Below are 114,092 nucleotides of genomic sequence, written 5' to 3'. Positions count from 1 at the left end.
TACAGTTAACGGTGAGGCGCACTGTTCCTAGTCAGCCGTGCCCTGTGTGAAAAACTGCTTGTGGTCTGTAGGAAAAGCTCCAGAATTCTCTGCAGCACACAAGGATGCTAGGGTAGAGGCTCCTCAGTAGGATAAATCTCTTTTTATATGGAAAGTAGGAAGTTTGAAGACCACTGAGCTAAAGCAAATAACACCACCTGAATGGGATTGTTTTGTCTGCTTCAGTTTGGTGCAAAATATGAGCTGCTTTGTTTGTATAAGGCTGGTGTGGGGTCTAGAGTTGTGAGTATAGTAAACTCAGTTAACTTGAATTTTAAAATGTACATTCCAGAATACTTTAATCAGGATGAAGTCTTAGCTCATCTTCACATCTGTTCCTCTTTTTCATCATAGATTCAAAATATGTCAGACATAAAGCAGTCCCTCTCAAGCTGTTTTGATTGGATAACAGCTGGTGAGGTGTGTTTCCTGGGTGTTGCTAAGGTAATAGTAATAATTATAATGCTAACAAATTCTTTGCAAGTATTCTAATTGGGCTAAGGTGAGTGGGAACATGCCCATTTCATTCCGGAACGTGGCACAGGTTTAACAAAAGTGGTGTTACCTGAAGGTAAAACCAACTACTTAATGAAGTCATGTTTTACATTAACGAGTTTACAGAACAAGCCCTCCGGTGAGTCTGGCCTTGGACTTACCCTGTAGGCGATTTTAATGTGGAAGATCAATAATTAAATCGTACTTTCTGTCCTCCTGCCACCCATCCCACTCCCTCTTGGCCTGCTGCCAGGGGCTTGGGCTGCTGTGTTCTGCAGAGATCCGCCCCTACGAATGGCTAAGAAGAAACTGCTAAGTGTCTCCCTGAACGGTACATGGGCTGGGCCCTCTTTTTTTGTTATTTGCAAGGTGAGTCAGACTGAAGGCAAGTTCTTTTATTCCTGTCTAGAGTGATTCAGGCAGAGGAGGTGATAAAAAGCACCTGAAACAAGAAACGGAGGCCCGGGTGGAATTGTCTTCAGCTGCACGTCCCGTCCCCCCCACAGCTTTGCCCCTTGATCTTGAGGCTTTTGCTTGGAAGAGTTGTACCTGAGCACTTTCTGGGCAACACAGCCCTCCGAACTTCCCTGGAATGCCTCAGCACTGGCTGGTGACTGTCGGCTGCCTTGCAATCACTCTCCTCCTCCCGTCAGCTGTTGGCATTCAAAGAAGAGAAGGTGAGGCAAACGAGCTTGAAATCTTTCCACTTTAGTTTGGGGAAGTGCGTTTCATTTTGCAGTCTTCTGTCTTTCCCTGACTCTTGTTTTGGTGTCAAGAGCCCCGTGGGCCAGCTGCTGAGCAACCCCTTGTTGTGTGAGAGAAGTAGCTAAGCTGAAGGCTCTTTCTCTTTATGAGCATGTGGAATGCCTTGGGAACTGGGCAGTAACGTTTTCAGCATGTGGACGATATGGAGGATGGGACCAGATCTTCATAATCTAAGCTTCCTCCCTTAGGTCTGGCCCGCGTTTCTCCTCCAAAATCTGCTACCGGTAGTTAGAGGTAGATGGTGAAGCACACACTGGGGTCGCCTAGCAACTGCAAGCTTGCTCATGTATTATCTGTATCCTGATTGGGTGTCTGGGCTGAGATATGGTCACACCCGGTAATCGGTCAGCGATGGGGACAAATGTCCTATCAGTCTAGTGGATAAGGCCACCATAGGTCTTTGAGTAAGAAGGTGACAAGTGGATGAATGCTGTTCCCCAGTAAACTTAGATCAGGCATCCCCAAACTGCGGCCCTCCAGATGTTTTGGCCTACAACTCCCATGATCCCTAGCTAACAGGACCAGTGGTCGGGGAAGATGGGAATTGTAGTCCAAAACATCTGGAGGGCCGAAGTTTGGGGATGCCTGATTTAGATTCATTCAGGGACTTTTGAAAATGCTGTCCTTAGTGTTTTACCTCAATCTTCAGATGGAATATACATTCAAATGAGACATGTTTATTCCAATACTTTTTATATGCTTCCTGGGGCAATGGGGAGGGGTTTTGGTTCAGTAGTAGATCATCTGCTTTGTGTACAGAAGAAACTGAGTTTCATTCCTTAGCATCTCCAGGTATGATTGAGAAGGTCTCCAGTCTAAAATCCTGAAAAGTGAAAAGAGCTAGATAAAGCAATGGTCTTACTCTATATAAGGCTGTTGTTGCAATGGAAGAAACTGAGGGTGGGGGGGTTGTCATTTTCTTAATAATTGTTTTACTAAATTGTTTTAGATCTTGAGCTAGAAACAGAAATTCAGCTTTCATAGTATATACAGTATATCATGCAAGTACGGTATATACGGTCCCTGTATGCCCTTGATCAACAGTGTTGGTGTTAATTCTTCACTTTTTATATTAGCAGGATGGTTTCTGTGATGTAATTCTCTCAGCTTTTCTACCAGTGTCTTCAAAATTAATTTTATGCATTTGACACTTTTCATAAACTCACTGTGGGCTAACATGTCAGAGTTTTTAACTTGGATTTAGTACCACTCATATGTTTGGCCACACATTTATATCAGTTTTACACCACTGTTCCTATGGCGGTGTCAAGGAATCCTGTGAATTGTAGTTTGAAGAGAATAATGAGAATTGTCTTATGAATCCCTAAACATTCATATATAGCAATGTAGAGAACAAGAATTAAGACAACTATAATTTGTTAGCTATAACAATTGTTTATAGACAAGGGGTGATTCCACACTAGATGTTTTAGTGTGGGACTGCCACGCTCTTTTCATTCACTTTCTATTTCATTCATTCATTTTATTTGTATACCAATTTTCAACACTCCGGGAAAGGCTTCAACAGGCCTGCTAAACCAGGTGAGAGTAGCCAATGGGTCTCAAACCCCCAGTGAGTTAGAGACTTCCCCTGCATGCAAAGACAGGCTCCGGTGGATTGAGTGGACAAGACTAATAGCGCGTCCAACAGTCAATAAGGTGGTTTCTGCATGTGCTGTGTAGAGGGAAGTGAGCAGATGGGGCCTATCCACCTGGGATGGTATCCCATCTAGGAGAAAGCAAACTCTGACCTTAAACCTCTGCTACTTTGTGGAATATTTTTGGGAGAAGAAACGGCTAAGGAGTAAACCCTACACAAATCTGGAGTGGAGTCCCTAAGATGGTTGGCTGGCACCTTGTACCCCTCCTTCCAGCAACTCTGCAGTCAAGCTGGTGCCAAACACATTGCTCTGCTTTCCTTTGGACCACATCAGTGAGGCTCAGAGGGGGTCTTGTCATCTGGGCAGCCCAAGACCTCCATACATACCACCTAGGCTTGCATCCTGGGGAAGTCACTTCAATGCTGGTAACCCAGAGGTTTGACGTCACCCCCAGAGGCACACTCCATTATCTCTTGAGATAGCCAGATGCTAAGAACATACACGGCACACACATGTGCAAATATACACACACATATCCATACGCAGCTGCCACAGGAAAAAAAATAGATCTCAAGGGAGAGGGAATTATAACCAACACTGAACTTGTAGAGCATGAGGAATCATAGATGCCAGTAGTGAACTTATTATCCCAAATGTAGATGTTTATCTAGCCGACATGGGACCATCCGTAATAAAGAGGGAAGTATCAGCCTTGGGGAAACCTCAAGGTTTGCAGAAGTGGAAAAAATATTTAGGGGAAAAACTAATATATTTAGCAATGGTAACGCGAGGAGGGACCAAAAAACATTCCAGTGAAGAGTGAACTTTCTCAGCGGTTACAGAACACTGGCTTCTTTTGTGTTCTGGAGTTGGAATGTTTGCAACTGGGAGGTCTAAGATGACCAATCTGGACAGGGTACACAGACCCTTCAAGTGTCCCTATTTTCCAGAGACAGTCCTGGATTTAGAGAAGCCATCCTAGTTTCTGATTTGGTCCTGGAATGTCCTGCTTTTTCTTAGGACATCACTATATTCATCACAGAAATGTTGGAGGGTATGGTAGGATGTCCCTGTTTTCATTGGATGGTATGGAGTTATGTAACCCCCAAGCCAACTATACAACCTTTAGAAGACACCTGAAGGCAGCCCTGTATAGTTTTATTATGTTTTTATATACATGTTGGAAGCTGCCAAGAGTGGCTGGGACACCCCAGTCAGATGAGCGGGGTAAAAATGACAAGGCATGGAATGTCCCTATTTTCATCAGAGAAATGTCGAAGGGAATGGGAGCAAGCTCTTGAACCAAGAGGCAGGGAAAACAGGTGTGAATGGGAAGGAGTGGGAAAGGGGACAGAATAAGGGGCTTAACGCTTAATATTATCTAAACCTGTTATGTATACTGTATTTAAATGTATTACACTTTGTTCAAAGCCCCTGGGATTGGGCAAGAGCCTTGGAGTCCAAGGTCGCTCTCAGCTGAATGATCAAGAAGGCCATTTTGAAGTAAGCAACACTTACTGCTTTCTAAAACAGTCCTCCCATCTCTTGGCATTAAACCATTAAGCCCAGAGCCCAACCTAACCACACTGCTGGCAGTCTGTGTGGAAGACAGGGCCAGTGAGTTTTGTTCTGGGCCTGCAGTCTGGACCTTCTACTACTTCCTCACATTGCATGGAAAATATCAAGGGGCGACCCATCCCTTTAAAAGCTCCAATATGTAGTTCTCTTCAAGAAATGAACATCTCTAGTAGCACTAGGAAAGAACCTTGAAATGACAGGAGTTACCTTTTCTTTCTGCCCACCCAACACAAACAAAGGAGCTTGTGACCACCTTCAAAGTGAGAGTCGCAGCGCAGCGCTTCTCCGAACCCCTGGTCCTGTGCCTTTCTCCGCCACCGCCCGCCTCACTCGAATATAAGCCGAGGGCGGCTTTTTCAGCACATTTTTGGTGCTGAAAAAGTAGGCTTATACTCAAGTATATATATGGTATGTTCCTTTACATCTTACTTCAGAAGGCTCTTTTCCTATAGTGGCGGAGGAGGCACGGCTGATCCCCTTCTTTTGCAGCTTGGCTGCAAGGCCTGAGAACAAAATGGTGCTCCCTCATTCCACATACAGAAGCCAACCATACCGGCAGTTGCATCTTACTTCAGTCTTAGTTCAACACTGGAGGCAGGGCAGTGTCAGCACCTGAGGGCAGAGGGCTGGCTGAGGAGGTGCAGGTCACATCCAGCTCTGTCCTCCAACACATTGCTGCTGACCTGTCCCCTCCTAGCACCTGTATCTTGTTTACCCTTTCAGGATCAAATTGGTCCCCAATTCTTCCTTTATGCAATTTCTCTCAAATCTATCAGTTTATGTTCACCTCATTCTGAGGTGGGGAGGGGAGTCTGTCACAGCAGAGGGAGACACCATGTCTCTTCACCAGCCTGACTCATCTCAGCCTCTCGGCCTCCCTTCTCTCCTGCTCCATCTTCCGAGTCTGAAATTCCCTCCGCCACAGACTCTTCTTGCTCACTAAGCCCTGTTACCCCTTCAGTTTCTGAAACCTCCCTGCCCCAGTCTTTCTTCTCTTTCTTCTCCATGTGACTGCTCATTGTTGTCCCACCACCATTCCCTGGGCTCTGAGCCTTCCTTCCCTTGGGGTCCCCAGCTGGTTCCTCTGTTGTCCAACCAGTCCTGGACCATATGTAAAGTTTTATTGTGAAAGCACTGAGAATCTCATTCAGAAAAGCCATGTGAAGAAACTTCACAGGCATCAGCACTGGGAAGAAGTGTGAAATTATCTTGTGGAAACACATGCAGTTACAGACACGCTTATCGTGATGTAATTGCCTCCAAAGAGGCTATTGACAGACACAAAGCGTTGAGAAAACAACAGCAGCAGCAGCAGAATCAAGGCAAGACTGGATGATGTAATCTGTAAGCAAGTTGAGCTATTGGCTACGAAAATTGCAATGCAGTGCTAATTATATGTGTTGGTCAATCTAATCAGCAGTCATTGCCATATTAGGCTTTTTTAAGTTAGGAAAAATAAATGTGCAAAGAGTGTCAAGTCTTTCTCCCACTGGGAGGGTAAACCTGTGTATGAATTTCACCACTCCAGAAGAAAAGTGAAGACTCACATGACTAAATGCTCTTTCACACAAAAGAATTCCTTCTACATAGGAAAATAACAAACGGTACTAGATAACTGTAAAGAAGCATTCAGTCATGGGATTCTCCACATCTGCAGGCTGAATTGGTGCAACCCTTTCCCCCCACAATATATTTACCACCACCTCAGTGAGAACTAAGATGCCGTGGCTTAAAGTGGTCTTTATATAAAATAGCAACTGAGACACATGAGAGTCAGTTAATTTAGATATGGCACAGAATTTAACAAAGCAAGCTTTGCTGTGGTTTAGCCTAACAGCTAAATTTACAAAATGGGGTTTGTGATTGGCTGGCAAATCAGAAAGCTGGTTTTGAGCTGGCATTGCAAACCACAATTTTCTTGTTTATGGCTTGTTGTGATGTCTGAATGGACTAATGCTGAACAGATTAATGTGTGATTAGTGCACTGCAAACCATCGTTTAGAATGCATTCTGTGAACTTAGTCAGTTTCTTTGTCTTTTGTAAATACCCACCTCGCTTAAACAGAAGGAAGACAAAGACCAGTGTTCCTTCTTGGTATTCGTTTAGATCAGGGGTCCCCAGACTTACCGGGCTTCGGACCGGTGCCCGCCGCGCCGACCGCACGGCGGGCTGGAGGGCAGGGGAGTGCGCGCACAGCGGGCCGGAGGGCGGGGGAGTGCGCGCCCGTGCGCATGCGCACACGCACACGGTCGGAAAAAAATTCGGCGATTTTTTGCCGATTTTGAAGATCGCTGTCGCGCCGCGCGCCGTAAGAGCGGGTGGTGGCAGCAGGCGGTGGGGGTCGTCGCGGGCCGGATTGGGAGGCCAATTGGGCCGCATCCGGCCCGGGGGCCGTAGTTTGGGGACCCTGGTTTAGATTCAGTTATCATTACTTTTGCCTTAGGCATAAGCCTTGAAGCCAAAGTTCACCTCTCCCCCCACCAAATAACCACCTAGAGAGCTGCAGCTGATATTGATGTGGGGAGGGGGAGTCTAGTTTAGATATTGATGTGGGGAGGGGGAGTCCCTCCTAAGGAGGGGAGAGAATCTCTGGTCCAGTCAGGGTGGAAGAATGAGGAGAAGTTTTCCCATTCTCACTTGCTGCCTTCCCAGTGAGAACTGTCTCACCTGTGCCAGTAATTGTTTAAGAAAACAATATGCATAGCCTGTTGGCATCTGTCTGTCTCAAGAGACAATGGAGTATGCCTCTGGGGGTGAAATCATACCACTGTGTTACCAGCACTGGTGACCTCTAGAGGTCCTGGGCCCCCCTGATGCGGTCCAAAGGAAAGCAGAGCAATAAATTTCACACCAGCTTGGCTGCAGGAGTTGCCAGAAGGAGGCATACAAGATGCCATCCAACTGACTTGGGGACTCCACTCCAGATTTGTGTAGGGTTTACTCCTTAGCCTTTTCTTCTCCCGAAAATATCCCGCAAAGCAGCAGTGGTTTAAGGTCAAAGTTTTCTTTCTCCCAGATGGGCTCCCTTCCCAGGTGGATGAGCCCCATCTACTCACTTCCCTCTACACAGCACATGCAGAAACCGCCTTCTTGACTGTTAGACCCATTGATCTCACCCTCCCAATCCACCGGAGCCTGTCTTTGCATGCAGGGCAAGTCTCTACTCACTGAAGGTTTGAGACCCACCAGCTCCTCTCACAAGGGGTCTCACCTCTGGTGGGATACATGTCATGCTCTTTCTGGGGTAGTTTACCCACCTATGGTCTCCAGCCTGCACTCAGCTCTCACTTGTGGCTCCTCACAGCTCTCAGCATGCAGCAGCCCTCACACTCCAGGAATACATAGCTACATGCTCCATAATTAAGGAAATGTCTAGTTTGGCCCTCAGTAACCTGTTTTAGGGACGCGGGTGGCACTGTGGGTTAAACCACTAAGCCTAGGGCTTGCCAATCAGAAGGTCGGTGGTTCGAATCCCAGCAACGGGGTGAGCTCCCGTTGCTTGGTTAGGTACTGCTCTGGCGGGAAGGTAAACGGCGTTTCTGTGTGCTGCTCTGGTTCGCCAGAAGCGGCTTTGTCACGCTGGCCACATGACCTGGAAGCTGTACGTCAGCTCCCTTGGCCAATAATGCGAGATGAGCACCGCAACCCCAGAGTCGGTCACGCCTGGACCTAATGGTCAGGGGTCCCTTTACCTTTACCTTTAACCTGTGTAAGGTAGACAGTTGTCTCAATCACCCACCACAGTTTTCAGTGTATGCCTAAAAAGGCAATGCCCGACTTGGGTTTAAGGTTTAAGAAGCTGCACCTCGTCTTCCTGTCCTCTGAGTCATTTTGAGACATGAGGACATGACTTTTTTTATTAAAAAAAATGTGGAGGAATGCACACCCAGAATTCCTTGCAGCAAGCTATTTGAGCCTGAGATACTGGGAAAGCAGGGAATGACCCACTTCTGCAGTAATGGGAGGGCTCCCACACAAGCTAACTTCAGGCGTAGCTAGATGGGGCATTGAGGGAGCCTGGGAAATCACATGGGCTGAGGCTCTGCCGGGGGGGGGGGGCTGATTAAATTCCAGGTGCCGCTGAGTGAGCGTTGAAGGGTATGAGATCAGCTCTACTTGGCTTGGCAGACCCAGGATCTGGAACCTCTCAGGTGCTTGGAATGCAAGTGTCGTGCCTGAACCTGATCGTATGTGTTGGCAGCCAAGCGGAGGATTAGCAGGAGCAGCTGTGGAGAGCAGCTCTTGGTGTTTCAGAGACTAACACTTGGTAGCAAAAGAAGTGTGCATGCACACAAAAGCTCATACCAATGACTCTAAGGTGCTACTGGAATGAAATTTTCTATTTTATTTTTATTTCGTTTAGACAGCAGACCAACACGGCTACCTACCTGTAACTAGAACTTGGTAGCAAAAGCGCTGTAACACCCATGATAATTCTGCAAACTTTGTAGGTGACGGAGATGTAATTCTTAAGTATATGGTTCTCTGTAGTATTCATTACAAAAAGGTTGGCTATGAAAATTTCCCTCTGCTTTCTTCTGGGCTTGTTGGTACTCTGCACACAAACATTGGGGGGGGGGGGAAAGCAACCTAAATCCTGTGCTTGGAAAACAGAAATTCAGTACTAAAAATAAACCACATTAATAAAATGTTGGTAGATTTGTTTATTTTGCAGCTCCTCCTCAAAATTCACCTTAACCCCTTAGGGCACAGCTACACTGCCAAGCTCTACTCGTTTATACTTGTTCATCTACCTTGGCTTCTCCCAAATAACTCTGGGAAATGTAGTTTGGCCCGTCTGCAGACTTCTAGCAGGCTTTGCAGCTCCACCTTTCCTGGTACGTTAACAGCCAGCCCAGGGAAGAGCTTGATGAAGGTGCAGGTTAAATACTTTGCTTTCTAATGGTTGCTTCTCTCTGGGTTTGCTGCTGTTTTGTTCCTGGGGTCCAGATGTGATTATAGAGGGTCCTGAGTGTAGGAAGAGAGATACGCTACATTCAACTCCATGAATTCTCTGAGGTCTAAAGATGGAATATCCATAGTGCCTGGGAGTCTCCCCTAGGGGAGCCATATTTTCCTTGTTACAGAGTCGGTCATGGGGCTCCCTCTCCTTTCTTAGATAAGTCCTGTCAATGGAAGAAACTGGGAAACAGGTTGCTTGTCATAGAAACAGAGAGGCTTTTGATATGGGATTGAGGGAACACCTTCCCTGTTGTTTCAGCATGAGAATCACACACACACACACACACACAATTCATGTTCTGTTTTATTTTAACCCAGATTGATTAGTTCATATAGATTACAGTATTTTAAAACGTAGTCCTGCTGCAACAGCTATGGAGAATGACCCCATCAGTCCACTGGTTGCAGACCTCATGGTGCAGCTGCTTCTGGTTTTTCCTTATAGCTACTTTCTCTTTCTGCTTCCAGGCAGGGTTGCCAGACTCAATAGAGGACAGGACTTCTGTGCCTTTAATTGCCCTGCTCTCTTTTGAGTCTGGAAACCTTAAGGAGAAACCAGCAGACCCTTTGCTTGGAAATTAAACAAAGGGTCTGCTGGTTTCTCTTTAAGGTTTCCAGACTCAAAAGAGAGCAGGGCAATTAAAGGCACAGAAGTCCTAGAATCATAGAATCATAGAGTTGGAAGAGACCACAAGGACCATCCAGTCCAACCCCCTGCCAAGCAGGAAACACCATCAAAGCATTCTTGACATATGGCTGTCAAGCCTCCGCTTAAAGACCTCCAAAGGAATAATAGAATCATAGAATCATATGATTCTATGATTCCTTTGGAGGTCTTTAAGCCACCACACTCCACCACACTCCTTGGTAGCAAATTCCACTGCCGAACAGCTCTTACTGTCAGGAAGTTCTTCCTAATGTTTAGGTGGAAGCTTCTTTCTTGAAGTTTGAATCCTGTCCTGTATTGAGTCTGGCAACCCTACGTCCTGGCCAAGACACTTTAAAGACTAACATATGTATTGGAGCAGAGTCCCCTTTGTAGGATGCAATGCCAACACTGCTTTTGGATACCAGCATCATCTTGCTATTTTTATTTTTAAATTTTATGATATGCTGTTATTGTAAAATATGTTATAGACATTTTTATGATAAACAAAATGTATAGGCAGAGATGGGAAGAGGGATTTGTTCTCTGGACAATGCTTCTTTGCTGATCTTGTTCATGACTCTAACTTTGAGTTACAAGTTGTTGGTTTTGTTCATGCATATGCTGTAAAGTGGGATTAATGATATTACTAATGAGAGTGACAAGAGTTTCCTGGTTCCATATTAATTCCTCACCTGTGTTTCTTTCCTTCCATCACTAATATTCTTGCTGTTTTAGCTCCCGTTTCATATTGGCTGAAAGGGAGTTGAATTGCTGGTGTTAAACTGAAAGGGCAATGGAGTAGAGTGAGAGAAATGAAGACTAAGAGAAGGCATGGCAGTGCCTTAAGCCCAACCTACTCCATTTGAAATAATCACAGGGCACAGTTCTTAGAGAATGGTAGAGTTGGAAAGGGATCCTGAGGGCCATCTAGTCCAACCCCCTGCAAGACAGGAATCTCAACCAAAGCATTCACATTAACTAAAGCATCTTGTTGAACTCTACCACTGTAGGTTGCAGTGGGAAGAGAATCAGCTTTTAAAAACCCAAATATAGAAAACTAGCATGCTGAGGAAACTGGCTTGTCAACATTGGAACCAATGGACCAGCCAGTTTTCTGGGATGAAGGAATCAGGCTAATGTTGCATGACTAGTCACTTCTACTTGCGTAGCTTGGATCTGAACTTACCAACAGGGTGGCCTTTAAATGTAGATCATCAAGTAAAAATAGTGAGCCAATTTCTGGAACTGCCACATGGGTTGTTGTTCTTGAATGGTGCTAACTATTCTCTATTTATTTATTTTTTACCTTTAATATAATTTTTATTAAAGTTTTCAATCATAAGATTCACAGCAAATACATTGGAAAAAATAAAAATAAAATAAAGATAAAACTTACATTCATTGTACTTTGCATTATTTCTTATATACCTTTCATACTTAATCTTAATGTACAATAGCTAATCAAGCTGTTAAGCTAATTTATTTTTGATAATTTGAAAGAAAAAGAAAAGAGTAGACATTGGAAATTAAAGAAATCATAGAGTGTAAAGAAAGAAAAAAGGAAATAGTTTAGAAAAGACAAGTAAGAGATATAGAAAAAAAGAAAGAAAAAATGATTAACAGCAAGATTCTTTAAATCGTAGAACACTTCCACCGCTTTCAGCACAGTAATTTTGTATTTTACTGTTTCTTTATTCTGTCTCATAATAATATACTATCTTGTACCCATAATAATTAATCTAATTTCCCCCTCTTGTGTTTCTTGTCCTGCAGGGTTACTCCAAACATAGCCATGTTTTATTTCCCAAGCCTATTTTCTTTAAGTAATCATTTAAGCATTCCCATTGTTTCTTAGTCTTGTCTTTCGGTTTTTGTCGTATTAAGTCTGTTAATTTAGCTGGCTAACTATTCTCTTTGCTTTCAGCCTGCCATTGCAATGGGAAATCCAGGCAGTGCATGTTCGACAAGGAGCTACTCAGACGAACAGGAAATGGATACCGGTGCCTCAACTGTGCCGAAAACACAGAGGGAAATAATTGTGAGCTGTGTAAGGGGGGCTTCTATCGCCAGGAACCTCAAGGACGTTGTGCACCCTGCAGCTGCAACCCCAAAGGTATACAGGGACTGAGGGGCAGGTGGGAAAGCCCCTCACCCCCAATCATGTGGGACTGCGGTGTATGTTGAGGTTCTGTTGTTGTTGTTGTTGTTTAGTCGTTTAGTCGTGCCCGACTCTTCGTGACCCCATAGACCAGAGCATGCCAGGCACTCCAGTTTGGTCAAACTCATGTTCGTAGCTTCAAGAACACTGTCCAACCACCTCGTCCTCTGTCATCCCCTTCTCCTTGTGCCCTCAATCTTTCCCAACATCAGGGTCTTTTCCAGGGAGTCTTCTCTTCTCATGAGGTGGTCAAAGTATTGGAGCCTCAGCTTCACGATCTGTCCTTCCAGTGAGCACTCAGGGCTGATTTCCTTCAGAATGGATAGGTTTGATCTTCTTGCAGTCCATGGGACTCTCAAAAGTCTCCTCCAGCACCATAATTCAAAAGCATCAATTCTTCGGCGATCAGCCTTCTTTATGGTCCAGCTCTCACTTCCATACATCACTACTGGGAAAACCATAGCTTTAACTATACAGACCTTTGTAGGCAAGGTGATGTCTCTGCTTTTTAAGATGCTGTCTAGGTTTGTCATTGCTTTTCTCCCGAGAAGCAGGCATCTTTTAATTTCGTGACTGCTGTCACCATCTGCAGTGATCAAGGAGCCCAAGAAAGTAAAATCTCTCACTGCCTCCATTTCTTCCCCTTCTATTTGCCAGGAGGTGATGGGACCAGTGGCCATGATCTTGGTTTTTTTGATGTTGAGCCTCAGACCATATTTTGCGCTCTCCTCTTTCACCCTCATTAAAAGGTTCTTTAATTCCTCCTCACTTTCTGCCATCAAGGTTGTGTCATCTGCATATCTGAGGTTGTTGATATTTCTTCCGGCAATCTTAATTCTGGTTTGGGATTCATCTACCGTAGTCCAGCCTTTCGCATGATGAATTCTGCATATAAGTTAAATAAGCAGGGAGACAATGTACAGCCTTGTCGTACTCCTTTCCCAATTTTGAACCAATCAGTTGTTCCATATCCAGTTCTAACTGTAGCTTCTTGTCCCACATAGAGATTTCTCAGGAGACAGATGAGGTGATCAGGCACTCCCATTTCTTTAAGAACTTGCCATAGTTTGCTGTGGTCGACACAGTCAAAGGCTTTGGCATAGTCAATGAAGCAGAAGTAGACGTTTTTCTGGAACTCTCTAGCTTTCTCCATAATCCAGCACATGTTTGCTATTTGGTCTCTGGTTCCTCTGCCCCTTCGAAATCCAGCTTGCACTTCTGGGAGTTCTCGGTCCACATACTGCCTAAGCCTGCCTTGTAGAATTATAAGCATAACCTTGCTAGCGTGTGAAATGAGCGCAATTGTGCGGTAGTTGGAGCATTCTTTGGCACTGCCCTTCTGTTGAGGTTCTAATGCTGCGTATCTCTGTCTACACTCAACCCAAATACGTTTGCAAAATAAGCCAGTTGTCACAAATGTTCTGGCACCCTTAAAGCCACTCACTACATGGAGAATTGTGGATCCAGTGCATACCATGAGTTGGGTTCCTCTGAATGAGATCAGGGAGAGGAGAAGCCAAAAGCAGCTGTTCTCCTCAACACAACCAAGGGGCGCTTCCAGACTGTTACTACTTTCAAGTGGGAGATCCGGCTTGCACAATCATAGTTGGCTGAGAAGTCTTGTGCAACAAACTGCTTGCCTGAAAGATTGGACTTTCTGCAATAAGGAAAGTGAAGGTGGAATCCACTGGGAAATGTAGAGTGACACTTGCTTTGCCATAACATCATCTAACCACCCTGCAAATAAGTGAAGATGAATGCTCAATACATTACCTGTTTGGAAGCATGCCAGGTCTGTAGGACTCCAAAAACTTGTTTTGTTTGTTATTGTGCTATGGGGACCCGAAGGTATGCCTCATCCCTGTGACTCCCCCCACCCTGTCCTGACCCATGAGCTATCCCACCCCCTCCTTCCCCACCCCGGCTCACCCCTGTGGTTGTCCCCATCCTGCCCCAACCCATGAGGTATGCCGCCCCCTCCTCCCCCCACCCCGGCTCATCCCTGTAATTGGCCCCACCCTGTCCTGACTCATGACCTATCCCACCCCTCCCCATTCCCCACCCAGGCGAGCCCCCACCTCCACTCAGCCCAGTCTGTAAAGCCGAGTCCAGATGCTGTGGAGAGGGAAGTTTTCCTAGGTGCAGTACCACTGTGGCCATCGCTAGAGGGTGCTGTTTTACAATCTCTCCTGGGCTCCCAGCATGCACTTTCATCTGAGTTGTGAGTTCTGGAACACGTGGTTTTTGGGGTTTTACCTGGCCCAGGTGCAACATCTGTCTATGCAAATGATATGGGGTAACTCACTTATTCGCATGCGACATTGTGTTTCCTTGGAATTGCTATAAACCTGATGAGAATCATAAATATTGACTCCATTGCTGTCTCTACTACTCCTTCTTCACAGGTTCTTTCAGTGTACAGTGTGATAACCAGGGACGGTGCCCCTGCAAACCTGGTGTGACAGGTGATAAATGCGACCGATGCCAGCACAATTTCCATTCCTTCTCAGAATCTGGCTGCAGAGCTGCTGGGCAAATACAGTAAGTGCTGTCGGGTCGGTGGAGCTGTTTGTTGCTGGCGAATGTGTTCCAATGAGGAGTGTGGAGCTTCATTTGAAAATGGTCTTTTAATTTTCTCAGGAATTGTGACTGTGATCCAGCTGGCAGCACGGGCCAGTGTGTTTCAGGACGTTGCATCTGCAAGGCAGCTGTTGAAGGGGAGCGATGTGGCAGGTGTGTGCACAAAGTTTGCGTGGCTAAATGTTTTTCATGGTGCTCAGAGTTGTCATGATCAAGGAATCCACTTGGTAGCTCAAGTTGCTCTTTCACTTAGCGTACAAACCCAACAGAAATGTACGTAGCTTTCTCTCTGATTCAGAAATGGAGGCTATGTGGATTGAGTTCAACGTGCAAGCATGGGATGTGGTATCTAGTGCCAGTATTTTGGATACTGAGAACTTCAGTTTCCACTGAGAAAGCAATGTGGCTTCTGTAATATTTGGAAATGTAGGTCTTTAGTTTCTGGTGGCCAGAACAGAGCTTCAGAAGCCAGGAAGGGGGTTTTCAGTCAATGCACAACTTTCAGCCTTAATCCTTGAAATACAGCTTTCAGCCTTCATCCTGCCTCTTCTGCCCACTTAACCCCAATCTCCATTCCATTCGTATTATTCCTTCCATTTCATTCTTGCCTTTTGCTGTGTGCTAGTTCAAACATTTTTTTATTTTTGCATTTGTATTAGTTGCTTTGGTGTGTATGGGGTGTTAAGGGAGGGTTAGTACCTTTGGTGGGGGATACGTCATGCTCCTTCTGGGATACTTGGTCCACCTTTGATTCCCAGCCTGCACTCACCTCTCACCTGTGGCTTCTAGAAGCTATCAGCATGCGACGGCAGTCACGCTCAGGAACAACTTTGACTGGCCAGCTAAAACAGGTGGGGGTAGGTTTGGTCCTGTTCATACCAAAACCACAGGCACTAGACATGCTGACCAAAGGGAAAGGTTAGTTGGTGGCAAACCCAGTCTAAGCCTATTACACGACCAGTGCAGTGCATGATGGGCTAGTAAAGCAGGCTGACTTTGCAATGTGGGCACTGCTATGTCATTAGTTGTGGTAGTGATGATGACTGGAATTTTCTGTGCTAATCTGTAAAGCACCATAGCATACCCTCCAACATTTCTTTTATGAAAATAGGCACGTCCCATTCCATAATGGTAAGGGTGACTCCCTACAGGGAGCCAGCCCCCACCATCCTAACGTCCACCTCGCCAAGCACAGTTAACAGCAGTGGGTCTGAAGCAGCCAGAGGGGGAGGAAGAGACTTGGAGGGGGAGAGAATTCAGAGCGAGGAACAATGGGAAAGCTCGGGGGGCAGAGAGATGCAGACAGGGGCTCAGGGATGTTGCAAAGCCAGGGCACCGACTGCTCAGGGAGGAGACTGAGAGGGCATTGCTCCTTCCGATGCAAGAGTTAAGGAGAGCGCCGTGATGCAGGTCAAGGGGGAGGCGTTTTGGGGTGCCCCGACTACTTTGCTGGCATAGGAACAGACGTACGCCATTGCTGGATTCTGATTTGGGATGAGAGGTCATGTTTTAAGCTGTCTCTACACTGTAAATAACTTAATAAACGTCTTTAAAGACAAACTGGACTCAAGCAGAGTTACTCTAGAGTAGCCACGACGACCCTCTGACAATAATGATAATTTTAATTTTAATATTTATACCCCACACATCTTATGGGTTTGCCACAGCCATTCTGGGCAGTTTTCAATATATATACTGTAAAAACATAATAAAACATTAAATGTACTTAATTGGTTCCAGGGTGCCATTCGCACCCCGAAAAGTACTTAACCCAAGCGGCGATAGCGCACGTGCATGAACCACCGATAGAGCGTTTTTGCGCATGCGTGAAGCACGCAGAACGCTTCTGCACATGTGCACACGGCGGAACCTGGAAGTAAACTGTCCGCAGAGTACTTAACCTGAAAGTACTCAACCTGAAGCGTACTTAACCCGAGGTATGACTGTACAGCAGGAGTCAGCAAACTTTTTCAGCAGCGGGCCGGTCTACTGTCCCTCAGACCTTGCCCCACAAATAACCCAGAGATGCATTTTAAATAAAAGGACACATTTTACCCATGTAAAAACATGCTGATTCCCAGACCGTCCACGGGCCGGATTTAGAAGGCGATTGGGCCGCATCTGGCCCCCGGGCCTTAGTTTGGGGACCCTGCTGTACAGGATTGCCTTTATGAAGCTTGGGGGTCGGATAATTCCATACCCTCCAACATTTCTCCAATGAAAATAGGGATGTCCTAAGGCAGTGATGGGCAACCTTTTGAGCTTGGTGTGTCAAAATTCGCCAAAAAACCGAGCAAAAAAAGCATAATTTCGTGATATTTATAGTTTAAATAACAAAAATGTATAATTTTAATATATAACTGTATTTAATAAACCAAAAACTAATTATTTAACCAAACCAAACCCCAAACCCCTTATTTATCACAAAGTGCCCAGAGTTGTTGAGCTTTCTGGGGGGGAGCTGCTGACCAAAGTTTTGGAGTTTTTTTTTGGGGGGGTGCCCCAAAGCTGCTGTGCTTTTGGGGGGGGGGAAGAGAACAGAAATAAATGACGAATAATATCTTCGCTGGAACTAACACGCAGCACCGACATAGTCTGCCAAAGCACCCAAAAAACCAGCACAGAACGGGTAAAAAAATGAACGCTGTTACACCCAATCATAGTCTGCCAAAGCGCCAGAAAAACCAGCAGAGAAAGGGTTAAAAAACCAATCTCTGGCTACCAGCAGCAACAACAACAAAGGATCCTGGTTTTAACAGTGGAGACAAGCTGTAGCGGAGACAAGCTGTAGGAGAAGTGGGAGAATAAAGGGGGGGGGACAACAACAGCGTGAATTGGCCGATGGGGCGCGTGCCAGCAGTGAGGGCTCTGCGTGTCACATCTGACACACGTGTCATAGGTTCGCCATCACTGTCCTACGGGAAAGCAGGACATTCCAGGATCAAATGAGAAACTAAGACAGCTTCTCTAAATCAGGGACATCCCTGGAAAATGGAGACACTTGAAGGGTCTGACATCGTGGTATCCCCTAATGTGCCACTGACAAGTTGCACTGAGATGAGCACATCACGGATCCACACCTTACATTAAAAAGCACATCCAGAACACATTTAAATCACATGACACCCCACAAAGAATCCCGTGAACTGCGGTTTGTTGCTGAGAATATAGTTCTGTTGGAGGGGGGGAACTATAGTTCCCAGGATGTGTTTGGGGAAGTAATGTACTTTAACAGTGTGGGTGGCGCTGTGGTCTAAACCACTGAGCCTCTTGGGCTTGCTGATCAGAAGGTCGGTGGTTCGAATCCCCGCGACGGCGTGAGCTCTTGTTGCTCTGTCCCAGCTTCTGCCCACCAGCAGTTTGAAAGTATGCCAGTGGAAGTAGATCAATAGGTACCACTGTGGCGGGAAGGTAAACAGCGTTTCTGTGTGCTCTGGTTTCCGTCATGGTGTTCCGTTGCGCCAGAAGTGGTTTAGTCATGCTGGCCACATGACCTGAATACCTGTCTGTGGACAAATGCCAGCTCCCTCAGCCTGAAAGCGAGATGAGTGCCACAACCCCATAGTCGCCTTTGACTGGATTTAACCATCCAGGGGTCCTTTACCTTTTTTACTTTAACTGTGTGTTTGATGTGCTTTAAATGAACAGTGTGGATCTACTCTCAAACCCACATTTTCACCAGATTATAGCACAGGATAGAATCCTGTTTCTGTACCTTTGTGTGTGTGGTGAGTGCCAGTCATTCTGTCATGAATTCATGACTTGAACAAGAATGGTAGCACAGGATTTGTGGTAATGGCTGACATGAGAACCATCAAGTTTTTATTCACAGGAGGATGCAGCTATCCTGTCACAGCAGATAAAGCAAAAGTATCAGGATTGGAAATTCAACATGTCAGCTTTCTGTGTGTGAATATGAATGCACAAGAAAATAATTGTGTGGTGTGTTAATTTATCTCTTGCACAGTTGCAAGCAGGGCTATTACAACCTAGATGCAGGAAACCCAGAGGGCTGTTCTCGATGCTTCTGTCATGGGCACTCAACAACATGTTCCAGTGCAGAAAATTATAGCATCCGTAAAATCACCTCTACCTTCGAGCAAGGTAAAAAACTTCACTGGGGTTTGCCTTTTCTCTTTTTCATGATCAATACACTTGGTGTTACACTGAACTCTGCTGCCATTTTAATTGCCAGTATTAGGCATAATAGAGTTTGCACTATAGAGACACAGGGAGTAGATTGATGCCTCCGCCTTTGTCCATGCAGCAACATTCATGGCTAGAGCTGTTGGAGAATTGTTTTCAGTCCTCCAATTACACATAATTGAATATGGTTCCCACCATTGAATTTGCTTTTCCTTTGCATTGAAATGAATGGTGTGTGTGTGATTATGACATTAATTACATTAAATTTATAACTTGTGCAACTTGCATAAATAATGACATAAATTATATTAACTCACAGTCAGTGAGATGAATACCATAGTCTTTGGCAGAAACTGATTGTGATGAAGAAAAGTCAAAATACAGTAGAAATCTCTGCCTTCTTACATCCTTATTCATGGCCAATGGTGACTTCCCATTTAATAATGGAGTGTGTGTGTGTGTGTGTGTGTGTGTGTGTGTGTGTGTGTGTGTGTGTGTCAGTGTCACTGTAGACTTAGCTCTTTGGCTGCAATAGATTAGAGCAGATCAGGTGAATTCTGTAAGAGCTTCTAGGTCAGGTTTGATGGTCTGAGGATCAGGGGGGTATTGCTCCTGCTACAGGTTCCATACCTGGTTATTTTTCCTTATTTGGCCCCACTCTGTCCCCATTCTGAGTAGAGACTCAAGCACTACTTTGGAACTCCAGTATGAGTGGGAATGTGTCTTGCAGGTGCCCATGCTGTTTTCTTTCCCCAGGTAAATTCAATATTTTCCCCAACCAAAACCTGGTTTACCAGTACCCAAGATCTCGCTAGACTAATGTTTCATGCTCCTCTCTCAATCTAGGCATAAACACCAGTTACAGACAGAGAGTTGGTGTGTATGTGTGTGTGTCCGCATGCAAGAGCATACATGAGCCTTGATCTCCTTCTCACACATTGTTGACAAAATAATGTCTAACTAGGCTCTTGGGAAGATTTTAAGAAAGAAAGGGATTGTTTGGTCCTGTTGCTTTGCTTCTCCGTTTAGCAAACCTCATCACCAGCAAACAAACTTCAGTCCAGTAATGGAGGCAGCTAATGTTTCCCTGCATCAATAGAAAATGTAAAATTGATCCCATATACCTACAAGATGGGGCAGGAAATGATAGCCTTGTGATAAAGGATATATTATGCATGTCACTCTCCAATTAAATGGTCATTCCTTCAGAAGGATCACATATATACAGTGCTTTTTCAGGGGGGATGCAGGGGTACGCATACCCCTAAACATTTTGTGAATCTGATGGCGGCTTCATTTCCTTTCCCAGTGATTTTCTTGAGTCCAAAAGAGAGTACCCCTAAACTTTTTTTTTAGAAAAAAAAGCACTGCACACATATATATGCCAAGGTACAAAGCAAAATTGCCTCAAGCAATTGGAAAGGATAGGACAGGAAACAAGGAAAAATAGGCAGCCACAACTTTGGTTGTGCTTCTGGCTTTTTAAGTGATGGAATTTGAACAATAAGATGCAGTTATGTGATTGCCTTTCTTAAGAATGGTGTGTGTGTTTGTGTGTGTGCACTTGCACACTTGCACACCCTGCCAGAAAGTGCTTCCACTTATGTTCTTTCTGAACCAGCAAAGCAGCTGGGAATGCCCATTGCAGGTGTAGAGTGCATGTCAGAAATGCCCCACCCCAAAAGTATTGCAGATAGAAAATGAGCATATTGGGGGGAAGGCTAGGTTGATTCCCCACCCCCACCCCAACATGCTAGTTTTCTATGTGTGGGTCAATATTCAAGTGCTCAGCACTCTCACCAGTAACTTGAAGTACTTGCTACAGTCCAGAAAGCTTTACCGCCTGATCTCAGGACGCAAGGGAGAGGAAGGCACGCTTGGCAAATCCACACCGTGAGCAACTCCCGCCTGGAAACCAATGTCCCATCACTGTGGAAGGACGTGTAGATCCAGAATTGGCCTCCACAGTCACTTACGGACCCATTGTTAAAACCGTGTTTATGGAAGACAACCTTACATGGCTACGAGTGATCGCCAAAGAAGAAGAAGAAGAAGACTGCCTGATTCTATTTACTGTAGAAATGGGTCCTGTGACCTCTTGTGATACAATGCTTTCCTAAGCATTTGACATCACTAGTCTGACATGAGCTTGGGGACATGGCTTATCCTTTCTTCGGACTGTGTAACATGAAAAGAGCTGTTTGTTGCTTCTTTCCTCCAGTCACGTTTCCTGAATCGTTGGGTATGGTTGGATTTCCAGCTCACTTTAATTAGCTGTGGGTTTCCTTGTATTCCAGGTGATGAAGGTTGGCAAGCTCAAGGAAATGGGTCTCCTTTGCAGCTCCAGTGGTCTTCACATTATAAAGAAGTTTATGTGGCAGCAAGAAGGCCAGATCCTATCTATTTCATGGCTCCAGGTGTGTGTTTCCGTGGTGAACAGGAGCAGTCACAAGGACAATTGAACTTCACAATTTATTTGCCAATACTATCAAATGTCTCACAAATTGACGCCTGTTGGTCTACTTGCATGCAGAAATCCTAGTACAGATTCTTGCTGGCTTGTAGACAACTCTAACACTCAAGTTATAACAGGAATTGCTCTTAATTCTGGAGAATTTCCTTCTGCCCTATTTTAAATGTGTGTTGAAAGTGTGCTTACAAGACTAGGTTGAATTTCCAGAAAACTTGGCATGGTTTTATGTCAACAGATCCATTCATTATATCCTACCCCCAACCACAAATCCTGAAATCCATGGCTGGAATGTCACTTTCCTCATGTCTAGAATCATGGAATCGTAGATGACCCAAGGGTCATCTAGTCCAACCCCCTGCAATGCAGGAATCTCAGCTAGAGCATCCCTAACAGATGGGCATCCAACCTCTGCTTAAAAACCTCCAAGGATGGAGAGGCTGGAGAGTCCATCACCTCTCGTGGGAATCCGTTACACTGCCAAACATCTCTTACTGTCAGAAAGTTTTTCCAAATGTTTAGTTGGAATCTCCTTTCTTGTACTTTGAAGCCATTGCCTCGAGTCCTGCCCTCCAGAGCAGGAGAAAACAAGCATTCTCCCTCTTCCATGTAACAGCCCTTAAGATATGGCTATCATATCTCCTCTCAGTCTCCTCTTTTCCAGGCTAAACATACCCAGCTCCTTCAAGCATTCATCGTAAGGCTTCATTTCCAGACCCTTGATCATCTTGGTCACCCTCCTCTGCCCATGTTCCAGCTTGTCAGCATCCTTCTTAAATTGTGGTGCCCAGAATTGGACACAGTATTCCAAGTGTGGTCTGACCAAGGCAGAATTGAGTGGTACCTTTACTTCCCTTGATCTGGACACTATACTTCTGTTGATGCAGCCTAGAATAACATTCACCTTTTTTGCTGCTGCATCACACAGTTGACTCATGTTAAGCTTGTGGTTCACCCCTAGACCCTTTTCAGATGTACTGCTAGTAAGCCAGGTGCCCCCCATCCTATATTTGTGCATCTGGTTCTTCTGCCTAAGTGCAGAGCCTGACATTTGTCCCTATGGAAATTCATTTTGTTAGCTTGCGCCCAGTTCTGCAGTCTGTTAAGGTCATTTTGAATTCTGATTCTGTCTTCTGTGTCATTAGCTACCCCTCCCAGTTTGGTGTCATCTGCAAATTTGATGAGAATATCTACAAGAAAACAATACCCGAAAAGATGTCTATAGTGTCCTTAAAAATGAGAAAGCAAAGATGACCTTCTCAGAACAGAAATAATAAATCTTCAAAATGCACCTAAGTGTGCACTGAATCATTTTGGTTGATATGAGCTACTTTGAAAGATTTTTATCTGATAAGTGGGATCCAAATTAAATAAATAAGCAAGGATTTAACCATGAAATTAGAGCCCACTGGCAGCCACATTTTTTTCATCCCCCCCCCCAGATATTTATAGGCTACCCATCTGAGTTCAACTCATGAATGACGGTTCACATAATATAGATTCAGTACACTATCTGCAATTCATAATATACAAACACGATATAATTCTACAATTCCCCCAAATTAGAAAACCAACATTAATTTTAAAAATCCACATGCAGTCCATGATATAAAGCAAACTTTTCATAGCAAAACAATTAAAGGAAACACATCTCAGCCTTCATAGTAGTCAGTCACATGAAATGCTCATGAAACATAGGTCTTCAAAGCTTTTGCAAGGAATTGGAGTGTGTTAGCCTTCTGGCAGTCAGATGAGAATGAGTTCCAGATCTGTGGGGCCACCATAGAAAAGGCCCTTTCACTTGTGTCATCCACAATGACCTTAGTTGAGAGCAAATTTTAAAGCACTCTGTTGTTAGTCTTCATGTTCAAGCAGGCTGGTATGAATGGAATTGGGGTTATAGGTATTGATGGGGGTCCTTTGAAAATTCTCCTTCCTGCTATACCTAAGGCTAGTCCTGTCAAATCAAGGTCACATTTGCATTACAGGTCACATTTGCATTTTACTTGCAAATGCCGTACTTTGAACTTGTGTTTCTTTTGTGTGTATTTTGTAGCCAGGTTCCTTGGGAACCATCAACTAAGTTACAGCCAGAAACTGTCTTTTGATTATCGCGTGAACCGACCTGGACGTCACCCTTCACAACATGACGTGATCTTGGAAGGAGCTGGTTTAAGAATCTCTGCCCCACTCATGCCTAATGGAAGGATGTTGCCTTGTAAAGCCAGCAGGACCTATACATTCAGGTAAAAGGCTTAGGACGCAAGGGAACACCCAAATGTACCCTGCAGTGCAACTCAAAGCAATGATAGACAGGTTTTCCTCAAAAGCAGCTTGCCCTCCGCTACGAATCTGCAACGTGCAACTTCTGGAGATTTGTGCATGCATCCTTAGATCATGCTCTCAGTTCACACAAAGTAGAGTTGAGGCCCTCAATTCCTAACCAGTGCCTTGCCTGACCTGAACTGAATGTGTAACTTGTACATGTCCCAGAGAAGTTGCCCACATCAATTCCTGGTCCATAAACCCACTTTATTTCTTTTTACGTTGTCTTCAATCACTTTTATTGTGATGGATTCACCTAATGAGCCCTCTTAGTGGAAGCCTTGCTTGCACAACAGTGCCTCTCCCCCTTGTGCCCCTGCATCCCCTGAAATTAGCTCAAGGGGTGGTCAGGAGAACCCCCAGAACAGCATTCTTCTGTCTGGCAAACTGGAATACTTGCGCAGACAGGATGGTTGGAAGAGTGTGATGTTGAATTCCAGCCATTGCTGCTCATGTTGCAACATGTTCCGATGGTAAAAAATATCATTAAGGAAACGCAAGTTGCACCCTAGGCACTGTTTGTGAAGACCTAAATGATGGATTTTGTATTTGTTTTTGATTTCACTGATTCTCAGAGTAAACTGAATTTTATGCTCCTTTCCACATTCTGTGCTTCCTTGGTCACAGAGTGTTCTTGTTTTCTCCATCTTCTTTGCAGTTCTGGCCTTTCCCTTTGGTCAGCAGTTCAATAACAGTGTGCTGTAGTCTTCCATGTTCTAAAAATTCACTCCTAGTTGCATATTGTACGAAGTATGGTGGTGCAGAGACTGCTCATATAACTTCTCGTGTCTTTCATCCCCTCCTACACTCAGGTTGGACGAGCACCCAAGCAGCAACTGGAGCCCTAGGCTGAGCGGCAAAGAGTATCGCCAATTAATTGGGAACCTGACAGCTCTTCGGATCAGAGCCACTTATGGAGACAGTGAGTTGGGAGTAGGATAGTGAAATCTGGGCTAAAGAATGGGTCATATACATTTCTTCTGATTATTTATTACTTTACTGTTTCTGCCTATAAGCCCTATTTTATAGCCATTTCCTCTCTGCAGGTCAATTGCATTTCTGTGAAGGATCAAGGGGGCAGCAGTGTAGCTAGCTTGGTGTGGGGGGCGTGTCCTGCAGCCAGGGGCGGGGCAATCCACATGTGGAGGCGGGACAAGCCTCTCCTCTGCCTCCCCCTCAGCTGTAGGGTGGTTGAGGGAGAGGCAGTAGGCAGAGGCAAGTCCCATGCCGCCATTTCAGGTAGCATGCAACCTGCAGGCACCTAAGGAACCATGCCACTCCCAATTTTTTTATTTTAAACTCATTTTGTCAACCCCCTCAGTGATGACACCCGGGGTGGACCGCACCCCCTGCACCCCCTTCCTCCGCCACTGCAAAGGGAGGGGGAACAATAGAATAGAATAGATGGTGTAGTTTGCACCCTCAGCAAACTACAGTTCCCAAGCACAGGTATATAATGCAAATGTACCATGGTAGCATAGATGTGCCCCACACCTGCTCCCCAAATGTCAGCTCTGTTCTGATTTAGACATGATCCAGTTGAGATTCTGGGATATGTGGTATTTTATCATGTTGTGTTCCCAGGGATATTCACTATAATGTTCCACCTTTTTTCTTTTTGCTCAGGCACGGGGTACCTCAGCAATGTCCTTTTGGATTCAGCGCAGCCAACCTCTGGCACTCCAGCATCCTGGGTGGAGAAATGTGTCTGTCCGGTTGGGTACCAGGGGCAATTCTGTGAGAAATGTGCCCCAGGGTACAAGAGAGAGGATCCTGCTAGACTCGGTGCTCTCAGCAACTGTGTGCTCTGCAGCTGCCAGGGAGGAGGAACCTGTGACCCAGATACTGGTAGGATAAACCACAGTCAAAGAGCCTATTCTTGTGGACGGACAGATTGTTTATTTGTTTGTTTGGGCAACAAGCAGGTCTCTAATATAAAAAACCAAGTAGCTCACTTAGGGCCATCTTACACAGTGATCCAGCTAGGGATCTTGTTCATGTGATGGAAGAATGGGCATGAGAAGCCCCTTCTCCCACTTCATGTACAAGGTAATGTTTTGCTGGGGTGGCACATGTGGATTCAGGATACAGTCATTCAGGATGTACGTAGTGCCTCTGTTGTTGCTAACTGGTGTGCACATGGGGAGGTGTGTGATGGATTGTGTTGCATAGGTAGGATCCCCACCAGGATGGTGTATGAGCAAACCCTCTGAGGCCTGAGAAGCTCAGTTGACTTCTAAAGATTTCAGAAAGGAAATTCAGCCCATTGTGTCTTGAAGTCAACTCTGCATTGAGAGTTCCTGGTAAAATCTCAGCAGATGTGGTCATGGAGGGGATTTGGGTTGATATTTGTTGGGATGCAGGTAACCTTCAGGCATTGGAGCAACACAGCAAGGGAAATGCTTTCCCAGGGTTACATCCCATGCTGCTGGTGAAATGTCTAAAGGCCCACCACCACAGGAGGAGGAGGGCCACAGAGATATACCATAGGTCTCTGCCTCTCTATCACTGCCTGGCCCAGATTGGATGCAGTGGGTCATATCTAGTGTTAATCACACTTAGACCCATTGAAGCCAGCAGTCTTAAGTCATGCCCATTTATTTCAATAGCTCCCATACTGACAAATCATAGAATCATAGAATTGTACAGTTGGAAGGGATCTCAAGGGTCATCTAGTCCAACCCCTGCAATGTAGGAAACTTGGCTAATGCATCCATGACAGATGGCCATCTAACCTCTGATTAGAAACCTCCAAGGAAGGAGAGTCCACAACCTTCCAAGGGAGACCATTCCACTGCTGAACAGCTCTTACTGCCAGAAAGTTCTTCCTGATGTTTCGTCGGAATCTCCTTCCTTGTAGCTTGAAGCCATTGTAACTTGAAGCCTTCCAGAGCAGGGGAAAACAAGCCTGCTCCATCTTCCATGTGACAGCTGTTGAGATATTTAAAGATGGCTATCATATCTCCTCCCAGTCTCCTCTTTTCCAGGCTAAACATACCCAGCTCCTTCAACCATTCCTCATAAGGCTGTCCAATGATTGGTGATAGTCCGATGATTTCATGATAAGCCCTCATCCCCCATAATTGTGTGGTGCCCCCCCCCCCGGGCCGTTATCCATTATTGAACTACTGTGGAATGAGCTCTCTCTCACACACACAAATATTCCCTGCTCTTGCTGTAATGTCTATAGGGCATAATGCAAAGAACTGACTTTAAGGTTGGAGGAATGAGGAACTTGGGGAACTGAAATTGACAGGTCTTGCACACAAACTTCTACTTTAATGTTCCCTTTTCCCCCTCAGAATCATATTTTCAAACGTTTATCTATGCAAATGAAACAAACCTTAGAGCCAGGACTCTCAGGGGTCTAATGCAAGGTGCACAAAGAGCCTCAGGCAATGTGAAACATATATTGAGAAGCTCCACTCTGACCAGCTGCTCCTTTTCTCTTCCTGCCTCCATCCAGGAGAATGCTATTCTGGAGATGAAAGCAGTGCCACCTGCCCAACTGGTTTCTACAGCTTCCCCTGGAGCCCACAGAGTTGCCAGCCATGCCCGTGCCAAGGGGGCCAAGGCTGTTCAGTGCTGCCAGGGACGCAGGAAGTCATTTGCAGCCATTGCCTTCCAGGAGCAGGAGGTAATGCCCATGTTCGGATGGTTAACCAGACTGCATGTTCTTCTTTCTGAGGCCAGCTTTTCTTTCCCTAAGGAATGACAGGAGCATAGCAAAAGTTGTGTTGTGTGCACTGTGTGTCCCAGGGCTAGGTGTTCGTGACAGACACAGGTTTGTGAACCTGAATCTCCATCACTTGTGCAAAAATCTGCAGGGGTAAGATGGGATGTGGGAGAGGGGCATTTAACTCTTTTCTGCACTCCCCTTGTCCACCCAGCCCCTCCCCATCGGGATTCCCAGCTGCATGCTGGAAGAAAAGCATTCAGTTGGGTGCTGAGCTTGCAGGGGAAGAGCTCTGTGCGGGATAATCGTTAAGCTTCCTTTACCCTTTCCTTGCCACCGCCTTTCCTTCAAATTGTGCTTCCCACCACCACTTTGTCAATATTCTGTGGAGACTTGGATTTCTAGGCCCAGGTCTTCGCTTTCATGTCTGCTTTCTGAGGTAAACCTATGTCTGTGCTGTACCGTTTCAGAGAGCATGTAGGGCAGGCTTCCTCAACCTCGGCCCTCCAGATGTTTTTGGCCTACAACTCCCACAATCTGTAGCAGGGGTGTAGCCAGGATGAAAATTAGGGGGGCAAGGGGGGCCAAGGGGCGGGGGGAGGGGCCACAGTGGGGCAAGGAAAGCTCCCTTCTCCCTTGCTGGCTGTGGGGCGGGCAGAGGAAAGCCAGGCAACCGCTTTGCGCGGCTCTGGGGCTTTCCCTCCACCTGCCCCACAGCCAGGCAGGGAGAAGGGAGACGGCACCGGGCGGGCAGCGGGGCAGGCTGGCCAGCGGCCCTTCTTCTAGGGGGGGCAACTGTCCCCTCCTGCCCCCCTGCCTACGCCCATGATCTGTAGCTAGCAGGACCCAGTGGTCAGGGATGCTGGGAATTGTAGTCTCAAAACATCTGGAGGGCCGAGGTTGAGGAAGATGATGTAGGGGATCATGATTAAATGCAATGTAATAAAGGGGGGGGGGAAATGGAGAACAGAAGGAAGAGTTTTTGCCAAGAAGGGGGTGGGAATGCACCCGTATACGATCCATTCCCATATAAAACTAGCATTGAAGGGAGAAGACTAGATTATAACATTTGCCCTGACATCTGTTTTTCAGTGTGGAAGGAATGCTTTTGCATGTAGGCACATTAGTCACGTGAACCCACTATCTGTAGTCTCGGTGGTACAGCACCGACACAGGCAGACCTTGACTCAGGCAGGGAAAGAGAAGGACCATAATGAAATCCACATTCCCTACCTCCTGATTCTCATCAAATTTAGTCATTGTCATTGGGCCTGAGCTCTAGGCAGCTAGACTGAAGATGAACCAGGATTTGCACCAGGGTACTGTAGTCAACGGATAAAGTCCGAAGTCAGGCCCAGAGAGTTAGGGCTTCTCCAGACTGGTGTACTTTTGAATGCGACATCACATGGATGCAATAATAGTATATATGAAGAAGCTTTGTACTGGAGCACCCACACATTCTTCAGCTTTATAAGTTGTTATGTGGTGTAAGGTAACTGCATTATTGCTGCCTGGAGGGCCCCTCTTGCATTATAGCACAACTAAACCAGGAGAAACCTCCCCCCCCATGCCATTTGTGGTACTTGCAACAATTTTTGTGGACAGTTCATATGTGTATTGTGGAAATTAGGGGTGGAGCAGGACTGCAGGCACCCTTTTCTCAGGAATGCCAGCATCATGTTCAGAGGCTGTTCATGCATTGCTTGTTCAAGGCATCATTTGCTTGTCCTTCCTTCTTCCCTTTCTTCTCAGGCTCTCGCTGTGAGTTTTGTACCAATGGCTATTTTGGAGACCCCTTGGGTCAGAACGGCCAAGCACGTCCCTGCCAACCATGCCAGTGTAGCAGCGTTGACCCAAATGCTTCTGGGATTTGCAACCACTTGACAGGGGAGTGCAAGTGCAAGGACGGATTCTTTGGAAATCCTTTATCCATCAACCCAGCAGAGAAATGCCGAGGTATACATTATCATCTCATGCAAGCCAATTGCTGGCTTCAAGGGCATCATTGTTACCAGCAATGCACACCCAAATAATTTTATAAGAATTTGGACCAAACAGGGTTTGGGACAATTGGGGGAGTCAAAGGGCTGCTTACAAACCTTTCCCTTCCAGGGATAAAACAGCTCACATAAATCACTCCTACTGTCACATCCAAATTCCTTACCTGGGTGGGTAATGTAGCTCTCTAACAAAGCTGTGACTTGCAGAGCTGCCTTCAGATCAGGGCAGGGACAGACCTTGGTAATCTTTCATAACATGGTGCCCTGTGTGAGGTCAAAATTGGGCGCCCCAAAATGGATCCTCTCAATTATGAATCTTCTCAGTTTTGTGCCCCCTCAGCTCAGCACCCTGTGCATGGGAACCATATGCACTGCCCTAAATCCAGTGCTGATCAGGGATGCGGAGAATGTGATATTTCAGATGCAGTTGGAATCCAACTCTCATATTCACTAATCATTGACTGACTCCTGATGGGAACTGGAGCACAACAACATCTGGAGGTTTCCAACTCCCGCTCTAGGGTTGAAGTTCTGTTAGGGCAAGACACAGAAACTACTAATACTTTGTAGCATGTGGGCTGGTTAGGTGAATCCCACCCTCTGACATGATCCCACACTTTTCAAATTAATGTTTGAAAATATGAGAGAGATAATATGCATTTTGAGATACATTATGTTTATCCCCCTCCTGACCTTATGCTTTTTCTTACTCTACGCAGCTTGCAATTGCAATTCTGCAGGTTCTGAGCCATCACGGTGCCACAGTGATGGGAGCTGCATTTGCAAGCCAGGGTTCGAAGGGCGGAGCTGTGAACACACCCATTGTCCAGCCTGCTACAGCCAAGTGAAGACTCAGGTTGGCTTTTCCTTCTTGCACTTTTGTTACTATAGCTATCAATTGTGTATGAAATGTTCCTACCCAATGCGCTGCTCTCTGCTTTGTTATTTAGGTGCAGAACAACTACGATTGTTAATGCAAAACCTCCCACTGGAGATGGGGGAGAAATTTAGTTTGGTTCATATTTTAATGTGAGCCTATCTAATTCCAAAACAATATGCAAACCAAAACAATGCTATATTTTGAAATTCGCACTGCTCTGAATTTCTCAATGCAGTTTTCCAACCAAAAATATGCATTAGGGGAAGTGTGCATAAAACTGCATAATTAGTAAAAATAACATTTAAAATGCATAAAATTAGGGGGGGGCTTGCAAAATGTGCTGCCTGATTAACTGAGGGCATCTGCAATGAATCGTGACATGTTTTACTGTAACTAATTAATCTCAAAAAGGTTAGGAATCAGAAAAGAAAAATAAATAAAGTTCATTCTATTTTCTTCCCGGAGAATGGTCTGAAAGCACAATGCTCTGAGACCTCTGGGTATAGAGAGGTATATAAATTAATTTAATCAATAAATATAAATATATTTTTATTGTCTTATCCAACTCTTTGTGACCCCGTGGACGAGAGCACGCCAGGCACTCCTGTCTTCCACTGCCTCCCACGGTTTGGTCAAACATAAACATAAACAAAAATATATAAATAAGCCAGCCAGCCAGCAAGCAAACAGGTCTGTCTCAGTAAACGTCTTGGATGGGATTCTCCTAGGAATTGCATGTAAATTATTTCAACCCTTTGGAGGAACAGCAGAGCACAAATGCAATAAAAAATATTTAGGACGACATCTAGGTAGTACCTTCTTTTAAAGTATCATTATTATAACAACTTGATAACATTAAAATATTATAAAACAATTCCTTCCAGCAGCACCTTAGAGACCAACTAAGTTTGTCATAGGTATGAGCTTTCGTGTGCATGCACACGAAAGCTCATACCTATGACAAACTTAGTTGGTCTCTAAGGTGCTGCTGGAAGGAATTTTGTTTCGACTACGTCAGACCAACACGGCTACCTACCTGTAATTAAAATCTTAATTATTTAGAACTGGAAGCTTCTTAGGCACCTGTTTTGAATCATCCAGACTGCATATTTTTGAAGACTCTGGAGCTGCTGGCCAAGTCTTTGCATTCATGTCTTTCTATTACTCGCTCACAGATTTCTCCTACCTTGTTTCCAGGTAGACCAGTACCTCCAGCAACTGCAGGGCCTTGAAGTGCTGGTCTCTCAGGTTCTTACTGGTGGAGAGACAAGAGATAATGCAGAGCTGGAGAGGAAAATGAGAGAGGCAGAGGATATGCTCCAGCAAGTCCTAAGGGACACCCAGAGCTTACAAGGTAACTCGAGTCTTTCTAGATCCCTTTGGAATGTGACATACCCTCCAACTTTTCTCTGATGAAAATAGGAACGTCCCATTCCATAATGATAATTTTACTATTTGTACCCCACACATCTTACAGGGTTGCCGCAGCCACTCTGGGGAGCTTCCAACATATATAAAAATAGAATAAAACATGAAACATTTAAAAAAAACTTCCCTGTACAGGGCTGCCTTCAGTTGGCTTGGGGGTTGGATCCATACCCTCCATACTCCATACCCTCCAACATTTCTCCAGTGAAAATAGGAACATCCTAAGGAAAAGTGGGACATTCCGGGATCAAATCAGAAACCGGGACAGCTTCTCTAAATCAGGGACGTCCCTGGAAAATAGGAACCCTTGGAGGGTCTGATGCGATTATAGGAGAAATGAGAAAGAAAAGTGGCTGAGTGCAGCCACAGAGGTAAATAAACATCAATACAGTGGTACCTCTGGTTACAAACTTAATTTGTTCCGGAGGTCCTTTCTTAATCTGAAACCGTTCTTAACCTGAGGTACCACTTTAGCTAATGGGGCCTCCCACTGCCACCATGCTGCCACCGCGCGATTTCTGTTCTCATCCTGGGGCAAACTTCTTAACCCAAAGTACTACTTCTGGGTTAGCGGAGTCTGTAACCTGAAGTGTTCGTAACCTGAGGTACCACTGTATCTAGAAAAAGTTCTTAAAAGCAAAATGTGAACACACAACCCTCTTGAACACACAATATATGAAAGCCTTATTTTTCTATCTCCTGGGACTTAATTCTTTTAGAAGGCAGAAAAAGGAGGACTGCCAGTGGTGTTCTAAAATGTGATGATTTCGTGCATGTGTGTATTCTCCAGCCCTTTAAGCTGGTGGTGCTAGGCTTTGAACCAGAGCCTCCTGCATTCAAAGCATGTGCTCTGCCACTGAGCTGTGTACACCCACCCACTGACTCTGCAACCAGTGCTCTCCCTCTTCTTGTTTGTGAAGGCATGGACATATGTTAGTCACAATCCACACCTGTCCTGTAGTTTATTGAAAAATGCAGCATTTTGGTGCATCCCCTCCCCCCCAACCCCCTCAACTTTGATCCAATTTGAAAATGTTAGCCTTGTAAAGACATATATATCTCTGTCCAGTGGTAAAGGCAGAGAGCAGCTTGGAAACACACCCAGCCATACTGATGCATACAATGACTGGCTCGTGTGCATTGCAGTGTAACCAGGAGAGGGCTGCTTTGCTGCATCTTAAGCCAGTCATATGTGCACAGCCATGGTCTTTCCCCTCAATTCATGATTCATGTCATAACGTTACACAGTTTTCCATGTCTGTGTCCATTCTCTCCCCTGCTTTTGACCACTTACCATAGTATGTGGCAGAACTGAGAATCTTCAGGTGAACTCTCCTCTTCTCGGTGGGGATTTCCCCCAGATTGTACGAATTGTTTGCTCTGTTTGTCCACCAACAACCACGTGCCCATTCATGTTGCATTCTCCAGCCTAATGTCAAACGTTATCCTTTCTCCAAGCTTCTGACAGGTCCTTGGGGAGCCGCCTGTCCAAGATGAAAGTTCAAGAGTCCACCTACCGGACCCGGTTGGAGGAGATCACGGAGACTGCCAACAGGTTGCAGTCTTTGGGCAGTCAGTACCAGAGCCAGGCAGAAAATGCCAGGAAGCTTGTTGTGAGAGCTCGCTTGGATCTGGAGCAGAGCAAGGCAAAGATGGGAAGCATGGCAAGTATCTGTGTTCTGAAATACTGTCATTTGCTAGAGAAATGCCTAGCAAAGGGTGTGTGGTGCAATGTATCCTATATCTATGGGACATGCTGCATACCCCTTTCGAATTCCTACCAGTGCTGCTCTGGCCTGCCCAGAGGGGTTTGGAGACAGAGAGAAGAAACTACAGAGAATGAGTAAAAACACTTTGGGAGGCACTATCTTGTGACCGGTGGAGCTGAGAGGCTTTTAGCTCTCTGGTGGACCCTGAGGGTGGAAAGACTAAGAACCCCTGGGCTATAGTGTAATTATAGCATAATTATGCTGAGCTGTGGAACACTGCTTCTTGGAAGCACACATTGATACAGTATTTCTCTCTCCCCCACGCAGATTATTCCATCTTTAGACCTCCCTGGAGGGTCAAACCAATTTTTAATCCTGGCACAAGAAGCCATGAAGTTGGCAAACAGGTGAGTTGATAATAATCTTCACTAGGCTGCTCCTAACATGCTTTCTGTCACTGGGCTTGGTGTTGAAAACATCAACACCTAATTTTTTATTTTTTATTTAAAGAGCAGTAATTTTATAACACTGAAGTGCAGATATGGTTACCAGCTTGCCTCTGCCTTTAGGCGAGAAAACTACTCCAATTTCCAGGGGTCTCCTGTGAAGGTAGCTTTAGGCCCTTGTAGCTGCTACCGTAGTTCATTCCCATTGGTGATGGCTCTTGAATGCCAGACCTTGACTTTCTGATGGAAGTGGCATTTTTTTAAACATATCTTAATCAGCAACTTCCAGTTTCTATGACCACAGCACACAAAGGACATGAGCCAGTTTCAGACATAAGAAAACAAACCACAGTTTCCCAGGTTATGTGTCACAGGAAATGGTGGTTTGTTTAAGACTGGAAGCAAAAGCTTGCAAGCATGAAAGAGAAGAAGGGGAGGGAGGAGGGAGTGTGCAAAGCCAAAGCTTCCTGTCATTTACATAGCAGGAAACACAGGATATAGAGGATATAGGAAGCTGATTTCACACACACAACTCTGCTTGTGGGTCTTAGGATCCAAGTCCCCGGAACTCTGCTCCTGGGATTGAGCAGGCTATAAAAACATGTCCAAGTAGCTAACTATAATGCTGTATCATGTTATTTAGGTTAGAGACAAGGAGGGTGCTGGCTGTGAATCATCCTCTCCCCACTTTCCCATATGGTCTCTCTTTGCCTTCTAGGCACATGCAGCTGGCAGATACGATCGAGCTAGCAGCCAGGGCAGCGGCAGAAGCCTCAGAACAGGCACTGGGATTGCTGCAGTCATCTGCGAGTGGAGGAGACATCCTGCTGAACTCTGTGCCAGGGCTCCACAAAAAGTGCGTCCAGCTGTGCTGCTTTGAATGCTTTTTCAGTGCTGGGCTTGTTCCCTTTCTCTTCTCGGTTGACTTCATGTCCCTTCCTCATTATTTCATGATATTATTATTATGATTGCTAAAAGCATTTTGAAATAGGACTGGAGTTTTTCCTGGGATAAGGAAAACCCAGGTCATTTAATGTGGATAATAAGCTTCCTGTACCTCTTTTAATTCTCCATGGTTCTCCAAAAAGGAGCGCTTGAGAAAATCTGGATTGAGGGTGAAAGTTAATGGAGAATTAATAGTGGTAGGAAGCTTACTGTTGACATTAAGTGACAGTATTGATGAGGGCTTAAGCATTTCCTAGTCCATTGTTCTATGACAGGGGTGCAATTTTTACCATAAATTGACCATTGTTGTGAAGCTTGCTTTATGTCAGTAAAGCATAAGGGACAAGAGGACTTAAATGACAAGCTTGGAAAGTCCCCAATTCCCGGCTTGATTAAGATCCAAAAGGGGAATCCCAACCGGAAAAATGCTTAGTAGATTAAGAAAAGCTCTTATGTGAAAAGAACAGGCAAAACAAAGAAAACATCGAAGACAAGGGAGTGAGAGGTTAGTTAACAGGGGCCCCATATCCTGTTTGGTGCATGTGATGAAGATGTGATGCAATTCCAAATTCGGAGCTGCTTACCACAATAATGTTTATTGCAAGATGCAAAATATGTTTACTTAAAATAAAGGCCCACAAGATTGCAGATGGGAGTGGGAGCCTGGCAACGTCTGCAAGGCCACATATTTCCCACCCCTGACCTAGAGACAGATTGCATCCCTTTGAGGGAGCCCTCTCATGGGCGTACCCAGCGAGGGGCGGGGGGGCAGCTGCCCCCCCAGAAGCAAAAAAAATTACCGTATTTTATGGGAGAAAGTTCTGTAGTGTGGTTGGTGAAGCTATAAAAGAGAGATTAGGGTGCTTCTGGGGAGCCCAGCTTTAATTGGGATCAAGTTTGCTCTTTCCATATATGCAGTATCCTGGCCAGAGTTCTGCTTCTTACAGATGCTGAAATGTGATGGAATGTTATGAACAGGCTTTTATAGTAAGAATATTACCATGAGGCATGATTATGAGCTCCCCATGGGACATATTTCTGGTTATTTTATGTGAACTAAGGGTACTGTTTTCGTTATCAACCTTTTATATGCTGTTGAGTTGAATATAGCAGGGTTTTAGAACCTTCCTTTCCCAGGAAAAAAAAATCTCCAAGAAAATGTGATGGAAATTTTCAGAGTTGGCAAAAATTAACAAACTAGATCTGATCAAGTCAACTGAATAATTCATGTCACAAAAAACTGGGTGTTTAAGAGTGATGTTAAAACATGTCCCTTATTTTTATTATATTAACATATTATTTCATTTACTATACTTCTCATAATAATATATAATTATAGCAACACTTGCTATTTATATAGTATGTTTTTAATATTCAAAGCTCCTCACAGACATCTTTTTTGATCATTCTTTACAACAACCTTGCAAGGAGCTGAGTCATTTGAGGCCACTTTGTGAATTCATGACTGAGTTGAGATTTGAACCAAGTGATTTGTGCTGAAATATTAATGAAGAATAAACTACCAGTATCAGATGCAGAAAAGACTCAAGTAGTATTTTATAATGGACTACCCTTGCATTGCCATGCACAAGAGTCTCTCCTTTGAACAGCAAGAGAGATCATGGAGGTTCCCTTCTGGCTTAGTGGGGCTCTCAGAATTAGAATACAGTCAGTGACTGGCTCCTGGCCCCCATGTGCGTCAGGAGAGCAGATAAATGCACCCCACCCCCATTCCACCCTGCCCCCGTTCTGTCCTTCTGACGCATTGAGTGACACTTCCGGCCCGGGTTCGGTGCATGTCTCTTTTGGACACACGTTAATCAGTCATTGCCTGTCCTCAAAATCCCTGTGGTTTATGAGAGTTTATGAGAATCACAACATGCTTGGCCCCAAATCATCATGGTAGATAGGCGAGCCCAAAAGCAGAATCACTTCCCTTTCTTGGGCTGAATTCATACATTAACTTGGTGAAAGGGAGTTCCACACTCCTAGGCTCAAAAGTTATCTTCCCATTTCAGATATGATGAGATAAAGTTGCTCTCAAGCCAACTGGAGGCTGATGCTGGCAAAGCTGCATCTGATGCTGACAGGGTCTACCAGAGGAGTCAGATGGTGCTTGACTCTCTGGCTCGCTTACCAAAGGTCGACACAAGCTTCTTTCAGGTGAGAGGTGTGTGTGCGTGTGCGCTCTCTCTCCACAATATGTGGCCCTTCAGATGTTGGACTCCAACTCCCATCAGCCCCAGGCTGTGTGGCCAGTGATCAGGGATGATGGCAGCTGTAGTGCTAACAACACTGGAAGGGTCACCAGTTCTCCATCCTTTATTTAGTCAACAGTTGTTTGCACTTCTTAGATATGGGTGGTCTTGATAGAGGTGAAGAGAGGCTGCTTTTTGTGGCAGCTGTGAAGCACTCTGAACCAAGTGATGCTTTTTTCAGGAGGAAGCCGGTCAGCTCCGGAAGAAAGCAGATTCTTTAACTGGCTTAGCGGGAACGTACATTGCAGAATACAAGCAGCTCCAAGGCAACACGGAGCGTTGGGAAGAAGAGATCAAAGAGCTCTTGCAAAAAGGACAGAACGACAGACTGGTAAAGTATATCCATATTAGCAATCAGGGAGACCATTATTGGGTAAAGGGCTCTGGGATCCCTGAAATCTTTAGTCACTAGCATGGCAACTTTATCCACTCCTAGCCATTTATGGGTTTCTAGGCAAGTGTTATGGGCATGTTTTTAGGGCATGTCTATTTCACTTAAGGAATCGAAACAAAATAGTTTTTAATTAGTGTCCTTGAATTCTCCAGTAGAGGGCATTTTTATAGATCTGGGAGTGGGGCTGTATTTTCATGTTTTTTATTTTGTTTGCTTGTTGCAGGTGTCTGTCCAACTGATGTCTCGTGCCAACCTTGCCAAGAGTAAAGCTCAGCAGGCACTGAGTGCTGGCAATGCCACATTTGATGACATTGACAGCATCTTGAAGAATCTTAAGGGTGAGTTGCTTAACAACTGCTGGGGGTGTTGTGGTGTGGCTTTTCTGAGTAATGGGTGGGGAGTTCATTGAGGAGGAGGCCAGAAGAAGCAATGGCATCCATGTCCAGAGTTCAACAAAAATAAAATTGAAATTTGCATCAAAACTGTTTCACATGTAAATAATGTAAACAACAACAACAACAACAAAACAACAACAATTTATGGTTTGTACCCCACCCATCTGGCTGAGTCTCCCCAGCCACTCTGGGCAGCTTCCAATCGAATATTAAAACAATACAGCATTAAATATAAAACAGGGCTGCCTTCAGATGTCTTTTAAAAATAGGATAGCTGCTTATTTCCTTGACATCTGTTGGAAGGGCATTCCACAGGGCGGGTGCCACTACTGAGAAGGCCCCTCTGTCTGGTTCCCTGTAACTTGGCTTCTTGCAGCGAGGGAACCGCCAGAAGGCCCTCGGCACTGGACCGCAGTGTCTGGGCAGAACGATGGGGTTGGAGACGCAGGTGCTTGGGCCATTTGCAAGGTATAAATACAATGAATAAACTCCAGGGTAGGGATGAGGGAGATATTTGATTTTGTTTGAATTTTAATGAAAAGCCACTTAATTCTTACTTCTCAAACCAGTACACAAACTGAAACTCAGCAATTCCCCCAAAATTGCACATGTTTGAATTTTGCAATGCAGTTCTGCAACCAACCACTGTGTACAAAAACGAGTAAGCAAAGTGTCGATTCAAATGCATATATTTGTGAAAATAACATACAAAATTGCTTTTCAAAAATACTAAAAGAGGTTTATTAGGAGAAATTGTCCTAAAAGGCTGATAAATGTTCACAAGGATTTTCAAATTGCTGTGGAAATGTGGAGAGCTGAGCTTAAGATTGGAAAAATAAGAAACTAACATTGACAAATTTTCCCATCCCTATTAGAGGGTTGGGACATGGGTGGCGCTGTGGGTTAAACCACAGAGCCTAGGGCTTGCCAATCAGAAGGTTGGCGGTTCGAATCCCTGTGACGGGGTGAGCTCCCGTTGCTCGGTCCCAGCTCCTGCCAACCTAGCAGTTCAAAAGCACGTCAAAGTGCAAGTACTCACAGCGTTTCTGTGCGCTGCTCTGGTTCGCCAGAAGCAGCTTTGTCATGCTGGCCACATGACCTGGAAGCTGTACGCCAGCTCCCTCGGCCAATAACGCGAGATGAGCGCCGCAACCCCAGTCGGTCACGACTGGACCTAATGATCAGGGGTCCCTTTCCCTTTTATTAGAGGGTCACCTGCATTAAATCATAGAGGAAGAGGGTCTCATTGGCTACATAGTCTAATCCCAAATTTGATGCAGGAATTTCAGAGCTAAAGCACCCCCCAGAGTTGGCTGCCCAGCCTCTGCTTGAAAAAACTCCATGTTCTCTGTCTTGCCCTGTTCTTCCTCCCTAATTCTCTACCTGGTACTTTAACCATAAGCTGTCGGAAGCTGGTCAGTACCCAGCTCATTACTTTTGGCTCAGGCTTCTCCTCTCTGCACTAATATGGCTCCTTATTCAGTTGGGTTCCCTCCCACCCTTTCTGCTTGCAGGGTTCGATCTTCAAGTAGGGAACAAGCGAAAAGAAGCTGAAGATGCCATGCAAAGGCTCCCATTCATCAGCAACATGGTCACCAGAGCCAGTGAAAAGACAAGCATCGCAGAAGCAGCCCTGGGCACTGCGACTACAGAAGCAGAGGCAGCCCTGAGAATGGCCGGGGAAGCAAAGGAGATTGCGGGGAACATTGAGCAGGTATAGGGGGGACTGAAAGTATGTTAGTGCTGGAGGAAATAGGGGTGGGGTCAAGGATGCCTGGCTGGCAGCAGTCTGGCTTGGAACTGTTCATTCAGACTTGTATCCAACGTTTGCTGGAGGCTCAGGTAGGATAACATATTGTTATTCAAAACTACGTAAACCAAAATGCAGGGAGATAAGCTGTACATAGGGTTGCCATATGTCTGGAGTCTCCCGGACATATATGAAATACTGCAGTCAGCAGCAGTGTCCTTATGGAAATCAGAAAAATGTCTGGGAAAATTCGGGCATATGGTAGCCGATTTCCCATAAAAATAGCTCAACAATTTTTCTGTCTGGATTTTCACTGTTTGAAATATGGCAACCCTAGCTGTACACCATATGGCATTTCCACAGCACTTGGAGAATTCAAATTGCTACATCTATACACTGTTATGCAGTAATTCTTACAACATCCCTGTGAGGTAAGTTAGTATGATGGGGGTGGAGTTTGACTGAGACCAGCTAGTAAGTTGCTGGCAGAGGACTTCTGGACTTGGCCCAGCTAGAGGTGGTTTGCAGGAGCTTGACCCTTATACTCTGTAGCATTATTATTTTTATTGTTGTTGTTGTTACTACTACTCAATATGTCTCAATACAATTTACAGAGAAGTAAAACATTACACAGACTACAACAGGGTTAGCCACTGTGCTGCTTTCTATATGTTTTTGGGCTGCAAATCCTATCACCCCTGACCAAGCTAGCTGGAGCTGATGGGTACTATAGTCCAACACCTGGAAGGAGCCATGTGGCTACACCTGCACTAGAATGTAATGAAATGTGATCATACATGACATGCCCCTCATTCCCCAAGTACACAGACTGTATACACAGATACCTGTGACTTTTTACCATTTACCTCATGCAGTTGCTCATTGTTTCTGCACAATCCAGCCACCAAGGCTTTTCCTTCATCTGCCCATAACTCCTGTCTTAGTTTTCTTTTAATTGCCATTGATTCTGACCTTGTAATTGTGCTGTTGGCTGACTTTGTTTTGCAGGAGATCGGAAGGTTGGCCATGGAAGCAAACAGGACAGCAGATGGAGTATTAGTCCTGGAGAAAGGAATCATTTCTTTGCGGGATGAGGCTAGACGTGTGGAGAGCGAGTTACAAAGGAAGGAGTTGGAGGTTGGCATGGATACAACCAGAGCTCAGGAAGTGAGTTTGCAGCTTTTTGCCTTTTTATTAAAAGGGGTTTTAAAGGAACCTGCTGAGGGAGGAAAGCCTGCTAATAATGCATTTGATTGTTGCCGCTTCTTCAGGTTGGTCAGGCGTCACAGGGAGCCTGGGCAGATGCCAATGATGCTGGGAGCACAGTCCGAGAAGTCATCAGTGCCTTAGATGATGTTTTGCGCATGATGGGTAAGAAGCAGTTCTATTTCCTATTAAGTCTGGAAACATTATTCCAGCATAGAATCGTAGAGTTGAAAGAAATAAGCAGAAACCGGTTAGAATAGGTGAGAGCAAATGCTTGTTGGTGCAGCTGAATGGACAATGTGGAGAGATTCAAAATACAGATCATGAGATAATATGCAGCTGAAAACGTTAACAATAAGACCCATGGAGGGGATGGTGGGAAGTCTGGAGATTCAGATGAATCTCTAAAGGTGTATATGTACTTGGTCTTGTTATAACTTTACGCTTTTAAAATCAAATAAAAATTATTATGAGAGAGAGAGAGAGACCATTAAGGGCAGACGTGTCCTTTGCATCCCAGTCATCATCTGTTGATTTACTTCCATCTTGACATCGCTACAGGACTCTATACAAAAAAACAGTTAGGCACAGGAACAGTTTTTTCCCTTGTGCCATCAAATTGTTAAATTCATAGTTGTGTAGCGGAAGGGGAGGCCAGTTATGGGTGGGGTTCCTTTTCTGTGCTATTGTGTTGTGAGTGGAACAGTGTTTGTATAAGGTACGTTTACATTGCAATGTAGCCGAAGCAAATTTCCAAGTATGTTGGTACTTGGCCAATAAATTTATTCCTATTCCTGCTTGTTCACTTTTGGAGGCTATTTTGGTTCTAATCTTGAGAAGAGATAAAAAAGAAATAAAGGTGGCATTCGTATGCTATGTCACACTTTCTTCAATATCTCTGCTGAAGTTCTGATGATACACAAAATTAATCAATTTATTGGTGAAAGGTAGTTGACTAAAAATATTTACTCTATTGATAGCTTAATCATATGAGATTGATTGATTGAAATATATAGTATAGTGGTACATTGGTTCTTGAACAGCTTAGTTGTCAAACAAATTGGCTCCCAGAAGCCGCAAACCCAGAAGTAAGTGTTCCAGTTTGTGGACGTTTTTTGGAACTCAACGCTGCTTTTGCTTAGGTGCAGGAAGCTCCTACAGCCAATTGGAAACCGCGCCTTGGTTTTCAAACGGTTTCGGGAGTCGAATGGACTTGCCAGAACAGATTAAGTTTGAGAACCAAGGCTCCACTGTACTTAAGGATTAGCTTACATTGAGGCCCCACGTGCAATTGCCCCACAATGAAAATCCCTGTAGTATCCTGCACAGGTGCCCCCTCTGTTGCAGAGGGAAATCCAGAGGCTGCTACTATCCCATTCTTCATAGGTTGAAGAAGTCTAAAACACAACTGGACAAAACATTATGGGTTCAAATTAAGACATAAAATTTAACTGCTAGCTTTCTAATCCCCTTGTATGATTAAACCATGTGATCTATGAACTACACATCATGAGAGAGTCCCTACCGTATCCCAGTGGTTGTTGTCTAACACTAATGAGAGGCCAGGCTGTATGTGGGGAGAATAGGCAAGCAGGAGATTGGAGTGCTTAATCCCTGTTGATCCTCCCCTGCAAATCCCACTACCCACTCCACATTCACATTATCTTGGCAAATGTGGGATTGCAAACATACGTTTGCTGTAGTAACATATTTCTGAGCCCTAGGAGTGGCCTTATATTTTTCCACATACCAGCTGCTCTTCAACATGTGCAGCATTTTGCACAGTGTCAAAGCATTTTGTGGTTTTAACTTGTTACCGATGTTAGAAATGAAAAGTTTTTGGATCTGAAGTCCTAACACATTACATTCACCAGGACCAGTTCATGAAGGTGCAGGACTGAATACTGTTGTGTGATAAATTGCAATCTTTTGAGGGTGCAGGTTCATGCAAAGTCCTTAACCAGACCATGACAAAGTAGTTCACACAGTCCCCTAAGGTATATATGAGTTTGCATGGGAGGAGTTATGCATGCCTGTCCTTTCTGACACCCAGGTATCACACGCAGAGCCTTTTGAAAGGCTTTGTATGCAGAGCTCAATGTCTGCAGGCCCAATGTGCATGGCAGGGGGAAGGAACTGCCATGTAACACTGGCAGTGTGTGCACTGGACTCTGCGCATGTGTGCCAAATTAAGATATCCCATCCAGGCTGTGGATGTAAAATGGGACAAGCACGTCTAGTAGGTGGAGTCATAACGTTCTCAAATTGCATAGAGGTGCCACACAGCTTGGGGGCTTCTGTGAGTAGGACAAATGTGGATAGATGGCTGGAGATTAGTGTTGCACTTGTACAGGAGAAATCTATTACCTATGTGGAAAATGCAGGCACTTGTGGAGAAGTTGCTTAGCATCATTTAGCTTGTATATTTCTGTAAAGCTACTGCACTGTTACCAGCAAGTAAGGAACAGAGTGGGATGCAAATGTCACTAAATAAATAAGATTGTATCAAGTTTTTTAAACAAAGTTAGTCATCACAAATTGCAGTCTGTTAGAAATTTTATGAGCATAAATTTACCGAATTAAACATTACAGGGTAGCTCATAGACTAGATTTATAAATAGCTTGGGTGACTGATAGGGAAATTCCTATCATAAATTTTGCCGCTCATGCTACGTGATTGCCATCACAATAGATTTAAGCCTTTTGGAGAAGCTTTGATTGGGTTTTCTTGGCTGCAACTGCAAACAGAGAGATGGTATGGGTTATGAATTTCTCACAATTTGATGACAACATTGTTCGTTGTCTATGGTTGCATATTTATTTACTATATGAAGACTGTTTTGGGTTGATTAAACAAATAATGGTCTACAATTCAAAATCTATCCACAAATGCACAATCACAGATTGCTTAGTATAATTAAAAATTTCCCACGTACAGTGAAGAACATTGTTTGGAAACTTACCTTAATGAAAGCCTTTCTAAGATCTTCTAATTTAGAGTCAGTTTTCAAGGGGTAGCAGAATCCAGGGTTATTGACCACTTCTCCTTCTAGAATCCAGGATCCGTAAGTGAATAAATAACATTCCAATGGCAGTTTTATCAATGGACAATAGGCTTAATTACTGTAACTGATTGTGTCAAACTGGGATTTGTGAATGAAGCTGGAATTAAGTGAATGCTTCTCTGATCCCTAAATTGGCTACTTGCAGTGTCTCTGCCTGGTTTTGCCCCTTCCCTGTCATTCTCTGGAAACTTACACAGCATCTCTGCATTACCTGTTGGTTCGATCACCTACCTTCAGAGGAAACTGTCTATTGCATCCCTGCAGGAATCATTGCTCTGGATGTGCCTTCTTCCAATCAGGGGTCATACTCTGAACAGTTTCTCACACAGAGTCCTCTGAAGGTGTAGGAGGTACCTGCTGCCTTCAGCCTCTAAAAGTCAGTGTTTTGAAGGTAGAGTGAACCTGCCTCTAAATTTAATTCAGATAAAAGTGGGCCTTAGCTATCAGAAGTTTAGGCAACACTATTATAAAGTCTTGGGTTTGTGGATTATGGGACAGCTCCTTCAGCAACCAACTAGATTGAGGGATGCTTCCTCAGAAGGTTTTGCTATTGAGTTCTCCTTTTATTTTACCTCCTCGTATAGACCAACCTGAGTTTGTGGATGAGCAAGGTGTGATCATGCTTGAAACGAACCTAAGTAAAGTCAGAACAAGAAACAACCAGTTGAAAGAACTGATGGCGCAACTCGAGGAAACAGCCAGGCATCAGAAACTTCGGATTCAGACACTGGGATGGAGCATTACTGGGATCCTTGCTGATATCAAGAACCTGGAGGAAATCCGGGATAGTCTTCCCCCAAGTTGCTACAACATACCACCCATTGAAAAACCTTGAAGCCTTTGGAAGCTGGGACAGAAGACTTCTGTGTACTCTGCCAGATCTTGGATACACAAAGCACAAAGCATCAGAGTTAGGCAAACGGTTTTAAGTGCTTCAAAAGATCTGAGCCTCTCAGACCTCAAAAAGCCACATGTGACTGGTGAATAGATCTTTTTAAAGTTCCGTTCATCAGGCTGGAAGAGCAGGTGCATCATTCTGTTTTATGTTGCGGCTGTTCCACTTTGGTGCATCAAGCACGGAGACATAAAGTTTATCCTAGTTGTCCCACTCCTGGGAAGCAAGAGGGAAACCTGCAGGCTGCACAACAAAGCAGCTGAATTTAAAGAAACCGGTGTGCTGAGAGACATGTTTATTGCTGAATATATATTAGAAGGTATGTGCCCTGGGTTAGTGTGTGGCCACAGTTCAAAGCTTGGAGCCAGCAGCTGGATCTGAACTGCCTACTAAGTGTCCGCCATCCTAGCCTTCCTTTCTCCCAGCCAGATCTAATGTAATAAGATGGAAGCTAAACCCAGCTAAATTAACTTATGCTACATTAAAACCTTTTTATTACCACAAATTACTCTTAATGCTCACTCTCCCACTTAGAATCTTTCTGAAAAATCTTTCTTAGCATCTAATGTTTCTTAACCTCAAGGATGGAATGAATGTGGGCCTCTGAAAGCTTGCATAGGCCTAAAACTGGTCCAGTAGCATTGCCTCACCACAGGATTTCTGGGAAATCAGCGATACCAAACAGAATATTCTCAATACTCTAATCAAACTACAGTTCCCAGAGTCCTTCAGAGTGGGGGGGGGAGGCAGGGGAAGACCTGAGAGTTACTTGTAGAAAGTAAATACTTGTAGAAGTCTGTGGCAGCAATGGTGGTTCAATATGTTCTTGCTTCATTTCTCCTCCCATTTTCTACAAGGAATATGGGGTGTCTCTGAGAGATTATCTACAAGCAGCTCAAGAGTGTTTTGTTCACCTCATGTGGCTATATAGTGAGAACCACCTACCAGGCCTTAGGTTATAGCTTAGTAAAATTGCCAAGCAGTCCGAGCCTAAATATACTCAGAAGAAAGTCCCATTGAATGCAATAGAACTTACCCCCAGGTAACTGGGTCTAGGATGGCAGCCTAAGCTTCTTGTTTTCAATCACCATCTCAGTCAAAGGAGGGACAGACTTTCTTGTGGGAGACAGACAAAATCCCTCTAGATAATTCTGTTGGTTTCCATTTTATAACTCTGTTTTAAGTTATCGTTCAAGGCTGTAGTAGGAAAAAGAAACATGAACTATGCCCTTGCTTCAAACAGTACTTCATACACAGGTATAATGGTGCTAAATATTAAGTATTCTGTTGTGGTTGGGTGAAAAGCGCAAAATAAATAATGAATCCCATGGTTTGAGAAGGCTGTTCATTTCCTTAATTCTGTTTCTCATTCTGGAAACTTCTCTCCCCCCTCCCCCCTCCGTACAGTGTGAATATTTTAGTGGAGGGGAAATCGACTTTCACTTTGGATAAAGGCAGTTGCAGCATGCCCCAGTGACTGAGGGATCCTGGTCAATGCCTTGATTCTGTGAACATCCTTCAACCGTTCTACCACTGTTACCTAGTGATTAGTCGTGGCATCAGCCTGGCCTGCTTCTTTGCTCAGTCCACAAAACAGATGAAGGCCCTGCTCTAGCAACTGCTCTCCCACCAGAGTTTGAAATCAGCTTCTGATGCTACCGTACATGGGAGAGTTGTTGTGCTACAGAAATAAAAGTACAATAAAAACCCAGGTGCACATGAAAATCTTACTGGATACGTCTCTGGATTAGGACTAATCTGCCTTTCCCTGTTCACCAGACCTTTCACATGGGATTGTGTGCTGTGGATAAGCCTGTTTGTCATCGAGAGAGGCAGCAGCAGATTGTGTCAGTGTGCAGCTACTTTAACAACATTTTAACCAGCCATCTATCTAATGGGGTCATTCAACCTTTGCTACAACAAATGAAGCAAGCGTTGCAGAATTCTATTTTAATATAATTGCTAAGTGAAAATAAAATAAGGTTGTTAAACTGTGTCCAGCAAACAAATCCCATAAAATCCCATAAAATCCCATAAACTAGTTGCTATGCCGCAAACCACAGAAATTTACCTAGTAAATGGAAGCAGTAGTGAAGGTCAACACAAATTTCATTAGTGTAATTTTCCTTTTATTACATCCTTTTAAACATTTTGTTTTGTTTTTGGCCATGACCATTTTAACAACAATGACCTAACTCTAGCATATTCAAATCTTTTTTTCCTTTTAAAACTTTTTTTTAAACAAAGCAAATTTTACGGTTTAAAATTGCAAGTAATGTAAAACAGTCACCTTCCCTCCCCCCCCCATCCCCACCCTGCAATGAAAACCCACTCCTTTGATGTGTGGGTCAAAGCCTGACACTTTTGCCAACTCTTTCCAAAGTAATCCCATCAACATCATCCAGATTTATGCTACGCCCATCTCTCTCTCCCCCCTCCCCCTAACCATAAGCATAACTGAGCACATGAAGGCAAAGATAAGACAAATAAGACATTATATACATCATCTGAACCACAATGCTATGTTCCTAAGGCATGCTGTCCTAAACTGAATGAAACTGGAAAGTGGCCTAAATAACCCATCTTTTGTTCCAGAGTGTGGAGAATTCATCCCTCTATTTTCTTCGCTAACCTCATTTTTTTTATCCTCCCCACAAAAGTGTCCTTCAAAACTTTTTGGAAGGCCACAATTTCTGCCTTTCACTCTCTCACACAGAGACATACGGTATACACACTGCCAGATACATTCTTGGCCTTGCACTCTGCAGCTTAGCACTGAGATGTATCGTGGGTTCCAGCAAGAGGTTGTGGCTGCTCTTAAAACGGAGGCATGTGAAAGAGAGAGTGCTTTGGAAATAGTAGTTGGTAATGCGGAACAGGACAGCAATAGCTACTTATCTAGAGTCATGTAGGATATCTAAGCCTTCTGTGAGTAGAAAAATTCTCATCAAAGAGACGGTCTCTTCTGTACATCTGCCTGTGACAGCAGTGAGTGTCTAAGGGGTAGTGAATCCTTTGGGGTGTGGTTCTACAATGCCAGCTTGCGACACAAATCTCAGAGAGCCATCCCTGTGTGCCACCATCCTCTCTGGTTGCCCAACGCAGCAGCCTGAGAATGTGCAACAGAAAATGAGGGAGGTATTTAGGGTGGAATCCCCGCGCCCCATTCACTCACATTTTACGAGTCCACATGACATCTTCCATTTATAACGCTTCTTTGTTTTCTCAGTGTTTCTTTCATCTTTTTTCTAATAGCAGAAAGTTTTATCTTCTTGAAAAGGGTTGTGCAATCTTCACATACATGGATGCCCTTAGCGGTTTTCTTATCCTCTTTTTTAAAAAAAGATATGTGGTTTTGATGCGGGCAGTGCCATATTGAAGAAGCAAATTTATCATTCATGATAACCTTGGTGGTGGGCACCATTTTTATAAATCAGACAGTATTTTTCATCAATATTTAAAATAGCACTAAAATGCTTTTCTGGATATATAATATTAAAATAGTACGGTAGCAAAATACTGCTTAAATTAAAAAAAACATTTTAGTACTCTAACAATAAATTACTAAAGGAAAAGAAGACAGAAACCATTCCATTCACCACCACAATGAGTTTTTCCCCTGATTCAACACTTTCAATACAAAGGAAACATTAAATACTTGGCTATTTGACATTTTGTTAGTAATAATGGACAATCACACTCAAATGAGTACGTGCTTAGTACTAAATAAATGACTCTTTGTTTAAAACAACAACAACTGGATTTCCCCCCTCTCAAATAACTGCACATGTTATTTGGACCTTCTTCCTCATCTAGTACAGCAGAACAAACAAAAGAAAAGTGAAATATCCCCAATAGTGTGGAAAGACAATTACAATTCTGGTTGTAGTTTGCATTAGCACTCAGGGTCACCAATGTGGAAGCAGCCAGAGATTCTAAGTACTGATTTTTCCAAGGACACTCCCTGTATTCAGTGCGGATGGTCCCCTATGAGTCCAGTGAGAAACATGTAGCCAAGGAAGGACTCAGAATGAAGGATGCATTGCTTTCACCCCAACCAAGAATAGCAGATCTACACTTGTAGAAATCTCACATGGAACAGCCTTCCTGAGGCTATACCACTCTGGAGTGCCGATGGAAGATCACACGTGCGAGTACTTCTCCAGATCAAGCAAATACACACAAACTCTCAGACATTTGACACATTTCTTTATCCTCTAACTCTGTTTAGTGGGGCCAAGTGAACAAGTGCAAGTCATGGTTTCGTTGTGACACATTACAATCATACCTCGGTTTAAGTACGCCTCGGTTTGAGTATTTTCAGTTTAAGTACTCCGCGGACCCATCTGGAACAGATTAATCCACTTTCCATTACTTTCCATGGGAAAGTTCGCTTCAGGTTAAGTATGCTTCAGTTTAAGTACTCCACGGACCATCTGGAATGAATTAATCCACTTTCCATTACTTTCAATGGGAAAGTTTGCTTCAGGTTAAGTACAGACTTTCGGAAGCAATTGTGTTTGTAAACCGAGGTACCACTGTATTTCTGAAGAATCATACAGTATTGCATTTCTTCCTCTCTGACACACATTCACCAATTCCTCTCACTAGCTATAACACAATCACAACTGGCTACCTGTTTGGAGAACTAAATCTAGTGCAGCTGCTGGTATTTCCTTGAGGTTTAGGGGAGAGCATTGCCTGAGTGAGGGAGAGAACGCCTCTTCCTGAGTGTGGAACTCACTGCAGTTGCCCCACAAGGCTGAAAGAGGCAGGCATGTTGACAGAGAGAAACAGCTGCGAATGAACGAGCCTGAACTAATCACACTAGCAAGGGTACAGTGGACACCACAAGTGATGAACCGCCAAATGAGTTTCTGCAGAAAATTAAACACTTTAAACCAAGAGGACATAGCCAATCTGGGACAAATTATTGAAGGCATTCCATGAGCAAGCAAGGTGGGTTACTTACTTGTAGCATCCCAGGCAGGTGTGCTCTGTGTCACTACTCTACTCTAGGGAGTGCTCCTTTTTTTTTTAAGAAAAAAAGGGATTAAAGCACAACAGGAAACCCATTTAAATCCCCTGCCCTTAGAAACAAGCATCTATTTACAAAGGAAAATTCTGCCTCCCTGCCATTCTTGCATCCTTTCCCTAGCAATTCCCCTCCTTGAAATAACACAATCCAGAATTTGGGCAGTTTCTTTTCTTTTTCTTTCTTTTTCAAGCTAACTCTTCCATGCTTGACCTAAAAAGTCTGGGCTTTGTACCAAGTGGGTCAGAATCTCCTTCTGCCAACCACATTCTAATTTGAATGGATCACGGCAATTTTTTTTTTAGAAAGCCAAAAAGAGAGGGAGGGAAAAAAACCCTGAGTTAAAAATAAAAAGGCCCACTGAAATTTATTTAGCTGATGTATTATGAAAAGACTTTCCTGGCTTCCAAGGTATGCAATGTTCCATCCCCTAATAATGCATGCTGGGAAGGTAGACACCAAAGCTGTCCCCCTTAGGCACGTAGCATCTGACCCTCTCTTCCATTCTCTCTCCTAACTAGAAGGGGGGGAAGATTACTTGACGGTGTGCACTTGGTTGGTTGTTGTATGCAGCACTTCCCGGCATTTGGTGGTGGTGGTGGGACATCGGAGTGAAACAGGCAGATGCACACAAGAGGCAATGAGAAAGAAATGAGAGCGTGAGAAAGAGAGAATTGTGATGAACAACCGTAGGAGAGTGGAGCAATAGGGCTGCCATGTTGCAACTCCGAGGCAGCTTTAGCCAGAGGCATTCAGGTACAGCTGACTCTTGAGGATGTAATCAATGACTGGCTGACACAAGTAATCCACCACGTGACCATCACCATGCTGAAGAGCCAGTCTGTAGGAGAAACAGAAGCAGAGGAGGCAGTCAGTTCAGAAGCTGGACAGCTGCACAGGCTAACCTGCTTGCAGACTTTGCTGCTGGGACCACTTATGTGGGCAACAGGACTGGAGGAGAGACAGGTAGGGGAGAAAGCAGATCTGTCTCCTTATCTCAGCCACCCTGCTTATGATATCCAAGATGTCTCTTGAACTAACCCCAGACAGATAGAATCATAGAATCATAGAGTTGGAAGAGACCACAAGGGCCATCCAGTCCAACCCCCTGCCGAGCAGGAAACACCATCAAAGCATTCTTGACATATGCCTGTCAAGCCTCTGCTTAGATGTCTTCCACTGAACAGAAAAGCAAAGGGGACTTTTTACACCAAGGCCCATTTTCTTTTCTTTACACAAATAAGAGCTGGTCTATACAAACAGCAGTTCCAAGGTTAAGCTTCATTCAAACATACAGCCCAACACCATGCAACCTTAAGTCTCAGAACAGTTTACAAAAGGGTCTGCTAAGATTTCTTTGACACTCATGGAAATAAACAAGGAAAAGCCAGATAATATTCTACCACTAGAGTTCTGATGAATTATTTCATTTGCCCGTGCCATTGAAAGGGCTGTAGAATTCTGCAAAAAAATACCATGCCATGGTGGATTTCTCAACAGAACTTTCAATTCTGTAATCTGCTAATTGGTTTGGCTGCATATTCTAGGGCAGCTAAGGTTGCAAACTGAAGAGCGTGACTTTTCTCTTCATGGCTCCACAGCCTCTCCTACCTGGATAGTGTCACCTACCCTCCAGCTTTGCCTGCTGGAGCAAACAGAGCTCTTGTGTGTTTGCAGCAAACTAGAGAAGGGGGTGAGGATAGGATTGTAAGAAGAGCAAAGTGAAGAAGGTTAAAGAAACAGACACATCTCAGGGTCATGTAAGCCTGGTCAAACTGGTCTGTCGTGATTTGCTCTGAATCTGGGTGAAGCTCCATACATCCGCTTGCAGCTAACAAAAATATGGAACATGCAGGTCATGTCTTGATCACATGTCAGCAAGTCAGAATTTGAGCTAAACTAAGAGAGAGTTGTCATTATCTGGGTGAAATCTTAAAATGAAGTCCTATATACATGAGGTAAAGGTCAAGAATACAATGTGGGATAGGGAGTATTCAAGTTGTATGGTGAAGTGTGTTAAAGAAATAAGTTAAAGATTGTTACTTTGTTCCAGATCTTTACTCTTATCACCCAGGTGCTTACAAATACATTCTATAGCATATAACTAAAGAAATAATGCAAGGGTACCACAAGGTCACTAATGTAAGTGAGAGGCAAAAATCCAGCACAATTAGCTCCAGATGTGTCCATTGCTTTGAAGAACTCCCTGGACAACAGACAAAAAGATGGCATTCCATTGGTGTTCCACTGTGAAAGCTTTGACTTGGACTGACTGGGAAAACTTCAAGACTTACTTCCACCTGAAGATTCAAGGATTGGTCATCCCCTTTTAAGGAAAGCATAAAGCTCAGGTGCAGAAAACCATTGTTGACTGATAATTATGTCCCCTATTGCGGTTGAAGTCTTGCGGCGCTGTGGTCTTGGGCTTGCCAATCAGAAGGTTGGCGGTTCAAATCCCCATGACGGGGTGAGCTCCCATTGCTCTGGCCCAGCTCCTACCAGCCTAGCAGTTCAAAAGCATGCCACTGCAAGTAGTTAAATAGGTACCACTGTGGTGGGAAGGTAAATGGCATTTCCATGCGCTTTGGTTTCCATCACAGTGTCCCATTGCATCAGAAGCGGTTCAGTCCTGCTGGCCACATGACCCGGAAAGCTGTCTGTGGACAAATGCCGGCTCCCTCAGCCTGAAAGCGAGATGAGTGCCGCAACCCCAAAGTTGCCTTTGACTGGACTTAACCATCCGGGGTCCTTTACCTTTTTTTACCATTGAAGTCTTGCAGGCATTTGTGTGGTAGTCTTGGATCGTTTGTATTGCCGTTGTAACTAATATAATTGAGCTACATCTTTATCTTATGTGGTCTAGATTCTATTTTCTGGTTACCTTAACTACATAACCCTGGTAAACCTTCACAATGACCCCTCTCTCTGTGTGGAATATAGATTGTCATGTTAGCAACTGACATAACAGCTGAGAAAGAGGAGGAATGGACGGCTCAGGAACATTAATGGTCAACGGGGTACTTTACATCAAAGACTGCAGTCCCTGTTGAGGGATGGAGGAGGCGAGGAAGAGGGAAAACCAATCCTTTGCCACCATTTTCTGAGCTGCTAGTAAACATTGTTGGCTCTGCAATCAAACACCTGCAGAAATATTTGTTGGCAAAAACCAAAAGACTCCCAACAGTTTGACCAACATTTTTGCCCTTCCGCTACCCACAGTCCCTTACTTGACGCACCTGCTCTTAGTTGAACTGACAATGGCCATGGGGTGATTCACATCATCTTTCACAACCAGGATATTGTTCTGTGGAGGAAGCATAGAAAAAAAATTAACCCTTTCCCATAAGATGATCAGGTGATGCTCTGCCCTAAAATGTTTGCCTCTGTCTGAGGTGAGCATGAAGGCATATTCCATTTTGGCATCCTCACAGTAGAAATTATTTTAAATAAGGAGCATTTTAAATTAAGAAGCAAATTGTGCTGAGGCAGGAGACAAAAGTTAAAAGGTATCCTTAGCAAATTCACTTTAGTTCTTCTTGCTGGGCTAACTCAGGGCAGGCAATTCTCACACTTGACTGTTAAAACTAGAGGTGCTTCCAGGAATTGGCATAGCTGAAGGGAGCTCACACTGCTTAATCAGTAGTCTGACTCAAGAGATGTCCCAGATGAGACAGAAAGGCAAGTAGGCTTCAGTCAATGAAGGCAAGTAAAAAAGGAATATTACAGGAGAGGTATAATGAACTCCTGGAAAAACATTGATTTATCAATGCATTTTTGCAAAAGGACTTACTTTGTACTTTCGGAGTATTGAGGAATGGTTCATGACCCGGTCTGTGTCTGTTCCATCTCGTGGCACAACAACAATGCCAAAGTCCCCAACTATCACCTCCATCTGTTGTGAAGCAAAAGGGACATGCATTACAACTGTGGAGTGGGTTCATGTTTATATTCCTGAAAACTTGAATAATCGCTTGGGTCCCTGATTTGCAATTAGAGACAAGCACCATCTCTATTGCATTTTCAGCACTTGTTGAAGACTTCCCTCTTTCAACAAACCTTCTAATTGCGTTTTTTTTAACAAATTCCAGTCAGTGTACTGGATTTGAAATTGCTTTTATATATGCAACTGTTTTAAATGTGTTTTTATTGTATTTTGACATCACTTTGGGATGCTTCATAGGAAGTGATTCATAAAAGAAATTAATCAGCAATCAGCATAACCTCCGCCCATCCTTTGCCAGGGGCGTGTGAGACTTCAGTGTGAAAAAGGCCCTTCCGGCGTCGCTGGAGAGGGAGGTTGCGGGTGTCCACAACCCTCTCACGTGGCAGGGGGATGGATGCCATCCCTCCTGCCACAGGTCGGCCCCGGACGCGTCACCCCCACGGCGTCCAATCCGGGCGCACCGGGGCGTGGCTTGCGCCTTCAAAAGAGGGCGTGCGGCCGGGGCTCGGCCTCTTTGCTTCCGCCCCCAGCCGCCTTAGGATTTTCACCCGCCCACCCTCCCTTTAGGCAGGCCCCTCTGTTGGCCTTGCTATGGACTTCGGTTGGTCGCCATTGAGGGGCCTGGTAGGACTTTTTCCACCTGGCAAATTGGCTCTGGCCTTGTGGTTTTCGCCTACCTCGTAGCAATTCGTCACAACTTTGGTTTTGGCAGTTAGGCATTGGATTATCTCAAATGGTCTCTGGTGGGGGGGGGGGAGGTTGCTGCCATCACCTCCCCCCAAAATGCTGAGGGGTACTTCCTTAAGGAGTCTGGGAGCGTGGCCAAGTCCGAAGCCCTGGAAGGTGAGGGCCCTAGGCACGCCCTTACCGGTGGCCCCAGGGTGAGCTCCTAGTGGATCCGCATCGTAGGACTCACCCAACGGTGGTTAACCCTTCTTAGACTGCCAGCACAGCAGGCTGGAGTCGGGTATAGTCGGTTAGATCCAATGCCTAATGCCAATACCTCTCCACAATCCGTAATCAATAAAGTTGTGGCCAATTTAAGCCCATTAACCTTAATCACTGTGTCCTGTTTAGGGTCTTTATTCTCCGGGGAGGGTCGGGGTATCGCCACACAATCCTGGCTTTTATATACTAAAGGCAGCACTCAGAAGAGAAAGCACTGGTGTTACACTACTCAACAACAGACACTGTTACAGCATGATGTGTGAAATTACAGGGTGACAGGCAATATGTACAGTGGGTGCAGTGCTTTTATTCTGGGGGACGCAGGGATACACATGCCCCTAAACATTTTGTGAATCTAAGTGTGGCCTCATTGAGGGGCAGTATTTCAATACGAGTAGGGAAATGAAAGCACTTGTTATAAGAATTTTATTTTGTTTATTACATACTCCTAAACACTTTTTTAAGGAAAAAAAGCACAGCCCAAATTCAGGTTCTGCTTTATCCAGTCACAGACTGGATAAGTAAAGTTGGAAAGAGGAAGGAATAACTTTGATTGTCACATTAATGCTAGAGGTAACCCTGGTCTATAACCTGTTTCCAAAAAAAATAGAACAGCAAGGCAAGTGAACAGAATTTCCTTAAGGAAATGGAGTTTTTCTGAAAAAGAGGAGGGACTCTTTCCCCTTTGCACTTTAACAGGCTTATCCCTGAGCTTTAATCTTGCTTCCTGTCTTCAGACACTCCTCTAAGAGAAACCATGCCTGCTTTGCCTCATGGGTTTCAATCTTTGCTCTCTTTGTCTTCCAATCCTGGGAAACCTCTGTCCTCCACTGATACAAGCCTCCTACTTCCTTTGCTTCCTAGCATAGCAGGCTGCGAGGTATTTGCATGTGCGAAAGGGAGAGGGAGACCTAAGAAGACAAAGAGCAGTGGCATCTCTCTGTCCATCTCGTAGGGTGTTTGCATGCAAGGGGAAGGGGCTAAAAATGGGGGCTCAGTCAGGATAGGAAAAGAAAAGGGGGTTGCCAATGATGAAAACCCCCATGTGCAGGGGACAGCCACCTCCCCACTCCCCAGCAAGTCACCGCAGCCCAAAACGTTGTGCTCCACCTGGACCCTGCCTGCTCAATGCCCTCAAGCCACTCCTGGCCGTTATCTCACTGGGGCAGCGAAAGGGACTGAAGATGGGAAGGGACTGGACTTAGCCTGGAATGCATCCATCCTCTGGGTCCAATGTCCTCTACTGCCCCCACAACCTGCTCTTTGCTTATCAAAAGAAGTGTAATGAAAGGGGGAAATAACACTAATTTAAAGAACTTAAAAGGAAGTGGGGATTTCCTTCTCTCTCTCTGGCTTTGAAGTTGGCACACTAACTATGGTCTCCTGTGACTTTTCACAGATCCTCTCTTGTTCTTATTATTTGTCCTTCCAAGCAGCATCTGATTTTAGGTGTCAAAAATCAGAGGTAGTACCTCTGGTGGGGGACACATCGTGCTCCTTCTGGGGTTGTTTGTTCACCTTTGATCCCCACCCTGCCCTCAGATCTCACCTGCGTGGCTCCTAGAAACTGTCAGCATGCAACTGTGGACACAGCTGAGGATAGACGATGGGTCTCAAACCCACCTCAAACCCTTGGTGTGTTAGCAACTTCCCCTGCATGTGAAGACAGACAGGGCCAAGTGGGGGTCCAACAGTCAAGAAGGTGGTTTCTGCAGTGTTGCAGAGGGGCAGATGGGGTTGGCAGGTCTTGTACGCCTCCTTCTGGAAACTCCTGTCAGCCAGACTGGTGCCCAACGTATTGCTCCGCTTTCCGTTGGCCCCCATCAGAGAGGCTAATTTGGGCAACCCACCATACACACTGCCCAAGCTTGCGCCCCAGGGAGGTCACTTGGGTGCAGCGGTCGGACTTCACCTCTGGAGGTGCACAAATGGATGCCAACAGCATTGCTGTTGCCAGTGAGAGGGGCTTACAGATTTCATGACTGGTGCCCCTAACAACTTGCTAACTTTGGGTGTTATGCATTTTGACTGGGGGGTGGGGGTGGGGAATGACAGCATTTGCTGTCCTGGCAAGATGTGTTGGGTTGGCCTGTGCAACTGAGCATTCCTCCAGACTCCCTTTTTATTGTGTATTTATGCTCATGATGCTATTAGGGTGGTCACATGAGACCCCACTTTTGCGCCTGGGAAAGTTTTGGGGCTCTCACACAGCTTCATTTCCAATTAGTGCAATGTTGTTGTTGTTGTTGAATTTATATACCGCCCTATACCTGAGGGTCTCAGGTGTGAAGCATGAGGGTTCTGCTGCTATTATTAAGCTTGCAGCAACAGGCTGACTTCAGTTTTTAAATAATCCTTATTTCTTGCAGTGTCATGGAAACATTTCTAGCCATATTAGGGTCTGTAAGGCTCTCTTGGCCCATAGGCTAAATTTAGGGCTAAAAGTATGTGAACGTCTCTTTTTTAATGCAGCAGTTTGGGATGGAGCCTTTCAAAAAATCACCCACATGTATTCTCTTGCGATCAACACCCTTTCTGAGTGGCAGAACCACCTAGTCTCACACTGTGAAAGAACTCCAAGATGAAGAGAGAAGAGTCCTTGGAATGGTGCATAAAGCAAAACTGATTATCCTTAGACCGCAACCTTCTTGGGACTAGGACATCACATGCCTGCCCCCCCCCCCCCCGTCTTCCTCTGTGCCATGTTTGGAGATGGTTCAGAATGAACAATAAATCTGAGTAAAGATGGCTTCCTGTGCTACGAGGCAGCAGGTGCTGTGTGCTTGCCATTTAATGAGATTCATGACCTGCACAACTCCAGTGAGATTTGAAGCGGCACCCTTGTTTGCAAGACAAGCTGTCAAAGAGGAGTATCCCCCTTGCATTCGTATCCCCTTTGCATTCAGCCCCTCTGCCTTTGTTGGTGCTAGCCATGGAGATGTCATGCACACTGAAATGAAAGGTAGAAGCAAACATATGGTCTGTGATTTCCCACCGCCTAAGAAACTAAAAGCAAGAATCCTCGGTGAGAACATTATGATGAATGAATGGCCACTTTGTTGTTGTTTAGTCGTTTAGTCGCATCCGACTCTTCGTGACCCCATGGTGTGAAAATGAAGGAAGTGAATGATCAAAAGGCCGGCAGCGGGGAGAAAACCCCACAATAACAACAGAGCACAGCTTCAGTAACAACTCACGTCAGCTTCATTCCATAGGCCTGGAATGCAGAAGGACTCCAGCAAGTCACTTCCACACAGCAGCAAGATTCGAAGCTCTGGAGAAAAAGGGACACAGATATTCAGATACACAGACTCAAAGGCCTGGAAAGGGAGAGAGAGGTGCCTGCCTGAAGAAGGGAACAAAAAAGAGGCTTCGACACAAAGCTGTGCTTGGATTCTGTTTTCAGAAGTGGGCTATTGCTTGCAAGTTACCGTCTTTTTCGGACCATAACCCACACTTTCGCCCTCCTAAAACGGAACAGAAAAAGTCGCTGCATGTTATGGAGTGAATGCCAGAGCCAGAGCCCTGCAAGAGTCAGAGCCACACGCAGTGGGAAACCGGTTCTTGGGCTGCTTCCGTGACAGTGGGTGAGGTGAGAGGAGAGACGGAAGGGAGCCCCTTCTGCCCCTCCTTCCAGTTTCCATCCATCCATCCTTCCTTCCTCTTTCTTTCTTTCTTTCTTTCTTTCTTTCTTTCTTTCTTTCTTTCTCTCTCTCTCTCTCTCTCTCTCTCTCTCTCTCTCTCTCCCCCTCTCTCACCCCTTCCTTCCCTCCCTCTTCCAACTTGAATAAAATATTGGGGGGCACCTCACATACCATATCAGCCCCCCGCCTCCGCTGCGTTCAGCGAGAAGTGGGGGGCAGCGGAGGGATGCTGCGCGTTCTTCCCCGCCAACCCCCACTACCTCCTTCGCTCCGCCTCCAGCGCCCCCCTCCCAGCCTTTTAGAGGAGGAAAACCAGGGGAAATTTATTTTTCTTGTTGTCTCCTCAAAAAACTAGACGTGTGTTATGTTCCGAAAAATACGGTATCTACTACTCATAGAATAGAATCATAGAATCATAGAGTTGGAAGAGACCACAAGGGCCATCCAGTCCAACCCCCTGCCAAGCAGGAAACACCATCAAATCATTCCTGACATATGGCTGTCCAGCCTCTATTTAAAGACCTCCAAAGAAGGAGATTCCACCACACTCCTTGGCAGCAAATTCCACTGCCGAACAGCTCTTACTGTCAGGAAGTTCTTCCGAATGTTTAGGTGGAATCTTCTGTATTGTAGTTTGAATCCATTGCTCCGTGTCCGCTTCTCTGGAGCAGCAGAAAACAACCTTTCACCCTCTTCTATATGACATCCTTTTTTATATATTTTATATATTTGAACATGGTTATCATATTACCCCTTAACCTTCTCTTCTCCAGGCTAAACATACCCAGCTCCCTAAGCCGTTCCTCATAAGGCATCATTTCCAGGCCTTTGACCATTTTGCTTGCCCTCTTCTGGACACGTTCCAGCTTGTCAGTATCCTTCTTGAAATGTGGTGCCCAGAATTGCATACATGTAAAAATGTCTCGGATGAACACAGTGTTGCCATATCTGTCTCTTGGACCAATTTGTGAACTACTTCTGGAGTGATGGAGGGAGCAAGTATTTGGCAAAGCCGGCTGGCATGTTGCCCACTTCTGGCAGGATGTGTTTTGCTTGGACAGAAATTATTTCCAGGTCCATTTATGGAACAAATGAAGTATTCCTACTGAAAGTTCACCTCAGCTCAAGAGAGCAACTTATTTCCTGAAACATTCCCTACAGCTTCAAATTGATAAAACATGCAAGAGTTTTTCTGTGTAGCATTCTTTGCTGTTAAAAACTGCAATATCCATTTTGTATAATTGTCTACTAAAATTATTTAAAACTAAAGGATAACTGTTTACAAAGTGCTTTGAGACCATGAGTTATTGAAACTACCATATCCATTATCTGAAAATAATGAAGAATCAAAATTAGCCACTACTTAACCAGGGACTCCTGTGGGATTGTCCTATAATCCAAGCCACATCTGATTTTGTTTGATTTTTGCACAAAGTATCCAGTACTTAATAATGAGTTTTCGCTTCTTTGACTAAATCAGCATGATTCTGATTATATCTGTTCCCAGGCCCCGAACTGCATGATCATGTAAAAACAATCATTGGAATTTAAAGCAAATGTAACCCTTAATCTTCCAGGGCTTGATGAGAACAGAAATTTCTCCCTCCAAGTTGCCAATTTAGCCACCAGAGCAAAACAATAAGACTTAAGACTCCTGTCACTCTGGGTCTTTCAAATTATATCTCTGTGGGATATCTATGGCAACCTGTAGCTATTAGGAATCAATGCCAAATTTTGTGAACAGTTCAAAACTCAAGAGCTATACCCATGTATGTTGTCAGTCATTTTAATGCAATTACCAAGCATTCCCTGGTATTTGTTCAAAAAATAGGGGAATGCACATTTATTTTCAGTCATTCATGAAATTAATCTGGGATTGTCAATGCACATTCTGCAGACCATTCTGTGCATATCAGCAGCAGAAGGCCAGCCCAAGATATTTTGATGCCTGAGGGACAAGATTCCACCCCCAATTCTATAGACAGAATCTGATTGGACCAGCAGTTGAATCTGACTTCAACACTGACACAGGACAGCAGTCTATCTTAGGGGACTCGGGGGAAAGGTGGCTGGCGAGAACAGTTACTGCACTCTGTTTCAGTCTTACTAATGGCAGGGTTGGCTTGCAGAATTACACCCATCACCACTTGTCTTGCACTTGGTGTTCCTGTGCTGAATAACCTGATGTGAATTCTCTTACCAATTTGGCTTCTCCGAGGCTCATCTGCTCCCTTGGTGACATATCTTTCAGCACCAGGCAAAAACGTTCTGCTTCTCTCAGGCCTTTAGGTAATTAAACAATCTATGGCCTTTTAAACAGTGTGTGTGTGTGGAGGGGGGTGTATTGTTTTTGTTTGTTATTATGGTATGTGTTTTTTGTGTTTTTACATTGTAAACTGCCCTGTGATCTTCAGATGATGGGTGATATAGAAATTTAATAAATAATAATAATTTTATCCAATGTACAGTGGTACCTCAGGTTACAAAATGCTTCAGGTTACAAACGCTTCAGGCTACAAACTCCGCTAACCCAGAAATAGTACCTCGGGTTAAGAACTTTGCTTCAGGATGAGAACAGAAATTGTGCTCCAGCGGCGCGGCGGCAGCAGGAGGCCCCATTAGCTAAAGTGGTGCTTCAAGGTTAAGAACAGTTTCAGGTTAAGAACGGACCTCCGGAATGAATTAGGTTTGTAACCAGAGGTGCCACTGTATAAGTTCAGCGGTACACAGTTAATTTTGTATTCAAGGAGGACCCTTTTTTATTTCCACCCAATATAATGGGTGGAATTCAACGCTGTGTAATAGAAGTTCTGATGGTGATAGCCTATCAGCTTGCCAGGAGGAACAAGACCCCCTCCTCTCCCCTGGGCACTTCTCTAGGGGTTCTTTCCAGCCCCTTTCTGAGCCATTTTTTTTTTGGGGGGGGCTCCAGGGGGGGAGGTGGGGAAAGTCCCATTTCACAAGCAGAAGCCCTTGTGCCTGATGGTGAACCATGCCTGATGCATTTTTTGTACATCATTTCGACTAATATGTGCATTTTTTGTACATTATTTCTACAAAAATGGGCATTTTGTACACATTATTTAAATAAAGAACTGCATTGAAAAAATGAAAGAACTCTGGAATTTGAAGATTAAGTGGAAATTAGAAAAGCCCACATTCAAGTGGGAATGGAAGAAATTTATCCCCCATTTCTATTCTCATACCACAAGCAGTTTGATCCTTCAGTATCTCTATCACTTGGTTTGGCTGTATGAAACCTTGAAGAGAAGAACCCCCCACACTTGGAAACGGTACCCACTTTTGCCCATGGATAATGTTTACTTACCAATCTCTTCATATCTCATCACTGTTCCCAAATTTGCATTTTCATCTAGAGAAACACGAACAAAAGAAGAGTAAAAAAATATATGTCAGGGTTAAGATTTCACAGAAGACCAGCAAGCAGGGAAGAACCTGCTGGAAAGAGAGATTCTGTCCGTGAATTCAGAACACTGATTAGAATCATAGAATCATAGAGCTGGAAGGGGCCCAAGGGTCATCTAGTCCAACCCCCTGCAATGCAGGAATCTCAACTAAAGACTGACTCTGGGGTTGCGGCGCTCATCTTGTGTTATTGGCTGAGGGAGCCACAGCTTCCAGGTCATGTGGCCAGCGACAAAGCCGCTTCTGGCAAACCAGAGCAGCACACAGAAACGCCGTTTACCTTCCCGCTGGAGTGGTACCTATTTATCTACTTGCACTTTGACGTGCTTTCGAACTGCTAGGTTGGCAGGAGCTGGGACTGAGCAACGGGAGCTCACCCTGTCGTGGGGATTCGAACCGCCAACCTTCTGATCAGCAAGCCCTAGGCTCAGTGGTTTAACCCACAGCGCCACCCAGCAAGTTTGTTTAGAACAACCTTAATTAAAGCAAGGTTGTTTAGAGTAACTTCTGATTTGTTCGAATGTTTCTGAAGCAAATAAAGGGAATGTCATCTATCTTGAGCGAAATTTCAACCAGATGCTCAAGCACTCGGAGAGGTTGTATGACTTCCAGGAAAGAACTCCAGCCTAAAATCAGGAATGTGCTGGGACAGGCATTGCATAAGGCTCTTACCACAAAAAGGCTCTTATCGTCTGTTTGCACTTTGGTGGAAACTCGCTCACTGCTATGTTGATTGGGGGGGGGGCAGGCAAGAATATATTTTTTTCTCAATAGCAGGTCACAACTTCTAACTGGCTGTAAGCAGCTGCATTTCTGGAACATACCCACAAAGGTGAAACGCTCCATCGGTGGACGAACACAGCAAATCCTGCTAAGGCTTTCTCCCACCTTCCCCAAAAACTTTGCTGAAAAAGGCAAGGAGAGAGAGAGAGAGAGAGAGAGAGAGAGAGGGAGCTCAGCAGCTAATACAGGGCAACAGCAGCCTTGTGATTCAAAGGAAACAATATTTGCCTCAATTCAACAGTTCTAGTTATAGGTAGGTGGCCATGTTGGTCTGCCGTCGAAACAAAAAAAAAATAAAATAGAAAAATTCCTTCCAGTAGCACATGAAAGCTCATAGCAATGACAAACTTAGTTTGTCTTTAAGGTGCTACTGGGATGAATTTTTCTATGTTTCAATTCAACGGCTTTACCACACCTTTGGAAACAACCAGTTTTTTTGCACGTTTTCAAAACTTTGAAATCATTGTTTGTCTCTGAGGGTTTTGGCCAAACTTTTCATCACCACATTTCTTCCCTTGACCTGTATCATAGAGTGAAAAATGCTTATTGCATTTGAGTAAAGAACAGCAAAATGAGATTTAAGCATGAGTAACTGCAGATATGGAATGTTGCTACTTTGCAACCCAGTCCTCTCCTTGAAAGCAAGTTACACTGATTTAAGCAGAAGTTACTTCTACATAAATTCCACACTGGATTCCAGGCTGATGAACAAACAACATACTTCACATAAAGATATACGGAACTAAAACCTAGTAGGTGTTTTTTCTTTTTTAAATGAAGAAATGACAAATAACCTTCACAAGCTGAGGAATGGCTGCATGTGTATATGTAGCTAAAGAAAAGATCTGTATTGAAAATAAATAAAATAAAATAAAATACCTTTAATTGAGAATTGCCCTCTTGGCTTGAATTGCAGAGAGAGAAGGTAAGCAGAAAATGACAGGGAAATGATGTGGTTTCGGCTACTGGATGAGCTGGCTGAGCAAAACAAACATCTAGCTCTTGAGGCAAAATGAGAAGCATAAACGATGGCAATTAAGTTATCAATGGGAAATGCCTGTTTACAAGAAGGGAATGTCAGACATGGATTGAGATATGGGCAACTGTCCACGTATTGGTCATGTAGGAAGTATGCTGAAGACTGCCTGATCACAGGGTTGGGGTGATATATACAAAGTGCCTTAAAAGATCATGTATGCTATGACATAGATAATACACCAATACATGAGAAAGCCAACAATTTTGGGGTACTTGCATCCCACCTGAGCACACAATTATTTGTTTTCTCCTTCAAGTGTGCCTCTTCTCTGGGAGCCCAGTCATTGAAAGGACACATTTCCATGCACCTTTCTCCACCAGTCCTTTTCCGGAACAAAATTGCTCTCAGAAATTCCTCTCTGAGGTTCTTGGGATCCCAGCTACAAGCCTACATGGATGATTGTGCAGTTGGAACTCTGCAGGGTGGAAAGCAGCCGGGGAACAGAAAAATGGCCGGTGGGAAATAGTTAAGCGTCCCTCCAGCTTGTTGCTCAGTTACACAAAACCCCAATCTCCTATGCCTCCTGTTTCATATATATATATAAAAAATGCTGGGACTTTTCTACATACATTTGCATGCAATGTAGCGTCTGATCCTATGCATGTTTACTCATAGGTAAAGGGACCCCTGACCATTAGGTCCAGTCGTGACCGACTCTGGGGTTGCAGCGCTCATCTTGTGTTATTGGCCGAGGGAGCCGGCCTACAGCTTCCAGGTCATGTGGCCAGCATGACAAAGCCGCTTCTGGAGAACCAGAGCAGCACACGGAAACACCATTTACCTTCCCGCTGTAGCGGTACCTATTTATCTACTTGCACTTTGATGTGCTTTCGAACTGCTAGGTGGGCAGGAGTTTGGACCGGACAACGGGAGCTCACCCTGTCGCGGGGATTCAAACCGCCAACCTTCTGATCAGCAAGCCCTAGGCTCTGTGGTTTAACCCACAGCACCACCCGCGCCCCCATGTTTACTCATGGGTAAGTCCTAAATTCAACAGAATTAACTTCTCAATAAAGTGTGTGTAGCATTGTAGCCTTCATTAATTAATAATCTAATTTTAGACCCTGATTCAAAGCTGCATGCAACTAGTCTTGAGCAACTGCAGGTGACCCAAGAGAGCTTGTCCACACTTTGCTTGTCCCGTGCCTAGAAAGCAGAGATCCAAGAGCTTTCCAGGCATGAGTCTGAGCGGTTTCCCATTTGCCCTGCTGTTTCCCCCAGAAATTGGAGTTCCTTTAGAGAACTTGGCTGCCTTCTGCTGGAACCTACCTGTGGTGGGCTTGTTAGAGAGGTTGCTGTTCTGATAGATAGGCTGTGGGGACTCATTCTGAGGCTGCCCAATCACTGGGGTCAATGATGGTGTGTTCACGTTGGAGAGGATGCAGCCAGTCACTCGCTAGAAGAAATGGAGAGTGTCAGTTGGTATTTATGCATTCATTGCTTATACGTCGGCAATCTTAGGGATGTCTATTGGCTGTACTCACCAAGTTTTTTTTTTTTTTTTTTTGACGTGCAAAATATGCCAATGCTCTCCTGACAAGACCCTGCCCGTGACGAAGTCCACCCCCCTTGGCCACCCAAAAGCAGGGGTGGAGGAACAGCCTCATGTCTGGCTCAAAAGAATCTGGGTTGTTGAAAACATTTTCTTCAGTTCCAGGGCTCTTGCAATTTCTTGGGAAAGGATAGCGGCAGCAAACAGTACCTCATCAATCAAGGTATTTGATTGATCTTTGATCTTTGTGGCAAGAGGGTCTTCAGCACTGGGTTGCTTTTTTGTTCTGCGCCAGTCTTTTTTGGAGCTGCAGGATTTCCAGCCTAAGATCTTGCCACTGACAGCAGCAGCAGCGACCCATAATCTCAGGTTGCAAAAGGCAGGCGGGCAGGCAGCTCAGCTCAGCTCAGCCCAGCCTTGATGAAGAGAGACTGCCAAGGGGTGGAAGTCAGGGTGGGAGATCTGCTGGAGGTGGCCTGTGCCTCCTTCAGTTCTCCTTGCAGGGGTGCTTGCATATCTGAGCACCTCAACTTAGAATGCTCACTCCATCCCTATCCAAATATCTCATGTGCCTGCAAAACCCTTCTATCCTTCATACAATGATAGAATCATAGAATTGTAGAGTTGGAAGGAACCATGAAGGGCCATCTAGTCCAACCCCCTGCAATGGAGGAATCTCAAGTACACCTCCCACCCAAATGTGCTCTTGGTCATTCCCACCAGAGAAGGATCAAAGTACAGAGATTTTGACATCCTCTCCAATGAAGGGGTGGTAAAGCATTATTCACATAGTTCTGCTACTCTTAAAAAGAGCATTGAACAAAGTGGATGTTGGTTTGATACATCAAGGCATTTCTTAAGGAAGAGTCCATATTCAAGACCGTTTAACACAGATTAGTTAAGCCAGGCATCCCCAAACTGCGGCCTTCCAGATGTTTTGGCCTACAACTCCCATTATCCCTAGCCAACAGGACCAGTGGTCAGGCATGATGGGAATTGTAGTCCAAAACATCTGGAGGGCCGAAGTTTGGGGATACCTGAGTTAAGCCTTTGCTGCTGGGAGTTCCCAAGTAGGCAATCTTGCTTGTTAAATTTATGACCCATTGATGGACCCTGAAGATTCTAGGGAAAAGGGAAAAGGGGGAAGGAAGGAGGTATTGATCACTCATGACTGAAATCAGCACAGCTACTCTGTAAAAAAATAATTAATAAATAAATCCTTAAACCAAATTATTTTTTTTATATAAAAATGCATTCTGAAGTAAGCAGTCTTTCTTTTGGCCACCAGAGGGTACTCAATTCTTTCTTTCCTTCTTTTTGTAGTTGAAGAAACAGAAGATACAAGGCATTGTGCATATAAAATGGTAGGTGAATCTACTGCTTTAGAAATGAATTGCCAACATCAGTGGTGTTGAAAAGCCTGTCACACAGTGTAAAAACTTCACCCGGAAAAAATATGCAAAGATCAGTATGGCGCCCGAGCATCATGCAGTGAGCATGAATCACTCCGGCAGTGTTACCGAATCTCAGGACTAAACCACAGCTCTCCAAAGAGAAGATTGATGCAGCCATTAGGCAGAGTTAGGTGTCATCTCAGGCAGCAGGTGTGTGTGGGGGGGAAGTGAGGTGAGGTGCTGAAAGCCTCTCCTTTGCCCCCTAAGCTAGACTGCTGCTCACAGGCGTTGGGGTGTGTGTGTGTGTGTGCTGTCTCGTTGCCAGTAATGAAGTAAGATTCAACTGTAAGCCTGCCTGACTTCTGTATGTGGAATTGGGGGAACAGCAGGCAGCACCACACTGTTGTTGGGCAGCAAAATGCCTTAGGTTGGCCCAGTTGACAGACTTAGGTTGGCCCTTTGACACTAAGGGAGAGGAAATGGATATATTAGACACAGGGACGGATTTAGGTTTGATGAGGCCCTAAGCTCCTGAAGGGAATGGGGCCCTTGAGATGTCCAGCTGTCCTTTGTCAACAATAAATTGTCGCTGTTTTTTGTGTTGAATATATGCTATTTGGTAATTTATGGACCCAATAGGTATCTAAAGCCACTTGCACATAACAAAATATGTATTTTATCAAAGTAATTGTTGAACTGAATATACTTAAGAAGAAATATATTCATAGTGAAATACAATTAAGAAGTATATTAATAATATTAGTTACATCATAGGAGCCTACACAACACCAAACACTTTTGCTTAATGTAGGTTTTATTTTATTTGTTTTTTGTATTATATTTTGGAAATGTACATCCAGGTTCCCCCCCCTTTATTTTATTTTAATTTTTTGGTCCCCCAAGAGCATGGGACCTAAGCATTAGCTTGTTTAGCTTATATGTAAATCTAGCACTGATTAGACAAAGCTCTTCCATAAGGATTCATGGATGTTAATAGGCTGCACTCATTGGTTGTGGGAGCCTTTTCATACATTTCCTGGAGTGTTGGTAAATGTATAGGGCTTCTTCTATTGAAGGACAGGTAAGAAGGAAAGGAAGTCAATTATAAAAAGTCAACAATTTGGGGCAAAATGCCAACTTGAAATTGGCTTTTAGAAATTTCACCTGTGATCTGAATACAACAAATCCTTTTGCCGCTAGACTGCCTTCCCCCAGTGCAGTGCTCAATCTATAAGTGCTCAAAGATTATACAGCAAATGCATTTGTTTATATATAGGTGCACAGGCTCCAATTGCAGCAGATGCCCATTTTGAAAATGGCTCAAAACATCCTTATAAATGATTCCTGGCAGGTGAAGCATTGCATTTGGTGCCCTCTCCCTCTCTGGTGCATTCCATTAGGCTTGGCATTCTTGGCTGCCTGCTCCCGTTCCCCCACTTCCTTGCCAGGACTAGATCGATGAACAGAAGAAAGGTGTTTAGAATTATTTTCTTCAGCATCAATTCTAAGAGCTAAAGCAGCACACCAGAGCAGAGTCTTTGTCATTAAGAACTGGTTGGAAGCATGTGAAATGGCACTGGGTGGTTGGTCCGGGTATTTTAAGGAGAAGTTTCATACCACTTTAGTCATGCAGTTTTGGGAGACACCTATTTCCCTCACAGAGCTACAATTTCCAGAAGAGGGAGAGAGATTTATTGTGCACATGACCAGGTTCCCAGACTACTGCTGTCATGTTGCAGTATTCCTTCCCCTGTCCTGCTACTGCCATGTTACTCAGAGCTAAGACTAGATTTAGCCTAACTTTCTATCCACACCTGAGCCTGTGGTTTATCTCACTCCAGACAAACCATGAGCTCTCTGTAACCAATGTTTGCTCTTGATTTACTGCTCACTGGTGTGTGAGGTACGGATATAATATGAAGCCAAACCATGGTGCAGCCCTGGGTAGCACGGCAGCAGCAGTACACGGGAAGGATGCTGAAGAAAGCCAGTCACTATCTTCAGTCTGGGAACCTGCTGCCTGGCTGGTTTGTGCTAAGTCATGGATTGGATTGGCATTATTTCCAAACTGTTAATATGAGCTGGGTTTCCCCCAGTAATGAAGCATTCCTGCAAAGTGTCCCAATTTGGCTGGAAGAAGGTAATTTTGGGAACTGCCTCTCACAACTTTGCTAGTGCATGCAAAATAATAAGCACTGACATTTTGCAAGTGACAGTAAGAACAGTCTAGTAAAAAATGTGTGTGAAATTTAGCTACCAGCTACCCTTGCTTCGGGCTCTTTTTTGTCACTTCGTTTTCTACTCTTTATCATCAGTTCAGCTTCCTTACCTCTGGGTACCCTGTACTTTAGCATACCCTGGCATTTCTTCCCAGTACTGAGAACTCCTTTGTGTAAACATCTTAATCCCAGCCAGACTGTTCCTTCACTTACTAAAACGGCTTTGTTTTCTGGCAAACTGAACATGTGGAAGGAACTATGCTGGTTCAACCACTCAGGATCAGAGGCTTCACTGCCACCATTGCAATACAATATAGCTGCATTTATGCCAGCTGAATGCTTATAGGGAACACATATAGGAAAGTACTAAGGTTTCGGGGTTTGCTTGTTTGGCCAGTACTGAATATACTACAATTTTGCCAGGCATTCCCAAGTGCTTTCAAGCCCAAGGGCTAGAAACTTTCCTTCTTTCTCTTTAGTTCTTTCTTTTACAAGAAAGCTAAAATTCTCTGGGTACTGAACTTTTATGTCTAATGAAACATTCTGTGTTTGTGCAGAATTATGTAACATTGCCTAGGAATCCATTCAACTTGCAGCAGTAGCAGCAATGAAATGAAATTAGATATCTACATCAGACAAAGAACACCTCAACGTACTAATAATTTGTGATTAAAGTAAAAATGGAAAGTGAAGCCACGATACCTAAGTCTATATTTAAAACAAATCCCCTCACCTCTTCAGCTGCCTGCCCCGGTTCCCCCAGCCTCCACTATCTTTTTTAGCAATCAACTCACTTTCATCAGATCCCGGTGATGTTCCAGTACACTGCAGGTGGTCTGCCAAGTATCCTGATAACATTCCCAGGGGTCCACTCTACAGGGAGGAAAAGGAAAAGAAAGGGTGCCTTGACAATCACAAATCATGATAATTGGTTATTTTAATTTAATGTACCACAGTGGAAATATATCAACTGCTTGTCCGTTTACAAATATTCATTTATTATAGTTGGACCGAGAGATTCCCACTGGTCTCCCACCCAGATTATTGATTAGGTCCACACTCGGGTAGCTTTGGGAGTTTCTGAAATGCTTGGCCACTTCTGCAAGGCTTCATGGTGGTTAAAATGCTTCATTTTCATCTAATGCACACACAGCCGTACTAACTTTAAAAACTGTATCAGGGGAGACAGGGATATATCAATCAGCTGTATTGTTTTCTCTACTCTCCAATTTATTGCTGTTTATTAAATACAGCATAAATTTCAGGTGTCATCTCTACTCCCGTCAAGTAATTAATCAGAGGGTGACAGTCCAAGGAGTCTTAGAAGGAATCTATGCCTTTGTTTTGGGCTTTACTGCCCTGGCTTTCAAATTCCTTAACTTTCACTTTTGTGAAATATATATATATTTCCCAGTTACTTAGACCTGCAGCATTCAACCCTTCCAGGTTCAGAGTGATTAGCCTTTAATCCCATCCATTAAAATACAATTCCCATCAGTCTCAGACAGCACGGCCAATGATATTAATGTTTACTAGTGTATATTTATGTGGATCTATCCTTCTTTTCTCTCCCTCTGACAGAAAAAGGACTTTCAGCATGCAACATGAATGGTATCAATTTATCTCATGATTTTTAAATTCATGAAAAATGAGTTAACAGCAAAATATTTAGAATGTTCTTAATGAAAACAAAATGCAGGCTTAAAAATAATTAATTGCAGCAAAAAGGACCACTGGATTCCCAGCAATTAATACCATTAATTGCATATAATCCTTTTGTGCAAGTGTCCCAAATTTCAGCTAACTGCAGCTCAGAGATGAATAAGGGCAGATGACTTGGGGCTTGACACTGCAGCTCTGCCCATCACCTGCCAGGCACATTAGCCAATGGTGCGAATAAAATGCTTCCTGTGGGTGCACCACATTCCAGAAAGACAACTCCTAAGTGGATGAGCAGACCTGACAGCAAGCTGGAACGTAGAAGGACGGACTCTGCACAGGACTGTTCTGCTAACAGGCTACTTGACAGGAGTAATATCTGTCAACCAAAGCCAGCTTCTTACCAAGTATGAAACAGAATGAAATGGTGAGGCACAAAGAATACTGTTCAGCAACCGGAAGCCCTTGGACCAAACCAGACTACCAGAGAGATGCTACATGTTCCCACCTCTGGGAGGAGCCAACTGAACTCAGAGGCAAGAGAGAAGATGAGAGGCAATGACAGTAGAGACATCATGTTGGGTTGCAGCTGTAAAAGGTAACAGAAGGGATGGCACTGGGGTATTTTCCACAGAAGAAAAGGCTAAAACAGGTGGGGATTTATAGTCTGGGTTGGGAAAACTGCAAAGTGGGGACATGGCAAAAGTTTATGCAACTGAATGATTTAAGAGAGATGATGATTTGGATTTCTCTCTGATAAGGACCCAGGATCACCCAGTGAAATTCACTTGCACCAACAATGCCAAATGACTTCATGCAATCAAGACTCACTTACAGAATTCATGATGCCCGCTATCTTAGATGGAAACCAAAATGTCAATATCCTATTTTGCATCCTCTTTTTATATGGTACTACACTGACATCTTTCCAAAATCTTTCCATAAAGTTCCACACCAAAGGCTAGGCATAGCAGCCATGGGATAAGTGGACAGACAAATCCTCTTATGGTTCAGTAGCTGGCTAAAGCAAGGAGGTGAGAAGAGGAGAATGGTCAGTTCTCCCATTGGAGGGGTGTAAGAAGGGGGTTCCCCCAAGGAGAAGCATTGAGACATGTGCTGCTTAACTTCTTCTTAAAAGACCTGGAATTAGGAGCAAACAGTGGGTTGGCCAAGTATGGATGTGGATGTCCCTAAATGGTTCAGGGTGGTAAAAACAAAAGAAAGCAATGGTCAGGGATGATGAGAGCTGTAGTTCAGTGGCACCAGGAGGGTCACAAGTTAGCCACCCCTGCCTTGGCCTTTTATTTTATATTTCCCTATGCCTCTCAAAGTATATTTAATCAACTCCTGTAATTGCTTCTCCCCCTCCTTTCACAATTATGGTAGCTCATATCCTATTCTCCTCCAAATCGCGTATTTCTTTCATTCTTCCAACCTGTTCATTTTACATTTTCTTTTTCCTCCAACAACAGCCTTCCTCTCTTATACCCTCCCTTCCTGATACCAAATATTTATTTATTTTAACCCCTGGTTTAAAGCAGGAGAGAAATTGGAACGAAGAAGCAGCATTACAGGAGGAGAGTTTAACCCTTTCCTCCTATATCATCTCCGTGAAACTCCATTCTACCGCCAAACCTGCTGTTTGTCCCACAGTGGAAAACATATGGGCACAAGCATCTCATCTAGCTTGACCCTAAAAGGCAGTTGCAGCAGCCCCCTAAAGTGGCAAAACGCCAGTTCCAACCCCACTCTACCTGAAACCCAGCAGGTCTCCTCGCTTACATATCTCAGGGCCTGGGCTTTTTCAGGATGTGGGAGCGCATTGCAAAAGAATGCCAAAATTCCTAAGCTCCTCTACATCCAACTCAGATTGGAAAGGAAGGAAGGAAGCATCAAAATCTCATAGGCTGAGCCAGCAGCATAAAGGTCTTAATTGAAAACTTAATGAGCTACTAAATTGGGCTGTTTCTCAAACATTTTCTTAGCAGCTGAACTTTCTTTTCTTATACTCTTCACCTGAGGTTTTCAGAGTTGTGAACTTGCTAATTAAGACACTCTCAGCAATAATACTGTAACGGCTCATTCATGCAGAATAGGCTATCTCAAGGTAACAGAAGGGATGGAAAAGAGGTTAGCTCAAGTTAACTCACCCCAGGTGAGGTACTGGGGCACTTTCATTACTGGATAATAAAGCAACTGGGTTAGGTTTGCAGAAATTGCAACTAAACAAGCCAAACTCTGCTGCTGACCAGTCATAGATCACAGACTGCCAAGGACTCAATAGATATCCTAGTTTTGCTACCTACCAACAACTGCAACACGGGATGGGGATGCAAAGCACCGAGCAGGTCCTGGTGGTGCGTGGCTAGTGAGGAACACTGGGTTGGGAACTGCAGCACTAGATTTTCTTAACAATGTAAAATTAAAGAACAGTGAAATATAAAGAAAGGGCTTAGTAATCTGTGAATGCTCCTGAAGGAGCTGGACTACCTCAGGGAGAGGCATGTAAATTAGAAATTTGGTCCTTAGTGCAGGGATGAAAAGCCTGCCTGGAAGTTGCAAGACTGCTGGCCAGAGCTTCTGGGAGTTTGAATCCAGCAGCATTTGCAAGGCCATAGGTTGCCCACCATGGAGCTAGTGGCTCAACATTTAGCATTCTTAATTTGAATTGACCTTTACTAGGTGGGCTGCTCCAGTTCCTGGAGAGCTTAGAGGTGAGCAGTTCCCAAAAGCATTTCACCACAAACCACATGAGAATCTTTGGGGGCTTCGATGGACCACTTAATGGTTTTTCTGCCTGCTGTGCAATTGTAGTGTGCTGTGCCAGATGTTGTATGATTCTTAATTATATTTCCGCCCTCTTTTTATATATTGCAGGAATGTCCAACAGGTAGATTGTGATCTACTGGTAGATCACTGGATGTCTGTGGTAGATCACTGGTAGATCATTGGCACCCCCCAAAGAAGCTGAACAATTGTGGCTCCCCTTTAAAAAGCTCAACATTTTACCTCCTTCCTAAAAAAAGCTCAACAACTTTGACCTGAACCCCAAAAAAGGGTGTAGATAACTGCCAGTTTTTAACTCTGTGAGTAGATTGCAGTCTCTTGGGAGTTGGCCACCCCTGATATATTGTATTTTATTGCATCACAACTTGAATTCTATAGAATTTAGAATAGAATAGAATAAAATAAAATAAATAAAAACACTAAAAATACAATTAAAATATCAACATAAAATTAAATACAATGGATGTGCTATCTCCCTTCAACCACAAATCTACACACATGTTGCAGACCATCTGCCTTAAACTCAGGTTCCACTGTACTGGCAAAAAATTAGAAAATATCCCCACAAAAGAAGATTGGTTAAATAAATTATGTGATTACATAGAACTGGCAAAGTTAACAGCTGCCATAAGACACCAGACAAATCAGAAACTAAGGAGTGAATTGGCAATGTTTGAAGACTATGTGAAAAAACTCTGGTCTAAAGATAACATGCTAATATGCATAAATTAAGTATGTAAAGCTGAAATAGATAGACTTAATATATTAGGAATACCAGGGATAAGATATGAAAGATGCAATATTAAAAAGACTGTAAAAATAAAGAATATTGAGCTCTGGGGGAGGGAAGCCACAGGGGGAATTTGTATATATCTTTTTGTTTTTTCCTTCTGTTATTATTTTAACTTTTATGTTAATTTTTACTTTTGTGTGTGTGTTTTTAAGCAAGAAAAAATGAGTGGCAATTTTGTTTTCCATACTAGCTAATAAGTGTTTTCCAACAGCTACAGGTGCTTTGTCTCCCTTGCTGGCCAATCTTGGCCTTGATGTAGGAACATGGATCTGAATGTATAATATTCTATTTGATCCTTATAGATCTGTGATCTCTTGCTCTGGCCATTCCAAGTCTAACCTAAAGCCAAAAGTTTTTGATTTGCCTGCCAGAAAATGCTTGCAGAATGATGAATTGAGATCATCTGTAACACATGGTGCTGGAGGAGAGTCTTGAGAGTCCCATGGACTGCAAGAAGATCAAACCTATCCATTCTGAAGGAAATCAGCCCTGAGTGCTCACTGGAAGGACAGATTGTGAAGCTGAGGCTCCAGTACTTTGGCCACCTCATAAGAAGAGAAGACTCCCTGGAAAAGACCCTGATGTTGGGAAAGATTGAGGGCACAAGGAGAAGGGGACGACCGAGGATGAGATGGCTGGACAGTGTCCTCGAAGCTACGAACATGAGTCTGACCAAACTGCGGGAGGCAGTGGAAGACAGGAGTGCCTGGCGTGCTCTGGTCCATGGGGTCACGAAGAGTTGGACACAACTAAATGACTAAACGACTAAACAACAACAACAACAACAGTAACACAAAGATTTACTCTCTGTGTACCCAAAATGTACTATTAATGAGAAAACTGCCTGCTAAAGAGTTACTGTGGTTCTAGCTGTTTTTAAGGTGTTATTTTACTGAAAACCTTTATATCCCTTTTCCTAAAGAGCTCAAAGCAGCTGAGAAAGGAATATACAAATACAACAATAATACAAAAGAATGACAAATGCAATAAAACACTAAAGGGCAGATAAAACAGGAGAAGACCAGCAGATTAAGAACATCAGTGAAAAGCAACCAAGATCAAACCTATCCATTCTGAAGGCAGGAAGAACAGAAGGATTCCTAAAAAGAAAGGTCTTTACACTGCAGCAGAAGACCTCCCCAGGAAGAAGTGAGGCAGACCTCTCTAGGCTGCAAGTTCCAGAACTTGGGTGCTGCCACCACTGGGGAAATGAACTCTCTGTTGCCCCTACTGAGGCATGAGTTTAAGGGGTGGGCAGAAGGGCTTCTGTTAATTATCATAATACTCAGGCAGGCTTACATTGCCACTTTCCTTAGCTCATGTACAATCAAACATATTTTTGAGAAAACGTAACATGAAACCTGATGGTTCTTCTAAGACAAATATTTCAGCTAGTTAAGGAAGTCAGTACTCTTTCATTACATCCTCAAGTTAGGGCTCATCGACCCTCACCTTTTGCCCTGGCGCTATGCCTATGAAAACCTGCTCTTTAACGCTGAATTGGAACAAACAGAAATTCAGGTTTAAAGCATGGTCCTGTGCCTAGAAACACAGCACTAAAGGAAGTCTGGATGAGCCCTTAATACTGTATATTCCTGCATATAAGACTACTTTTTAACCCAGGAAAATCTTCTTAAAAGTTGGGGGTTGTCTTATACAGTGAGTATAAATCAAACTCTATATTTTAACTGGAAAAGTTGGGGGTCGTCTTATACGCCGGAATATACGGTATGTCAAGCCTTGTATACAGAGCAAGCCTATACATGGTATTTCAGAAGCTCAGTGAGCATTTATCCCTAATAACTGTGTTCAGGGCAGTTGCCTCATATTTCTGGTTGAAGAATATGCAAAAAAAATAAATAAATTCCTGTAGGGTCCAATTAGCTTCACAGTTACTTCTGAACACCAATGGAGCTTGTTCAGTACATTGCTGAAAAACGTCTTTCCTGTGTGTTTGTGTGTATAATTTTAAATTGTGTCTGTAAAAGCTGATTCACATGCTCTAATGAATTACAAGCTTAGGCCAGAAACTGGTGATGGTGGCATGTGAACTGCCTCTTGCACAGTACACTTCTCTGAATAAAGTTGACCCCACATCGTTTGTTGCATCTGAAGTCGCTGCTTGCATGCCTGTCTGCTTGTTTCTGCTTCCATTAGGAGAAAATGTAATGCCAAGTCAGAAAGCCCTGGATGTTAGATCATGGAGGAAACATGTTCCTGTGCTCCAACCACTTAGACATTGCAGATAGCATGCTTTATGTGGTACCCCATCATACCTTATCCAGTCAGAGGACTGAACAGCTAGTTGGCACATTGTCAGGCGATGTCGGCTGGAGACCAGACCCTGTGAAGAACATAAGGTTGTCAGCAGAAGAAGTGGAGGGAGATTCCACAGCACTGGGCTTTTCTAAAGTTAAATATGTCTTCACTTAAGTGGTTCACTAGACTTGGGCCTGGAAGTCATTGCGGCATTAATGGGTAAGAGTCAGACTGGGGAGACCTGGATTAGCCATTAAGTTCCCATTAGTCATTAAGTTCACTGAGCAGTAGGCAGAGCTACTGTACTTCACAGAGTTGTTCCACACAAGCAGCTCCTGGATCTTTTGTAGGGTATTAATTTGGTGGTATCTGTCTGTCTTGAGAGACAATGGAGTGCACCTCCAAGGGTGAAGTCAAACTGCTAGAAAATCACAGCACCTGCTGTGGCTGTAGAGACTGGCAACTCAGAGCCGCTGCCTCCTGCGTTTTTGCCTCCTCACCAGGGCACATGTCTGGGTTTTGTGTATGGAGGTCCTGGGCTGCCCAGCCAACAAGACCCGTCCCCCACTCAGGCTCACTGATGTGGTCCAAGGGAAACCAGAGCAATGCGTTTGGCACCAGCTTGGCTGCAGGAGTTGCTGGAAGGAGGGGTACAGGACACCCTCCAACCATCTTAAGAGACTCCACTCTGGATTTGTGTAGGAGCTACTCCATAACCTTTTCTTCTCCCAAAGATGTCCCTCAAGGCAGCAGGTACAGATTTTTCCTCAGGGTTTACTCTGAAAGACTTTCTCATGAATGAGTATAGGCACAGAGGTTTAGGATCAGAGTTTTCCTTCTCCTAGATGGGCAACCTTCCCAGGTTGACAAGCCCCATCTGTAGCTAAATTTAAATTTAGCAATGAACTATATTTCAAAAATATGAAGTTGCCTTCTACTGAGTCACTACTTATACATTTTCCTATGGTATAGGAAACTCTCTCAGCTAGGGCTACTGCAGGGTGTTTGTATGAATCCTGCATACTAATATGGTAGTGTGCCAAATTCTGTTTCAAAGGATGGCCATAAAACAAAAACAAAAAAATGCACACGATGTACATGAGCAATTGATAACAGGATTATCTGGTCCATAAAGCTGCCACCTTCACTCCATCTCACTCTAGAGGGTTCTAGTATCAGCTGTGATCAGCTCTTTCCCACTCTGTTCATAGCCTTATCACAACATCACTTCTGCGCAAGGACAGCCCTATTTTACCTCACAGGGAATCTGTACTTTTAACAGCCTCATGACAGGCCGATGTTCAGCAGGTACAGCATCTCACTGCTGCATCTCTGTGACAAAAAGTGTTGCAACTGTTGAGAATTTCTCTCTGTTTTACCACCGTTGCAAAAGGAAAAAGGTGGCACTTATTCAGCTAGAAACCTTAGGAACTGCTTGTGGGTGCCACTCGCATTCCTCATGAATGGATATTATGTTGGCAGCATCACAAACATTGGAAAGAATAAAGGGGTTTACTCACCTGCTTCCCGTAGGAGTCATGTACAGGTGAGACAATTCCACCAATGACAATGAACCTTCCTGTCTTGTGCAGATAATCCCGGGCTCTTTCTAGTAGAAAGGAAAAGGGGGCAGGGGGAGAGAGAGAGAAAAGAGTATTTAAATTGTTTTCAACAGATATGAAAAGCAGGCCAAACCAGTCCAAATAGGTGTGCTCAGGGGACTGCAACACTTTTAAAAAACAATGGATCTCAAAATCTGCACAAAAGCCATCAATGAATTCTTCCTTGTTCCCTAGGACCCACCTGCATGCAGCAATAAGGAATCTCTCTGCCATCTTTATCTCTGTAAGATAAATTACTTAAATCAAGGAAACTCTTTATTTACTGTGTTTGCAGTTAAACAACTGCAAGATAAAACCTATTTTGAAAAGAAGCTACTTTTGTCATTTACAGATATTAGTTTACAGATATCTGTCATTTACAGATATTAGTTTACAGATATTAGTGATATTACAGTATCTTGTATCGATTGCAGTAGTAATTGAATCACCACCTTGTTCACTGTTTTATTGTTAATTTCCCCAATTAAGCAAGGCAATATTGGTAGCTCTAAAGTCATTGTGCCCATTGCAATGGCAGGCATGTTGAATTTTTAAACTTACAACTTTTTAGCACTCCTCATTTTTGGAATTTGAAACATGACTTTGGAATTCAAAAGATAATTTGATTAAATTAATAAAAGTTAGTTTTGCTTGGTAAGTAAAAGATGTGTAAAATTGCATAGAAATATTTTAAACAGATTGCCAAGTACTTGCAATTGTTGTCGCTATTATTAATTATTATTATTTCACATTACCCAACATTTTCAAAGGTAAAAAAAATAAAATTATTTGGTTTCCCAAAAGCAGTTTATGTGCTTCTTCCTCAAACACAGACTTGCCAAGTTAAGTGTTGCCCAATCACAAAGTAATAGCAGATTTTGAGTGGCCCTTTTTGCCATCTCTCTCTCTCTGTTGCAGTATGACTAACAATCCTGAATCCCCAAGTACCCTGTGATTATATCTAGCCCTATACCTTCAGGGAGCACGGCATTTGCGTGTGGAGACCTTTTAACCACCACCACCACCCTGAAATAAATTCAAAATTTTGGTTTGGTTTTTGGCAGAATTTAGGCCACAACTTTATTGATTACAATCAAATGAGTGGTTGCATAGCCTCTGGTTCAACGAGCTCCCTGCACCCTTGCACCAACCATGGGTCAGCCTTGGGTGAACACCTGGGACAGTGGCAAGCAGGAGCCCTGCTAGGCCTCCACCTAGATGTCCCCTGGACTCAGGCTCCAGGCACAACCCCTCACAGGGTAGACCAACCATGAGTCCGTGGATTCCTTCTTAAAGGAATACCCAACGCATAGGGATGGCTAGGCATCCTGCCACCTCTATCACCTGAACCAGAGCCTATCCGCAACCTTACAAGTTGTGACGATTTGCTATGCCGCAGGCAAAAATCCAAATGGCACCAGCCAATTAGCCAAGTGGGGGAAATTCCTGCCATGCCCCTGTCCCAACGACAGGCGACACACAATGGCATAGCAAGCCCTAAAATAGGGAGAGGTGGGCTGGTGTTCCGATGCACAGAGCCCCAAAAAGGAAGCTCAGGGAGACATGCATCGGGTTAAATAGTGGTCCCTTGATTGCTTTGACTGGCGTCCCTCCTGCCCAATTGCTCCCGAGATTGAGGGACCACCAATAGGGTGTTGTGGCTATCCAAACGTTCCCACCCACAACACAGGGTCTGGTTGCCAGGTCCCACCACAACACATGCCCCCTTGTTAGGGAGGACCCAATTTCTACAAACAAAGATAAATGTGCAAATAATAATATTAATAATAATTTATTTATACCCTGGGCACTCTGGGGGGCTTCCAATAGAGATAAAAAATACATTAAAACATCAGTTTTAATTTAAATGTATGTTATATGTAAATTAAATAGCAACTGAGTGACGTATTGTCCAGTTGGACTTCTAAAGCTGGTAAAATCATGCCAGACACTCCTTTGCATTCTTCTGCTGACTCAATTATCACATTAAAGGAATGTCTGTGCACTTTAAAACAAAACAAAACCACAAAGCCTTATCCTACTGACACAGTTTTCTTAGTAGCAAATATAGGCCAGGCATCACAACTATGATGGGACAAAACTGCATAATATACTTTGCTTTGCAAAAATTCAAGAAGCACCAATATATGATGGTAATTTTCAAACCAAAAGGAGAAGAACAATTGAAGCTGCAGGGGCAAAGCCAGGGGAATAATAGAATCATAGAATCCTAGAGTTGGAAGAGACCACAAGGGCCATCCAGTCCAACCCCCTGCCAAGCAGGAAACACCATCAAAGCATTCTTGATATATGCCTGTCAAGCCTCTGCTTAAAGACCTCCAAAGAAGGAGCCTCCACCACACTCCTTGGCAGCAAATTCCACTGAAGCTTCATAGGAGTCAAAAATATTCTTTACTTGATTAACTGGTTAGTTGATTAATTGGTTAATCAATGTTATTCATCTTTTTCATAAAAGTTATATGCTGCTTGGTAGTAAAAAATGAGTGAACCTCAAAGCAGTTTAATTAAAAACTCTTCATCAACAAAATACTGCCCTTGATTAAATTGGGCAGATCTTCTATATATATATATATATATATATATAAATGTAAAAATCGTGAAACTGCGTTTTCCACTTTTCTCCATAACCGCTTGACCGATTGTCCTGAAATTTTGACAGAACAATCCAGGCCACTCCCCGAGCGTTGGGGACAAAAATCCGAATAGAGGGCAGGGATACGTAATGGGTCAGAACAGGGTGGAGGGAGACACAGGGATGAAACCTGCCCTCTCCACAGTATCTCACCTCGGCTCAGGGGGACTCTGAGGCTCAGGGGGATCTGAAGGGGGGCTATTACTCTCCATTTCACAGACTAACGCACATCAACGCGTGCAGGGCCAGCTAGTTTTTTAAATAAAAATGTTTTATTTGATCAGGTGATGGCCCTATGTTGGAGATGTAACCGGGAAATAGGAACATTGATCCACATATGGTGGAGATGCGAGAAGGTCAAGAAGTTCTGGAATGTGATGCATGAAGAATTAAAGATGATATTGAAAATTACATTAAACAAACACCCAGAAACATATCTTTTGGGATTGTTAGATAAGGAAATACCACAAGAAAAAAAAAGGAAAATCTTTTTATATGCAAGTACAGCTGCGAGAATGGTGATAGCGGCAAAATGGAAACAAGAAAAATTACCAACAAAAGAGGAGTGGATCTGTAAAGTAAATGAATACCTATTATTGGCAAAATTAACCGCAATAAGAAGAAACCAATCTAACCAAAAATTGAAAAACAAATGGAAATGTTTTGATGCTTATATGGTAAAACATTGCTCAGAAAAACACACACGCTGTTATGTCTAGATTAAAATGTGAAGTGTGAGGTAGATTACAAAATAGAAGGTTAAAAATGAAAATTCAAATTTAAGAGTAAGAATTGAGAATACGGAATGCAAGGAATGAAATATGTTCAGTTAAATATAAGGAAGTCTAGCAGGGGTGGAGGGAAGGGTGGTGTAAAGGGTGGAGGGGAGGTGGTGGGATTAACAATGCCATATTAGCTTGTTCGCATATATCTTGCATTTCGGAAATTTATGATTTGTACTGATTTGTATTGGATTGATTTGTAATTCAAATTTAATTTTAATAAATAAAGATTTTTTTAAAAATAGTCTCATTATAAATTTCCTTGGTTTGTAATGCAAACGGACAGGACGCGCATCTGCCACACCTATAATGGCCATTGGTAAGGGTTTCAATTTTTCTGGAGAGGGTATCAGTGTGCACTAGGAAGTCTTTGATGGATCTAGTCCTCCTGAGGCTCATCAATGGAAACTCAGTGCAGCCTGGTATGTTCCAAAGTATGTGCCAGTGCCTGCATATAATCCTTATAATCCTGTCTGCATATGAGGTGTGCACATAGACAGGGCACTTCCCACAATCAAGGGGATTTTTGCAGGGGCAAATCGTTCCTGAACAAGGAATTTTTTTTAATTCTTAACAATTCTTCACGTACTCTTTCCAGTAATGAATTAGAATATATATTGGTGGATTTTTTAAAAATCCATTAAATTAGAGGGATCTGCTTTCAAGAATGTGTCTATTAAGCAAAATTGCATTCAAAAATGGGTCTGTCCAGTTAAATTTACAATGAAATCATGACAAAAAAAACTATGAGGACTTTTAGTTTTAGTTTTAGTTGGACTGAAGAGAAACCAATAATTTGTAGGGGAGAGAAAGGGGTGGTAGGAAGGATTAAGCACTCTTTCTCCCTACTCCCAGTTCCCCCCAACATAAGCCCACTCTGCCCCCACATCTTTGTAACCTTTTACTAGAAAAAGAGGTGCTGGAACTCACCATGAACACCTCCCTCTTTCTCTTAGAATGGCAAGGGCACCCACCTGGGAGGTGCCAGAACTGAGTTCTGGTGAGTTCCCCCTGAAAAAAGCCCTGACCTTAGCGAACATGAGTTTAGGAACACAATGTTGGCAGAGGAACATGTTCTTTCCATGCATATTGAACCCACAGGACGCTCAGTCTGGGAGCACAGCATTATCCCAATCCTGCACTTGGAGACACCTGCCATTATCGCTGCTCCCATCCATCTATTTCATTTTTTCCTGCTGCCTCAGCAAGGCCAGGTAGGTGCAGTTTCCCCATCTTGGTCCTTACCCCTTGACAGCCTTCCTTCTAAGTTTTGTGTACCCTAGAAAAAGGATACTGTGGATTAAATCTATCCCCTGCTTTGCATGGGCGTACCCAGGATCAAAGCTAGGGGGCACACACCAGCCACGCCCCCAGCCACCCGATTGGCTAGCTGGCAATGACATGGCCAGGATCCCCCCAGGAGGCATGGTCAACGTGCAGGCCCCCCAGAGAAAAGGGGGCCGTTTGCAAGGCAGCACACAGAGCCACCCATGCTTGCACTCCTGCCTTGCATGCCTTTAATGGCAGCGGTGACTAAAACGAGGCAGCAGCAGCGAAGCTGCTTCCGTTGAAGGAAACCTGGACCTGCACCTGGGCTAACTTCAGCCCACACTCTTTCAAGTCACAGCGAGCACAGCACAGAAAGTGCTGCCCCACAATGCTCCACGGCACTTCATTTGCAAATGAGGTGCCGCGGAGCATTGTGGGGCAGCACTTTCTGTGCTGTGCTCGCTGTGACTTGAAGGAGTGTGGGCTGAAGTTAGCCCAGGTCCAGGTCCAGGTCCAGGTCCAGGTTTTAATCAACGGAGGCAGCCGCTGCCGTTTCGCTTCAGCCAAGCAGGCTGCCTGTCCTCTCCAGCTGCCCTGCTTCTAGGGGAGGGCAGCTGCCCTTCCCTGCCCCATGCTGGGTACGCCCATGCTGCCTTGGGCTGTTACCCAGAGCACGGGGTCAGGGAGGAATGTGGGCAGAGTAGAAAACAGACAAATATTGTCACTGGTGCAAAGGTGGCATAGTTCATTTGGAAGTCAGATGATTCATTGTAACATTCGCAATACAAAATAACAGACAAGAGTTATGTTTTCCTTTTCACAGACGGAAGGTTCTCTGGCCGCCGAGAAATGCCGAGTCTGCAGCTGATGACTTCAGGATAGGATTTAATGGGCAGAAACTCACACTCCACCCCATAATACAGCAGTGAAGGGACAGAAGCTTAGCTTTTAACATAAAACTCTTGTGTGCAGGAGTTACCAGATGCAGCGCAGTAGGTCACTTAAAAGTCAAATTAATTTCACCATTTCTGTTGAGATTGATTATGGGATGTAAGGGCCCTGAATCTTAAAATCTATTACAGCGACCCAAGCTGGCACAGGTCCAACTGGGAAGCTGCCAACACGGCCTTTTTAAAAGTACTTTTTATAACAGAGTTCTTGCTTTGGATGGACATTCAACACAGAAGCCGGGACCTAGGAATAGGACTGCAGTGCAGTTGCCATGGAAATTAATTCACATTGTTGGAACAAAAGCAATAGATCACTTCTGGCATTTTGACACCTTCAGATAATAAGGCCTTGCTGCATTTCAGTCTCGGATTTGTTTAGAATCAAAGAGCAAAATGAAGTTAGTTAAAAGTCAAGGAACAGACATTGCCAAATAAACAGGACCCCTTTCTCGTGGCTCACTATCTATTCTAGATCAACATGAAAGAGATACAATGCCCAACCATCTTAAGCAGACTGCAGCTCTGTGATTTCCTAACCCAACGGGAGCTTCTAGAGTGGCCTGCAGTTTGGAATAGTGGAGAAAGTTAGCATTGTTAGGAATTTGTGGGTAGCAGACTCCTATAACCCCCAGATTCAGCAAGTGTTGGAATTTATTCAAGCCTTGGGTGTTGAGATAGGTGCTGGACTATTCTAATCCCTGGATCTAGCAAGTGTTAAAAGCTAAATTAAGTCAGGCTAGCTTGCTCTTGAGGTGATAAGCCCTGGGCAATGGGCCATTAAAAGAACAAAGGACTTGCTACAAGACAGCAAATGGGTAGGACTCCGTCCCACAACAGATAAGCCAGAGTTTATGAGTACGGGTGTGTGATGTCACTGAGAAGAAAGACAGCAAGCTAAAAAGCCAGAGATGCAGAGCACCATGTCTGAATGTTTGTTTGAATCCAAGGCTGCAGCTATGGGAGAAACAAGACCCTCTTGTTTATACTGTGTTCATGCTGTGAAGCCCTCCATCGTAGGCTCAGGTTGTATATATGTGTAAATATCTATCCTAAATACACCACAGTCTCTGTTGTGCCTTGTTTCCAAAAGGAAACATGGATCCTGGCTGAGTGCCTGGAACCCCTGGAATCTCACACCACTCAGAGACTGGGATGGTGTGCAACAGTTTGCACTTTCCAATACAATATGCGAACAGAACAGAGACAGCCTTTGAAGTTCACACTACTCCAAACGTGTACAAAAAATATGTACCAAAATGTGCATAGAAATGCATATGTTAGTGAAAATAAAATACAAACGTGTTATATTAGAATCATAAAGGGACCCCTGACCATTAGGTCCAGTTGTGACCAACTCTGGGGTTGCGCGCTCATCTCGCATTATTGGCCGAGGGAGCCAGCGTACAGCTTCCAGGTCATGTGGCCACCATGACAAAGCCGCTTCTGGCGAACCAGAGCAGCACACGGAAACGCCGTTTACCTTCCTGCTGTAGTGGTACCTATTTATCTACTTGCACTTTGACGTGCTTTTGAACTGCGAGGTGGGCAGGAGCTGGGACCGATCAACGGGAGCTCACCCCGTTGCGGGGATTCGAACCGCCGACCTTCTGATCAGCAAGCCCTAGGCTCTGTGGTTTAACCCACAACGCCACCCATGTCCCTATTAGAATCATAGTCTATAGCAGTGATGGCAAACCTATGACACGCGTGTCTGATGTGACACGCAGAGCCCTCACTGCTGGCACGCACTCAATCGGCCCATTCGCCGCTGTTGTTGTTGGTTCCCCCCCCCATTTGTTCTTCTCTGCTAGAGCTTGTCTCAGCTGGTAGCCAGAGATTGGTTTTTTAACCCTTTCTGTGCTGCTTTTTCTGGCACTTTGGCAGACTATGTCAGTGCTGCATGTTAGTTCCAGCAAAGGTATTATTCATCATTTACTTCTGTTCTCTTTCCCCCCAAAAAAGCGCAGCAGCTTTGGGGCATCCCCCCCAAAAAAGCAAAGCAACTTTTGCAACCCCCCAAAAAACCTCCAAATCTTTAGTTAGCAGCTCCCCCCAAAAAGCTCAACAACTCTGGGCACTTTGTGATAAATAAGGGGTTTTTGGTTTGGTTTGGTTTGGTTTGGTTAAATAATTAATTTTTGGTTTATTAAATACAGTTATATATTACAATTATACATTTTTGTTATTTAAACTATAAATATCGCAAAATTATGGTTTTTTTCTTGAAGTGACACACCAGCCGAGTTATGCTCGGTTTGTTGGTGAATTTTGACACACCAAGCTCAAAAGGTTGCCCATCACTGGTCTATAGCATATATTGGGAATATGCTTTGCAAAATGCATTGTGAGAAATTTATGTGCAAATGCTGGTGGAAGTCATAAGAACTTTAAAAACATGCAAATTGATGTAAAAATGGGAGAGGTGAAATTATGACTGAAAAAAATAAGAGTCAATAAGTTCATAGACTTTCCCCATCCCTATTCACTCATCATTACTGATCTCCTTTGTGGGGAGTGTTAGGTGTGTTATAGACCACACTTTCAGTGCACACACAATTATGTTGAGACCACAGACTTCATCAGTGCCCCATGTTAGCTGCATGTCCCTCTGGAGTATCTCGGATTGGAAAACCTCTGCTCTCCTGAAACCCTTGTTGTTTTTACTTAGCGTGTTTCAAACATTTGAAACATTATACACAGTTTAGACTTTGTATCACAAACCTTCCTAGAGAGAGAAGGCGCTTCTAGATGATGCTTTCTTTGGATGGGATTCATTCACACCCTGGCAAAGTCACCAAACCAAAAAAAACCTGTTCCCTGGCAATAAATTGCCTCTTGTCCCAAAAAAGTCCTTACCCTGCATTGCAGAAGTCAGGTAAAGCCTGCAGAAATCTGCGTCAGTATAGCTTTTGATGCAAACTGCACCAGCTGTAATCTCTACTCCTGTGCAGCTCTTGTGCACTTGTGCAGAAACGCTCCCCTCTTTGTCATTCGGCCACCATGCTACCCAAAGCTGGAAAGCAATGCAGCACTAGGCATGTGCACATCTGTGTCACAAAGGATATTGATGGGGTCAATCTCACATGCTGTGGTTTCCCATCTGTTAATCTATAAATATGAATTACTGAGGTCAGAGTTCACATAAATACCGTAGCAGAACAAATGGTAAAATTGTGTCTGGACAATACCATTTTGGGCTATAAGAGAGAGGTGGCATGTTCAACTGTATACTCAAAGGGTATGCAAACAACATGCCAGGAAAAGGATTTGGTTTATATCTCCAATATGCCAACTTTATAAGTGCAGGGAGTATTTCTCCTGATGAAGCATTTAGTCATATGATTTCTCCTACCTGATGTCTGAATGGGTACAATTCAGGAAACTGTACACTTTCATCTGGCACGTGTGTGTGTGTACACATGTGAAGTAGGCCTCAACTGGAGCATTTAAATACATGTGGTGCTGTGGGTAAACCACTGAGCCTAGGGCTTGCCGATCAGAAGGTTGGCGGTTCAAATCCCCGCAACGGGGTGAGCTCCCGTTGATCGGTCCCAGCTCCTGCCAACCTAGCAGTTCGAAAGCACATCAAAGTGCAAGTATATAAATAGGTACTGCTCCGGCGGGAAGGTAAACAATGTTTTTGTGTGCTGCTCTGGTTCGCCAGAAGCGGCTTTGTCATGGTGGCCACATGACCTTTCTGTACGCCGGCTCCCTCGGCCAATAACGTGAGATGAGAGCCGCAACTCCAGAGTCGGTCATGACTGGACCTAATGGTCAGGGGTCCCTTTACCCTTTACTTTTACAGCTCAATTCTTACTTGAAAGTAAGCCCTACTGAATTTGCTGGAACTCCCAAGAAGATGTGGATCATGGCCCTAGACTTAATTTGAGTTAGAATCACACTTTACAGGTTTCTGCATTTAGGTTTTTTTGTGTGCCACTAAACATAGTAATTTCCCATTGATACGCTGGCTTCTAAAATCCCCCCAGCACACAATAAATCTCACTTCATCCCACCATTTTATTTATTTCTTCTTTCTGCTAAAAATTCTATGTGTTTTGAATAGCGCATCCTTACTCTTCTCAATATGTTCCCCTTCTCTAAAATTGTCTTTCCAACTGTTCATGTGCATAATTTAAGCCTTTGATTGCAATGTGGAATGCAAGCTTGAATCAGGAGAATTAGTCCACAGGAGCCTAAATTAGGTGCACAATAGATCATTTTAGAATTCACTCTTGCCTTGTTTCTAAGACAACCGTGGGGTGCTATCATAACGACGCAACTAAGTGTTACTCACCGAAATCAATATTAATTCCTCACTGTTTCTGAATCCAGCACCTTCCAAATACGGTATACAAATCCAGATTCCAGTTACATTCTAAATGCCCCCCAAAATAGGCTCTCAATCCAAAAAGACTCAAAATAGCTAAGTTCACAACACATCCTAAAGAAAGAGTATGACCACATGCAAATGTCAGTATTAAGGGGAAAGGAGAAAAGCAGCTAAAAAATTCCCCTGGGCAGGTACAGTGGTTTTGGTCCCAGCTCTGGAAGTCCCAGCACAGCAGAAAGTAGAGACAAGGGCAATTTAATAGATTGACAAATAATCAGATTTTAGAATTTTAGCCACTACGAATGTGAAGTAGCTGCCCTGGCAGCCAGAGGCAAAGCCTACTTTGAAGACACTTAATTGCTAAGCTGTCAGAACAGACCTGAGGTTCCTTGTTCTGGGTTATAACGCTGGAATTTCCTGCTGTCTGATAGCTTTAGGGTGACAGCAGTGAGTCAGCTGAGTTGTCAGAGAAATGCCCGCCTGTCTCTCTGGAAAAGGCTAGCTGCTGATGCCATCTGCAGTGGCAGGCCGCTTCTCAGCAACTCTCATGCCTCACCGCCAGTGAAGGTTAGGGAGGGCAGTGGACCTTTCAACCCAAGCACACAGGGGTCAGAAAACTTTTTCAGCAGGGGGCTGGTCCACTGTCCCTCAGACCTTGTGGGGGGCCGGACTATATTTTGAAAAAAAATATGAACGAATTCCTATGCCCCCAAAATAACCCAGAGATGCATTTTAAATAAAAGGACACATTCTACTCATGTAAAAACATGCTGATTGCCGGACCGTCCACAGGCCGGATTTAGAAGGTGATTGGGCCACATCCGGCCCCTGGGCCTTAGTTTGGGGACCCCTGGCTTAACCACACACAGCATGCTGTAAATATGTTGAAGTTTCTCTTTTAAAAAGAAGCAGCTATCATTAAAAATAAATACAATATAGAAAAAGCAGGACAAAAGAAATTTGGTTTCAACTGCTTGTTTTGATTGATGCATTATCTAACTATCTTTTTTTTAAAGTGCTGTTTTATTGTAGTTGTATTGCTAGCCATCTTGGTGGGAAAACAGGACATGCATTTAACAAACAAATAATAAAGCAGGGTTTTTTTGCTACTGTTCTTTTGAGAAAAGGGACAGTGCTTCAGACAAACATTTGACTTGGAGGTATTTAAATAATCCTGGTTTTCCTCCTCTCCCCATATAATTCCCCACTCAATTTTTTTTGTCTGTAGCTTGTACTCCAGGCTGCTCCCAGCATTCCCAATCAACTCAACATGGTGGAAGGCTCAAGTGCTCCCCAACACAGAGACTGAAAAAGGGTCGGCTGCTTCCTCCCCTCAGGTTTTTGTTCTCGCCTTAGACCTGATATGCCCATACAGACGGCTCAGAGGAGGACAGACTTCCTGGGGGACTGGACTGTTTCAGACTGGAAATGAGAGGGCAGATCAAACACATGATTATGTATCAGGAAGACGCTGAACTATGGTTATTACAATAGAAACTTGCAACAAAATATGACAAATGTCCCTGTTCAGGTTTCTGGTCACTCAATTCAATTCCACCTCCTCCTTGGTTTTCCTTTATAGCCCCCTCTGCCAGCCTCCCCCCCATGTCTACTGAGCAGCGGGCTTGATTTACAAAGCGAGAAGAGAGGATTCTCCATGCATGGCTCATGAAACCCAGAGCTGAAGACAAGCTACAGCTTGTATGGGAATCTGCAGCCCTCCAGATATTTCTGGACTACAACTCCCATCATCCCTGACCACTATTGACCAAGCTCCAGGGGCTCATATACCAACATTTGAGTCTGGTGCCAAATGCAGAGGCAGATGTAGGGCAGCGCAACCGGTTCCACAACAATGTGGGCACCGGGCCTAGGGCACTGCAACTATGGCATAGGTTGGATCCACACTGACCTATTTAACGTTATTGTCCCCTATTAGAACAATATTAGATAGGTCATTCGAAAGTGTCACAGGGCATTCTTGTTAATTAAAAGAAAAACAGTTTTTTTATTTTGGTCTTTTTTGTCAAATGTAAGTAATACCTGGCCACCCCATTTTCCAAAACAGGACAGGATTCTTTCCCTGCTACGGGTTGCTGGTTGCTCTGCTCTGCCCTCTGGTGTCACATTTTAATGCTTCCTCCCTCTGTGTCCTTTGCTATCTGCCTCTTGAATACCACTGGAGGAGAGTCGGTGTTAGAATGCAGGAAGAAAATGGTAAAACACCACATAGGGTCATATGAGCAGTGTTCCACCAATATATCAGCATAGAACAATTAAAAATTAAGCAATAAAAAGACAAGGTAATAACACATTGTGAACGGAAAAAGTAGGATGTCATGTGGCCATCTACGTTATCAAAACCATTCCCTAACCATTCTTTAACGCTTCCTTAACCTCTAAAAACCATGAGTGTTGATCTGCCCACAGTGAATTCAGCAGAACAGGCAGCAAGAAATGAGGGGACACCAAATGTTGGCCTCACACAGAGTGCTGCTGAAATCTGAAAGCCCAAAGTCCACCCCTGCCATAGGCAGGGAAATTTTCTCACAAGCCGTGTGTCACTTAAACATGCCATTCCCCCAGGTATACTGTTGAATAGGGGAGTTTTACATACTTGTAGCATGTGATATACCTGAACACATAAACTGGCCTTGTGCTACTACTGAGGGTAAAGACAAGCACACACACCCCGTCTTAAAACTGCTTGTGCCTCTTGAGGAGGCCTGCTGCACCATTTCAGAACCATGGCTCCAAGCCAATCTCATATCGTTCAATATTTTATGTTCTCTTAATGGGGTTTCAGTGGGATTAGCAATGCTGAAACACAGCCCACTCTGTTCTATAAGGCAGGCTTTAATTGTGTTCTGACTTGATCTGCCTTCTGGCCACTGAGCTGTATGTCCTCCTGGTAAGATCTGATCTTGGCACTGATGAGGCGATTATGCTCTTTACTTCTTAGTAGCAAGTTCGATGTTCAAATGATTAGGAATCATTCCGAACCAAATGGACTTCACTGCTCCTTTTGAGATTTTTCAATGTCCTTTAATTAGAGCAGGGGTCGGCAACCTAAGGCCCATGGGCCACAAGTGGCTCATGGGGATCGTTTAACCGGCCCACAAGCTGCCCCCAAACCGAGCCACCTGCTTGGCAAGTCCCTGTGCGCTGCGCTAAACGCTTCTGTGGCGCCGGAAACCGCGTCTGTGCAGACGCAGACACTGGAAATCGCGGACGCGCACACGCAATCCTACTCATGGAGGGATCTCCACTGGAGTGAACTGGCCCAGGTGAGGTAAACATTGCCGACCCCTGAATTAGAGAATCTAGCCACACAACCACTGTGAAAACAATGTTTAAATTTCTTTTTTCCCAGTTAGCAAAACTGCTCTCTTCCGCAACTTTCCCAGCTTCTAATTAAAGCCGCACTTGTCCCAACGTATAAGTTAAATGGTTTTCATGCTTTCTCTTTAGGAAATATTTAATGGAGGGGACCCAAACTTGAAATTTGCCTCAGGGGCTTTGATTCTCTCCATCACGGATGCAGATTTTGATCTCAGTTTATCAAATCAGCCCTGCTTTCCAGTTAAATTACAGCCTTGGGTAGGAGCTTAGAAGAGGAAAGTTTTAAATTATCACACTGCTTCCCAATGAGTTCATAGGATTGCGTGCAATTTTTCTATAGTGTCAACTCACATCATTTAGGGGCAAAAGTTGAAGAAATATATGAGGTGGACCCTAACATGAGGCAATGTTGCCTCAGGCAGTGGATTTTGGGTGCTAGTACAGTCAGTAAAGCAGGACAGACAGTTATATATAACCCCTGGGGGTGTATTTCACTGTGAAGCTCCTCTTCACAAGCTCTGTTTAAAGGAATGAAAAACAGAAATTTTCGGAATAATGGGGCGGGGGGAAATGCTATATTAGCACTTCTTCTTTTTTCTTTTCCAGATTGAAAGTCATTCTGTTACTTTAAAAACATAAAATATAACTATGGACAATTTTAAAGGGCATAAAATTGTCACAACTAGCATATTAAAAATATAGTGTAACCAAACAATTATTACAAACAGAATTTACTTTTAAAATAATATTTATTTGTATTTGTAACAAATGGAGCGACAATCTCCTGAACTGTTTACTAGTTTATGTGGAACAAAAAAAAACTCCACAAAACAATTTTTAAAAATCCAGAAGTAACAATTATTCATATTTCCTCCCCACAGTATTTAAAAAACCATTCTCATAAAAAGAACTGAAGAAGGAAGTGGGACTAAGTTTCAATGAATGGGCATGAAATTTAATCAGAATCATTTTCTGAGCTGTAATGATCAGTATCAGTTTCAGTCTCTGCTTCTACATCTACTCGGAGCAATCCAAGGTTTGCTCGGATTGAAACAAGCTTCTCTTCCCTTTCACGTGTCAGTTTATTTCTTGATTTAGTGTGAGTGTTTCCAAACATAGACCAGATTCTTTCACATGCTGCAGAAGATGGAGGAATCTGAAGAAGGCGAGAAGCAAGAGGAGTCAGAGGCTGTGTTGTAGAAAGACCTTGCCACCATGTTGCAGGAGGAATATGTTTGGCAGAATCCCAGATTGCATTCCTGGACCAAATCCCTGAAGATGTTCTATATTCTGCAACATTTGAAAGTACCTTCCCAACATCAAGTCCTAAATGTGATGCTTGTTTTGTAATCCAGTCAAATGCAGTAACAGTGCTATCATCACTTATATTGTCACCTTTGAATCTTGGATCCAGCAGAATTGCAGCAGCGTCAATTGGATGGCAACAAAATTATTCCCCTTTTTAAATAAAATCTTTCACTTTACTTTCTTCTATAGTTGTAAGTGGAGATATACTGAGATGTTCAAAAACAGTTGTTTTTATCTTTGTCATTAGATAAGGAATTTCTGACAAAAGTGATTCAGATGCAGTGATTGCTGCAGCAATTGGCTTAAGCATCTTCAGGGAATTTTGCAGCTGAACCCAGAAGACTTCCTGATCAAGAACAGTGTTTCTTACACTCCTGGGTACTTTAAGATCTTCAGCTATTATTGTTTCTTGAAGAGCTTCTTTGTTTTTTAGTAAACTTTCAAAGGAGATCACCACTCCAGCCCACTGAGTTTTACTACAGAGCTTCAGTGTCACTATTTTATTCTTTGCATTTTTTCCCTACTTGCTTCTTCTTAAAAACTGCAGCTACAACATGAGTGTCTTTTACATGTTTTATAACTTCTTTTGCTTGTCTATAGATCCTTTGAAGGGTTTCCAGTTTCATAATATCATTAAGAAGCAAGTTTAGCCCATGAGATGCACATCCTATTGCAGTAATATGTGGATACTTAATCCATTATGATCTTCCATGCTGCTTTCATATTGCTGGCAATTTTCTGTAGGACTTCACATATTTTACAGCTGATATACTCTGCAGTATATCTATTCTCTCCTGTTTCAATGCTTTTGTAAAAAAAAATGGTTGAGGTGTTGTTATAACAAAATTTATAATTCCTTTTCCTCTCACAAAAACTGCAAATTCGGGGGGGGGACAAAAAAGGCTTGAGGGGAAAAAGCAGGTTTTTCCCCAAATTTTTCCGGTTTTGTCCTGGGCCTTCACATCTCTACTCCAGACAGGGGTTTGTTTGTTTGTTTGTTTGTTTGTTTGTTTGTTTGTTTGTTTGTTTTGCATGTGCACGTGCATTCTGCAACATACCCTTGGCACAAGAATAGTGCATTTGTTGTGGATTTATACTGGGCTGTCCACACATCATTCCACTGTTAGTTATTGTGTGGTGATTCCCCAATGGTATCACATTATTGCCATCTGGAGAGGAGCTCTTGTACAAAAGCAGGGCAACACCAACACCACTCCGCTCTGGAACATTTGTTCTTTGGAAAGTTACAGGAATTCCGCCAGACGAGACGTAGAGGAGCATTCCATCACGTGGGTCATCTGTAGTCACAGATTCCCCACCTGAATGAGATCTAAGCCTTGGACACACTAAAATGTAATGGAAGATTGGAAGAGTTGGATGGAATACTGGGAAGTGGCATTTATATAGGCAGAAGAGATGGGATGCGCCAAGCTCTGTCGTGCAATCTGATTTACAGATTAGAGAGCACAGTGGAAAACCTTTCATTTCACACCAATAATACATTGCTGGTGAAAATATTTAAGGAGCCAGATCCTGTTCCCACAGGAGTAATGGCTAAAAACTTGCTGCACTGCCGAATCCTGCCCTCAGTCGTCCAATTAATCTTGCTCAGGGATGCCCTGATTAAATGATGTCCTGCAAACCACGACAGGTAATAATTTTCATGTCAAAATTAATTGCGCTGAAGAATTATTTCCCGCTATTACAGTCCATATATAATATTGGCCTGTCATGTGCTTCTGAGCACATTATGCTATGATGAATTTATTTGTGCAGCTTCTTAGGGTAATAAAGACCTTAACATTTTCGGGAAAGCAATGGGGGGAAACACCCCCCAAATGGCTGCCCTTCAAATTATGTCAAACAGACATGACACAATGATTGTCCTTATACATTTGGGGGGCTTTGGAGAAGTACCCAAGTGCTCCAGCCAGGGCGGCCAAATGCAAAAGAGGAAATGGCTTCTGCACCTCTAGCAATTGTGTAGAAGAGGGAATTTAAGTGCACTTTGACACATGATCAAATTCCACACAACCATGATAAGTGCAGAAGTCATGCCCTCTTTTGCAACTGGGCATCTTTGTTCCATACTACACCCAACCACCCAATTGCCAAGCAAACTATCCTTCCTCATCTATCTCATTGGCTTTAGGACAGGGGTGGGGAACCCCAGGCAACCCCTCACTGATCCTGCTACAGGCCCCAAGTGTTTTTGCCTACCTGGAACATGTCCTTAAACTCTGATGATGCCTTTTCTTTGACTGGATGGGAGAGAGAGAGAGCTGTGTGTGTGTGTAAAAACTACTCTGTTGTACACATTTACACCCATTGCTCCACCCCCACCCCCCTTTGGCCGTGGCCCCACTTATTATAAACATGTGGCATCTGGAAGGTTGTCCAGAAAGAAATGTGGCCTTTGGGATGAAAATATTTTCCCACCTCAATTTTAGTGTTTGGGGGTGATCCTCAGTAGGACCTCTCCCTCATTCCTTCAGGTGTGAACCCCAAGTCATCACCCCTCAGTTCTGAGTGAAGTCTTCAGAGTCTGGCAGCTTGCAGTAAGGATGCAAACACTAAGCTGGACCACCGCTTCTCTGAGCAGGTGCCTTCTTCATATGAGAACATCTCCACACTACACATTCAAACCAGTTTCCAAGCCGGTTTAAGAGCAACAGCTTCCAGCCAAGGAACTTCAAGAGTATTTATTCCACAAAAAGGGAATTTCAGCAAATTCAGTCCCCACCCCACCCCTGCAGGACAAATTGCACTTGCTGAAATTCCCTGTGCTCAATAACTATTAAAGGTATATGAACTCAACGCCATGTGCATCTGGATCAATAGTTCACCATTGATATGATATCCATGAAAAGGTTTTGGGTTGTAACCTCAAAATCATCACACAATCATGTAACTGCAGAGGCTTTTTGCAATTTTTGAAATGTAAAGTGCTTCTTTCTGTTTGCTTTTGCATTTATTTTTGTATTAAAAATACTCCCAAAATAAGATAACAGTTGAGTTGGCCATGTGTTACACTTGATGAATTGGAAAGACCTAGATATAGCTTTAGCAGGGATGGTAGTTTTGATTTTGATTCACTACTCAAGCCACATGGCACAGCACATGAGAGGTCAAAACCTAACCCTGGCCCAGTCTCCCTGTGACTGACTAATAAAATCCTTATAAGCACCAGATGTTAGCTGCTGATTGCTTCTAACATATTGAGAGTAGATTTATTTATTTGACCCTGGAGTGGCATGGCTTCTGCAAGAGATTTTGGAAGCAGGGAACAAATCAATTGGTGTGGGGAAAGCACTTCATTTATCTGTAACATGGACTTACCGTGGTATATCCACAGAGGTAGCATTTTTGCAACCAGCTTCCAAATTTTGTATTAAAGGCACTAAACCTATAACTATCCAGTGCTCTATTTCATGCTAAATGCATACAATATGAGGACTTCAAAATAATAAGATTGGAAAAGTGAGGAGGAGAAACCGACTGATTTGTCCATCCTTAACTGGAAGGAGAGAAAGAGAATTGTGATCTCACAGAGGTGTTCCAGGGTGGGGGGGATTCCAAGCAGAAAGAGGAGCAAGGGAGAAGGAAACCTCTGGATGATTGGGTTGATCAAGGCTCGGAGAAATAAATGTCATGGGCCAAAATAGAGCAGGATATGATCGCAGAGAGATAAAGGAGGCAAGGCCATGGAGAGGGGAGCTTTGAAAGGAAAGAAGGATTTTGTGCTTGCTATATAAGCAAACATGAAGATATTGTAGGCATATAAAGAAGGAAGTCATGGGATAAATTATTTTGGTAGCAGAGAACTGTGGTGTTTCCAGGTGACCCATTTATTGAACATTCATTTGTTTGCAGGGAGGTTAAGACAATTGGCTATTGAATCAGCATTCTTTCCAATTTGTTTGCAGAGAGGCTAGATGAATTTTTTGTCAAAACAAGTGGTGTCTCACATGTTCCAACACATTTCTCCTTCACTTTCTTCATTGCAGGAAGCCTGATCTTTTGGGGAAGTGAGTTTGTTGCGCAAGACCTCGCAATCAACTATTAATTGTGCAACCTGAATTTTGCATGCAGAAGGTCCCAGGCACAATTCCCAGCATCCCCCAGTAAGGCTGGGAGGGACCCTTGTCTGAAATCCTGGTTTAGATCAACCAATGGTCTCTCTAGGCACTATACGTTCTATGTGATTTACAAGATTTTCTCCATTAAAGGAGGCAAATCAGTGACAAAATAACTTTGACTCCTATGGAAAAGGGCTTATGCAAATCCAAGCGGGTTTTCATTTTGGAAACGTGTTAGATTTTTCTTGAGCATAAAAGTAAATGCAAAACACACACACGGCATTCATCTTACCACCCTTCTGGCAGCCATTTCTGCTTAACATAAAAAGCCCATGTGGGCAACTGAAAGAGGGCAGAATTATTGTGTCTTGTCCCCCAAGAGGCTCTGGCTTGCATCGCAGGCAATCTCTTGGTTTTGAAATTATATCAGCAACTTTGCTGCTTTTTAAATTAGAAAAGAAAAAGAAATCCTAGCAGAGTACCCATCTCTTTCTGTGTCCAGATTTTCCTTTTGCAGTATTCTGCTTGAAAATCCTGGTGATGCGCAAAGGAAGAAATGCTCTGAGAGAGACCCAAGATGAGACCTTAACCATAAACCAGGATTCAGATAACACTAAAGCAAACCTTTGCTTAGCTGCTACACCACTCTAAGCTGAAAAGACCAGAGAGGAACAGAGAGTGTGCAAGCATATTTGAGTCACCCTGGTAAACCATGGTTTGGCTGATCGCTGTTTCAGATCAGATCAAATTTATTGCAGCTATAAGCTCATACAGCATAACATAAATAAATACAACAAGACGTGCTTGCTTTATAATCAATAAAAATGAGATACAATCAATACAATTAAATATAAGGTTAAAAATATAGTACTTCAGGTAATATAAGAATAAAAGAAGCCATGTGATAAAAGGTTTCAGGATTTATATAACAGTCCATTTCGGACAGAACAGCATTTAAAAATCTTGCCACTTGCAAGGTTACAAAAGAATCAGTGTCTTGCAGTATTAGGGCAAGGTGAGTCTCTACTGGAAGTCCAGATAATTTTTGGATTAATGGACTCAGTAGATTTCTCCTGACAGCACTATACAGGGGGCAAGTAAAGACTATGTGCTGGAGGAACATAGGACTGAGACTCGGCCCTTAGAGAATCTATTGAGCAGGACATTGGAGGGGAAGGTATTGAACCTTGCTTTGGTTAATGGCTAACTGATTGGACTGACAATAAGAAACAAAAATCCTCAGTGCTCTGTTTAGACCGACTTGCGAATAGGAGAGGATTACTGCATTGTCCGCATACAAAAGCAGTGGGCAGCGATAATCCGCAAGGCAGGGGGCATGAATATTAGCCAGTAATTCGATTAGAGGTTTTCTCATATCACTTATAAACAAATTAAAGAGATAGGGACCTAATATACAGCCTTGACGGACACCCTTTTTTATAGGCACCGAATTCGTGAGTTCGCCAGTTGGAGTCTTACTCTGGCAACTGAACCCTCATGCAGTTGGATCATAAGCCATAAGAGTCTTCTATCAATGCCCCAAGCCACGAGTTTCTCCCATAAGATGTTTCTGGGGATGCTGTCAAAAGCTGCCCTCAAGTCGATAAAGGCAGCACATAGTTGGCCCCGACTAGGGGTAGAGTATTTCAGAGCAAGGTGGTAAAGTATTGTAGTGTGGTCCGTTGTGGAGCGGTTAGATCTAAAACCTGCTTGTTCACGGCTGATTAAATTGGACTCATCCGACCACTGGGACAATTTGGACAGCAGGAAGCGGGCATATATTTTCCCAAGGATTGAAAGTAGGCTGATGTTGCGGTGGATCCTTTTTTATGAATTGGGATGATAATGGCCTCCTTCCACGACTTGGGAATAAGTCCTGTGGTGTTTATTGCATCGAAAACTTTGGCCAGGATTCCAGCCCATCACTCTGAATTTGTCTTAATGGCCTCTGCTGGGACCAAATCTGGCCCAGCAGCCTTATCCACTTTCAGTTGGGATATCAAATCATTTATTAACCCCGGGTCGGTAGGAGGCCAAATGGATAGATGTCTAAACAGGTGCTCCAAGCAGGGAGATGGGGCATCCACCTGTGAGAAGCACTTCCTCAAGAACTGCTCCCATGTAGGGGCAGGGATAATGCCCCGGGGGTATTTTCTCGCTCTTCTATTGATCAGTGACCAAAATTCACATGACCTATTTGCTTTGGATGCTACAATTAAAACCTGCCAGCAATTCGTTCACTTGCCAGGTGGGTTTAGCCTTTGTCTGGGCCTGATCGTTGTTTTTGCCAAGAATAATGGAGATGGAGATTTTAAGAATTACAGGCTCTGATAATCTATAGAAGCTTGTAATTAAAAACTGAATTTCTTCTAATGGGAAAAGGTAATGATAAAAAGTGCAGCTCGTAAAGAAGACTTTGCATGTATTTGTACTAGCAGAGCTTCAGTCAGAAACAGTATTAGCCTGCTTAAGATGTTGAACCATTTCAGAATGAAGCATAATTCTCCAGAGAAAGAGTAACCACACATCTTTGCAGGATTTTCCTGCATTATCCATCCTTCAGCTGCAGTTAGGGAGGTCTGATGCAACAGAGGACTGGGCTTGGACACCTTTAGCAGTGAGGTAAGAAAGGGGGTGTTCAGCAAAGGAAGCCTGTCATGCAAATGATCTCTGCTGAAAATTCCCTCTACAACTGAGGTTGCCACTGGAACACACCCTCTTAACTAGGCCTGGGTTTCTGAGATACTACACAAGCACAAGAGTAAGTACGACTAAGATTCCTGAGAACCAAAGCTTTCCATTTTTAGAGAGAGAGAGAGAGAGAGAGAGAGAGAGAGAGAGAGAGAGAGAGAGAGAGAGAGAGAGAGAGAGAGAGCAAGCAAGGCTCAGTCCTATAAATACTTACCTGGGAGTAAGTCCTATTGAATTCAAACACACTGAGGACTGCATTGCAAGTTATTCACCCCTGTAGTTACCAAGAGATGCAGGAAATCACATGATCTGGCCATGTTTATTGAAAGTTGGTGGGATAACTGAGTAAGATCATGCCTGGCTGGGAAATCGGGTCCTCCCTAACAAGAGGGCAAGTGTTGCGGTGCGACCTGGCAACCAGACCCTGTGTTGTGGGTGGGAATGTTTGGATAGCCACAACACCCTACTGAGGGCCCTCGATCCTGGGTGCAATTGGGCCCGAGGGACACCAGTCAAAGCAATCATGTCCCTGAGCTTCCTCTTTTGGGCTCTGTGCATCGGAACACCCGCCTACCTCTCCCTATATTTAGGGCTTGCACACATGACCTTACTATGCCGTTGTGTGTCGCCTGTCGTTGGGACAGGGGCATGGCAGGAATTTCCCCCACTTGGCTGATTGGCTGGTGCCACTTGGGTTTCACCTGCTGCGTAGCAAATTGTCACAACTTGTAAGGTTGCGGATAGGCTCTGGTTCAGGTGATAGAGGTGGCAGGATGCCTAGCCATCCCTATGCGTTGGGTATTCCTTTAAGAAGGAATCCACGGACTCATGGTTGGTCTTCCCTGTGAGGGGTTGTGCCTGGAGCCTGAGTCCAGGGGACATCTAGGTGGAGGCTTAGCAGGGCTCCTGCTTGCCACTGTCCCAGGTGTTCACCCGAGGCTGACCTATGGTTGGTGCCCAGGGTCAGCGCTCCCTGCAAGGGTGCAGGGAGTTTGTCGAACCAGAGCCTATGCAACCACTCACTTGATCACTAAGGTTGTGGCCTAAATTCTGCCAAAAACCAAACCTAAAATTTGAGTCTTGTCTGAATTTATTTCAGGGGGTGGTTAAAAGGTCTCCACACGCAACAGAGAGCTTCAGGGCTGCTGCAAAACTCCCCGTGCCTCCCTTCCAATGACGAGCAGACCCAGGATTAATGAGACAGTTTTGTAAACACTGCAGAATGCATTTATGTGAAATAGGAGATATTATGCAAATGTACTTCTGCATAATTTATACTGGTTAAAGAATTAAGTTTTTCTTGATACAGAAATGTTGTTTTCTTTTTTTAGGGCAGAGTGCAAAGAATATTGTTTTTATTTTACAGTTAGTGGTTAGTGGCCACTGGGACTGGGAGGGCAGCAGGAAGGGAGGTCAACAGTAGGGGGAGACAGAGCCATTCGCTTCTTTGTGAGTAAGGAGGGAAGCAGTTGGGGGCTGTCTGATGGCAGTCTAAAGTTGGTGGGGCAATGCCACATTTGCCAATATTGATCAGCCTCCACTGGAAAGCATACTGTCTACGTTCCACAATAATGGGCTGTGTAAATCTCCAGCAGAATCACATGATAAAGCTTCTCTTGGACTGTGCCACTTGAGGCTGTATTGGGAGGGGGGAGGGTGTTGTGTAGTGGGTATCCAGTGATTTCAGCCCGGTGCAGTTAAGAAGCTGGAGGCGAGGATCTGGTACAACATCTCTTTACTTCAAAGAACAGGTAAGAACCAGAACACAGGAATGAGGAAAACTGGGGCTTATATAATAACAGAGGACTAGCAGGGAAAAGATACATTTTGGCAGGAACCAATAGCACGGACTCCCTCCCGCAGAAACCAATCCGGCAGAGGATCCAAATCCTGCACCCTGAACCAGTGAATGATAGACGTTCCCGCTGGAACTTGTACATTCAAATAAACTCTGTAATACAATACAATAAACTCTATAGCTGTGCTATTACTTTAATACACAACAGAGCAGTTGGCAGGCCTTAACACTCTCCCATACAGAGCAAAAACAAAACACAAAAGAAGAAGACTAGCACCAGAACAATTCTTCACTGCTTTTTCTATGATGAACTACTTTTCTTTGTGCAGGAAGTTTTGTTTTTGCTTGTGGGGTATAACCATGTAACACTCTGTCCAATCAGGAAATATTGTCAATCTTAAGATTTACAGTATTGCCATTTAAAAAAATATTACTGTTGGTTTCTTTGAATATGTAAATGAAACAAAGATGGGATTACTTTTTGAATGCCAAGGTTAGAGACAATATCTCACAGAATGCAATAAAGACTGCTAAATAAATATTTAACCATATGTACATTTTTTCAAAGATCCTCTGAAATACCGGTAGCTAGTGGCAGAGTTTAATCCCCTTGTTGACACTTGTAAAGATAATAAAGATTTGGGATGTGGATTTTTAAAAAAACACTGGAAAAAGAGCAAAGCATATGGAGGTTAAATTTACATTGCCATCCATATACTTTATGGTAGCTCTCTGAACTACCCTTATTTTTCTCTTCTCCTCCTCCTGCCGCAGCTGGCTGTGCCTTATTTTCGGGGTATGGTTTAGATTCCTTGGATGCTTAAAAATCCTGCTATGGTTTATTTTATGACTACGTCTTAAAATAGGGGAAACAGGGTATATGATCACTTTTTTTGCTGCGGCAATTGCAATGTTGAAGTTTTGGAAAAACAAAATGACTGAGGGGGACGGGATAATGATTTGTAGTTTTTATAGACGTCTATTCTCAACTCTGTTAATTGGAGATGCCTCATTTCCCTACATTTCCCTCCTCCTTTAGGGACAAAACACCCCACCCCAAACCAAATTAAAGCTCACTTGGTAATGTTTGCAAGCTCATCTGTTTGCACTATTTACCTCACTTGCATAATTTGGATTTTCAGGTTGCAGAGTTCAGATTTATTTATTGCTTGCAAACTTGAGCTTCTGGCAGAGTCAGTGTCAAAGACCCACAACCCAGGAGGATTCCCACTGAGAACAAGCCCCAGACAATGGCACCCTGCATTGTCACCTGCCTTTTGCTCTGGCCCAGAGGTGATGGGCAAGCAAGCAATGAGGGAGGTGCCCGCTGCCAGGCAAGAAGGCAGGTAACAGAGAGATGGAGTAGAGGAGCAGCAGCAACTGGCAACCATGGCAGCAATGGGGTAGACTCACTAGGGGACCACTGAGGGTGCCTTTCCCAAGAGCAGCCCCCCCCAAAAAAAACCCTCCAGAAGCCAGCACTGGTTTCTGGCCTTATGAAGAGTGCTCTTGTGAAATTCCACAGTCATTTGCAGTGCTCGGTAATTCAGATATCAACAGAACAGCCATGGCTTGAAGAACTAAATGCAGGCTTGTAAATAGCCGCTGGGCTGATGGTCTCCTGTGGCCAGCTTTGTTGCCAGGCAACCGAATAGCTACGCATTAAAAGAAACAAACTCTTTCCCCTTAGGCTACATTTCGCTACATATGCAATCCAATATATTGGGAGTAAGACGTGTTTAGCTTGAATGGGGTTTACATCCAAGGAAATATGCATAGACTCGCACTATTATTTGGTCATAGGTAGGCAGGCTGGCAAGCAATTTACTTATTTTTTGTGGCTTAATAATTGTGGTGCTCTTATTTGCATGTCATCCGCTCTACGGTCTGAACAAGGCTGAGGAAGCAGCGACCTCTGTGCTATGAGAGGATGAAACTCCTGCCTAGTGTGAAGGACAGAGTCTCAGAGTCTACACTGCATTCACCTCTGCCAGAAAGCAGCTATCTCAGATTATATACATGCAGCTTCTTTTTATATTTATTATATTATATAAACAAAACTCTAGGCTGACAGATACGATGATTAATTTGAAGGTATGGCAATTTTCTTACCCAGTGCTAGGCTGACAGAGTAGGGTCAGGAAATAGGTAAAATGTTCTGTTTCACGGGACCATCTTGCCATGTGAAACGCTGCAAGCTTTCATTGGCAAATGAAAATGATGGAGTACATGGAACTGGCTGAGATGACCAGGAGAATTCGCGACGGGGAGAAGAAGCGACAGAAGAAGAGTGGAAAGATTTCAAAATTTATTTTAAAAAATATGGTAAAATTGTATATTGAGATTAGATTTAGAAGTTTATAGAAACTGCGGGTATAAGAATTATGTTAAATATGTTGATGTATGAGAGATTGGAAATAGGAAGGAGTTTTAAATAATGAATTGGAAATTGCTAAAGATAAAAAAGAAATGAACCGCAGATAGGGGGAACTCGAGGAGGTCCCCTTTTACAATGTTAATGGAAAAGGATTATGGTATTTTAATTTTTGTGTTTTTATTATTATTTTTGTAATGTTATTTTTTCTTGTTATTTCTGTTTGTATTTGTTGTGTTTAAATTGTTGTGCTTATTTGTAAAACCAATAAAAATTATTATATATAAAAAAGAAAAATGCTGCAAGCTTTCGAACTTACACAACTTTCATCTAGGCGTACAGAGTAAACAGCACAGTCTGTTTTAGATTCAGATGGATAGCTGCTGGCTTAATCTGCCTTTCAAAAAAGGAAGACAAAGGAAGTCTTCAGCTTGGCTATTTGGGGGTAGGGAAGCAGACTGGAAAGACATTGATGGAGCACACACACACACATTTGCGCAGTCATCTAGAAGAAAGGGCTAGAATGGCTATTTTATTTTCAGTAAGGGTGATTGCATGTGCAACTTTACAGAGGACAGTCCTGTCCTGCCCTGTCCAAATCCAGTTTAAAGATAAAGTGCCAAAAGATGGGGGGAGCAAGAGGGGCCATTGAAGTTCCCCGCCAACTCCAGTTAGCATCTGGACAATTGATCTTACCATCATCATGGCCAACTCCCAGCATCTCCAGGCTGGAAATATTTCCTCTTTGAAACCCTAAAGAGCCACTGCTGGCCAGGATAGACAATACTGAGTAGTTGGACCCAGTGGCCTGACTCAACCAGCATAAGGCAGCTTCCTATCCCAACAGAACTTGGCAGCTTGCCACTGGGGAGGCAGGGCAGGGATCTTTGTGTCCCCCCCAAAAAAGCGTCCCCCTGGCAAGACTAGTTCTTGATCACTGCTTATGGTGGCATTGCTCCATACTGGTATTTCTTCCTCAGTGCCGTCTGCCCTTGTTCAGTTTTGTTTTTCACTTTGTATTCAAACGAGAGAGAATACATGAAGCTGAGCAGCTGCCACAAAATGTGGCCAGTTGGCTAAACCTGATAATGGCAAGCCCATTTTACAGATACTGTAGCAAGGTCATTCTAAAACAGGGGTGGAAAAGCTACCACCCTACAGATGCTGCTGCAGTGCAATTCCCATCAGCCTCAGCTACCATGGGCAACGATGGGAACTGTAGTCCAACAATATCTGGAGGGACAGACATACCGTATCCCTGATCTGAAAGAATCTTACTGTGCAGCTCCTCAGTCAAGCCAGGATCATGTGACTTGAGGAACCAATAGGGACCTCAGTTCCTGTATACAACTTCTGTTCCAACCTGTACTCATTTGAAGCAACTTGTACATCAAAATTCACCACCTTGCCTATGTTCCTGCCTTGGTTCTTACAGTATATGGCCACCATCCCATCTTCTGATCTTGCCTCTTCCTCCAACCCTTGGCCCTTGTTTGCCTGATCCTGTGCCTGACCTCCAGCCTATTTCACCCTTGACTATCCTGCCAGAATAAGATCCTGGCTGCAGCCTGCCAGAAAGTTTTCCTCCTCCTTTCCCTCACCCCTATAATGGTTAGAAAAGCAACTTGCGTGTGCCTCTGGTCTCATCCCACTTCACCACTTTGACTATGTCCAGCAGCACCATGCTTCCATTGGAATCACAACCAAGGACTTCGTTGGAGAGCGGCCCCAAATGCTGGACCCTACCACATCTGCTCTACCACATCCAATGCTTGGCATAGACAGGATCCTGGGTTCTATGCTAGGACCTCCTGTCTCCATATCTGCCTGAGACTGCAGGGTGCTTCTTCAGTCCACAATACCAGACTATACAGTACTGCTAGACTATGCTGACTCGCCATTGAGTTATTTAATTTACACCCTCCTGTCTTTTGACCCAGGCCAGTCTTCATGCCAGCTCACAATCAGACACCATACGATACAATAAAACCAGTTTCAACCACAACACTCAATCTAAAACAAAATAAAATCACTTTTAATCACACCAGGATACAGCAGTGGGAACAGCACACACATCGATTGTAAACTGACTCATCTGGCAGTCACAGTCATCAAAGGCTAGTTCAGGAATCCATGTTCATCCCTTGATGACTGTATCATTAAGTGACAACTAGCCCATATAGATAGATCTAATACCACAAACAGAGCATTTGATTCACTTGGCATTGCCTCTAAATACAGTGCCTTTTGGTGGAGTCAATTCAGTCAGCTGCTGGTCATGTAGTCATTTATTTAAGCAGATTTATACCTTGCTCCCCATTGTAGAAGGGACGCAGGTGGCGCTGTGGTCTAAACCACAGAGCCTAGGGCTTTCCAATCAGAAGGTCGGCGGTTCAAATCCCCACGACGGTGAGCTCCCATTGCTCCTGCCAACCTAGCAGTTCGAAAGCACGTCAAAGTGCAAGTAGATAAATAGGTACCGCTCTGGCGGGAAGGTAAACAGCGTTTTCGTGCGCTGCTCTGGTTCGCCAGAAGCTGCTTAGTCATGCTGGCCACATGACCCGGAAGCTGTACGCCCGCTCCCTCGGCCAATAACGCGAGATGAGCGCTGCAACCCCAGAGTCATCCACGACTGGACTTAATGGTCAGGGGTACCTTTACCTCTATTGTAGAAGCAAAGAGTATACATCTGCATAAATGAAAAAGTGGAATGGTTTACAGGTTTCCTCTGAAATAGATCCTATTAAGTTGTGGTTACAGGTAGGTAGCCGTGTTGGTCTGCCGTAGTCAAAACAAAATAAAAAAATTCCTTCCAGTAGCACCTTAAAGGTAAAGAGACCCCTGACCCCTGAATAGTAATCAAGTGTTGTAACATGAATGCATGAACCAGCTCTTAATGTAATAGTATTGGAGCATGTGATCAGACTGTTCTGCTGCTACAAACTGATTCCACAAGACTGTAAAAATCTAAATGACTTTTCACCATTTCCAGATAAGGACTGAATGAAACAGAATGGGCCAATGCCAGAGCAGTACTTCTAGTTTCAAGTTAAATTCACCTCCAGTTTCTCTTGCAATAGCAGAATAAGATGACAAGGGGTGAACCAACTAAGAGGGGAAGGAGTTGTTAACGTTCAAAACTGGAACGTGGCACAGGGCACTCTGCCAGCATTGGTACTCTTTGGGCAGTAGAGCTGAGCAGGTTATAGTCTCTGTTGACAAGTTTTCACATTTTTGTCCTTGGTGGTGATAATTATGTCTTCAAAATATGCTTTGGGTGGGTCTCCAGAAATCGTTGGGCCAGCCTCTGAAAATTTTTGTTGTGTTAGTTTAATGTCTGGAAGGCATTTAAAAAATAGCATAAATCTGCATTTCTGGGATCAGAACCAATGCTTTTTGGGGATTCAGCAGTATAGCTAGAGGTGGACAAGAGAAGCATTTGTCATGGATGCAACCTTGCAATAAAAATATTTTGTTGTTGTTGTTGTTGTTGTTGTTAATAATAATAATACCCCACCCACTCCAGACAGTTTCCAGCTAAATATAAAACATAATAAAACGTCAAACGTTGAAGATTTACTGAGAGTAGCAGGCCAGAGAAGATACCACAATTGCAGCTACTAGTTGTCTTATGACAGTAGCCTAACACAGTAAAGCATATTTAGCCAATGAGAAGAGGAAAAAATCAGAGGCACAACACACTGAGCAACAACACCCAGAAGGCTTGGGCCTCTGATCCACTTTGCTGACACATGGGAAATGAAAGGGCTACGTGGACAGGAAGTTCCTTCACTTCCTGGGACGCAGATCCTGGCATTTCACAGCGGTACCATGTGCTCTTAAAGGGAACCTATGCAGATGTGAAAAGATTTGTGAGTGCTCATATTAAATGGAAATAAGAGCATCTGTAAGCCAACAGGCACCTAGCGGGGGGGGGGTGACTTCCTGGTTCTCATTATGCGCCATTTTACAATCAGGGAACGTATTATTGCATTCATTCAGATTTATGTCATCTGCATAACAGTATTAGCACATGCTGATGTACAAAGCCAAAATCCTCCTATCTCTGAACAGCTTTTTGAAGCTGCTTTAAATGTTGGGCTGTGTCTTAAATACAACCCTGACCTCACCTTCGCCAAAACTCTGACTGACTTTGGGGGGGGGGTGGATCACAGAATGATCCCAGTGTTGTAAACACATAACCAGGCCTTCTCTTGAAAAGAAAGGAGCAAAAGGAGCAGAGTGGTCTTCAGAGCAGGCACAAATCAATTTTTAACATGCACAACATGTACATTATTTATAATTCTGTGCATTTTTTCCTTCTGGTGTGAACTGGTGGAAAGTATTCTCCTCTGGCTGCATTGAAAGAGTCTAGTGAATTTCCATTGCATAGGCAGCTTTTTTGAGACTTGAGCTGTATTTACAAACCAAATGAGAATAGGGTGAATTTTACCACCACCCTGTGTGTTTCTACTGTATTGTGATTATAGGCACACATTTTTTTCTAAGAAATGAGTTGTTATCGCAATTCCCACTTTGACCTCACTAATTTCTCAATGAGTCAGCTGCTTAGCTTGCGCCAAGCAACCTTATCATCAATATAGTTCAGTATTTCCAAGGCTGGTCAATCTCTCTAGACTTCTAGTGATGGGGAAAACGGCTGGTGTTTCCTGTTCTCAACTGTGAAGTAATTTCAGCACTTACAGTCATGGACAGCAAACAGCTTTTAACCTTCCTGTCCATTCATACAAACTCCATTTTAAAAAGCCTCTTTTATACAGACCTCAAAGACACACATGCAAGATGACACTCACTGCCCCTGGTTCTATATGCAAAATAGCTAGAATTGATTAGATTCAGCACACCATATCTACACAAATGCTTTTTAAAAGAGGGGAGGCAACACCACACACACACACACACCATTATCATCCTTTAAATTCTCTTAAAATTGCATAGTATGGTTGTGATCCAAGATTTCAGATAGTCTCCCCCAACAAAAACTAATCGTATCTCCTCCTAGTTTGCTCCCTGTTCAAAAGATTAATTCAATGTGCACATATACAAGAGGGGGGCAGGGCCATTTCACACAGTATGGGGCTGTTCTGTGGGTATGCCAAAGATATCTCTAAGCATGAAAAGCTTATATCTCTAAACTGCAACAAGTACATGTTTACAAACACACATTGTCACTCAAGGAGGTTTTTCAGGGTTCAGCCCATACATCCCATAGCAAATCTGGCTCTCTGTAGGATTGTGTTGGATGGCATTCTCTGGCTAATAAAGGCGCTACCCCACTAAAAGAGGTAACCAGATCAGGAGGAGGAAGCTGGAGATCTCATATCCCGGGCTCTTCATTCACTGATTCAGTGGCAGGTGACTAGGCAGACATTTCCCCAAGGAGAAGAGCTTCCCCGTCCCCAAACAACAAGCTCTGCAAACGCCTTCCCTTTTGCTGACACCAACCGCCCTCCCTTAGCTACCAGGCAAACCTCGCATTCATTCATTCATCCATCCATCCACCCTCCTGCATATCCATCAGCCATCATCTCATCTTCCCCCACCCGCGCCGCCGCACACACTCCATCCTCCTCCTCCCAAGCCTGTTCTCTCTCTCCCCCCCCCACCTCCGCTCCTGGCTGTTCCAACCCCCAGAAAACCACCTCCGGAAGAACCCAGCAACCAATACATCACCTCTCTCACGCCCCTTCCTTGGGGACCTCTGGCACTCCCGGTCTAAATAGCCCCACATTGTCTCTGACGCCGCTACTAAACGCTCCCTATCCTGTTTCCCACGCACCCACCCGCAAGCCAAGAAGCCCCCCCCAAGCTTTCCTGCGCCCCCTCCCTTGGGTCCAGAAGAGCCGCTGATCCTCCCTGTGCCTGCCTGGCTGGGATGGCCACACGACGCAAAACAGCCCTCCTGGTCTCTCCCTCTTCCTGCCCGGCTCTGCAGCAGTTTGGTCCTAGCAAGAAAACCTCTCCTCCTTTCTCCTCCAGATCTGCCAAGCCCGGAAAGCGGTCCAGCCAGCACCCTCCGGCCCCACTCCTGGACCAGAGCCAGCAAATCAAGCAACGCCACACTGGGAAGAAAGGCAGGAGCCCCGCAAACAAGCAGACCTCGGAGCGCTGGCGAGGGCGCACAGAGGAAGGACTCACCAAACATTTGAATGTGCCCTTTTGTGATGGGGTTGAAGCTGCCGCAGGCCAGGAGGATAACGTGGGTCTTGGTCGTCTCAGTCATGGTGCTGCCTTGCTCCTTCGCCCGCTGCCTCGGTCTCTCTCCTTTCTTGTGCGTCTCAATGGGTCTGCAGAGGGAGGGAAGGCTGCGCGCTCCCAGACGCAAGCAGCGTCCCTCCCCTCTCTGCTTAACGCATTGCGCGCCAGGCTGGAGTTGCTCGCCTGCCCAGGCCTCTCGAGAGGAAGCTAGAGCTCTGGGAGGGGCAGCACGGCCGCCTGAAGCAGCCCTCTTAACTTAGTTTCTTTTCATAGCAGCATCGAGGTGGAAGGGACCCCGAGGGTCATCTAGTCCAACCTCTGGAACGCAGCAATCTCCACACACGGTTGAGTGCGGGATAACCAAATAGGCAGAGTAGGCCTATGGGCCCCAAGCCTTTGGGGGGGGCCCTGTGACAACGGATCAAAATTATATTGAATTGATCTTGAAATAAAATTGTGGGGTGCCACAGGGTTCTGTCTTGGGCCCAGTCTTATTCAACATCTTTATCAATGACTTGGATGATGGGCTTGAGGGCATCCTGATCAAGTCTGCAGATGACACCAAATTGGGAGGGGTGGCTAATACCCCAGAGGACAGGATCACACTTCAAAATGACCTTAACAGATTTAGAACTGAGCCAAAGCAAACAAGATGAATTTTAACAGGGAGAAATGTAAAGTACTACACTTGGGCAAAAAAATAATGAAAGGCACAAATACAGGATGGGAGACACCTGGCTTGAGAGCAGTACATGTGAAAAGAATCTAGGAGTCTTGGTAGACCACAAACTTGACACGAGTCAACAGTGTGATGCAGCAGCTACAAAACTTGCTCAGCTGAAATAACATCAGAGGCCTAGCCTTGTTGAAGCAATATTGCAGGTGCAATTGAAGCTGTTCATGCAACTGATTACAGCACCTGCTGCAGCATTGGGATCCCAAACTACAGCTTCACCCTGGTTGACCCTACTCTACAGCTTCACCGAAGATACTGCCAAATAACTGAGTTGACACCATAGCATGCTGTCAGGCAGAATCTGTAGTCTGCATGAACTCTGGTATTGGAAAGTACACACACACACATACACATGTGTTTCTCTCTCTCTCTCTCTCTCTCTCTCTCTCTCTCTGTGTGTGTGTGTGTGTGTGTGTATTTAGAGAGCAAACACACACAAACAGGCTTACAGTCCATCTGTAATACTATCACTAAATAACAATAACTTAAATAATTACAAAATCTAAAGGTGTCATCTAAATTATCAAGAAGAAAATTAATTAAACAAAGCAATTATTCAAATAATGCATCAATCATATATACCAGTACTAAAAATGGTTGGAGAGAGAGAGTTGGGAGAGATTCATACTAACCAGCAACAGAGTTAAGCACAATGGCAATTGCTCCAAGCACTTTTAAACTTGGGTAGATTTGCATCTGCCCTAATCCACCTTTAAATAAATGTTCCCCACTAAAATACTTAGGCTGGAATAAATCACAGACACCTAGCTTTACAAATAAGTGAGTGTTTTACTCAAGAGTTTCCAGAAGTGACAGCAAATAAGTCTCCATTTACTAGCAATAAAATGAAGAATAAAAAAGTTCCAAATGGCTTAAAAAGTAAAGTACTTGGTCAGAGGCGTCCTTCCCATAGGGGCTAGTGGCTCATTGCACCAGGGCGCCAGCGTCCTCCGCATCACCGGTGCCCGCCGCCCCACCACCACCACTCCCCGGGGCACAGGTGACAGTGTGGTAACAGCCTCCTGCTCCTCGGGTCGCTGGGCAGCAGTGAGAGCGCCGGCAGCAGGCTGTAGTCAGGCAGCCCCAACGGTGCCCTCCGCCCCAGGTCCACAGAGGCTCAGCCGCCTTTCCCCCAGGGCCTTGAGGAAAGCCCTGGGAAGCAGCTTCCCCAGAGCCTCACAGGGCAGAGCAGCACCACCAAAGGGACCCACAGCTCCCACCTCTTGCTCCGAGATGGCCGGAGCCTGCCCCACGAGTGGGCCCGGGCACTGCAGCTGGCGCTGGCCACGCTGTTTGCGCTCTGCGGCTTCCCACGCTTTCTCCTGGAGCTCGCCTTGGCCTTCGCCTCCTCGGAGAGCGGCAACGGCTCCGACAAAGCGCGGACGGCCCTGGGGAGCATCATGGCGGCCACCAACAGTGCCCTCAACCACTACGTGTACCTCTTGTTCCACAGCCACGGTCCGTGGGTGTGGCGCCTGCCCGACGGGCAGCCCCAATGACGGGCTTGCCACTGGCATTGCCTGCCACTGCTGCAAGCGGCTGCTGAGCACCCCGATTTCAAAGATCTTTGAGAATCGTGAGCTTTGGTAGTCTTGTTAAGCCTTTACACATGAACCTTTGAAAGAGTCCGCCCCCAGAGGAAACCATTCCTGTGAAACGGGGAAGAAGCTGGCCGCCCGTTGGATGAGATAAGAACGCATGGGAAGAGATAAGAACACATGATACATCATAGCACTTTATTATCAGACTTGATTATTGCACTTTATACTGGACTTTTAAGATTTTGTACACATTTTTGAATCTCCTTGTATATGTGAAGGTTGTTGGTGCATATACATTTAAATATTTGCACTTCACGGTGGTTTACCTTTTCATTGTTTTGCTAACATTACCGTGTTGTCTGTTTGTTGCTGCTACTTTATTCATTCAGGAAGCACAAAGAAAAAAACTCCATGAGAGGTCCAGAAGGCAGCAACACGAGAATGGGCCGTTTCTGAGGGGGCTCCCTGTTTGTGAAATGCTCTCCCCTGGGAGGCTTGCTTGGCACCATCATTATATATCTTTAGGCACCAAACAAAAACTTCCCTCTATAACCAGGCCTTTGACCTTTGACTATCTGTGGCCTTTTAGAAATTAACCAACCATATTGTACCTAATGGAATAATAATGGAAAATCTCCTCTAGTTTAAATTTTTAGAATATATTTTAAATTGTATTCTTGATTGATTTTATGTTTTTAATATGCTGTGCTGGTCGTTGACCGTAATAAATTATTATATATGTACAAGTTTTCTTTCTTTGCTTCCGGACTCATTCTTCTGCAGTATAGAAAATACTGAAGAATAGGGGCCCTTTATGAGGTGGGATTTAGAGCATCTCTTTTGTCTCCTTGACAAGCTTCTTCAGAAAACTTAGTGGTGTCTGATGGTTCCCAAGCCTTGCTTGAATAAACTCTGTAGGCTGAAGGCTGTTGACAGAGAGTCGTGAAAGACTTTGCATATTTCTAATTTACCAAAATTAAAATATGGGAACTGATACACAAAGCTCTTGTACATGCAAAGCACAGCAAGCTGTTTGTTAAGCATCAGTCAGGCCTCTTATAAATGAGGCATTTAAACTAAGCTTGATTGGAGGGGAATTTACAACACACTCTCAGGAACAGCAGTGATATTAGGGTTATAAATATCTGTTGGTCTCTCATGGGGGGGGGGGGAATCCATAGGCAAAGACAAATGTTGCAAGGCACACAAAGAAGCGCACTCAAACACTAAATGCTGAAAGCCTACATATTCAAAGTCGAAAACATGAGATCACGATAATATTTTGTGCATTTCAAGAGGCTAAACATTTTCAGGTGCATTTTCATTTCAAAAGCTGACAAATAACTTGCTCCATAGTTATAAATGTACCCTTATGAAGGTCATCTCTTCCTTTTGAGTTGGCTACTATCAACATGTTGAGGACGGTGAGCTCTATTTTCACCAGTGAAAGGATCCAGGAGCAGATGTCTTGATCTTGACGGCAACAATGTGTATGGTATGTGTATGGCAACAATGGTTGCAGAGAATCAGATGAAAGCTGTATTCAGACAAGAGAGAAGACAGGCTAGTGGGGAATTCTGATTCTATGGGGAGCTGAACTTACCTGTGATGAATGGGATATAACCAGGGTACCCTTAGACCAGGAATGAGAAATCTGTGGCTCTCCAAATGTTGGACTTCATGTCTCACAATTCCTGACTACTGGCCATGCTGCTTTCTCCCCTTCCCTGCAGAGAAAATGGAACCATGTGATTGTTTAACACACCATTCATATACATCTTCATATCAAACTATAATTCACACATACCGTATTCCATATGAGCTTCTTCTGAGCAACAACTGAACATGGACATTGCTAAATGGTTCTCTGAGAGTTCCACCACAAACTCAGTTCTCAACATGTTGCGGTGATATGAATGCACAAGTATGGCATGGCACTCAGGCAGCCATTTCCGCCATCTTGCACATTCAGCCCCTGCTAAAATTAATGATCACAAAAGGAAAATAATAATAATAATAATAATAATAATAATAATAATAATAATAATAATTTATACCCCACCCTCCCCAGTCAAAAACCGGGCTCAGGGCGGCTCACACCAACAAAACCACAAGAAAACATTAAAACAATTAATTAAAATACAGATTAAAATACAGTATTAAAATTTAAAATGCAGCC

At 44.1% G+C, this 114,092-nt stretch overlaps 2 protein-coding genes across 2 annotated transcripts; one reads left to right on the top strand and one right to left on the bottom strand.

Moving 5' to 3' along the window:
• The first annotated feature begins 969 nt into the window (after positions 1-969).
• Positions 970-46,149, top strand: LAMC2 (laminin subunit gamma 2). The gene is made up of 23 exons (XM_035123663.3): positions 970-1,211; positions 12,015-12,203; positions 14,654-14,789; positions 14,889-14,981; positions 18,796-18,932; positions 21,272-21,391; positions 23,501-23,690; positions 24,582-24,691; positions 25,396-25,617; positions 27,236-27,406; positions 29,198-29,401; positions 30,165-30,301; positions 31,523-31,679; positions 33,212-33,417; positions 33,790-33,869; positions 34,627-34,764; positions 36,872-37,016; positions 37,293-37,442; positions 37,729-37,843; positions 39,415-39,614; positions 40,659-40,817; positions 40,922-41,021; positions 44,506-46,149. The coding sequence occupies exons 1-23, from the start codon at positions 1,127-1,129 to the stop codon at positions 44,754-44,756; spliced, it is 3,495 nt and encodes a 1,164-aa protein (XP_034979554.3). The 5' UTR covers positions 970-1,126; the 3' UTR covers positions 44,757-46,149.
• A 781-nt stretch (positions 46,150-46,930) lies between these two features.
• On the bottom strand, positions 46,931-109,713 carry NMNAT2 (nicotinamide nucleotide adenylyltransferase 2). Its single transcript, XM_035123017.3, has 11 exons — positions 109,577-109,713; positions 77,758-77,846; positions 76,255-76,322; positions 69,534-69,612; positions 64,904-65,030; positions 62,637-62,717; positions 61,715-61,759; positions 57,940-58,016; positions 53,642-53,743; positions 53,088-53,155; positions 46,931-50,692 (listed from the first exon to the last, which is right to left on the bottom strand). The coding sequence occupies exons 1-11, from the start codon at positions 109,659-109,661 to the stop codon at positions 50,590-50,592; spliced, it is 924 nt and encodes a 307-aa protein (XP_034978908.2). The 5' UTR covers positions 109,662-109,713; the 3' UTR covers positions 46,931-50,589.
• Positions 109,714-114,092: the final 4,379 nt, after the last annotated feature.

Source organism: Zootoca vivipara, chromosome 7 (assembly GCF_965207765.1).
Source record: "Zootoca vivipara chromosome 7, rZooViv2.hap1.1, whole genome shotgun sequence".
Classification (NCBI taxonomy): Eukaryota; Metazoa; Chordata; class Lepidosauria; order Squamata; family Lacertidae; genus Zootoca; species Zootoca vivipara.
The sequence above is the reverse complement of the archived record's forward strand: the minus strand, read 5'-3'. Positions and strand labels throughout refer to the sequence as shown.

Bases quoted from the DNA above. Each gene is read 5' to 3' on its own strand.
- LAMC2 (XM_035123663.3), top strand. From the start codon at position 1,127: ATGCCTCAGCACTGGCTGGTGACTGTCGGCTGCCTTGCAATCACTCTC. The intron at 12,204-14,653 runs GTATACAGGGAC...CCTTCTTCACAG, and splicing joins CTGCAGCTGCAACCCCAAAG to GTTCTTTCAGTGTACAGTGT. The intron at 31,680-33,211 runs GTAACTCGAGTC...CCTTTCTCCAAG, and splicing joins GGACACCCAGAGCTTACAAG to CTTCTGACAGGTCCTTGGGG.
- NMNAT2 (XM_035123017.3), bottom strand. From the start codon at position 109,661: ATGACTGAGACGACCAAGACCCACGTTATCCTCCTGGCCTGCGGCAGC. The intron at 77,847-109,576 runs GTGAGTCCTTCC...CCTTTCTACTAG, and splicing joins AGGGCACATTCAAATGTTTG to AAAGAGCCCGGGATTATCTG. The intron at 69,613-76,254 runs GTATGATGGGGT...TCCTCCCTGTAG, and splicing joins CAGTCCTCTGACTGGATAAG to AGTGGACCCCTGGGAATGTT.